The sequence below is a fragment of the Daucus carota genome, chromosome 5 (assembly GCF_001625215.2).
Source record: "Daucus carota subsp. sativus chromosome 5, DH1 v3.0, whole genome shotgun sequence".
In the NCBI taxonomy this organism is placed as follows: Eukaryota; Viridiplantae; Streptophyta; class Magnoliopsida; order Apiales; family Apiaceae; genus Daucus; species Daucus carota.
Window position 1 is genome coordinate 1,617,269 of NC_030385.2, and position 142,518 is coordinate 1,759,786.

At 34.8% G+C, this 142,518-nt stretch overlaps 16 protein-coding genes and 1 non-coding gene across 33 annotated transcripts; 7 read left to right on the forward strand and 10 right to left on the reverse strand.

Moving 5' to 3' along the window:
• Positions 1-1,643: 1,643 nt before the first annotated feature.
• On the reverse strand, positions 1,644-13,993 carry LOC108223448 (uncharacterized). 13 transcript variants are annotated; one of them, XR_010292306.1, is made up of 10 exons: positions 13,629-13,993; positions 13,227-13,298; positions 12,508-12,558; positions 11,312-11,377; positions 10,882-11,019; positions 3,410-10,798; positions 2,994-3,275; positions 2,477-2,547; positions 2,385-2,396; positions 1,644-2,251 (listed from the first exon to the last, which is right to left on the reverse strand). XR_010292306.1 is itself a non-coding variant. In XM_064094361.1 (3 exons), the coding sequence occupies exons 1-2, from the start codon at positions 3,892-3,894 to the stop codon at positions 3,226-3,228; spliced, it is 303 nt and encodes a 100-aa protein (XP_063950431.1). In that variant the 5' UTR covers positions 3,895-4,213; the 3' UTR covers positions 1,644-2,396; positions 2,477-3,225. The 13 variants fall into 13 exon arrangements, 1 of the variants encoding a protein (XP_063950431.1); XR_010292297.1 differs by having other exon boundaries at positions 1,644-2,396; positions 2,477-3,275; positions 3,410-10,222; positions 10,705-10,798; XR_001807254.2 differs by having other exon boundaries at positions 1,644-2,396; positions 2,477-3,275; positions 3,410-7,388; positions 8,683-10,798.
• A 3,455-nt stretch (positions 13,994-17,448) lies between these two features.
• LOC108219768 (putative protease Do-like 14) lies at positions 17,449-29,910 on the forward strand. The gene is made up of 13 exons (XM_017393275.2): positions 17,449-17,822; positions 19,718-19,919; positions 20,255-20,725; positions 20,822-20,899; positions 20,987-21,070; positions 22,142-22,266; positions 22,381-22,656; positions 23,196-23,329; positions 23,488-23,611; positions 23,830-23,922; positions 29,030-29,101; positions 29,179-29,267; positions 29,362-29,910. The coding sequence occupies exons 3-13, from the start codon at positions 20,353-20,355 to the stop codon at positions 29,483-29,485; spliced, it is 1,572 nt and encodes a 523-aa protein (XP_017248764.1). The 5' UTR covers positions 17,449-17,822; positions 19,718-19,919; positions 20,255-20,352; the 3' UTR covers positions 29,486-29,910.
• Positions 29,911-34,636: 4,726 nt separating this feature from the next.
• On the reverse strand, positions 34,637-34,742 carry LOC135146850 (small nucleolar RNA R71). Its single transcript, XR_010283947.1, has one exon. It is a non-coding gene; the product is annotated as a small nucleolar RNA R71 (small nucleolar RNA).
• A 390-nt stretch (positions 34,743-35,132) lies between these two features.
• Positions 35,133-42,818, reverse strand: LOC108223127 (pleiotropic drug resistance protein 1). The gene is made up of 23 exons (XM_017397224.2): positions 42,245-42,818; positions 41,994-42,114; positions 41,828-41,916; positions 41,613-41,697; positions 41,378-41,537; positions 41,201-41,277; positions 40,807-40,860; positions 40,627-40,717; positions 40,227-40,528; positions 39,842-40,123; positions 39,411-39,727; positions 39,155-39,315; positions 38,969-39,072; positions 38,704-38,860; positions 38,454-38,620; positions 38,012-38,344; positions 37,519-37,809; positions 37,349-37,432; positions 37,114-37,247; positions 36,767-36,994; positions 36,502-36,673; positions 35,927-36,181; positions 35,133-35,615 (listed from the first exon to the last, which is right to left on the reverse strand). Exons 1-23 carry the CDS (start codon positions 42,610-42,612, stop codon positions 35,352-35,354), a joined length of 4,296 nt encoding a protein of 1,431 aa, XP_017252713.1. The 5' UTR covers positions 42,613-42,818; the 3' UTR covers positions 35,133-35,351.
• Positions 42,819-46,530: 3,712 nt separating this feature from the next.
• On the reverse strand, positions 46,531-50,289 carry LOC108221142 (uncharacterized). The gene has a single exon (XM_064093302.1). The coding sequence runs from the start codon at positions 49,816-49,818 to the stop codon at positions 46,636-46,638; it is 3,183 nt and encodes a 1,060-aa protein (XP_063949372.1). The 5' UTR covers positions 49,819-50,289; the 3' UTR covers positions 46,531-46,635.
• A 2,045-nt stretch (positions 50,290-52,334) lies between these two features.
• On the reverse strand, positions 52,335-54,683 carry LOC108220933 (root phototropism protein 3). The gene is made up of 2 exons (XM_017394832.2): positions 53,829-54,683; positions 52,335-53,063 (listed from the first exon to the last, which is right to left on the reverse strand). Exons 1-2 carry the CDS (start codon positions 54,579-54,581, stop codon positions 52,473-52,475), a joined length of 1,344 nt encoding a protein of 447 aa, XP_017250321.1. The 5' UTR covers positions 54,582-54,683; the 3' UTR covers positions 52,335-52,472.
• A 2,832-nt stretch (positions 54,684-57,515) lies between these two features.
• Positions 57,516-61,083, reverse strand: LOC108223389 (plastidic ATP/ADP-transporter). The gene is made up of 5 exons (XM_017397621.2): positions 60,101-61,083; positions 59,073-59,327; positions 58,775-58,918; positions 58,348-58,695; positions 57,516-58,113 (listed from the first exon to the last, which is right to left on the reverse strand). Exons 1-5 carry the CDS (start codon positions 60,869-60,871, stop codon positions 57,775-57,777), a joined length of 1,857 nt encoding a protein of 618 aa, XP_017253110.1. The 5' UTR covers positions 60,872-61,083; the 3' UTR covers positions 57,516-57,774.
• Positions 61,084-66,047: 4,964 nt separating this feature from the next.
• LOC108224003 (caffeoylshikimate esterase) lies at positions 66,048-69,296 on the reverse strand. Its single transcript, XM_017398517.2, has 2 exons — positions 68,584-69,296; positions 66,048-66,726 (listed from the first exon to the last, which is right to left on the reverse strand). Exons 1-2 carry the CDS (start codon positions 69,091-69,093, stop codon positions 66,280-66,282), a joined length of 957 nt encoding a protein of 318 aa, XP_017254006.1. The 5' UTR covers positions 69,094-69,296; the 3' UTR covers positions 66,048-66,279.
• An 8,980-nt stretch (positions 69,297-78,276) lies between these two features.
• Positions 78,277-87,751, forward strand: LOC108220422 (protein ANTI-SILENCING 1). Of its 4 annotated transcripts, none has more exons than XM_017394185.2 (13): positions 78,277-78,646; positions 79,292-79,663; positions 80,178-80,346; positions 81,433-81,588; positions 81,675-81,875; positions 81,957-82,204; positions 82,646-82,672; positions 84,260-84,352; positions 84,930-85,008; positions 85,087-85,177; positions 85,664-85,769; positions 86,645-86,758; positions 87,660-87,751. In XM_017394185.2, the coding sequence occupies exons 2-13, from the start codon at positions 79,307-79,309 to the stop codon at positions 87,660-87,662; spliced, it is 1,644 nt and encodes a 547-aa protein (XP_017249674.1). In that variant the 5' UTR covers positions 78,277-78,646; positions 79,292-79,306; the 3' UTR covers positions 87,663-87,751. The 4 variants fall into 4 exon arrangements, with proteins under 4 accessions (XP_017249674.1, XP_017249673.1, XP_017249675.1 ...); XM_017394184.2 differs by lacking the exon at positions 87,660-87,751 and adding an exon at positions 87,178-87,560 and having other exon boundaries at positions 79,276-79,663; XM_017394183.2 differs by lacking the exon at positions 87,660-87,751 and adding an exon at positions 87,178-87,560 and having other exon boundaries at positions 78,278-78,646.
• A 4,080-nt stretch (positions 87,752-91,831) lies between these two features.
• On the forward strand, positions 91,832-94,601 carry LOC108222268 (uncharacterized). Of its 2 annotated transcripts, none has more exons than XM_064093011.1 (9): positions 91,832-91,977; positions 92,179-92,293; positions 92,629-92,665; positions 93,116-93,185; positions 93,276-93,380; positions 93,482-93,632; positions 93,713-93,786; positions 94,133-94,226; positions 94,307-94,601. In XM_064093011.1, exons 1-9 carry the CDS (start codon positions 91,947-91,949, stop codon positions 94,389-94,391), a joined length of 762 nt encoding a protein of 253 aa, XP_063949081.1. In that variant the 5' UTR covers positions 91,832-91,946; the 3' UTR covers positions 94,392-94,601. The 2 variants fall into 2 exon arrangements, with proteins under 2 accessions (XP_063949081.1, XP_017251679.1); XM_017396190.2 differs by having other exon boundaries at positions 93,704-93,786; positions 94,307-94,597.
• Positions 94,602-96,137: 1,536 nt separating this feature from the next.
• On the reverse strand, positions 96,138-97,038 carry LOC108222060 (late embryogenesis abundant protein Dc3). Its single transcript, XM_017395948.2, has 2 exons — positions 96,883-97,038; positions 96,138-96,742 (listed from the first exon to the last, which is right to left on the reverse strand). The coding sequence occupies exons 1-2, from the start codon at positions 96,937-96,939 to the stop codon at positions 96,320-96,322; spliced, it is 480 nt and encodes a 159-aa protein (XP_017251437.1). The 5' UTR covers positions 96,940-97,038; the 3' UTR covers positions 96,138-96,319.
• A 1,859-nt stretch (positions 97,039-98,897) lies between these two features.
• On the forward strand, positions 98,898-99,651 carry LOC108222495 (uncharacterized). Its single transcript, XM_017396413.2, has 3 exons — positions 98,898-99,069; positions 99,172-99,219; positions 99,314-99,651. The coding sequence occupies exons 1-3, from the start codon at positions 99,001-99,003 to the stop codon at positions 99,518-99,520; spliced, it is 324 nt and encodes a 107-aa protein (XP_017251902.1). The 5' UTR covers positions 98,898-99,000; the 3' UTR covers positions 99,521-99,651.
• Positions 99,652-100,025: 374 nt separating this feature from the next.
• LOC108222494 (uncharacterized) lies at positions 100,026-102,478 on the reverse strand. Its single transcript, XM_017396411.2, has 3 exons — positions 102,272-102,478; positions 101,216-101,438; positions 100,026-100,505 (listed from the first exon to the last, which is right to left on the reverse strand). The coding sequence occupies exons 1-3, from the start codon at positions 102,373-102,375 to the stop codon at positions 100,239-100,241; spliced, it is 594 nt and encodes a 197-aa protein (XP_017251900.1). The 5' UTR covers positions 102,376-102,478; the 3' UTR covers positions 100,026-100,238.
• Positions 102,479-105,693: 3,215 nt separating this feature from the next.
• LOC108220904 (pentatricopeptide repeat-containing protein At1g52640, mitochondrial) lies at positions 105,694-108,254 on the forward strand. Its single transcript, XM_017394789.2, has one exon. The coding sequence runs from the start codon at positions 105,748-105,750 to the stop codon at positions 107,293-107,295; it is 1,548 nt and encodes a 515-aa protein (XP_017250278.1). The 5' UTR covers positions 105,694-105,747; the 3' UTR covers positions 107,296-108,254.
• Positions 108,255-113,929: 5,675 nt separating this feature from the next.
• LOC108222075 (ethylene-responsive transcription factor WIN1) lies at positions 113,930-115,266 on the reverse strand. Its single transcript, XM_017395963.2, has 2 exons — positions 115,024-115,266; positions 113,930-114,723 (listed from the first exon to the last, which is right to left on the reverse strand). The coding sequence occupies exons 1-2, from the start codon at positions 115,101-115,103 to the stop codon at positions 114,165-114,167; spliced, it is 639 nt and encodes a 212-aa protein (XP_017251452.1). The 5' UTR covers positions 115,104-115,266; the 3' UTR covers positions 113,930-114,164.
• Positions 115,267-131,763: 16,497 nt separating this feature from the next.
• Positions 131,764-136,195, forward strand: LOC108222858 (phospholipase D alpha 1). The gene is made up of 4 exons (XM_017396802.2): positions 131,764-131,968; positions 132,313-132,412; positions 133,439-135,338; positions 135,461-136,195. Exons 2-4 carry the CDS (start codon positions 132,320-132,322, stop codon positions 135,892-135,894), a joined length of 2,427 nt encoding a protein of 808 aa, XP_017252291.1. The 5' UTR covers positions 131,764-131,968; positions 132,313-132,319; the 3' UTR covers positions 135,895-136,195.
• Positions 136,196-137,163: 968 nt separating this feature from the next.
• Positions 137,164-138,461, forward strand: LOC108222175 (26.5 kDa heat shock protein, mitochondrial). The gene is made up of 2 exons (XM_017396079.2): positions 137,164-137,541; positions 137,890-138,461. Exons 1-2 carry the CDS (start codon positions 137,283-137,285, stop codon positions 138,300-138,302), a joined length of 672 nt encoding a protein of 223 aa, XP_017251568.1. The 5' UTR covers positions 137,164-137,282; the 3' UTR covers positions 138,303-138,461.
• Positions 138,462-142,518: the final 4,057 nt, after the last annotated feature.

Consider the following 142,518-nt stretch of genomic DNA (forward strand, 5'->3'; position numbering starts at 1 on the left):
TATCGATGTAAAACTTGTTTATAGTGTGGGATAATTCAATTTTTTAATATCCAGTGGGAAGTAAAATGTTTGTTTTGAAAATGAATTGCGCAGTGCAGTAAGATTATCTCGTGTATGTTTTGTAATTGACTGGGATCTATGCTTGTGTCCTTTTGATTTTGCTATCCTGCATATGGTAGATATGGTGATATATTAAAACTTTTCATGTTGTGTATGATGAGTGCAGAACAATTACATACAAATTCTATACACGAGGAATTACAAAATCGAGCATAATTCATAGGATACATTACAAAATCGATTCGTGATATCGTGCAAAATTCTGTACATGGTTTGCAGAACATGAAATATGTACATGGTGTGCAGAACATGAATTAATGAATTGTTCATTAATTCATTGTTTCCGATCTAACAAACCTAAAAAAGAAAACTTGTGAATTAACTCTATAGATATGATTGCTTTGATCTCCAGGATTGTGTGTAATCTGACTTGGTTTATTTGTTTGATAAAGGTTGCAAGACAAAACATGGTCGTCAAACAATAAGAACGCATGATACATGGCTAACATTCGGTAACTGATCCCCTACTTTCTTGCATGGTCATAACTGCCGAATATTATACGTATAATGATGCACCGTATACTGTCTGCAAAACACAACTTATAAATGAATTATATATAGAAAAAAGAAACTCTTCCTTAAATGACAGTTGGATCAAAAGAAAATTAATGGTGGATGATGTGGACTCCAATACTCCAAGAAAAAGTGGGACTCCAAATAACTTTTCTCTATATATATATATAAAATATTTTTTAGGATGATACAAGAGTTGAGAATAAAAATATAGATTAAAGACCCTAAAAAGCTCTGGGGGCAAGAGAATAAGGGAGATTGTTTATAAGGGCAATAAAATTTACTTCAACGTTTAATTCTAAATATTTGACACTATCAAATCAGAACACAAAACGAATTCACAAAATTATAGCTAGCTGCAAAAAATCAAATATTAATATTTAAAAAAATTCATAATTAAGCTAATAGTTTCGTCACATCACACTTGATATGAATTTTTCAATTTTTTTCCTGACTAATATAACTTATAATCTTATAATGCGACAACAGATGATAAACTCTTAAGCACTGGCTTATTTAATCGTGCTCGAATCTCCAATTTAATTGTCACTTTCTTACGTAGTTTGTGCAAAAATATGGGGGTGTTTGACTACCACTCACGGCTTGTGAATTTATAAATTAGAAACACTTAATTTATATTGTTTGTATAAAAAATTAAGAAGTACTTAAGAGAAGTTGAGTTTACCGGTTCTTATTTCATGACTTCTATATTTTTACCAAACATTATAATTATTTATAAATCTTAATTTATTTTTATCTTTTACTTTCCATTTTAAGCATTTATTTTAAACTCACCCGAGCCATCCCGTTAACTTTGCCCATGCCATGTACTATAGTATAACACTAGAGAGAAAAACGCGCTCCGCGCGATTTAAAACTTATTTTATGTAATTTATTTTAAAAAAGTTCGTTATGAACACTTTTAATCTCTTTTAAAAATCAATAAATAAATATATAAATTGTCTGAAAATTGCAAAAGAGTTATTGAGCTCAGAACAAATTTTATAATATAATATTAATAAATATATAACATTGGCAACAAAAAATAAAATTCTTAATGACCACATCTCAAATGTCCAAAGCAAAATCTTGACTATATGATAACTGTTGCTTTCTTTGGCAAATTACTGAAAATCAATAGGGTGGGTTATTCAGGATAACATGAAATAGATTCACCTCAATGTCGCTAAAACCCGGTTGCAAACCTTTTTCTAGCTTGATTGCACCAGCATCATGTGACATAATCCTGAAAGATGCAACTTAAGAGTTTGTAACTCAGCTTTCATGTTGCTGAGGTATCATCAAAGCTCCACAATCTTTGGTTGTTCTGTTCTCATTTTTCCGTATAGTTTCTTGCTAATAGACTTGACTCTTTTTATATTTACAGGAGGGAATTTTAGACTCCTGGCATCTTTTCTTTATTAGAGCCACGCTGCTCCTTGTGCTCCTCAGCATCTGAGGTGCTCTCACTGCAATTGTCATCTATTTCATCTTCGTCACTGCTGTTGACTCACTTGTAGCCGTAGAGGAAGAAACTGGTTGATTCCAATTAATTGCAGACTCTGGCCGCAACAATAGCTTCAGGGTTATTGAGGTCAGCAACATCCAGCATCAGATCCTATATAATTTCACCCATAACTTATACGTTATATGATAGGTAAACTTCAGAAAGATAGAATATGAAAAAACTTTATACTTTCCATTTCAATATATGATGAAACATCGTCCTCAAGTGATTCAATATCAAATACCTTCGTATTGTCCTACATATATCATAAAGATGGTCAAAATTCACAGCAGGCAAAGAAACAACTCATAACATTATTTAAATTTCAAGTTGTACCATGGCAGCAAGCTGCGATTTTTTATTTGCTGCAGACATGACTGGTAAGAAATCCTTCAGTTTATCCAGAACTGTAAAAAATGTATAAAAATAAGAATTAGCAACAATTCTATGACTATATATTAATCAACTTGGACACCCCCTTAAGGTATAGCAGAAGCAAAACACAGTCTTATCCCGGAAATGGGCCCCGCCTTCTAAAAGTTCATCTGCCAAAAGAAGGTCATTTCTACCTGAAATATATGCTTTAAAGTATGTATTGAAGTGAAGAAACAATGGCCTCCAATGATTAAAATTCCCATGTAATGAAAAGATCAGTCTTAGTGTTTAAACCACAAGATCTATAGATTACTGAGATAAAGTCATAAAACACACAAGTAAACTTATCAGTAGCTTATTACCTTGTCGTACTCTCATCGAAAGTGGGGAAGTGGTATTTCAATATCTTGTAATGGACAGAGTACATCTTTATCGATAAACGCTTGTATAAGTGAAAATTATCTATATCTTGTAATACCTATATGCATGTTTATAGCTTGATCATGGCAGACACTAAACTGTGAAATATCTCCCCTTATTCCTGATCATCGATTACTACTTGCTAGCTTCCTCATATGCACAGCTTCCATTAGATAGTATCTTTGCAATGTCCATCAACTTCCTAATGAACACCAGATTGTTGATCTCGTTCCCATGTCATTCTTGACAGTCAAAAAAAGCTATATTCGCAGCCAGGTTTAGCAAAATCTTCACGCTATGGGTTTCTTCCTTTCTCTGCTCCAAGCTTCTTGTACTTGGTCTGCAATTTTAGGACATTTTCAGTCAACTGGAATTCATTGATACATCCTCCTTTCTGGAGTTTTAAATTGACATAAGCAATGGCATAGAATTCATCTTATGCAGAGATAAAGAAAAATCTGAATCAAGTAATACCGGATGAAGATGAGCTTGACGAAGAATCCAACAAATCTCATCACTACAAACTTGATGGCATAGAATTCATCCTATGCAGCGGTTTCTGCTGCCAAGGACTCCTACTCAAGACCATAAAATGATTGAACTTGGAATGCAGGCTTAAGTGGCAGATTCAGGTTATTAAAATCAACACCATTAAAAGAAAAAAGAGGGAAATCCTGAAGCACCAGTAAGTGTTGGAAATCAATACCTGAAGGATACACACTCTTTTCCCCTTGTTCACAACTACCCTCTTCTGCACGAGACACGCCTTCCTGAATGCTTGGTACATCAGACCCTGAAGACACAGAAGGCAGAGGAACACATCGCTTTCCTTTGATCTTAGTCTGCCTCATCTGTAAGAGAAGATCATCAACATTATCTTCTCCTTTGGCTTGAGTTTCTCCGGTTGGAATTTCTTGAACTGCATCAACTTCACTATGTACACCTTCATAACCAACCATCACTGCTTCTTGGAGTTCTTGTTTTCGGGTTTAGGCTTCTGAAATTTTCTTGATTTCCTCCTGATCAACTGTGGTTTTAGATTATGGGATTTTGCTGATTGCTGATTACCTTTTGATTCTCTCCAGATTCATCTGGGGTTTTGATATGAAGAGGCAAAATTAAAGAAGGTAAATGTAAAAGCGGTCGTTTACCCTTTCATTAATCTTTTTTTATTTTTCAGTTATAGGAAAAATAATTATTAAAATGCAAAAATTTAGAAAATTACGGAACTTGAAAGAAGGCTTGCGAGGCATGCCACGTCACCCTCCCAAGAACCTCCTTTATATAAATATAAGATTAGTAACCTGGGAATGGTCCATGCCATGTACTATAGTATAACATTAGTAACCTGGGAATGGTAACGGCCCCATAAAGTCATAAACTTGGCGCATGCATATAACCTCTGATAACATTAGTAACCTGTGAATTGTAACGGCCCCATGAACTTTGCGCATGCCATGTACTACTGTATATAACCTGTGAATTGTGACTAGTGATAACCGATAAAGGGCTGCATGCAGGCAAAGTTGATAAACTTATGTAGCACGGATCCTCACTTATTACTACTGTACTCCCTCTGTCCTTTTCATTTTTTTACGGTTACTATTTTGGGATGTCCCTCTCATTTCTTTACGTTACTATAAATAGTAAGTTTTTCTCATCACTACACCCACTATCTTCCCCTACTATCTTATACTCCCTCTGTCCCATTTAATTCTATACATTTCTTTTTCACTGTTCGACACGCACTTCAATGCTCTTATAAAACATAGTTCTATAACTTATTTTTAAAATTTTCTTTTCCTCAATAAAAATATAACATTCAAACTTTTATACAGAAAAGAAAAATCTTAAAAATAAGTTTATAGAACTATACTTTACGGGAGCATTAAAGTTCGTGCCGCGTCCCCGTCCCCCAATGTGTATAACTCAGGGGACGGAGGGAGTATTTAACAATAAAAACTACTATTACACCCACTACTTTCCTCCACTATCTCAAATCTATTAGTATTAAATATTGATAGGTCCCACCACTTTACTCACTTTTCATCTAACTTTACTCATTTTTCATACATTGTCTTGGTCTCCGTGTCCCCCTCCAATGTAAACAATTGAGGGGGACGGAGGGAGTATTATTTTATGAGTAATAGTTTAAGGATCATGAAATGAAAATAAATATAGCCAAGCATAATTTGAACCGAGTTTAATCGATCCGACTCGACTCGTTCAATTAACCGAGCCTAAATTTTCACCTAAACTCGACTCATTTAATTTCACAAGTTGAGCCAGCTCACAACTAAAAGAGTCTGTTAACGAGTCCGGAGACTCAGCTCGTTTAATTTTACATTTAGTTGAGCCTGATTGAATATCTACCCGAACTTGACTAATTTAATTCTACGATTCAAAGCAAAGTATCTCGTTAAATTACATGCATGACTCAGAATATATGCCAGAACTCTATTCGTTTTACGAGTCGAATTCATTTAAATGAGTTCGAAGTGGGTCAGCTCGAAAATCGCACCGCCCCAAATACAGCTCTAACTGCATGTAAATTTTGTACGTGATAAAACAATTAATTACAAGTGAATCAAACGATTAAAAATAAGATTTGTTTACTCTCGTGACTTGTCACTATCAGTCTATCACATGTACTGAACTCATAACTGAGAAACGTTGAAATACGTTGCCTCTTGCCTCTGATCAATAATAAAAGTAACCAATGACATCTTTTCTGCACCAGCCTTCTGCAACCAAAGTACCAAACGCACAAGGCCTTCTGATTACAAAGTACAAATAATTGAACTTTCCATCTCTCTTTCTGATTTCGAAGACATAAAGTAACTTTAACTTTTAAGGCCTTTTATTATATCAAATGAGCCAGGTTTTTATCATTTTATTAGCTTGTTTGGAAAATAAATTTAAGTACTTATCATGGGTATTAAAAACTCAAAAAAATAAGCTATGGAACCTAATTTTTTATGATTCACCACAACTTTTTCTTGTTTTAATTAATTTTAAACTTATAAGTCATTATATCCAAACATTTCTAACAACTTATAAATCCAAATCAACTTCTCACTTATAATCCATTTTTTATTTTAAGTAATAAATCACTTCTTTTAAATTTAGCCAAACGGCCCAGATGTTAAGGTCATAAAATGCGACAAGCCATTGCAATCTATAACTTTTATTAATAAGGTCATATAAGGTCAATTATGATTTAAAATTCTATATATTATCCTTTTAATTATAAATCTGATCTTAATTTTTTCAAAATCAATTTTTATTTTAATATAAATTATAATTTTTAATCATAATTAACAGTACCGAGTTGCACACATAATGTTATTTATAAAGTATTAATTTGATGCAGTATTTTTATTTTGAACTTGTGATTATGTAATAATGTCGATGTTATTGTTCAATTAAGAGATAATAAATGAACAAAATATACTAATCGTATTATCTATAATTACTCCATTCGTTTCAAAGATCAATAAAAATCAGCCACAGTTACTATCCAAGACGGGGGTTTAATTTGGTAAATAATACAAACAAATATTAATCGAAGCAATGGAATCACTTCCTCGGATATACAGCAAAGTTTCTTGTAGATGAATCCAGTATAAACAGATTCAAATATGAAAGTTAAGGTTTAATATGTCGCAGGCCAAGATTCAAAATACTCATATAAACAAGTGGCGAAGGATTTAAATACATATCTTACAAACAAAACAATCTCTCGGATTGATAAACTAATTCAATAATAAAATCATGTTTTTTCCCGAACAAGCACATGCATCATGCAAGATAATATTACAATGCGATAGTGACAAAATACTAAAGGAATGTTCTGTTCGAACAAGATAAGTTCAAAAAATATATGTATTATCATACTGATATTAGTTTAGGACACACTTATGCAACATACTCCCATTCTTTTGATCACTTAAAAATATTGTCAATTACTTCTCCGTCCCCTTTTATATGTCCTTATTTAACTTTTGACCAGTTAAATTGACTAAATTTTAATTAAACATTACAAATTATCTCTTCATTATTTTTGAAATCTGAAAGTTGCATATTAAAATACACTAAATATACTTTATAATGATATAATTTTTATTATTTTTGAATTATATGATATATGTAAAATTTCAGTCTAAATATAATCAATTTGACTGGTCAAAAGTCAAAACAGAGACATTTTAAAGAGGACGGAGAGAGTACAAAACATTAATTATAGTCTAGTAAATTACTACCAGCTAGAGAATCTCTCTTGATGTCATGAACCGATATGTTGTTGGCCACAATAATTATATCGTCAGTAGGACGAGCAAATGGATTTATGACGGTCTGATGCAAATTCAATGATGTCACCATTAAATGATGACCTGATTCACAACTCACAAGCATTCGCTGCTCGCGATGCCTCAGACAATAATTGGGAATACTGCCAAAGATAGAGAAAAGCATATCAATCACCGACTTGAAGCTTAAAACTTCAGAAGCCCAATGGTGATAATACTAATACAGATGAAATTAGGAAAAAAAAAAAGTTGGACAATTGGTTCTAAATTAAGAATAAAAGATGGGTAGTCATCCTTATCACAGCATCTTATAACATAAAATCTCGAAAAGAAGATGAAAAGATATTGGGTTGGTGAATTGAAACCTGGATAATATTAGCTATAAGCATTTTAGCATTAGCATTAAGGCACAAATTCTATTTTAACACCAAATATCATTTTCCGATCTAAAATATAGCAACGACTATAGCGATTTGGCATAGACATTAGGACATGACTTTCTCTTAGAGCATACATTAGAGTCCTCATTCATACTCTCATCCCTATATTTTGAGGAAAAAATGAATTTTAATCAGAAAGTAACACTCTATCCCGTTCCCTATTTTGGGGAAATTTTTAGGGACAAGAAAATGAGTCTCCAAATTTGGGGGCTTAGAGCATCTCAAACATATTACCTATACCATGTCTTAAGCTAAAAATTTAAGGAATATGGACAAAAATTCACTCCAGCACAATCTCTACTCATTCCCTAAACTTTAAGATCTACTTTTCATTTCTCATAAATAGGTAACCCCTAACTTGCACTTTTTGGACGCTCTTTCCCATATTTTTCTTATTATTTTTTTGTTAAAAAAATTTTGAATTTAATACTATAATAATAATAATAATAATAATAGAGAACACAAATAGGGATCACTGTTGGAGTTATCAATCAATATAGGATCCCTATTTTTTAGAATTTGAATTGTTTATCATATATGTAGGGAATCTGGTTGGGATACTGCTAGAGATGCTCTTACTATTCATCCCCTATTTATTATTCTAATAATACTTTTATATGAATGAGGAGTGAGAAATGATAAAATAATATTAGTAGTTATAGTTATGAAAGGAATTAAGAGAAACAAGTAATAAAAAATAATATAGAGATGGAGAGGGGATTGGGACGTAGTAAATTTTAGAAGATAGATAAATTTTGAAAATAATTTTAAAAATTACTATTTTTAGTACGATTTTGGAGAGGGGATAGATAACGGAATGTGAATGCTCTTATAAACTCAAAATTAGTCTCCACTTCCACGTGTTCCTAGATTACTTAGGCCCGCATGGTATGATACACAAAATCTTCATTGAATACTTATCAACCAAATCTGGTCAACTCACATTAAGTTAAGAATCAAGGTAAGACAACCAATTGACAAAATTTGGTCAACTCACATCGACTTTTTAAACAACCGCAAGTCTGGAGCTGTACTGGATATTGGTTGCTCATTCTGCCAACTTTTTTGTAAGAGGTAAAAGGAAAACCAATTGATAAGAGCAGGAAAAAGCTTGACTCTCTTGTTTCACCGCGCGTTGATATAATGTGGAGAGACTCCAATGAGACCACCACCCTTTCTGTTAACAATTCAAATAATACTTCCTCTGTTTTTCCCAGAATGAGCTTGACAAAAAGTCAAAAATTAAACTTGGCGAAAACCAATTGACTTGTTAAGTTCCTTATAAAGACAATTGCTAGCTTATTTGTACACATCCAATAATCGTTTTTTTATTGCATATTGTTATTAGATTGTGATCTAAATCTTTTAAGGAATACATATAAAAAAAAAAAAGAAAAGCTAGCTCAAAAAAAGAATAAATTGAATGACTTCTTGTTTCAAAACCTGTAAAACCTGAATACTCCAACCAAATGAAACTTCTTAATAATAATAAAAATTCTTAAACAAACACCAATGAATATCGATTGAGTAGAGATTAATAATAGAAACTTAAATTGAGAAAAGAAAGTTGAGAATCCAAGGATTCAAATTTTGAATGTCTGAGTAACTGAAATTTTAGAATTGGAATAATCTTGTTTAGCCCAATGTTAGTACATTTTATCAAACTGAAAAGGATCTAAAACACTCACCAGAATGTTCTAAAGATGGTGTTGTCTGACCAAAGTTTCAGTTGATACCTAACATCACAGGCAATTAGTCTATATAATATATATTTGAATTACCAAATCAACTTTGCATCTTAGCTCTATCTTCAATAGTGCTTTAAATCGTCCGTAATCCCTACAGATTCTGTTTTTTCCTGATGCTTGGTTTTCATCAGGGCCCTTTCATCTATTTTAGGTTGTGACAATATGGATACGCATAAAAGTATTAACCAAAATAGCGCAAAATAGAAATAGTTCTTTCTCGCAATATTAAAGGTATATACTATATGCCATCAGTGACAACAAAACTTTGGAAAGACAATGAACCAAAATCTGAATTATGATCACTGAAGCATAGTTCCCGGTGGAGCAGAGGCATTTGAGTTGGCTGCTAAATTTTGTTATGGAGTAAACATTGATATAAATCTATCAAATGTCGTTATGCTACATTGTGCTGCTCTTTTCTTGGAAATAACTCAAGGTTTTTCATATAAGAACCTGATACCCCGGTCCCCGGACTGAATTATATATCAAGGAGACTGTCCTCCCAAGCATACCAAACTCGATAACTATTCTTCACTATTGTGAAACTCTACAAACACTTTATGAGAGAGATCAACCTGGTGAGGAGGGTTATCAGTGCAATAGCATATAATGTAAGCAAAGAGCAACTCACATATGGCATGAGAAAGAGCAACTCAGGAGCAAAGGGAACATGAGAAAAGAGCAACTCATTAATTATGGAGATATAATATTTATCACCAAACTGTTATACCAATGCACCGAGCTGTATCGCCATCCTGATTGATAGAACATGATTAATAGAACACGTACCTGGAATAGAAAAATGTGTCATCTAGTAATCAGGATGGTGTACCAACATATGTAACTATAAAACTTTTACTACAGAATCATAAGCAGATGCAAGTTTCTCAAGTTGATTTTTATTACTTGGTCCACGATCTTTGCGCTTTATAATGAGTCACACATCAATAATGACTTCGGGATTAATAATGAACAGAGGATTAAAAACTTTAACATTTGGAACTCGAAACAATCGAAATTAACCACCGACAACATCATGCACAGGTGTACCATTATTATTAGCATATATTGAGTATGCAACAGTTAATTTCATGTTGCAGCTTTGGGGGGTCTTGGCTGACAGTATCAGGAACAACATACGTATACTAAGAAATTTACATTGGCAAGATTTATATAAATAACTGCACAGGAAAGAGCAACACAAAATCCATCAGATAATATTAATAACAAATTGACCATAAATATGTAAATATATAGCCAAATAAATCAACCTCACTGATATCATGATACTCTACACATATTTTCTATATTCAGATTCCACTGGATGGGCTGGTATCTCATGAACCGGTGTTGATATGCATAAATCTACATAATATACACAAAGTGTGTGTTTATCAGACTGAAGTGCCATTAAATCAAGCAAAAAACCATATCGACATGGAACATACCAGTTCGTCTCGTGAAAACCTGAATGATATTGGTATCATTATTTTCACCCGAATGAGAAGCTTTTTTTCCAGGAACACAACTATTAGCAGCTCCAGATAAGTTATGCGTAGGACGTGACTTTTATCCTGAAACAATGTCTAAAAACACATTGCATTAAAAACCTCGTCCTCAGTGAAAATCACATGAGCTTTATGAAGGAATTTGAACAAAATGAGTCATAAAATGATAAAATCATCATTTTTCTTTCCACCCATAGCCATTAGATACACCTAATCTATTGTAAATCGAAAAAGTTATCGCTAGCGAGATTAGGAATCTATTGATACCAATTATCAATAATTAGACAAAACAAAAACATTGAAAAATTATCAGTAAGAGATAGAAAGGTAGTTTTTACTTATTTAGTTTTAAAATAATTTTAATTGATACCTCTTCTTGAACAAGCGGGACCTCACTTTCTCTAGCTTTGTTGTGCTCTTCTATCTCTGAATTCAACTGCAGGACACGAGGAAGTCAATACATAAGCACATCAAACACTGATCTACTATTCAATAGATTACAGAGAAGTAACTGCTAAAGTATTGATGTAATTGCATTTTTCACAATATTCTAGTCAGCTTATTTGTTGATCTATTTCGGTATCACCTGGATTCCTCTTGCTAGGGTGTTGTTCCCTTTAATAATCATGCTTCTGGTTCCTATTAGACAATGCATTTTACCCAAGTTTTTCAAAGAGGAACACCTTCAAGATTTCGATGCAGCTGAGTAGGAAGAGGCAGCTGCTTTACCATATAACCTTGCAATGGTAAGCTTTGCATTCTCTCATTAATACAAAGAATCTTCTGTACCTTCTTATTTGCCAATTTATCTTGCAGAATTTTAACTTATTGCATATACACATAAATAGGATATTTAATGTTGGAGGTAAAATAGTCTGTTATATAAACAAATCCAGTGAAAAAAGTGAAAGGATATAATAAAATGACGAAGAACCAGAGACTCGTCAGATTCAGCTTATTATCTGCCATATATTTTGTAGTTGGCTTTTCTCTCATTCTACAAGCCAGCTACTTTTTTATCCCAGCTTATATTCTTTTTACCTTTGATGCCTTATTGCAGAGCACAGAGATGGGTTCCGATGCTTCATTTGCAGATTAGAGGGAGATTTTTGATAGGGTGATTACCAGAAACCGGGGAGAAATCAGACGTATGTGCAGTGTGAATCTAAAAGGAAGCAACGAAAAACTAAAGAAAAGTTTCTTGAAGAGTTTCTCTGATATAGGATACAATCCTTGAGTAAGTAAAATGAGAGGGGATATAAGTCCTCGGTGGGGAGGTAGACGGCCATTTTAGTCCCAGGACAACTGAAGGAAAATCTTCACATTTAGAAAAAAATATTTGATAGTTTAGTAAAGGCAACATCTCTGCCAAAATTGGACTTAGGAGAAATGCTCTAGGAGATAGCTTGAAAATAGAAAAACAAGTAAAACCAGGACTCCTATATTAGTCTAGTTACATTGAGGTGTCAGTTACGTACTTGGAGGAAAATGGAAACAAAATCAGGAAACTTGTGAATCTAAAGTACTAGGAAGACAAAAAAAAAGAACTTAAATTGAGTGAAGTACCTGTCTCGGAGTAGGCAGAAAAAGCAAGAAATGTTCTGTATTAGAAGGACCCTGATGCAAAAAATGAGCAGGCACCGGTGAATTAGCGAATAAATGAGCAGGCACAGATTTAGGCTTTTTAATGCTTAAGTGCTGGTTCATTAAATAGTATTAGGACAGAACTCGTAAGTAGCTAATTAGTTTTCCTTTTATAACAAACTTACTTAATTTCACGTCTTACTATTACTCTATAAGGTTGTGTTCACTTCATGGAATGGAATGAGGGAAGAATGGAATGAAATTTATATTATAAATTGTGAGTGATTAGTGAAATTGTTTATAATTTTCATTCCTTCACTCATTCCATTCTAACTATTTTAACTAAAAATCTAACCCACATGTTTTAAAAGGAATGTTGATTCCATTTGTTCATCATCTTTTCCTATCATCTTCTTCATGAAAAATTTTGACTCACTCATATTTAATCATTATTGCCTCATACTTTCTCCAATCTCCATAAAACTTGTTCATATAGTTTCATTCCATTCCATGAAGTGAACACAACCTAAACAGATGTAATATTCATTATATAGTCCCAACCAAAGCATACTTTTAGAACACCTAATTCCATATCTACATTCTGCTCAAAATCGTTATTCTAATTCAACTATGTGGCTCACTAACTTCAACACATAACTACAATAACAAGAAGTAAGAAGATATAAATCATAACACATTACCTCCCTAAGCTGCAACAACTGATCTCGAGTGAACTAAGCCACCTTGTGCCCCTCTAACCGAGAGTCTCTAGTCTATCTCACAAATATTCACAATAACAATTAACGCAAATTAGCTCTAAACATCCAATCTTCACAGAAGATATATAAGCCTAAAATAACACCTATATACATACACTCATATATATATATACAACCAAACTTATCACACCAATATACATACACACAAACTTGACCAATATAAACAGATAAGCCTAAAAACAACTAATCACATAAATCAAAATCCTTAAGTGTAACAACCAAGCAAGTTGAAGAGAACCTAATCATAACAATTAATCAGAAATCAAATTAATCAGCAACCCCTTCAATACAAACACACATCGTACACATGAGTTAGAATAGTACCTATTTGATTACAGAGAGGAGTTTAGTGAAGAAACTCGATTCAGCAAGTAGACACGAAGGCGTGAAATTCAAGATCCGGTTGAGAACAGTGAAGAGGGAATTAAGACCCGATTGAGGACCTAATTGCAACTATAATCCGATAAGAACCGATCGAGAGCGAAAGCCCCAATTGAGAGTTGAAGTTTCAATTAATTGAGATCTGAAGGAAGACTCGGCGATTGAAATTTGAGAGTAATGAGCGAGTGATGAGATGAATGCTCGAGAGAGATGGTGAGATGAAATTTAAGAGAGTGTCTGAGTGTGTGGACTGTGGAGTGAGTTGAAATGTGAGCATCTCCGATGGAGCTCTTGAACAAGCTCCTAATTAATACTCCCCCCGTCCCTTTTTATCTGTCCATTTTGGAAAAAAAAACACATACCAAGGAATAATTAATTGTATGAACTTTTTCATTAAATACCTCTAATTAATATCTTGAAAATGGTGGAATACCCCTACTTTATGTCTTGAAAACATGAATTCAACCAAGTTTTAAATAAGTCAAGCCTTGAAAATTGAAATTATGGAGATATATTTGAAAAACTATCATTAAATTAGTTTTGAAAGTATAAATGGACAGATAAATAGGGACAAATTTTTACTTCCAAAGTGGACAGATAAATAGGGACGGAGGGAGTATTATATTAATTTTTTATCCACGGCACATTCAACCTTTTTCTCTCTTTTCACTTCTCTCTAATTTATATGAATAAAATATTAATAGAGAGCATGAATAAAGAGGAGCATTGGAGTTGGAAGTTTTTTCAATGTCTTAACCCACTAAAAGCCACATATTATATTATATTTTAAAAAGTGATTTAAGAGCACCATTGGAGATGCTCTAAGAGAAATAAATTTTAATTTTGTTTTAGGGACAAGCCAATTGTTCTCCCCGTTGTTTTTGAATAAAAAAAAAAATTCCCGCCCAAGTTTTATATTCAACCGCCTAAAATTTTGGTTATTGGTACATTTTTTTGGGATCAACGGTAACATCAAATTTAGTGTAAGTGTAGATGTTTTGTTTTCTCTGTAGTTACACTAAATGATACTAATGGTTACAATGAAACTAAATGTAATCATAGACAGTCTAAAATAATATTAAGGCATTTATGGTCACTCTTTAGCTGGTTACACTGAAAATATTTATTACAACAGGTCATATATGGTGTAATGAGTATACTTGAGACAATTATTTTTATTATCTTATTAATTTACAGATTGATTAGAAAATATTAAAATATTGATAAATTATTTCATAAAATATTTGATTATTGAATTATTTAAATATTTATAATAACAAAAAAACCGATACGAGAAAATCGAATCAAGCAGGCGAGAAATTAGAATTTTGCGCGTGACGTTACTTGTGCCCCAAGAAAAATACTTGGATCAAGTAATTTACTTGGAACCCACGTAACAGAGTATTTAGCAATTAATCAAGCAAGTTAATGTTTATTGTAATTAGCACTGTTGAGGATATAAATATCAAAGAAAGATGCAAGTTTCCATTTTATACACTTGGTAAGAAACTAATACAAGAAAGATTAAGCAAGGAGAAAAGATAGCTATTTCGTAACTAGTCGGTATAAGCCCAGTAAGAGTCCGAACCAAAACGTAAGTGGATCATAAAAAGATCATAATTGGACCTAAAGCTCAGATAAGACCCAGATATGAAATAATAACTCAATAGAAGACCCAAAGAACTCCATCAGTCCTATAACATGTTTGATTCTTTACAGATAACAATCTAGGAGTTCTAGATAAACATTGATTATATAAGATAAGAGTCTTCTCCAACCGAGAAGCCTACTTTTACAAGGTTTCCAACACCTGGAATCATACTTCCAATCAGTCTCTAACAACGAGACTACTATACAAAGGGATCTACCCTTCCAAACTAGAATTACTTCCAGACTTGGTTCTTCCCTGAGCAGAAGATACATAGGCATCTCGATTCACGAGAACAGTCTAAAAGCACGACGTTTTCACCCTCGTTTTTAGTTCTATAACATTTGACGCCGTCTGTAGGATGAAGATAGTAACCATGATATACAGATTACGCTCCGTCACCAACTAGAACAACCACTGGGATCTCAACTGAATCAATTCCGATCACCACCACTACTTTCGCAGGGAGCTCTTCCGCTCAAACCTCCATCCCTTTGATTTTCGGTATTGTGCACCTAATGACCCGTGTAATAGCAACCGTCACCGATGTCGGCATCCATTATCCAATAGTCGTGACGACCACTAGAGGAAATATGAAATGTGATGCGCACTTGACAGAGGACAACTCTTCTGACTCGGAGAGGGACCACGACACCCCTCCGCACAGGAGAAGAGATAATGACCAGAATCGGGGTAACTGACGCCGCTCGAGGCAAAACAACCGTGAGTCTCGTAGACCTACAAACCAAGCGTATGAAAATAGGATCTGAGCCTTTGAAGAAGAGATTGCTCAAATGAGGAGGGATATGGCAAAACGGCAACCCCCCGAATCACAATGCATGGATGAGAATCCTCGACGCTCAGGCAAGAATCAAATCCACCTATTGCCTGCAGGCGATCCTGATAATCTTGTTCTCTGTTCGGTAAATTTGTTTTGTGCTATTCATTTGACTGTTTTGACTTTTGAATAAAATTTTAAAAGTCTGTTTTTTGATATTCAAATATTTATTTTGTGATTTTCAGAAATTTTGTAAATTATAACTTGTTCAGAATATTTGAAATATCTGTATTATGTGAATTTTGAAATCTTGAAAATTAATTAATGTGGAACCTTAGAGATATAAGGTATACCGAGTTAACCACGCTCCTATGACAATGTGATTGGTCACGACGTATCCTTCTGTTAGCTCTTGGGAGGAATTTTGGCCATGTTGATTATTTGTTCATGATACGTGGGTGCATCAAGTTTGATTTGATTTGTGATTTGGCGATGACGTATATGTCGTACACGTTATCCGATTTATGGCACACATTAGGTACCCTATGATGTGTGTATTTGTATGTTTCTGATTTGGTCTCAGTATGAAATATCCTAACCCCTTGTTGAATCAACCTATTTATTGTAAAATTATTGTGAAAATATTTTAAATGTTCTTGTTTTACAAATATTTACAACTACTGGAAATGTGATTCATGCTGTATTCTTCTTCTAGGAGGTAAATTGGGGGATCCGAGACTGTGTGATGTAGAGCAACCATTCTTTTCATTAATTAGGATTTGTGGACTTCTAACATTTATTCGGATTTTATTTATTCGCATTATTCAGACTTTATTTATTCGCATTATTTGGACTAAATTATTTTGGAAGATTCAAACCATCTCAGGGATCATTAGACTTGTTTATGATTATTTGGAATATATTATTGCTCTATTTACAGATTTTGGATGTGTATTATTGCTCTATTTACAGATTTTGGATGTGTATATAACTCCTCGTCTTGATTTAAGATGGGGTGTTAGAACGGGTAATTTCACAAATTTACCCTTGTCCATTGGCCCAACCCAAGCAAGTCGCTTAACTATAAATATCTTTCAGAGATTAGCTAATGTTTTATCACGACCGTGTACAGAAAAGAAATTTTAAATTTGACTAATTCGATACATGACATATTAAATTCATCGAATGTTGCTTATCCGTTTTTATACAAACAAATAAACAAATGAAATAGCTAGGAAGTTACTGAGCTTTTTTACCCTGCAGTGAGCTCAACTATTATACTTCTCAGTTCTCAGAAAGCAAAATCTCTGGTGGTGGAACGTGGAACCCAAAATATTCTCATTTGAACCAATATTACAAGAGTTTACAGTTGGGTGTATTTACATTTACCTACTTGTCTAAATAGCCTTAAATATCATAAGAAGAGAGAAACACATATCAATGCCACTGCATAAGTTTATTTAAAGGTGGGTGCAGAAGAGGCACCACAACAGCAGCCTTGCCTACCTTCCCATGGAGATCCCATCACTGACACCTTATGGTCACCTGAGTATGCCGGTCTTTGGAATTTTTGAGGCTGCTCATACACAATTTGCTGTTGTTTACAAGTCTGAATTGTATCACATCAAGAACAAGTCGTAACGGAGGCCCTCGAACTCTACACTATGGTCTGCTCGTGCTCATCCAGCCCTGCTCTTAACAAATCTCTCCGGTACTTTCTATTTCCTGCTTAGCATGATTTCAGATCTATACACTCCGTCACTATCGTCATTAACTTAGTATAATACCAGATCTTGGTTATCCTGATTACATGAGGTCTCAATTAATCAAAATTTAGTTCCACATAGAATTGTTCTCCCCGAACATATCATTAGTCACAGTTCTTAGTTTTAAGTCCACCCCATTTCTTACATTTTAGGACAATATTACCTCAGAGAATTTATGAATACCAAAATTCTGGAGAAAAAGATAGCGGGGAGAATTAAAACCAAAATTTTGAAGAAAAAAATAGTATTTGATTGTTTTTGTGAAAATAAATATTATTTTAAAATACACAATAACTAAGTAAAGCATGTGCAATTTGATTCTTTTTTACTATGAATTAACAAAATTGATAATTTTTGGTTGAGACAATTTAGATTCCAACACTGATATTTTTGTCAACAAAGGGCAAAAATCGTGACTATCTTGCAAACAAATCCAAAAAAATTAAATAGTTACTTAATATACTGAAAAATCTATTTACAAAAATATTTTGATTTTTACTATAAATTTTAAAGAAATGTATTTATTTCATAATTTTTTTTTTACTTTTCCCTTCGAATCTAGATTTTTTGTTCATCACCATCTGATAGGACTATTATCTCGCCGAGTCATTATTCAAATTTTGTCTCTTTTGATTCAAAATCTTAAATACAGTAAGATGTCAGTTTTATTTTTATGTCAGTTCTTTTCAAAAAATTTAAAGGGACTGTTTGGAAATATATATTTTATTTCAAATGATAAGATTTTACCTGTCATTTCAAATTTTCAGATTGGTTTCAAATTCTCAGATTTATAATGATTTTAAATCCCTAAAAATTATTGAATTATCCAGAATTTCAAATGAAATCATAATTCCTAAACAGCCCATAAAAGTATTCGTAATTTTGAAAATATAATATTTACCATCAATTTTTAAAACTGATACATCTTGATTATAGTTTTTCAGTTAATAATAGTGAAAAATTGATTATTTTTTTCGGGTACACCATTATTTACACGTTTAATGATATATCACTCAGCTTCAAATTAATCATTCAAGTCACTAGTTTTGTCTTTGTGTTTGATTGTAATCACTTTCTTAAGTTTTTGCTATTATCAATAAAACGAACTATTTCATTTATAACATTTTTCGTATTTTCAAAAATAATTGTATAAAATATGTTACAAGTTATTATATTAAAGGCATTTAAAATATTACCTTTTTTCCCAAAAATAACTATACTTGAGATTATATTACTCAATACTCACCACCAAAATAATTTATATAATCTTTTTTTTTCATATTATACTATATTTTTCTTATATAATTTTTTTTATTGTATGATGTAGAGAAAACATAATTACCTTCTATTATATTAGTATTTTTCTTTCCTTTTTATTTTTATATATGGAGATCGTCTTATATTTCACCATTAATTTCAAGTAAATAATTTCAGTTGAGCTTCTTTTGACAAATATATAGATTTTGTTACTCTGTTAAATTGAGAGAGATACAAGTCAACACTCACCGAATACATAGCATTCTATTTTAATTTCAAGTATAAGTATTTGGTACTTCTACCCTTTTCAACGTCGAATCATGACAGGGATTCTACATATCTTGATCGTATCATAAAAACATTTACAATCTCTTTTACAAATTTGAAATAATTATATTATACATTTGAATTCGATTAAAAATAAAAATGTGTTACAAGTTATTGGGTTTGATCAAGTTTAAAAAAAATAAATTTTAAATAAAAGAATAAAGTAAAAGTGAGAAGTAAATAAGTTAATAAAGTGTTTGAAAAAAAAAGTAGAAGAAACTCCGTTTTCTAAAGGTGTTTCCGCTTCTTTACACAGGTGAAGAAAAACAATTCGGCCTGATTTTAGGCCCTGACTCACCACCTCCGTGGACGAGCCTTCTGGAGGACTTTCAAATTTTTGGGGCATTGGATTTTCACCGATGTTTGCGTTACTCAAACCGACATTTTCGCTTCCGTTTCGTCCACTACCACTCGGGCGGCAGGTGCTTCCCTCTAAAGCGGAATGCTCTCCTATTGAGGTATTTTTAATCCCATAGCTTTGATAGATCACTTAGCCCGATTTATTTTCGGCGCAAGAGTGCTTGATCTGGTTCCCAAATAAACGTTAAAAATATTTAAAATATTACTCTTTTCCCCAAAAATCATAATACTCCAAACTACTGTAGGAGAGATCATCGGCATTGAATACTCATCATCAAAATATGTAATTTACAGTGAAAAGTATTTATTTCCTTCGAATAACCTAAAATATTTTTCAACAATTACATATTGAGTTATTAGTTATTACAGACAATAATAAACCAATTACTCCCTCCATCCATATCAATATACCTTATTATTGTGTGGCAAAAAGTCTACAGAAGCGGATACTAAAAACGGAGGCGGAGAGGGTTGAGTTGAAATTGAAGTCTGTAACCCTAACCTCACTTGTCTCCACTCTCCGCCACTAAGATGGGCAACAAGAGTAAGAAGAAGAGGGGAAAACGTGAGAAGAACAAGGCTAAGTTGCCCCTTGCTGCGGGTGAGAAAATGCTGCAGGTTGAGAAGAACACGGAGGGCTTGAATCTGCTACTTGTAGAAGCCAAACCAACTGAAAATGAGAGTAATGGAAAAGTGGTGGTCAAGCAAGAAGAAGGGGTTTCTTCCAAGGGTTATGCAAACACCCGACCTTTCTTTTCTCACATGGCTAAATTGAGCAAACCTGTAATTTGCTTCGATCCTTATATTGTATATGAATTTAAGCCGGAGCTGTGTCCCCGTTTTCCAGAAAAGAGGGAGACTCTATCTCTGGATGCTGGATTTTCGCAAACTCCGGTTTTACAGAGTAATTCTTTTTCTATTTTAACACTCTACGGCTTGCTTCCTTACCTTTTAATTAATTCATCAACTATACGTCCGTAATTTATATTATTATCTACAGAGATTCTGCGTTATTATGATTTCAAAGCATCTCCATATTATATTGCTCGGGAAAAAACGTCATTTTCTCTTGGCCGAGGTCAGATTTGTATGAAATTTATCCTTCCTTTCCTTTTAAACTTTCAATTTAGTTTCATTCCTGTATTTCATGATCAATCTCTTGCAGATCTTTCCACCATTAGTGTGAACAATTTGGAGGTTGTATCTTCCAGGATTGCGCCGTCGGTTGTGGCGGTTTCCACTTTCTTTGGTAACTAAATATCATCCTTTATAATGTACATTGTCTTTTTCTGTATCTATATCAAACAATTGCACATTTTCTTAGACTGAAAATCTTATTTAAAATTTGGGCTTCGTCATGCCTTGACATGTAACTTTCCAGTTTTTTAAATCTTTTTTTGTGTTTCTCTATGTATTGGAGTGTTTAAGAACAGTAAAACAAGCAAGGAATTTGAGAAGATAGGCTAGATTAGCTTGAGAATAAGCAGGAGATTGAGAGGGGCGTATTCAACTGGGATTTTAAAGGATTTTTTTGGATTTTTTAAAATCTTAGGGTATTCATTTTGGATTATAAACAATCCATTAAAATTTGGTGGTATTCAATAAGGATTAAGAAATGTTTTTTAAAATCTGGAGGTATTCAATTCAGATTTGAAAAAGTCCATTAAAATCTGATGGTATTCAATTTAGATTTTGAACAATTCATTAAAATCTGGTGGTATACAAAAGTCCATGGACTTTTCTTTATTTGATAAAATGGTAGATTTTGATAGATTTCATAGTGTATATTATGATTTCAGAAATCTTATCAAAATCCATGAGATTTTGGAGGATTTGTCCAAATCTCTACCTAAATCAACAAGACTTTATAAGATTTTTAATTTATTTTGTTCAAATCTGTGTAGAATTAAAATCTGCAACAATTCACCCTCTCAACACAAGATAATCAGTATATGCACTTGAAACAGAGTATTCAATTACTAATTCACCAAAACAGTACTTGACTTGCAATTCACTAAAACAACTTAAAGTCTAGCTAATAAGAGCAGTAAATCAACAGATTTAACAGATTAACTAGAAAGGGAGATTGAGAGTTTTAGAGAGATTCTAACCAAAAGAGAGAGAAATCAGTTATAGAAAGAGAAACTAGAAAGGGAAAACTAGAGAGAGAAAGCGTAGGTGGAAAATAGATTCCGTTTTCCAAATAATAGTTTGAACATCCTCCTTGATTACAAAATAGTGATCTATTTATACTTAACATCCATGTATTAAAAGACTACAATTCCCTTACTAAACTAATCTAGCCTTCTTATCCTGACAGGCTTGGAGAGGAAATTTGATTGCACAGGTCTCATTATACATTGGAGTTCAAGTGAGAAAGAGGCAACTATACTCACTTCTGCAAAACTCCTTTATAATCCAAAGGATTCTGAATTTGAATTTCATGTGAGTTCTTACTAATTGGTTGTTATGTTTTGTTTTGTTTTTGTTGTTGCTGTACCCAGTTTTGTTCTTCACACACTTGATGAAATAACAAGTTTTATTTTTGCCTACTTTCAGCTAATTGTAAGGATGGCTGATGGGACTTTGCTGCTTGCTAAAGAAGAATACGTTGATTATTCTTATAATCTTCTTAGCATCAAAGTTAAGCCCATGGTGGAACCTAAAGTAGTAGATTTAATATCCGGGCAAGACCTTGTTGATGGGATGAAAGTAATTTCCTTGAGCCGTTCTTTCTTTACCACTGCCTTCTATTCCTCTGTTGGAAAGTTGTGCGAGTATCCTCCATCTTTTGGATGCTCTGAGCTTTTGACGACTGATTGTGGCATCCCCGAGGTAATCTCTTTCTTCATCTTTTCCCATATAGGGAAACTTTTGTTGAATAAAATTGTCATTATCTTGTTAGTAACTTGTTATTTAGTTATTCACGTATGTATTTAGTTATTTAATTAGCTCGTTAGTAATTATATAAATTGTACTCTTTGTATGTATGTATGTATGTGTGATGAACTATGGAGATTCGACTTCTAGTGCTTATTTTTGATCTCCATATAAATAAACATAGGCAATTATAGATTATATTTTATGATAATTTGCCCTGTGATTTGAATTATGGTTAGAAACATTTCTTAGCTTTTCACCTATTCGGTACAATCATTATTGCATCTTCAGTTATGTTAAGTAATTGACAACATCAAAACTTTTGTCAAGTTTAAACTTATCCCGAAGATTTAATTAAGTTGCTTGTCCACAAAATAAAAAGTCAATATGTATGAAGATAGGACTTCCGAATTCTTCCATATGACGTTTCCCATACGGTCTCTCTCATTTTTATCTAAATATTGGATACATAGCTAATTAAGGGTTTTGATTAGATTGGTGAAGGTGGACCACTTGTCACTGATGAGGGCTATGTGGTTGGGATTGACTTTTTTGGTCTTGATCACTGTGCTCATCCACTTCCTATTTCCACTGTCCTATCTTGCTTGGAGATGTGGAAATCTTTTAGGTATGACACTCTTATTAGTCACTTCTATTATCGTTGCTATGGAGTCTACAATGAAAGACTCTTTTATGTTTTTAGTTTCACATGTCATATCTGTTTGTAAATGATTTATATCATTATTTCCTTATTTACTAAATTGTTTTTGAGTTTTTTAAATGTAGTTCTGTTGTGCGGCCTTGGTTTGGGATTGGAGTGTACGATGTGAATCAAGCATGCAAACTTTTATCAATTCCAGCAAAGAAAGTAACTGAGTTAAATCGAGATTCATATGTTTTAGTGGAAAAGGTAATTTCTTCAATATATCCATTCAAAATCCATATGTTGTTGTAGGATCTAGTTAAGTTTTTGTTGGTGGGGTGGAAAGTGGGTAGTACTTACGAAAACAGAGGTACTTCTAGTTGTGTTTTCTTATTAATGCCATAAAATTTTACATTTTGCAATTTTTTTTTTGCATTTTCACTATTGTATGTGTGGTAAATGACATTGAACTAAACTATGATCAGGTATATGAAGGCTCGGTTGCTAGTAAAAATAATATAAAGTCAGGCGCTTCAGTTGCTACTTTGAACGGAACTCGAATAGAGTCTGTCAAGGAGGTATGTTGTTTACGAAATGCTTGTTGACACGTTACCCTAGGTTCTTTCCTTTTTGTTTGTTTTAATTATACTTTATCCCAATTTTACAATTTTAACCTTCAACACCCACACGCAACTATACCTATATGCTGAAGTGGTGTGCCTGATGTATATAGTTAAAGTTCATGGTTTATGTATTATTAGGTATTCTAATGTCATGGAGACATGATTAGACTTAAGATTTCGGATTTTAAAACCTTTCTGAGGTTGGTTTTGTATCTATATTTTCTGGACATGGGTTCTGAAATCAGTGATTTGGGATGGTGTGTGCAGCGTGCTATATTGTGTTGTGACGATATGATGTAATAAATTATCAATACTTGAGTTTAAAAGTCATATTGAAAGAGAGTAAAAGATGCAACTCAAATTATTACTTAATTATAAGGAGAATCTAGTTAGATGGCAAATCTCACCGATGAAATTTTGATCAAGAATAAAGCAACAATAACTTTATATTGCATAATCTTAAATGGAAGTTAATATTATGATATTTTATATATAATAAAGCACAAAGTGTGGTATTAGGATATATATATATATATATATATATATATATATATATATATATACACATATACATATATATATATATGCATGTATGTATATTTGTATATTATTCACTGAATGTCAGCAATTTAAGCGATTGATTTAAAATTTGTTAGAAATAATTATTCGTAAATTTGTCTTGTTACTTCCGTGCTTGACTTTGCTTAGACGCTTCTTTAAAATAAATGTGACACTAGTTGTTTCCAGATTTGAATGACTCTTGTCCATTTGTTACAAAGTGGGGTTGCTAGGGAAATTTAACATGTTTAGAGGATGAGGTGTTTCAAAGTAGTGCTTGGATTTTTTTTCTTCCTAATAATAGAAGATTAATACCGTCCCCGTTTATTATATCAAAGACTTCACTATATATTGGAGGATATTCGTGAGGAAAGAATAATTGGAGATGAGGAACCAGTGATGAAACTAGAAAGGACAATAGCTTTAATAAAAGAGTTATAGCAGGAATTGTGGTGTATTAAAATCTGAATCTATCGAGCGGGTCCAGAAAAATAAAAATGTGTTGGAGCTTAAATTGAAAGAGGCTCTTGGATTCTATTGTCTACTTTGCTTACTTTGATGAAGTGTTAGAAGATTATAAAGCTTGGGTTAATGACCAGTAAACTAGAAGTTGAGTCGCTAAACACTGTGTCGTAATGGATAGGCCGAAAAATGCCTAATCTTATGAAGAATTTAGATTGTGCCAGGGCTGTACGAGGCAAGTTTACTTCTTTTGCTCCTTTTACATTATTCATATGATACTATCTCGAGTTCAGACTTTTAATATTTTTCTTTTCTTATTTCGAGCTAGCACTCTAGAAAAAAAAAATATGTTGTTGAATGTATATATTATTTCTTGGTAACATAGATGTTAATAGGTGGAGTTAATATGTTGTGAATGCTTGCTGAAGTGAAGTTCATATATCATAAATTATTGCCAGGGAGAACCTTGTTTGAATTAAGTGCTTAGATGGATGTCATAGTAGCGGGAATTCTGGACAGTTAGAATGTTATAGTTTCTGCGTGAAATGAATCACATTAAATGCTTCTGAAATCAATTATCTTCTATACTTTGGAGGTTTACTACATAAGAAAACCTATATTTTAATGTATTACCGTTCTATGTACTTGAACTTGTCAAGTACATGAGTATTACTTCTCGTATTTTAATCTGAAGCTCTTAAATAAGAATTAAGATAGCTTGAATCCATTTACACTCTTTTGGAGATTGTTATGGGATTTGAATGGAGTATTAGTATAACATATGGGCTAAATGAATTCAATGAAGTAATCCTTATGTTTCATTTCTTATCCACATAATCATTGATCAAGAGTCAGAGCAGATTATATATAAGAGTACCTTCTGTCCCATTTGTATCACTCATTACTTTATTTACATTCCTTGTGTTGCAAAAGTAACCAAATTGACAATTCTGGAGTTATTACTGGCCTTCGTGGCTGGATTTATTACTAGCCTTCGTGGCTGGAGTTATTATAAGCCTTCGTGGCTGGAGTTAAATACTGGCCCTAGAGGCCGGAGTATATATTTGCCTTAATGGCTATCAGATCGGAGGACTTTCTTACATTGCATGCAATGGGGGAGCACTGCTAGACTGATTACCAGCAGTGAATGACAAAGAATGTTCTACTTTGTTGCTCTTATTTAACATCTGGTAATGTCTTCGTAATTCATATTTTGTGAAATACTACAAGTATCGGAGTATACATGAATCGTTATTGATGATTTTCGTTTGTGAATTTTGATGTCAAATGGTAATTCTCCTTGTTGTGAGAAGTATGAACATAACTGTTGGATACTATCTTCTTCGATATTTTTCACTCTCTTTAGAAATGTGGACCTTGGAAGGTGCACTAATATTTTCCAGTTGAAAAATATCGGAGCATATCTACTTCCTTTGTAATTTTGATTATCTTGTTGGATATGATACTTTTATTTGTGGCATATGTTATGCTCGACTTAAGTGTTAGGTGGATAGCAACAAACATAGTTGGTATGAATTCACTAGTCATTAAATATATTTCATAGTTTAAATAAAAGGTTAAATTATATATATTTTTTAAGCTTTTTCTACTACACTCAAATTGTCATATATATAGTAGGGACATTGCTAGTCATGAATCAGAGGAGCTATGTTAGGATCCTGGTAAGATGTCAGTGAAAACTTGTAGTTTCTATTTTAAGTAATCATGGCTTAATCTTGCTGTTGTGTTGGAGTTACTGTTTGGTCTGATGTAGTGACTAGGGGTGGCAAAATCAGACACGACCCGAAACTCGACACGAGCCCGACTCGAAAAAATACGAATCAGGGTCGGGGTTTTTATATTTCGGGTCGGGTAATTTTTTACCTGAAAAACTCGGGTCGGGTTCGGGTTGACCCAGTGTACCCGAAACCGACCCAGAATATTTATATGTATAATATATTATGTTAATTATATATTTATATTACAAAATTAAATACATTTTTGATTTTTGATATATTTATATATTATTAAAAATATTTTTATTCACATATAATCTTAATAAATTATTATTAATATAATTTATAATATATTATAATAAAAATAATTATTTAATAATAAATTTGGGGTCAAAACAGGTCATTTTCGGGTTGAATAGGTACTAAGCAGGTCGGGTTGGGGTTAAAATTTTCAACCCATTTCAGGTTTGGGTCGGGTTGACCCAAAAACCTGACCGGGTAAGACAACCCGACTCGAACCCGACCCATTACCCGAAATTGCCACCCCTAGTAGTGACGTGCATGGACTGATTTAAAATAGGTTCAAAATATTGATTTTGCCAATATAAAAAGCATGCGATATATATTGCAAATCGGAAAATAGACTATGGTTGAGTTCATTTTTGACGTAGATCTAGCAAACTTTAATCATCAAGTTTATGCCATCATAAAAATAATATAAGTTTTTTGGGCAGGCTGTATATTTTTCTCTTATTTTTGATTTTATAGAGTTTGTTGGCACTTGGTCATTATATATCATTCTCTAACACTTGAAAATGATGCAAATATTTGTAGTGTCAGTGCTACCACACAAAGAAGGATATGCTTGTTGTGTTATTGTTTGATTATATTTGATTGTATGTCTGATTCTGTTATTAAATTTTATACATTTAGAATCAGAAAAAAGAATGAGATTCTGAGTAGGATTAGAGGGTAAAGTGATCTATATTTTTGTGTTTAACCTTGTCGGTATAAACCATTCTTGATGGAGGAGTTTTTGAAAGTTAGTATCCAACTTAACTTTTGAATTTACAAAACATTATTGTTAATAAACTACTAAGAATACCCCGGAGATATCAACCTTTTTGTTTGTAATAAAGGGAACACCTGATATGCGGAGACCGGGGACCTGAAATTTTAAGACGAGTTGCTGCATTTTCAAATATTTAGAGTACTTTGAAGAACTAAAAGGACATACACTTGACTTGTGACATTCTTGATTTCGAGGGCGAAATCTTCTAAAGGTGGGGAGAATGCAACGACCCGTGTTGTTGTAGAGATCTAATTTAGGATTTTACTAAAACGGGCGACCAAAAGGAGTTTAACACCTTTGTAAAAAAAAATACAATATATTAAGAAATGAATTTTTTATATGTTGAGATGTGTCATGCAGGACGTTTGTGTGGTGACTAATTCAATTTTATTATTAAAATAATAATGGATAAATCATTTAGGGAAAATCAAGGAGAAGGGGGAGGCAGCAATTAGACACAAAAAATAGGCTGTTAGCAAATGATTATGAAGGGAGGAAAGTACAGTTAGATTGACAGGGTGTCTAGATTTCTCATAATTTATCAACTGGAAACTGAAATAGATTGGAGTTTATAAATAAAAAGAAGAAAGAAAATCTGGTGCAACATAGGTGAGAAGAAGAAGAAAAGCAAAATAGCTTACAGGAAGGAAATCTGTTGGATTGGTCGCTAAGATATGAGTAACGGAGGCTTATTCTAGGAACTAGTTAAGGTTGGATTTGTAGCGGAAGATAAGGAAAGTTCTCTACTTCCTTTCTTTTAGAATTTAATTTCTTTTGTTGTAAATAAAGTGAATGAAGCTTTTATCGGATAATATGAATTTATTTTACTTGAGGTGAGGAGGAATAGGGGGTGTTACAAACCATAGGTATGCATTGGAGTTGTGTTTTTGTAGATTTAGTTCTATATTTTAGCTTTATAGCCATGCATTGGACTTGCTCTTGAGAAAATCAATTTAATTATTTATCAATCTTAGCAATAAACTCTAATCAGTCATGAGTCAACATAACACGAAAGGCTATTATTCGTAAACAACCAACCTTCACTTGAATTAAATTCTGAGAATGATATTTCATCTTAAAAAAGATCATGACTACTTCCCCGTTTTACCATGGGAGAACCCTACTATCTGGAATTTGCATGATGTTTGTCTGTATTATCAGCATTGGGTTTATGGAGTTTTTACTTTTTAGCTTGGATTTCAGTCGTTAATATACTTTTCTTTATTTTTGGCAGTATTCCCAATTATTGTCCAAGGCATCACGAGTAGCAACTGCCTGTGATTGTGATGTGTGTCGTCAACTTACAGTGAGCATAAATAATAAATTGTAATTTCTTCTTTGAGTTAAGCGTTGTAGTAAATTTGAGGTGATATCATGCATCAGGCTGTCATAAATCCATCTGATTGTCCTGCTGATGATATAAACATCGAGGCTGACTTCATTTCGGTTGATGACAAGAAGTTCTCTAACTGGTAATCTACTGAACCTGATGTTTTTATTTTTTTCACATTTGGCAAACAAGTTCCTAATTAGTGATTTAACATTTTCTTTTATTGTTGCTCTTAGTTGGCCACAGGTTGAGGTTGATGAGTGGTTCATCCACAAAACAGGACCGAGAAATCCCGGGTTCCATTGGCCTCCTTTGCCGGGGGAAGATGACATCGAATGCGCCACGGATTTTGTGGTTTAAGTTTGAGTTGAATATTGTGATGCTCTTAGCTTGGAAACTATGGGCCTATGGCTGCCTTAGTTTAGCAATTATTCTGTCTGTCATAGCTACCTCTGGCCTGAAAAACTGAATGCCATTTTTGAAGCCCTTCCCTGATGTGCATCCTAATTTTGCAAGACCTTGAACTACAACATCAGTGTTGTACAGACCACAAAAGACACCATATGCTGGATTTGATGATCCAAATCCTTTAGTAATTTGTTACAACAAACAGGTCAAGTGTAGGGTTATGTTGAGCTGATTCTGTTCTCAGTGTCATTTTTGTATTTAGGCAGCTCCCTGTAGTTTTTAACTATACAATATTTGTGGTGGTCATGCACTTCAGGCCTGATTTTCTTTTTTGGCTAATTAAATATGCCTGATAAAACTTAAACACTTAACTTTCATTATAAGGGTGTGGATATAAATACAGGTATATGGATAACCTTGGCTTATCTACATCATGACAGTAGACTACACCTAACATTCTTCTTCAAACTCTCATCTGCTGTGAGAATAAACCGGTGAAACTTCCAGCTGGTTAGGATTCAAACCAAGTTATTCAACCTTTTAAAGATTCATAAATCATAATCAACGTCGTGTTTGAAAATTTAAGGACAGACTCTTAATCAACCTATAATTGTCGCAATTGTACATCTTTTTTTTTTTAATACTCATACATATGGATCTCATAAAACTTCAAAATGAGAACTTTGAAAGAGTAAGGCTCATAGTCATTATTTCTCTCTCCATTTTCAAATACAACAAAAACTAAGAGTAATACTTTTTAATTATCTGTAAAAAAATTACAAAACCATTCAAGTTAACACCCAAAAGTACTACTCCCTCTGTCCTACCCAATTCTTTACATTGTGTTTGGGCACAAAAGTTAAGAATTGTGCATAAAGTAATGAAAAAGAGAAAGAAAAGTGGGTGAAGTGGCGGGACTCATTAATATTTAGAAATAAATGCACTTTGTGTACTCAAAGTATGCCCATAATGCACTTTGTGTACTTAATGTTTCGATTAACAATTTTGTGTACCTAAAATACACACACATTTGCATCTGTTACTATCTACGAGCTTCCATTAGTAATTAGTGATAAAGAGCTTGGGCTTTCTTGTCTTTTACTTGTGCTTTTAGGACATCACATCAAAACACACGGACAAACACATCATCGTCATAAATTTGATTTTCTTTGTGTGTTTCGAAGCTTGGAGAATCAGTAGGTACACAAGGATCGTGATGACATGGTTGATAAGGACGTCGATGACGGTGGTGGAAGTGCTGTTAGTGCTGGTCGTGAGATTCCGGATTTTGGAGATGAGTATTGGCTTCTTACTCATGCAATTTTTTTTCAATTGAAATAACACTTGTTTTTAAGTTGTTTAGCGTTTGATGATATTCGATTTGATGGTGGTTGTGTTTTTTTTTCTTGCCGTTTATATGACTGCTCAATATTACCCGATTGAAATTGGTTTATAAGAATGTTTGAAAATGGCAGCTTACTTATATGTGCGTGTTTGTTGTTGTGCATGATCTATAGGGAATAGCCATATATTTACAATAAAATTGCATTTTGAAGGTCATTTTGCATCTAACCCTAAGAGGTATGTTGGGGAAGTATCTAGTATGTAGATAAATGTGATGTGGATGAAATGAGCTTGCTCGAATTATATAGCATGCTAACTGATTGTGGTGTGGATGCTGGTTTTGCTGACCTATCTTACAAACTGTCTAAGGATGCCATGGAATCTGGTTTACTCCCTCTAATTAGTGATAGTCAAGTGCTTGAAATGTGCTGCTATTTAAATACCTCTAGGATGTTGAATCTTTACTGTGAAACAAGTGAAGAAACTCAAACACAATATCCTAGCACACAAACTCCATACTTTGTTGATGATCCAAACACTAGGGATTTTGAAAGAAAACAATTTGAAGCCTTGTTTGAACTTGAGGAGATTGACAGAGGCATCATTGACATTAATGTTCTTGTCGATTGTCTTTGTGGTAAAGAGAATCCAAGAGAAGAGAATTCAGTTATGGATAATGTAGTTGAAGATGATCCAATTGAAGAGAATGCAGTTGAAGTTAGTGATCATGAGCATGCAAGCTTTCACGAGGACAACTCCAACATAGACAGTGCTGATGATGATGTAAGGAGTCATAAGAAGAAGAAGTCTGTGATTGTAGATGTTCCAGTGCACACTGAAAATTGGATACCAGATAATGTAGAGTCAGACTTCAGTGATTGTGTAATGAGTGATGAAGAGAGAATGGTAGCCAACAACACAGATGATGAAGATGGTGAGCAGGGTTATACTGCTTTTCATGAGGACAATGATGAGGTGAGCTTTGAAATTGGTTTGACATTTGCTAGTGCAGACAATTTTGGAAAAACAGTGAAGAATAGAGCAATTAAGGATATGAGAGCCATCAAACAAGTGAGGAACTATAGTAGGTGAGTAAAATTTGTTTGTGAAGGTCTTAGTTGTAGATGGAAGATATATGCATCACTGATAAGTGGATTTTATATCCACTTGGAAGCCTTCGTTTCAACTTAAATTGATGATTTGGCCTCAAGTTTGTGGTAATTTTGATGTGTTTTGTGTTGATGTGTGTAGAGCAGCTAGAGGGAGGAAGAATGAAAGTTTCCAGGCATACACGGTGGTTGGAAGGGGAGAAAACAAGAAAGGAGCGAAGAAAATCAGCCGGCGACCGGGTTGACGCTAGGGGCGGCGCGCCCACGCCATGCTCCTGCACAACGTCGCGCCCGCCCCGCGCGTCTGGTGGAAAAAGGCCCGTTTCGATCTGTTTTGAATGGGCTGCTGATCCGGTCACTTAGGGCACCTAAAATATAGAAGATAGAAGGAAAAAAAAAGCCCCAATCAGTTGGAGAGCACGTGACGGCTACAAAGAGAAGATCTAGTTTCATAGTTTTGTTTTGTCTTCTTCTAATTAGGCGATACTTTTGGATGCTCGTTTTCGAATTTGTTTCTAAACTTTGAATCTCTTTTCTTTTGATATTGTTTTAGACTTATTACTAGCATGTTTACATTCGAACCCATGATGACGAGACGTTCGATTATGAATATTTGATTTCCTCGTATGGTTGTGCTTATTCTTCTTTTATGCGTAGCTAACATCTAAGTTGTTTAGTTAATCTATATTGAAGAGAAAGTGGATATATGGATTTAGAACTTTTCATGCGAGCATAGGTTTATGTATTCGACATACATGATTCGTGGTGTGATTTTAACCATCTTGCGTTGCCCTATGTAATCTTGATAGATAACTTGTTCGTAAACCGTTATGTTTTCAAATCTTATAGACATACAGTATAGGGTCTAAGCATAATTGGTGTCTACTCGACTTCTATCTTAATTGTGGATGTGGCGTAGTAGGGTATACGTATATCGAAAGATAGCTTATATCAGTTTCGTGTTATCTGATTAGTTATCAACCATCGCATATAATGAACAAAGGCATAACTCTGAATGCAGTAGTTAATGAAGTTAGGATCCCATGTTTATTTCTCATTCGTAAATCAAAGTTACTCAATTAGTTAATCATTCTTAGTTTAAATAATTCGATTCGATTAGTTAAGTTAGATAACAACCATCAATTTGATACTTGTCTTAGCAGCGAATAATAATCATACATTGTTGAATAAGTGCATATTTTGAATACACCAGTCTATGTGGGAATGAACTTAATTAAATTCTATATTACTTGTGACCACGTACGCTTGCGTGATTTTGTGCGAACAAATTTTTGGCGCCGCTGCCGGGGACTCGGTATTATATTTTAGTTTATGTGCTTGTCATCAGTGGTCGTTAAAGTTCACTGACTCAGATTCTTTTCTCACTTTTATTTCATTTGTGTGTGTTTCAAGTATTTGAGCGACGTGCATGCGAACACGTTCTTAATCTCGTAAGGAAGCATTGGAAAAAGCAGAAACGATAGTGAGTATTACAATGGGTGAACCAGCAGCAACAGATATTAAGGCATTATAGGATTTCTCTCTGCCGAAAATCAGTGACATCCAATCTAGCATTGTCAGGCCAGACATTGCGGCCAACACCTTTGAAATCAAATCGGGTACTATTCAGATGGCCAACGGAAGATCCTAATATGTATATTCGGGATTTCATCGAGATCTGTGATACTTTCAAGTTCAATGGTGTTTCTGAAGATGCTGTAAAATTGAGGTTTTTCCCATTTTCTCTGAGGGATAAAGCTAAGGGATGGTTGCATTCTCTACTTGCAGGATCTATTACGACATGGGAGGTAGGGATGACAGTTTTACCCGACCCGATGGATACCCGATCCGTTCCGACCCGATTGGGTCTACCCGAACCCGATTTTTTTGGATCTGGATCCGGATCTGGATCTTATTTTTAGACCCGAAAGAGTTTGGATCTGGATCTGGATCTCAGGTATTCCGAACCGAGACCCGACCCGAAACCCGAAATCCGATTTAAACCCGATCCGAACCCGAAACCCGATAAAACCCGATACAAAATATTATATATATATATATATATATATATATTTATGTATATTATGTGTTTAATGTAAAGTATACATATTGAAATATTATGAATTATTAGGTATGAATATTAACATTTTACTTAATTTTATATGCCAATATAGAATTATTATTCATTTCATCAATATTTTTCTCAGTTATTGTGCATTAAAAAATCTAAATATAATAAAAATATAAAATATAAATGATAAGTTGAATGATTGTATACAATTAAGTTAACATGTTTCACGTGTTTATTGTATTAGACGAAACTTGTAAAACCTTTTTTTATGTTCCTAAATTTTAAAAAAATCAATCATCACATTTTTTTTATAGATATATATAATTTTTATTTTTATCTAATTTTATTTTTTAAATACCCGAATTAGACCCGAACCCGAACCGAAACCCGAAAAAACCCGACGGATCGGATCTGGATCTTCATTTTCCAGACCCGGACCCGAACCCGAACCGACCCGAAATATAATGGATCGGATCTGGATCTTAAGAAACCCGATCCGACCCGACCCGTTGCCATCCCTAATGGGAGGATCTGACTCAGAAATTTCTTACTAAATTCTTCCCTATGGCCAAAACAGCTGCAATCAAGAATGCTCTCACTTAATTTTTTCAGCAGTCTGTGAAACTTTATGTGAAACTTGGGAACGCTACAAAGAGATGGTTTGAAAGTGTCCTCATCATGGAATGCCTAAATTAGTTTCTAACTTATTTCTAATTTTAAAGTGACTGCTGACTTGATAAACCGACTACTTAAACAAATTTATTAATAAACAAACATTTTCAAAATTAAAATTGAAAATAGTTAATGTCGGGCTTTATGCCCAGCCAAACGGAAATGTTACCCCTGCTCTTTCAAAAAGATCTTTTTCAAATCTCAACTAAATGGTTCTACTTTGCGGTTAACTGGAGATGGTCATTATCTTGTCTGTTTTTCTATAAGAGTATTTTGTCTAATAATTGTTATTGCATGTCAGCTGATGCATATCTGTTTCACTTCTTTGTTAGCAAAAAATGAAATTCAATTGATACCATCTGCATTAAACATTTGCAGACACATCATTCCTTGAGGTAATATGGAAAGATAAACTGCAGAAAAGGTTCAAACATACAATTTACATAGTTTTTTCAGGAGTTTTGTGTGTTCAAAACTGATACATACTGTGAAGGGCTAAAGAATATATAAGCTAACTCTAAATACAATCTAAACTGAACCTAAACTGTTTAGTTTGAAGTTCCTTATTTCCGGTTTATAACATCGTTCAAAGACAAATTTGAGTATGGGATCTATCAGCATTTTACCTCTTTTGAAAGTTTAATGTCTTTATACCTAAAGCAAACATAAATGCGAAAAATATTGAAAATCCAGCGACTGCAGATGCTGCTAACCAGACATTTTCATGTTTAAAACCAAAGTAGTCTTCAATATAGTCCTTTACAGTCGTATTTGTGTCGCTAAGGATCTTGTCATCAATGTCACCGAATTGAGATGCAATTAATCCGTACAGGGTAAAAGCAAGCGGACATGCCCAAGAATACCATCTCCACCACACAGGCATGCTCTGTCATAAGGAAAATTGCTCTTCTTAGATAATGTACTACTACTCATACTTCCTACACCCCCCTAAGTTGGATACGCAGGGGACGCGGTCCGCACTTTAATGTTCCTCTAAAGTATAATTCTATAATTTATTTTCAAGATTTTTTGAAAATATTAACTTTTTATATAAAGAAGAAAATCTTAAAAATAAGTTATAGAGCTATATTTAACAGGAGCATTAAAGTGTGTGCCAAATAGTGAACGTATAGAATTAAATGAGACGGAGGGAGTATCAGTTGAATGAAATAGAAGGAGTGTATGTTATCAACTTACAGGCCGGGGGATCATGAATCCTGAAAAGAGATTCCATAGTGCATAGAATGCAGCAGCGACAATAGAAGCAATGTCGGCATTGGGAGTCAAAGCCACAGACAGCATGCCGTAAAACGTGAAGTATAGAAATGTGAAGAACATGAAGTATACATACCAAAGGAATTTAACTACTGTCCATTTGAAACCAATCATTGAATAGACAATAATGCCGTAAATTCCAGCCTGTGCCATTATGTAAGGTACTTCAACCAGAACCTGCAAATTAAGGAGGATGGAGATAAGATGTGCAAAGTATATGTGGCTGCTTGAGTTAACTTAAAAGAAGTGACTTCTTTTTAAATTAAAGAAGTGGAGTAGAAGTGAGAGGTAAATAAGTTAATAAAGTGTTTGGAAAAGAAGTAGAAATTGTGAGAGAAAACTAGCATTCTCAACTTCTTAAAAATGCTTCTACTTATTTACACAAAAGGATCAATAAAAGCAGAAGCCAGAAGCTGCTTCTGCTAACCAAACAGGCGCATAATTTTGTATATGTTTTTTCCGATCGTCAAGTTTTGAAATGCAAGACAATCGCTAACCTGTCCAACAGCATAAGGCAAGGCTGAATACATTCCCGCTGCCCTTTCTCTGTAGAATACTGTTCTTTCTACGGCCACCACTGGTTGGGCTGCCATGGCATTCTCGATCCCTAGAAAGAGACAGGCGGCATACATAGAGCCCATTGCATTACTGAGATCTTGCCTCTTTTCCCTGTAATATATATCTTTACCTTTAGTGATCATGTCTAGATGGATCACACAATTTAAGTAGTTTAATTATATGAAATCTAATGTTTTAACTTACGTTTGTGTACCAAGGTCCCAAAATATTGACCCAAAAACGGTAGCAATGGCTGCTGCAAAGATGAACCTTACTGCAGTATAAGATGTGTTTCGCCAGTAAGAGCATCGTTGCTTCCACAGGCAAGCCACGCATTGAGTAATAAAAGGTTGTGAGAATTGAGTTGGAAAATAGAGATCCTTTGAACCAGGACAAGGTGTGCTTAACTCTTTAATAAGTTCTTTGTTTCTCCTGCATTGTGTACATAATTTGAACTTCTATCAGAAATTTAAGAACTTGAGGTATGAAACATCAGTCCAGTATCTACCAGAGAACAAGAAATTATCTTGAATGTGAATCATTTGACCTACCTATACAAATCAGAATTTCTGTACATTTCTGTGAAATCAACCCCCAGAGCCATTTCTTGAGCAGGGCTTGTAACCTCTAGCATCCAGGTCGCTGGATTATATCCGTCTTTGATTTTACTTACTCCTTCAATAGACTTTTTCAGGAAAAAAGTTTGCATTTTAGAACTCCGTCAATTATTCTGAGCAATAATATAAATAAATTTAGTAGCTTTATCTCTTGTTCTATGCATCTCACCTCAAAGTAACGGATTAGTTCACAAGAACGATGACCCAGTGGTCCAACATATATCTCCTGTCCTCCTCGTTTCATGAGGAAAAGCTGCAACCCATGTTTTAATAGCTTTTAGTACATCTCTATGAATAAGGGAAGCTTGCTAATACAATGCATCTATAAATAGTTTTCACCTCATCGAATGCTTCAAATATGTCAATGCTTGGCTGATGGATGGTGCAGACAACTGTCCTTCCGGTGTCCACAGTATTTCTAACGGTTCTCATCACGATTGCTGCAGCTCTTGCATCTAATCCTGAAGTTGGTTCATCCATGAAAATGATGGAGGGGTTTGCTACCAGCTCAACTGCAATTGTGAGTCTTTTGCGCTGTTCAGTGGAGAGACCATCAACAGCAGGCAATCCGACAAGTGCATCCTTCAATAAATTCAACTCTACCAGTTCCAGGACTTCATCTACAAACAACTGCAAATATGACCAAAAACATTATATATTTTCTTGATGCGCTTGTATCAAGTCTATTACCATCCACTACTTAGAAGACTCACTATACAGAAAATAAAAGACCAAAGTATAGCGTGATAAAATCATTAGCCAAGTAAGGAAAGGTCTCTTTTTTAAATACCAAATCATCAGCCAAGTATGAAACAACTCCAGATATACATACCTTCCTTTTCTCAGAATCGACTTCTACAGGCAATCGTAGCCAGGCTGAGTAGAGCAAGGACTCATAGACAGTTACATGAGGCGAGTGGATGTCATTCTGCTCACAGTATCCAGATATGCGAGCAAAAGTTTCCTGCTTTTTCGTGTACCCTGAAACTGTAATGTCTCCCGTTATGTATCCACCAGTTTTTCTCCCCGCCAGCACATCCATAAGAGTTGTTTTACCAGCACCACTGACCCCCATCAGAGCTGTGAGAACACCTGGTCTGAATGCTCCCGATACTCCCTTCAGAAGCAACAATTTATCTTCACCAACCCCTTGCTCCTTCATTTCCTTCATTAGTACATGTCAAATGTTAGGCCCTTATATTAGGAGTGCACTAGGACATTCTAATAAAATATCAAATTAAACATGTTTAAACACCGCTATGCTGTGTAATCACCTTTGGCATGTCAACAGAATATTTGATATCATCAAAAGTAAGGGAATATGGTTCAAACGGAAGAATCATTCCCTTTTTCTGGTTCTGATTGGTCGATTCTGATAATTCAGTCCCATCTTGTTCAGTATTTCCCGCCTCCACAACAACAGCACGAAGTTTTCCCAAAGCTGCAGAGTTGAAGGAAAAATTATAAGAATACCTCCTAATTTTGTTACTTCTCTTAAAATTTGAAGATGTTATGACTACTCACGGTTAAGAACAGCAAGTGCCAGTGTGTAGGTTAGATTGAGTAAAACAACGCTTATAGTCAGTGCTCCGATCCCTATCCAGTACCAGCGTGTATGTGGGAAGAACCCTTTAGACTTTAAGACTGCGACTCCCAGCGTCTCAGTACCATTTCCAGTTAACTATGACAATGGATATGATAAAAAAAACCTCAGGTTATATTTAATAAGTATAAATGGGATAACACAAGAGAGTAAAGATTAGCAGATATTATATAGTACGAAACTTACATGGCTCCACTTATGCCCCAGGAATTCGTTTACTGAAATTGAATTCATCGCGTACATAACTGGTGAAATATAGTAAGCCCATATCCACCAGTCTCCTATGTCCCCTGTAGTACTGTCTCGTATTAGAAGCAGCATTGACCTGTGTCAAATACGTTTAAAACTTGGTATTTGGTTGATACTACATACCTCGTGTAAGCATAAATCCACCAAGCACTAGAATGACAAGAAAGACAAATCCGCCATATGTGTTAGCAAGAACCATATTCCTACCAACTGCCCCTGTAGTCTGGAACAATGCGGAAGCTACCTGACCTATGAGCACGAGTACTAGGAAATGTTTAATGAATCTGCATCAAGAATTATTCTCTTTATCATGCTGCCAAAGACCAAATACGAGGTTTCTCAAATGAATGAGTATGTCTGTGAGTTTCCTTGTATTTACCTTCCAACATTTGGATCAAATCCAATAACATAGTAACTAATGGCTACCCAGAATCCGACTTCTAGCAATGTTATGGGTATTTTGACAATCCATGATGGAAGAGCATAAGACCATGGAGGAAAAAATAGAAGGTCCCTTTGTTTGTAAAAAACCGGAAGCTTGCCTATCACCACGCTTAGCTCAGCCATTCCATTCAGGACAATCATCATCACAGCAAAAAATAGAGCACCCATGTATAATCCTCCATCAATAACTGTGTCATGGTCTAATTCAGTTCTGAAGAACACTGTCATGTAAATCATTGCCATTATGCTAAGCTGAAAACGTCAGAAGATGATTAAAAGTTGTGAGTTGTAACGCAGACAGTAGACCAATATTAACATAACCTTTCACAATATAATAAGTGTACTGTGTGTCTACTGCAAACTCACTTGGGCCAATCTAAATACGTAAACAAATGAATTTCTCTTGATCAGCAAAATCTCTCTTGCAGTCAAAGCTTTCACAAGCTCCTTCTTGTTAACACCATACGTTTCAGTTGTCAATGCAGCTGGATGGTTTTTGCTCTTGTCAAACGAGGTTGCAAGAGCATCTCCCACTTCGATTCCAACATGAAATGACTGGAAAGCCTCAGAAAATTCTTTGGCTGTCACAAATCTGTACGGCTCATCTTTGTTTAGCCAGTACTGTTTCTGGTCCTTTTTTGATGTCACCTGCACAAAAAAAGACTCCCCAGAGTGAGTTCATATGTTAAGAGGACACACATTTTTCGCTTCCTGTTTTCTAAATGACTGAAGTAAAATGTCGACAGCATACCTCTTGCAAAAAATCAGCAACACCTTTTCTTTCAGGACATTTGAAACCCATGGTTTCAAAAAATTCAAGAATATGTTCCCGAGGACCCTGATACACTATTTGGCCATCTGTCAGAAGCATGATTTCATCGAACAAGTCATAAGTTTCAGGGGCAGGCTGCAGAAGAGATATTAGAGCAGTTCCTTGCAGTATGTGGACACTGTGCTTAAGTGAATTGACAATCTGAAAAGTTGTTGAACTGTCTAAACCAGTAGATATCTCATCCATAAAAAGAGCCCTTGATGGTCCAACCAACATTTCACCTTTAATTCACCCGAAATCTGGTTATTACTCTACAAAGTAACATACATATGAAAAATTCATGTACTTTATTCTTTCTATCGAGTTAAGATTTTTTAACCTGTTGTGACACGTTTTCGCTGTCCACCAGATATACCTCGAATCATGTTATCACCTACCAATGTATCTGCACAGATATCAAGTCCTAAAATCTGCATTCAAATGAAAGGATCAATTTACTGCATATATATTTTACCCAGTTGAATTGTGACTATGAAGGCTTTATAATTAAATTTGGTACCTTTAAGACGTAATCTGTCACCACACTAGTCTCTTGGCCAACTGTTGCTGCTGCCTGAATAACAAAAAGACGATGACTACATTGATCGTATAGGGAAAAATCAGGATGTCATTTTATGACTTTAGTCTTTAATGAGTTTGGAAATGCAGATGGGGGGCGCAGTTAAGAGGGACCGTTATATGGTGAAGTTTAAATGACCATCTAAACAAACATGCAAGGATGATTTTCCAATATAGTGAAAGTTAAATTGCATTTTGGATGGAGGATAATTATATATTGTAGTTGTTTGTGCTACAGTTATCACTTTAGGTATTTCTACTACAACAAGAAAGGACTGTAGTCGGTATATAACAAAATCAGTAAACTTTATAGGCATTACAGACGAATCTTAAACCTTCATGAAGATGTCGATATCAGGATCAGGCTTAATATTTGCTTCTTTTTCTCTCCTAGACAGCTCCATCAGCATTTCTGTGATCAAACAATAAACATAAATTCATGCAATATACCATAAAAGTCTGCAGTAGATAAGCTGCAGAAGAATGGTAAGAATGAATAGTCCATAACTGACCATAGCGCGAGCCTACCCCCTGGCATCTTGCTGAAAAAGCCAGAGTTTCTCTCACAGTCATTTCTCCTATATGTAAATCATTTTGGCTAATATAGGCAGCTGTTCTCTGGGGCACAAACTCTCTCATTTCATGTCCGTTGTAAGTCACTCTTCCGGAGACCTGGCATTGGAAGAAGGATAGTGAAAAACTGCTGAGACTAAAAGAGTAGAGATCAATAACTAATATGAATTCGACCTTCAAGTCGGAATCAAGCTTCCCAGCCAAAGCAAGCAACAATGTAGTCTTCCCAGAACTCGGAGGACCTAAAAGCAATGTCATTCTGCAGAAAATACATAAAAATTTTGGAAATATGAATTCACTTGGATTTCACATAACAATTGTCATTACTTAATATCCTTGCAATAAATAATAATAAAATAAAGAACAATAATAAATCATTAGTAAGTCACCTGCCAGGCTTGAGGATACCACTAACATCTTGAAGAATATTTAGTTGCTTCTTGCTGCTTGGAAGTATTTTCAGAGTGTTTAGAAAACCCTGAAGACCAAAATTAAGGATTATAACTTCTTATAATCAAAAAATAAGAAACCAAAAATACAATATATGATTCTTACCTCAACAATTCCAAGATTGAAGTTCACAAAAGAAGGCAAAGCTCTGCTCCCTACATGAACTTGTGCTTCAATGTTTAAATTCTCAAATCTAACTTCTATTGTGGGCAAATCAATCCCAACTCTGACATGATCAACAAAGATGGTTCAGCTTCATAATTACGTCGTAAAAAAAATTTAATAATTAAACACACTCACGCACCCATCCTATCAGAGACAAATTTGAACAAAGAAACAAAAAAATATTCATTTACGCGTCAATTCTATTCTTGAGCTTCAGCAAGAACTTCTCATTATCTTCTTCAGCAACCCTAACAAGCCTGTCCACAAGTTTCCTCCTATCATCATACCCAAGATTATCAATATCAACTTCACTAAAACCAACCCCTTGTGATCCAAACAACAGGCCTTTCTTCAATCTATCGAAAGTCGGAAGCTTCTCCAGAGAAGCCCATTTGAGAGCCTCCTCATCATCTTCCTCTCTGACTGAAGATTTCGAAAAAATGTCCATGCCTTTGTCCCTCCATATTGAAGAGCTAGTAGCCCTTAAACTCCCAGCAGCACTTTTTTTCCTGCTATATCTAATGCTTGAACTGGTTGGAAAAAGACTAATCTCATCCATTCTGCAGCAGCTGAATTGTAAGAAAAATTCTAGCTTTGCATGCAACTGCAGAGGATGTTTTTATACACACACTTCTATTCTAGTGATTCATTCATTATGTATGAACGGTGAACTGAATTGTAAAAACAGAAATGGTTAAAAGAAAGTAAACATGTAAAAGAATTAGAATGCTAAAGTGTATTAAGATCTCTAGCTTGACTCTGTTTTCCTTAAATTGTCGTGATTTCAAGACATTTAAACGTCGACTTCTGTTAACGTTTATTCTTTAGAAGTCCGATCAAACGAGACCCGGCTCAATAATTTGTGAGCCCGTGTAAAATTAAATAATTAATTTTAATTATTTAATATATAATATAGAAAATATAAAAAATAATTATAATATAAAATTTGGAATAAAAATTAAAAATTATATATATTGTTCATTAATAATATTTAGCAAACTGATGCAAAAAACATACAAAAATATTTTATAATATGAGTATATATTAGAATAATATATTTTATGTACAAAAGTCATTATTTTATAATTCTAATGAGATAGAAGAAATATTCAGTTCCAATATATATAAGTTGGTTTGCAATATTCAATATTTAATCAATTCAAAAAGTTTGTATTGTTTTAGACATGTAAAAAATATGTTACCTGAAATGTTTATATATTAATACATCTATAATTGATAAGTACATAACAAATTAATATAGAATTAAAAATCTTTAATTCAAATTAATTTGTTGTTAAATTTTTAGTTTGATAATTTTATGTGTTTCGATCCTTTTATTATAAGATAAAACATGGATAATTATTCTAATGTCCTTATTATCGATGAAGTTTGCATTTGTCATGACAGCTTAACCATTATTTTTTTCGTTTTTATAACAATCTTGTGAAAAGCGGAAATTAAATTTTGTATTAATATATATTACATAATAATATAATATGGAATCTTAATTTATTTGAATTATGAAATATTAAAAAAGTTTGATAGAGTTTTTTTATAATTTGAATTATTTCAGTTTCAAAAATTAAAATGAATAATTTAAGAGAGTCATCAAGCGGATTAACAATATATCTTTAAATTTTTTGATTATAATATTAATATATTCAAAAATAAAATTTATATTGTGGTAAGAATTAACATTTCTAATATTCTTAATATTTTTTCATTCTTAATATAAAACAAAAAAAAATGAATAACACTTTGGTAGCCTAAATTTCTCTCTCAAAACCCTAGTTTTCACCGGTGAAAAGTCTAAATCTTGTCTATCTTTTATTATTATTAGTTAATCTGTTGTTTTCTTCAATAAATTCTCAATTTTTTTTGCGTTCTGTTTGGTTTCTCTTTCAGTAAGAGGCGATAAAGGTTTGTATGGTGATGCATCGATTGCTCAAAACAATATTAAGAGTATTACAGAATGTATTCAAAAAATCGCTTCGTTGCTTACGGAAGAAAGATTCAACGACGATATGATTCATGTGTTTGTTCAATTTCGATTATATTTGTAAATGTGTATGCCTTTTCATTATTGAATTATTTTTTTTTTCAAAAAAAAATATATTCAAAAATAAAATTTATGTTGTCGTAAGAATTAACATTTATAATATTCTTAATTTTTTTAATTTGTTAATATACTTATATATATATATATATAATGAAATTAATTAATATTTTAAATTAGAAACTAGCTAATCAACATCATTTTGAATCAGTTTAATCATTAACGGCCGCTTAATCCGCTTCATACTCAATTTAATTTTCAGTAACATTTAATCATATGTTAAATACAAAATTGTAACACCTTGAATTCCATAAACATGAGAATTCAAAACCTCACATATTTATTCGAGCTTGGTATCACCACAAAAATTGTCGATTGTCCACAATCCACATCACTTATCAATTATCATTGTGCAAAACTCATTCGTATACAGACAACTACACAAAGCACATGTTAAGCAATAAATAACAGCTTCATAGTACAAACGAGACTCACGAGTGCGTGTTTCCCGTTTTTATCATCTATAATGAAATTTTAGACGCTTGTATATCTTCAAATAATATTTGTCCTGCTTGTCAAATTTATTGGGCTAATTTTTAGTTGGCTGCCGAATAACTTTCTCTTCGTTTGACTACAGAGCACGTATTTCACGTATTTTCTCACATTCTTTGCTTTAGAGATTTGTATTAAAATATAGCATGATTTAATAGAATATTGATTTTAGTACGAAAATAGTGGGAAAAAAATTATATAATATTACATCGTTTTGTATTTCACTCATTTCCAACCGGCCCTTCTTTTTATTGCGGGTGTTTGGACTTTGGAGTAATACCAAAAAAATTGCTTTTATTTATTATTAAAATTATAAGCAAAGATACATTTCTATTTAGTGAAAAAATTCAATTTTTGACTTGTAAATTCCAATCAATTTGAATAGATGAATAGATTTTTTTAGTAATTTATAACTTATGAGATAATATATATTATTTATAAAACTAAATTTTAAAAACTAAAATAAGTTCAAGGATTTATTTTTTTTTACTTCCCCAATCTTATCAAAATCACCTGTATTAACTTATTTTTTAGAAATAAGACAAATAGCCGAGCTCATATCTGCTCAGTTAAGTTGATACTCCCTCCGTCCCAGTAAATTGTATACAGTTTTTTTTTGGACGTCCCATCAATTGTATACATACCTAAAATAGTAAATTTTTATAATATAAAATACTATTACACCCACTATTTTCTTCCGCTATCTTCATTTTATAATAATAAAAACACTAAAAACACTATTACACCCACTAATTTCCTCCACTATCCCAAATCTATTATTAAAAATAAATGAGTCCCCTTTACCTACTTTTCATCTAACTTTACTCATTTTTTACTATTTTTCTCGGTGTCCTAACCATTTGTATACAAATGATTGGGACGGAAATAGTACTTTACAACTTACACAAATACACGGGAATTCGAATATCAAAATCATGAATCTACATGTTGATATTTGAATTAGCAATTTTTGATATGAAATAAAACTAAAACCCAGTTGAAGGTAAATCATTACTTTAGAATACTCATTCTCGTAACTTTCACTCCGATTTCCCGGCCGTCGTTATCATCCAAACTGCCGGTGCCCACAGCCCACCACTGTTTTTAACTTGATAGAGCCTTCAGTGTTGAGGTACTCACGTCATTTGTTTGACCTTTCTAGACGCGGCATGGTTAATCAAGCAACGACCCCAGCAGTTGTGGACTAAATTGCACAGACCCATCCAAGCGAGGAGCATGGAGGTCCCCCGTTGGCCCGGCCGTCTCATCTCTTCTCAAATTTTCCGTTTTCCGGGTGTAAAAAAATTACTCCCTCCATCCAACCAAGTTGTTTAGCTATTTGCACACATTTCGAGGCTCCGATAATATATAGTTCCATTATGTTTTTTCAATTTTTAATTTTTTGAAATAAAAAAATATCATAGAATTATACTGTTTACAGGAGTCTCAACATGCGTGTCAAAAGATAACATAAAAAACCGGCCAGAATACATCCTTAGCAGGAACTATAAACTCTCGAGCTCTTGATAAATTGTTATCAAGAGTAAGGATCTACCACGATATATATGCCAAATTAGAACATCATAAAATAGGCAAATATGTCGAGGATGTCTAAAAAATGAGTATCTGTTCCGACAAATATACGTAAATAATGTGTGAGCGAGAATCAAAAATTAGATATATAGGCCACCTGAGCTACATATTCTTATCTAACAATCACAAGTTCATAGTAGTTCATATGGGTTTACCAGTTGCAAAACAAGCTCTCATAACGGACCACAAAATCCAGCTCATATTTTATACTTGGATTTAACATACTAGTATAGTACCGTGTCAGTTCAACTCTAGACATGAAATAACAGAAGACAGTAAAAAAATAATCTTATCTGCATTACAATTCCAGAATTGTTCACAAATGAATGAAAGAAAATCTTTTTTGGTAAGTCCTGTATATATAAATGAAAGGGATCTTACTCATTCATCTTCGTGGTCTTTTTTCTGTACAGGATCTCGGGTGGCAGTGGAAACAAGTTCGGACTCGTATGATATGGAAGGCAACCTTTCATACACTTGCGATCTTGATGGTAGAAGCTTAAACTGGCCAAAAGTAAGGGCCTGGCTGAGCTTCTCATAATTCCATCGCTGCTGAACGTAGACTGCAAACGCTAGAAGAACTGCTAAAAAGGGTATTGCTATGTCGCCAACTTTAGAGTAAAAGTCAAGATTTGGGTTCACAAATTCGTACTCTTCAGGGAAGTAAGGATTTGGTTCAGGAGACCTCAAGGAATCATAGATATGAGGCAGGAGTCTCACAACTGTCATCCCGATAAAATAAAATTTCCTAAGTGGTCTACAATTAATCTGCCACATTATGTTAGCAAGTACCTGTGGAAACAAAAATAGATCTTGGACAAGCCCCGCGTACTCCTCAAGTTCAGTTTCCCAAGCTGATAGTATATGATTCCGTGTGGAATCCGTATACTGTGTGTTTTGTATGGGCTTCTGATTCTTGTTTACAAAATGGATTATAAGAACACTTACATACCCAAATATATGAACAATAAGGGTGCCGATAATTACACGATTGTCACTTGGGACACGATGAGGTTCATCAGGACTTCTTGAAAGAAGTCTGACTCGAGATCTATACACCTTCTGACAGAGTCTAAGAGTGAGGGAAAAAGCAACCAGAACAAGAATCTTTACAGTATAATCAATTGCACGGACCCATTGACTAGTTTCGAAGTCATAAGATGTGCTTTCATAAGATTCAGAAGCCTTCTTCTGGAAGAGAGCTTCCACACCAGTGACCAATGGAAGACTGTACCCAATAGCTTGGATGCCTAACATGACCAGAGATATGTAAGGAACAGATTCGACATTATCATTGATGTAGAAAAGCTGGCTTAAAACACAAGCAATTGCCACTGAAAGTGTAAGAACGCGGAGGATTCCTTCCACTCCTTGGCGAGAGAAGATGTCTTCTCTTTGCCTTCTGTACATTATAGGTGTTGTTTGTAGCTTGACTGGACTAAAATACAGTGGATCATCCTCATTCCGTTGGCTGGATATAGAAATCTTAGCTGTTGGATTGACCAGCCATCGGGCTGTTGTAGGAGGATATGACACAACTACTTCAACTAAACAATCTAAACCAGCCTCAAGGTCCATGCTATCAAAAAGAATCTTCCATGTGGCTCGAACATCCCTACAACCGATAAGATACATCTTTCCAACAAGAGGATTGTAAAGGCCTTCAAGAAAAATCATTGAAAAATTGTGGTAGGACTTCCCATCAATACCCAGTTGAGCTGATACATTCAGGAGCAGCTGTTTTTCAGTGTATTCAGCCTTGGCATGGTAGGGAGCCTCGTCCTCTGCTCTGGTATTATTCCTTGAAGACCAGTAGCGCCCAAATAAAGAACCAAGGGAAAGAATATCCAATTGGATGTTAGTCTTTTGTGGAAGAGAACGCGGGACTGGATCTGGAAAAGCAGAAACTTGGAGAGTTAGATCTTCTGAAAGAAGAGAAAGACTTTCGAGGCGCGACTCTGTGCCTTCCAATTTTGGGAATTTCAGTAGTGATTTCTTGATTCTAGTCCCAAAGCTAAAAGGCTCATTTTTCTCCAGCAATATCCCTGCGGAATCAATTTTGGAGTAACTATATGATGGATGAGATGCGGCATATTGATTCCACAGTTCCGCAGGTCGAATCAGCTTTTCAAACGACAAGGGGAAATAGGATCCGTTGTTTGCCTTGATGCTTGAAATAGTCCCAACAATAATGCTTCTTTGCTTTATAGAAAATGAGAGAGGAACATATAAACAGATCCGAGAATCACAACTGCGGCCTTCTGTATCTACAAATCCAAGGCAACCAACCATGCAAAGTTGGCCACTAGAAGATTTCCAAATTCCTTCAGCAGAAAGAGTCAAGTTATCAAGCCCAGTCCTCTGTGTTGCAGTGAATTTATTCTCTAATGGAGGAATAGCTCGAAACACTGCAGAGACTCTGTTGGAGTTAACATTTCCCAGCAAAGTTTCTTTCTCGCATCGAAGATCCTGAAGAGCGAGCCTTACATTTTTAAAGCTCCCATCAGTGTCTTTAATCTCTTTACTAGACATAAATGGACCTAACTTGGTACAGAAAGCATCTGTCCCATTGCATCTCCAGTTTGGAACTATGGTAAAACTTTCTCCACGAGTAAATCTATCTAGAATTGAACAGAAGTTAACTCCTTTATATATATCAATACCACTGTTTACAGCATTGTCTTTATATGGATAGGGACTGCAAGCTTTAGAGACTAATTTTTCGGAGCCAAACTCATACTCTGCTGACATACCCAGCCACGAAGAAATATGAACTTCATCAAAAAACTTGGGATTCGATTTCAGATGTTGACTTTTCATGCTACCACGGACAGCCCTATTAGTCAAACTTATTTTCTTTGGATAGCGAAGAACAAGTAAAACTTGATCATCTTGCAAAAGAGGTGGCTGATTTGTATATCCAGAAACCCTTACCCACTCCCATGGATCTGACGGGTCAAGGTGCCGAGCAGGCAGCATAGTCTCCCCCAACAAACACATAACTCTTTCCCCATCGTTTTCTTTTGATTCTGTGTAAATCCCTTGAAAAGAAACCAAAAGCTGAGAATGACCAGGCCATATGTCAAAATGAGGATTTCTCTCATCCGGTTTATCCATAAATAAGTTCTCTAGGGTTATGCCCATCTGCAGAAACCCATTAACGCTAACAGACTTTTTGGACTTGTGAGCACGGTCAACATCAGTTACCCAAAATGAAGTCAAATGCAAAGGAGATTGTTCATCCAACGAGACCTCCGGCTGATCTCTACTATCAAACGGCATCAACGGAGCCCCATTCGATTCTTGCCACCAATCCCCATTCAAAAAAGAAAGTTCTTGCTTAATGCTATATATCCTATTATCATCCGGTTTCAACTCAGAAGCATCATTCAATACAAAACCACATGCTTTCTTCACCTCATCGATTCGATCATAATCATAGGTCATAGTAACACCACTTTTAGTCTCAAAACCCCCTTCTGCATAGTAAGCACTTGCAAATGCAATGCACATAAACAACCCCCCAAATACATTCCACCCATGATCCCTCATCCTCATACACATACAAATCCAAAACCAATCACTATCTTTCAAAACCCTCAAATACCCACTAACAAAAACATAAATCTTGAACACCCAAATGATCTCAACACAAAAAAATCAAATTTTTAATCTTTAATCACCCAAAATCAAGAATTAAAAATCACTAAACTTCACTATAAAACCATGACAAATAGTCATAAAGAAACGAACTTTAATGCACAAGATTCAGATTCAAGCTCAAATATATAACAAGAAACATGTGTATCTATAAATCTATACTAAAGTAAAATAAAAAAGGCAAACCTGAAATGGGGTTTTGTTTAGTGGCACTGTGGAGGTTTTTGGCAGGAGCAATCAGATCTTGAACGGGAGCAAGAATGTTAGAGATAGAAGTGTGAAGTTGAAGTTAGAAAAGAGTAAATTATTATTACAGTTAGCAAGTGATTGTCGAGCAATTTTTAAGACAATGGCGCGTGATATGCAGAGGTTGTAGTAGGTTCTCAAGTCTTCAGTTTGGTTGTTGACCAATGTCATCAGAGTAAAAAGTAGGGGTGAGCCAAAAACCGAATTGAAACTGAAACCGAACCGAAACCGTTAAAAACCGATGAAAATCGAACCGTATAAAATCGCACCGAACCGAAACCGCAAATTAAAAAACCGAACCGATTCTAATGATTGCGGTTCCGGTTTTAGATTAAACCCGAACCGAAATAAACCGAACCGAACCGATTATTTAAAATAAATAAATAAATATTATTTATAAATTATAATACATATATAAATATAAATATATAAATATATTTACACATGTACATATATACAAGTGTGTATCAAGATAATATATACATATATTTATATAAATATATCATGAACAGTAATTAAGTAATATATAAAATTTAGATTATAGTTTGGTATAGGTCGGAGAATACTTGATTTAGGTTCGATTTTTTTTACATACCTTAGATTTTATTCAAAAGAGTAGTACGAAACATGCAATCAAAATCATAGACTCACCTTTGGACTCTTTCATCGATCTAATACCTTAAAGATACAAAGAGATAATTTTTAATGTTGTAAAATAATTTTTAAAGATTTAATACGTAATTTTTTTTCCTTTTTCTCATTTCTTGCGGTTTTATAACCGAAACCTAACCGACTAAAACCGAACCGAGGTTTTTGAAACCGAAACCGATCCGACAGTTCGGTTGCGGTTTCGGTTTTTAATTTTAAAAACCGAAAATTCACGGTTCCGGTTCCGGTTTTATCTTAAAACCGCCCCGAACCGAACCACGCTCACCCCTAGTAAAAAGTACTCTACATTAAGCTATGTCAGAGCAAGTCCAATAGGTGTGCTAAATAAGTCTTAAATCCAAAAATAGGGAATATGGGATAAAATTGCATTCCAACACTATGCTAGTGATGTGCTAAATCACTAGCACAAGCTTCCCCTTCCTTATTTTTAGAATATGCTAGCTACTCCTAAACTATTTTTATCATTAAAATATTCATTTCTCTCTCTTTTCCACATCATTTCCCTCTCTCCTCCACACCAAAGTTGTTTAAATTTAATATTATTATAATAATAGGGAATGAATATAGGGAGTACTATTGGAGCTCATGTGCTAAATCTTGTGCTAAATCACTAAGACATATTATTTTATAATATTTTTAGGGAACCCCTTAGCATAGTGATGGACTTGCTCTTAGTCTGTTTGGCTAAAGAAAATTAAAGTTTAATAGAAAAAGTTTTAGAATAATTTCCTTGTAGTGGCGATTTTATGCATAAATCATTTTGATTGGCTCCTATCTCTTGATAATGATGGACCCCCCGCAAATACATCAATCACACCAATCAAAACTTCTTAAATACAAAAATTTACGCGCTTAGCATGTGGCCATGAGCATACACTAGACAAACCATTCTAACAATACATAAAGGAAGTGTTGTTGATGTTTTTTTCATAAAATATGCAAGTTTTAAGTAAATTTTAAAATAATAAGTATGCTTCTTATTTATAATGTGTATCGGATATTTATTTTATTTATAAAAATTTATTTAAATTTATATTAGTGTAAAATGCCTCTATTTTGAAATTTCGTGCAGGGCCCTAAATAATTTTACCATGCCCGGTTCTAGTCTAGATATTGCAGATTTAAGAATAGAGAAGTACACTGTTTTGCTGGTGCCAGACCAAATCAGAGCTCTGATGTCATAGGTTGAGAATCAGTCCATCAAAAATTTTAAGGTGTTTAAAATATGTCCCAAATGAATATTATGTTATATTTCAACACTATCCACGATATCATCAATACATATAATTATGTTTTTTAATCCAGAGTCTAATTTTGGTTCTCTCATCCTCAAACTGACAACACACTTCAAGATTTTGCATCAAATTGAGTACTAACTCTAGTTTGCAGATCATATCTGTCCTCTTCATCATCATCCCTGATCAAATTACTTGCATGTTTACTGTAATCTATCGCGGAATTGGACACTGGTACAGTCTATTACTCTTCAGCCAGTGCAGCATAGCTTGATAAATTTCAACTAACAACCTGTTTAAGCATCTTGAGCTGAAAATGTTAGCAAATTAAATGTAGCTGGAGTTTTCCATTACATTATTATTATTGTAACTCATCATACACGTATTCATAAGAAATTAACTCGGTCATTAGGACATAGACTTCCTCCACTTGGAAGAAGATGATTTCCCTCGTGCCATTTTACCTGTCCTCTTATACGTCGCGTCTTGTACTAATGGCGTCCTTCTCCCCATGTTAATCTCATTCTCAGTCAAGTAGTCCTTTTCTTTCCCCAAAACATAATTAGTACTAGATATGGTAGTTTTCAGTGCTCCAAGTTTCCTCCAGTTTCCGAAAAAGCTAGACTTCTTCTTTTCTGAATGCAAGAGCTTCTCAATTTGGGCTTGCATGGTGTGACATTGTCCTTGTAAGGTAAGCACATCTTCTTTCAACCTCCTTATCTCCATCTGCTCTATTGTCATGATCCGCTTTGATTGGTTTCGACCATGCATGTGCTCGAAGCCTATCATACTCGGGCTGCTTCGTGCTCCACTTAGTGAACCGCTATGATCAAGTTGATAATTGAGTTTGGATTGTTCTGAGAAGAGAACTTGGATGACTGACCTCACGGGTAGTCTCTCGTTCTGAGCTGCGTGGAGGCATGCGTCTGGTGACAGTTTGCGGCTGTCTATCAGGCGGCATAGACTCTTGCGTTCGTGCTTTCCAACGCCAGGATGTGCCTGCATTCATGTCAATTTTAATCCAGGTTTCTTGCAAATATGACAGGCATCAAAAAATTTCTTACAATTTCGCAATAAATTCACAGTTCAGCACTTACTGTCTGTGTTTTTTCTCGCGGTTGAGCATTAAATGTTGATGCATAAAAACAAAATGAAAGAATATGATGGACAACGGATAGTCCAATATAGCTAGCTAGACTCACATGAGGCCTGATGACCTACTTTGTCGGGAATCAGGATAAGGGTGTTTTAATTCAAGAACGTGACAGTCACAGAGTAATTATATTTGCACTTTTAGAACCCTAAGATTTACTTGAAAACTTGGATAATGTGTGTGTGTTCCATGACTTTGAAGTCATAAAACACATGTTCTTGTAGCCCTCTCGGTTTAGACACTTACATCGATTAACTACCAATGATATCTTAACATGGTATCAGAGCTCGGTTTAGGGAGAAGGGTAAAAGCTTAAAGTTCAATAACAAACTGTACTGAAATTAGGAGAATCTGGTCTTGATGACTGATGAGATTGATCATGGCCCACAAAGAACTCCCATGCTCAACTACATATTGCCTGCATATGTTCTGCTATTGTCTCTAACTAGCTTTTGGTCTTTCCTTTTCTAATCATTTCCAATACTGAACTATGTACTGTATAATTGAAATGATTTCACTGAAGCAGATACGATTTATAGTTTCCAAGAAATTCGAGTTGAAATAGTAATTTGCAGACTAGTATAGTGTTAAGTAGCTAGAAAGATACTTACTTTGAGGTAAGTGTCGATGGCACGGTATAAACCATCATCTACTGAACGTCCATGGGGCGGAATAGCTCCAGCAAGCGCGATAAATTCTGGTGTTTTCAGTCTGGAATCAAGCGCCACTTCTGCAAGATAACAATCCACAAGCTTCCCCACTTTAATCAATGCAGCGCCACTCTTAAAAGTCTCATCCAAATTCACAAATCGCGTCACTAGCCTAATGACTAGTTCGACATCTAATAGCACCTCACAAGTATGACTAAATGAAGGTATCATCAAGTCATCGAGTGAGGCCTGGTCAAGTTGCCATGAAATCCTTTTCTCAAGCTCTGCACGGTACACATTCTCGACTCCCAACATGTTGGCTGACCGCAGGAGGCGTAGAAGGAAGCTGCAAGGCACGGAGTCTTTATCCGGGGGCAGAATGCCTATCAGGGTCTCGACGAAAAATCTCTTTTTCATCAGAGAAGCATTGAGACCCTGTGAAGGATCAGGGGACTTGGGAGTTCTTCGTAGACTCCCTTTACTGGACTCATCAATATTAGCTAAATCCGGGAGCCATATCGAGGCATAGTGTGCTATAATTGAGCCTATGAGCTCAGGACGGACGCCTTTGGCCTTGATGCCTGACAGAGTCTTGACAAAATAGTCCATGTCATCGAGACAAGCAGCGTCGTCGAACAAGCATTCCTCGGAGAATTGTGTGAATTTTCCTGAGATGTTGCTGGATTCTGGAGAAGAGCAGACAAGGTTCTTCATGTTGGTAAAATGCACTAGTCAAGTGTAAGATGCTGTTTGCACAGGGAGTAATGTATGGCTTATGTTATTCTTTGGAGATTTTGTTGCATGAATGAATTATATAAGTACAGATAGATAAAGTGAGGGCACAAAATAAGGAGAAACGGCATTATATGTCACAATTTCCGCAAGTAATGTTCAAAATAACAGAGTTAAGAGAAATGACCCAAAATACCATTTATTAATCCAGATAATCGAGCATTTTGATTTTTGGAAAAAATTGCTAGATCGTGTTGTGTTTAGGTCTCAAAATTATTATAAAACTTAACAAAGTAACGTGATCTGCCATTTAAACGTAAGATGTTACATAAAATAGCGTCTAGCAAAATGGTAGGTTGGACCATATTCTCCGACAGTGGTATTTGAGACATTTTTCTTAAAAATTGTGGCAGTGAGACCTTCACACCCCAAAATAAGATGGTGGGGGCGAAGGTGAGAGTGATGAGATAAGAAAAAGGTTACAAGAAGCAAAGGAAAGACACACATAACAAGAGCCAGAGGTGATTTTTCCGTTGGATGTCGTTTTCGTCGCGAATTTTGGCGTTGGCAGGGTGAGTAATGAGAGCTTTTGGCTTTGCTGAGGGAAGTTATCAGCAGTACTTGTCATACTAGAGAATAAGTCAAGTTCTGCAGTTGCAAAAGGAATATAGCAATGTCACTCATTAGTTTTCCAAGTATAGGTCAATACAAATGCATGGTTTGTACTTTGTCCGAATCTCCAATTGTTAATTTCGAGATTTGGCTTTAGAATTTTATTAAATTTGTTAAGTAAACGGCTCATCTTGATCAGACAGACGGATAACAAAATCAAACAGATCGGAGGATTGGAGCCAGACTCGAACCCGAGAACCCGTACGTGTAGCAAAAGCTCTAACTAGCTCATGGAAAATCTTATGGTACTCTAGACATTGAAATGAAACTGAACAAAAACACACTTCACCTCAAGCCAGCTTTGATGCCTTCCATGATTAAAAACGGAGTATGAGGTAAATAAGCAAGAAAGACAAAAGGGTATTTGTCCCGGAATGTAATTGACAAATGATTCATTTTCACTGAATAATTGCATTTGTTGTGTAGCCGAATTGTTGGTCCACCATGGGTCTAAATCAGGACCAGTAGTAGAAAAAATCATTAACTAGGCCCGCCTTAGGTTCACAAGCATCCTGTCTTGAAGAGCTTTTTGCCCCGGGCTTAAAAATAATTTTGCATTTTTAATGATTTATAAAAGATTTATCGGTGATTTCTTTGAATAAATCAAAAGTTTTTAATCAAATCAGGATATAATCGGTGAGTTTTTTATTAAAAATTAATCGGGGATTAATCGAGAATTTTTTAATAAATCAGAAATTTTTAGAATGTCTTCTTGAAATTAAAAAAATAACTTAAAAATATTTAGAATAACTTATTTTAATTCTATAAATTTTGAATGACAAAACTTATGTCATCAATCCTAAAAGTGTATGATTTTAATAATCATAATTACTTAATATATAAAATTAATTAAACTGATACTAATGAAAAAATTGGTTCAGATTCATCACACTAAATTATTATTTTTTGAGAAATCACACTAAATTATTTAAGTCATGAAAGTAGCTATTTTTTATATCCCAACGGCTCATAATTTATATGCATGTATGTTTCCCTCGTCACTTGCGTAATACTCCTTCCGTCCCAATTTATTTGTCTTATTTGATTTTTTATGATTAAACTGATCAAATTTTGATTGAAATTTACATATATAAAATAATTTAAAAATAAAATTATATAAAATATATTATTAGAATTTACATCTATTCTATTTTGAAATTGATTTTTTTGATTTTTAAAATTATGTAAAAATAATTGCTAATTACCGATCAAAATTCGGTTAATATGATCATAAAAATGTACAAATAAATTGGGACGGAGGGAGTGTGATGATGGGGGCACGCAGTGCAAGAGTGACAGTCTTGGTTTGTCACACCCATGATGACCCATCCCTCTGATGCTCCTAAACGAGGCAATGTAACAAACTGATTCATGGTCTACATTCCCCCAAACCAAACCAAACATGATCGAAAATCAAACCATATACTACTTGTATGATACATTTCACATGCCAGGGCAAGTAGATTAATCTGTCGAAAACAAATCGAACCAAACCAAACATAATCAAAAACCAAACCAAACATAATGGTACATTTCACTTGAGTAAAAATCAAGAGTCAATTGACCTTAATCATGATTTATAGAAGATTTACCTGAGAATTTTTGAAGAAATCGGGAATTTTTTGTCAACTCGGAATGTAATCAATAAATCAGTAGAAAAATTAAAACAATAATTAGAAATGTTTAGAATGCTTTTTTTTCGATAACAAGTAAAACTAAGTTGCCACTCGCAACCTGAGTAGTTGAAATTTGTATATGAACGTAGACATTGTCCATACTTGATACTCCTGCAAGACCAAGCTTAATTTATCGCCAATTATGGCGTCCACTTTCGAAAGAAAATCTAACCGGACATAGTGGGTGTTTGGTGGCCACTTATAAGTCGGGCTTCTCGGTTTATAAGTTAGAAGCACTTATTCGTACCGTTTGTGTAAAAAGTCAAGAAGCACTTATAAAAAGCTAAGAATGCTAGCTTTTGTTTCAGGACTTCTACTTATTTCTCAAACACTATAATCACTTATAAATCTTATCATGCTTCTAACTTCTACTCCACTTATTTATTTTAAGCAAGAAGCACTTATTTTAAGCTCACTCAAACAGTCCCATAATCTGTCTTTCAAAGAAAATTGCAAAAGAAAAAGTGGCTTAAATAATTCACACTAATAATATAGCACATTGTTTTATACTACAAGGAGAAATGGACAATCTTCAAAGTTGGGGGAGCATGAATCATGACATCAACTGTTACTCAAAAACTTCCATAAGAATATAAAAATAATGATAAGTCTAGCATGTAATAAGAATGAAATACAGCTTAATTTAACAGAACCAGTTTCAAAACTTCTATGAAAAATGAGGACACAGTAAGCAACATCTATTGTTGTTCCCATTGTTTCTGTATATAGATGATCATTTCCGTTTATTTCTATAGATTGTTGCCATGTTGTCGCTAAAGCCTCTGTCAAATACTCACCATCGTTTTCACTGCTTATATCTTACGCATTTATGAACTACCAGTAGAATCACCTCTGATTGGCCTTAGTTCCGGTCCGCTTGCAATAGAACCATTGGCAGGTTCATTTTGAGAAATTACTGGGATTTTCACTGATGCTCTTTCCATCTCTTTTTCCAGCTCTTCTTCTTGGCGCAAAGCAGTAAACTGGGTGTCCAAAGACTTGGCTGCCGCAAGCCACGCAAGAACAATCACCAGAAGTACACCTCCAAGGTAGGGGGTTGAGTTTGCAAGTGACCCAAAGGTCAAGATCATGAATTGCTGAATTAAAGCTCCTCCAGATTTTCCCAAAGGATTGCAGACAACATCAATGGCAGCTTTCCCCTTGACCTGAAGGAAAAATCAATAGTATGACAACCATGTAAAAAAAGTATAATTGCAAAAATACCAGAAAGTAGTCAACCGGAAACTCAAATTGTGTTTGTGATGATAGAAACGACTGCAAACATCCACTGTTCTACCAATGTGAGAAACTACTTAAAAATGCAAAATCAGGTTTCCAATTTACATTGTATTAATACATAACATTAATCATATAATAAAATTGAAGATAAGGCAACGCACCTTGGTGTCCTCATCCAAAGGAATGTAGGCCATTTCCTTGCAAGGATCAAATAAGCTGTATTTAGCACTTTTGCTGAAGATATTTTGCATCGCGCCTACATAAACGGCTGCTAGTAGTGGAGTAATCCCGAAACTCATGAGAGCAGGTGTAAGTGGGTCGCCAAACAAGAGTAGAGAGAAAAATCCCACTCCTGTGAGTAGCAGGACAGTTGGTGTAATCTTTGCTGCCATTCCCCAGCCATATTTATTAAAGATCCATTGACTTAGCAACATCATCGTGAAAGTTGCTATTCCAGTGGCAGTAGAGAAGTCTCCCATGAAGGAGGAGTATTCATTTGGGCTAGGGAACTGTCATAAGGAGAACAGAGGGAACATTAGAAAGTGAGGAAACTATATTAGCAAATTTAAAGGCTGTTTTTAGTTGTACCTGAGCTTTTAGCTTTGATTTCCATGTGACCTCAACGAGGTTGATACTTATACCATATGCTACCACTAGAGTAGCAAGATCCCTTATGTATGGAGAGGACACCAAAAACTTCAAGCTCTCCATCGTCCCCATTTTCGGCTTCTCCTGCAATGATCATTATTTTACTATGTACTTCACATGCTGGGATAACAATTACTAATTAACTGCTTTTTTCCGTTCCAAGAATGGAATAGAAGTAAAGTTATTATTATTTATAAAATAACATAAAAGGCCACAAGATAATGTTACACAAAGTTACCTTCTTCTTCTTACTGCGAGTAGGAAGAGGAACATAAGTGTTGACCCACCAATATAGAGCACAAATAGCAAGTCCCATCACCACCACGATACTCATCATCCCTTTAAGTGAAAGAGCCCAACCATCAACCCCAGGACCCAAATTCTTCCTCAAATTAGAGAAGTACTTCACTGTGCGTCCGGAGAAAATAAGGGCCACGTTTGCTCCCAGCCCAAACAGAGGATAGAATTTCTTGGCCTCATCAACAGTTGTTATCTGCAAACATAAGAACAGGATATGGTCAAATTGCAGCTGAAAAAACATGTCCCTGTTTTTTAGCATAGTACGAAAAGGCCCCATATCCATAATATTTGGTGCCAAATATGTAAGTAATTTAACCCTGACATGGAAACAGTTATACGATTAAGAAAAAACATAAATTTTTCCTATTTAATGGCCCAACACAACTTACAATTTACAGATCCATCGGAACAAACAATTTATACCCACATATACAGCAAAATAAGGTCCTTATCAGCTATATAAGCAACAATCCCAAACTATTAGCAAATTCATCAACAAAGTATGCAGGTGGTTTAATGTAATTTTAGAGTGAAGCGCTTGTCACACCACTAAGACACGACATAATCCATCATCCACTAAGACACGAAATAATCCATCATCAACTATATCCTTTTTAATTAGATATGTTATTCATTCCAAAAGTTCACCAGATTTCTCCATTACAAAGAAGCAAGAGCCGAAATATGATTTCAACACCAAAAAAACATCACAATCACTGAGGGACCTCAAATAGAATATGACAATAATAGATTCTAAAACCATATACATAAAACATCCCATGTACACAAACTATTACAATCAGCTATATATAGTACCAGTATCCAAGACTTGATATTCAACAAAACAAAGCAAAGCAAAATCACAAACCTTTTAAAGAATAACAATCTGATGCAAAGTATAAGTAAAATTGAACTAACGTCGAAGCCAGGAACATTATCCAATAAGTTGAGAATCGAGATAATTACCTGATTAGCAAACCCCCAAAACAGCACAGAGACAACAACACTGCCCCAAAGCTCAGCCATAACATAAAACAAACAGAAACTCCAAATCCTCAAAATGGCAAGCGGACCGAGGAACCGAGGCCCAAGTGCAGCAAGCAGCTTATCAGCCAGAGCAGTAGGGTGAAAATAGCCATTCAAAGGATACAACACAAAGCCAAAAGCCCCAAAAAAGGCAATAAATGGCAGCATAACAGTATAAAAAAGAGCCTGTTTTGACAACACATTAGACAATTTTGTATACAACAACATAAACCCAATAGCCATTGGCAAATTAACCCAAGTTTTCAAGAAAGGTATAATCTCAGCACTAGACCCTTTAGCTGTCACAACTAACACATCTTTAGTATCCCTCAAAATAGTGTAATTAAACAGAATACAAAAGAACATTAGTCCAAGAGGCACAATCTTTTTAAGGGTCACAATCTCAATACCCATGAATTTAGGAGCCTCAGCTTCACCAAAAAGTGGCTGCCCATCTGCCCCAGCAGCTTCAGCTCTGCAGACATGGCTGAAAAGCTTCTTGCTTTGAGATGGGCTTGTGATAAAGCCTTGAACTTTATGAAGGGCATTGAGAGATAGAGAGAACCCATGAAGAGAGGTGGGTTTTGAAGGGTTTAGAGGGTTTAAGGGGGTGAGTCTTTGTCTTAGGCCATTGGATTGGGGATTGAATGACTTGGGTTTGGGGTTTGAAGGTAGAGAGAGCAACCCTTTTGTTTGAAACGCAGCTTCCATCTCTCTCTGTCTCTCTCTCTCTCTCTGCAAGATTGCCTAAAGGCTTGGGAGAGATAACATGGGAAAGAGGAGATAGGGAGATAAGGTGGCGAGGAAGAAGTAGTTTAGGGTATGTCTATATACTGACATTGGGATTAGGAAATGCGAATCACAAAATTTGGGTTCATATAAAATAAAATTTTGGTGCATCGAAATTAAATATGAAATTCTTTATACCGCATATCCGATCAGTTTAGGAGTATGAGTTACATAATATCTCATATTTTATCGAATAATTTAATTGAAAATTATCCGCTTTCATTCTTAACATCTTAATTATTCGGGATAAAAATTAAATATGGATTTTATATTTGAACTTAATCATAAAGTATATGAAGATGGTTCATAGTAGTAATTTTTCCTAGTGAGAATTGCGTGATTTTATTTAATAGGAAATGACATTTCCTCAATAGTTAAATCATAAAACCGGCCGCTGAAATTGAAAAAATGAAATAAGCAGGGCCTGGTTTCAAAATAAAACAGAGCCGATACCACATTTACCTGTTGTTTCATGTGTGTGATACTTGTTCCTATAAATCCACAATTTCGAACTAATAATGCTACCGATTGGTGCATTGTATTATAAGTCAAATTAATGGTAAAGAAACCATGAATTAGCTCAAAAGGTTGTAGAGAAACCATGACACTCAAAAGATGAATGTGTGATACATGCCCCTTTCAAATTGTTTATTCTTTTTAGCACATTGATTGATATAAGTCCACTTTACAAGGGCGTAAGTTTATTTTTTTATTATCTTTAGACCTAATTTTACTTTTTATATATTCTCAACAAATTAAGGATGTGTTCAATATTTGACATATAAATTACTTTATATATCAGTATGCGAACAGATTAGAATTATGTTTAAGCTTCCGATTTATATGTTACGTCATATAAATGAAATAGTATACTCAGAGAAAAATTCTATGGAGACCACTATTTTATCGGAGATCTCTGGAGATCACTTATATTCTGCAATTAGAACACATTGTTTTGCAAAGTACATTTTATTAATATCACTATTTCATTAAAATGTTGAAAATTATTTATGCTAAACAAACAAAACATATATGTTTTGCAAGATCAAAAAATGTTCTGCACATTAAACAAAGTTTTGTAAAATAATAAGTTTTTAATGTTTTATTTGTCAAATATATAAAATTTGCAAAATTGTTAATAAAATAATGATTTTTGTAGAACATGATTCGAAAAATAATACGTTTTGCAATATTTTTATGGAGTATTTTAGTTGCAGTACATAAATGGTCTCCAAGTCTCCAATGAAAATGTGGTCTCCATAGAACTTATTCCAGTATAGTCATAGTAATATTTTTAGAAACATGATTTAAAAAATATAACATTTCACCTTTCGACTCGTGAATTTAGACTATTAGTAATATTATTTGAAATATATTAGAATTATGGAATTTAGACCCGGCAATTTTTCATACGACACGAAAACGACATAAAAATTTAGTGTTTATATTTCTATTTTGAGTACACGACACGAAAAATATACGAACACAAAGTAAACGACTGAGATGTCGTGTCGGTTTTGTGTTTATACGACACGAGGTACACGAAATAAATATAATTTTTTAATTAAATATTAATATTTAAGTATAAATATATATATTTATAATAAATATATGTATATTTTCTTTTAAAATAATGCATAGTTTATTGTATTGTAGGTATAAATGATTTAAATATATATGTATAGGCTCATGATCAAATAGAAATCACTTTAAAAAAAACTAGAAACCAGTTTCCCTACAACTATTTATAACTACGGGTATCACTAATTTATACTGCATTAATCACTGTTTTCATATAGTGTGTAAAAAGCGATTTTTATTATCAAAATTGAGAAAATCTACTTATCTAAACTATTGATAATCGATTATAGATGATCAATTTCATCTGTATGAAGGTTCTTGACGGTAGGATGCGGAAAGAGAAGTTGTATGATGATGATAAGTAATCGTTAGTTTTGTAAGTTATGATGGAAAGCGTATGTGATTATTGGTGATGATAGACAATGGTGGCAAGTCATGGAAATGTCTGGTAATGGTGGTAAGAGGTTCATTATTATGATTTAGGTGAAAATGATGGTCATATATATTACATATATGTGTGTGTATATATATATATATATTTATATCCGCGAGATATGCTATATATAAATTAGTGATATGTTATGAACAAATTAGTGATTTCTATAGTTAAAAATAGTGATAAAAAATTGTGCAGAAACTGATTTTTAGTTTTTAGGCTAATTTCGTGTCTATTGGAGTAGGACTCTCTCTCTCTCTCTCTCTCTCTCTATATATATATATATATATATATATATATAATTTTCATATAATTTGTAGATTTTTTGCCTAAATATCTAATATTTACATTAGTTTATATATTTATATTAAAATTTGATTTTACACGAAACACGACACGAGAACGACACAAGAACATTGAGGTACACGAAACGAAAATTCACGAACTCTAAATGGGTCGGTTTTGTTTTTGATTTTTGAGTACGCGACATGACAGAAAGTACACAGATCCGCACGAATCTGATGGTATTCAATTGAGATTGTTTAAAATCCATTAAAATCTGATGGTATTCAAGTTGATGGATTTTTTTTGAATTTCATAAAATGATAGATTTTGTGAGATTTTTCGGTGTATTTAGTGGAGGTATTCGATTGGGATTTTAATTGATTGTTTTTAGTCTATAGAATTTTAATGGATTGTATGTGATTTTAATTTGTGTGGATTCTTGATAAAATGTAGCAGAGTTGATAGGAGAATTTAATTAAATACAATGCTTCAAATCTCATGGTTTTTGGTGTGATTTCAAAAAACTTAAAAATACCACAAAATCCATCATTTTATGAAATCCAAAATCATCATCAAATACGGTCAAATTTTAATGAATTTTAAACAATTACAATTGAATACCATCAACTTTTAAAACATAATTTTATTTTATTTTTTGTTATAGAGTCATTATAATTTTGAACGCGTTGATGAGCGTCAAACAAAAGTTGCAGAACGAAGTGCAAGGCAAAACGCAAGTTGAGCGCAAAGCTTCAAAACTGGATAGTGAGACAGCAGGAGCCAACTGCTATCTGTACTGCGGAGCAGTGGAGTGTAGCTGCAACTGGGAAGCTTATTGTTTTGTACTCTACTCTTTAAGATGGACGTGGATGTACGCTACACCGTTGCCTAAAAAGATTTATAAAGCAGAGATAATAAAATCACAAGTTACACTACGTGTATGTATGGGCTCCCCTCGAAACTCTCAATTCTTTTGCAGATTAGACGCCAATATCCACAGTCCACACCAATTGCCCTGGGGATTGTAATTTGGGTCGAGCACAGGGGCGGATCTAGGAAGAGGCACGGGGGACACGTGTCCCTCCTAAAATTTCATTTTACATTTTTTCACCATTCTAAATTTTACAAAATTATAGAAGTGCCCTCACAAAATTTAAAAATATATAGATATTTTCTGAAAATTTGCTTAGTGCCCCCCTACAGTTTGAATCCTAGATCCGCCCCTGGTCGAGCAAGTCGAATTTTGAATCTTCACATAATTTGACTTAAAAGAGATGAGCCGGTTTGTTTGAACTTGATCGAACCAAAATTTATATGTGAACTTGATTTGTATAATTTTATGTGTCGAGTAGATTCGTTTAGCTAAATGAGTCGGTCTGAGTCATTTCATTTGATTTTATGCTTAATTGAGCATAAATTTCTACACAGCCACGACTAGTTTAATTAAGAGAGTATGAAATATTGCTTGAGTCCGGCTCGTACACGAGCTCAAACCGAGTTGAATCTTACTGTATTAAACAAGTTCGAGTCAGGTCGCTCGTGAGTTCGAGTTGCTGACGGATGTTGACTCGAATTACATGCCTACCAACGCCATACTTTTTCATAATATTAGAAATAATTTTAAAAATATCGGGATTCTTAATATTTATATAAAATATGATCACGTTATTTTAAAATTTGTTATTAAACTTTTTATAAAATATAATATTTTATGCATCTTAAAATACATTATAAAAGTAAACTCGTAGACGGGATAATAAGAGGATATGCATTTGATTTATTTGTGATTAATTTGAAATCAGTAATTAAGGCTTTTATTATTCTTGCAAGTGCCGCAAAGTAAATAATGAACTCTTTAAACATGCAGAGACAGAGCGAGCAAGATATCATTTGTTCACATGCACATTTATATGTCCAATTTAAAAATTACTCGGTTCTTGAAAGGACGGTTTACATGTGCAAGTACAAAAAATACTATACGTGTCACACTTTTATTAAAAAAAATTACCATCTAGCTTTTTTTAAACCAAAAAAAATTACCATCTAGTTAATAAATACTTCCTCCGTCGAGTATACATGTCCTCCTGAATAGTAAACATTGAGAACCGGATCTCGTATACATGTCCTCCTGGGACGGGGGAACCATGTGTCATAAAATATATTTGTGTAATTTAGATTTTTTTTCTAAATAAAAAGTTTGGACGTTACATTTATTATGAAAAAAAAATAAAAAAAAATTACAGAATTATATTCGGTTTGGCTAGTGTGTGCCCATGGGCACATGCTAAGCGCGGAAATTTTTGTATTTGAGAGATTTTAATTGGTGTGGTTGGTGTATTTGCAGGGGGGGTCCACCATTATCATGAGATAGGAACCAATCAAAATGATCCAAGCACAAAATTTTCCGCGCTTAGCATGTGCCCATGGGCACACCATAGAAAAACCGAATTATATTTGTAAGAATATCGAAACACGTGTCAGCATTGACAATTAAATAGGAGGACAGTGGGAGGACTAGCCCACTAGTCTTGAGAAGTTTGTGTTTTTAAGAACTCAAATACTCCCTCTGTCCCATTTTAATTGAGGTTTGACTTTTTGACACGTATATTGAGATGCAAAAAACTTATATCCACCCTTAATAAAAAATTTTAATTTTTATATCAAATTAAAGTTTAGATTCTAAACTTTTATTTGATATAAATTTTATAAAGAATGATTATGTTTAGATATGACTTTTTTAACATCTTAAAACACGTGTAAAAAAAATCAAAAGCAGTTAAAATGAGCCGGAAGGAGTATAGTTAAAAATTATTTTAAAAAAAAATTCAAATTACAAATTAGATATTTTTGGGCCAACTAGTGCACAACAAAGAGTTAAAGATGGCCCAATTCTTCAGCCATATCAGCTAAAGCACAATTCATTTTTCCGTTGTACATAAAACCAGCTGAGCTCTCAAGTAATTTATACTACTAAATAAGCCAAATTAATCCACCTCTTCAGATTTTGAATACAAAATGCACTGAAACTTCAAGTGTCACACTTGGGACCATATCTCTGCACTCTTTCATCAATCCAGGCCCTCATATCTCCCAGCACAAGATTGGCATTCTCATCAGGCTCCCCCTGGATCAACGAGTGATACATTCCTTCGTATAATTTTAGCGTTTTATCAGAGCTCGACGCCTTCTCGTATAACATCTCTGATCCTGTGTAGCAAGTAACTCCGTCTGAGGTTCCGTGGCATGTTAAGAAAGGTGCTGTGACCTTATGGAAGTTCTCCTGAATGTAGTTGGTCACCCTCACAACTTCCCTCATTGTTCCTACCCTTGGCTTGCCCGAGTATCGTCTGGGGTTCCCTGCGATTATCTTTAATTTGTCCATGTCCTTAATGGCCTTTCCCACCATCTTATTGTCCGGCATTGCTGCCCAAGTGTCTGCCAGGCCAAATAGCAGTCCGTATGCAAACAAATGCACCTTTAACAACACCGACAAATTTAGCAAATTGTTTATGACATAGATCAACTAAAGAGTGCGAAGCATAAACAACCAAGTTTAATCCACGCTGAAGCTTAGAATCGGCTCAATCAAATAGTAGTGCTTCAATTGAATTGAATACTGGTAAAAGGTGTGGCTCCTAATAATCAGTTCGAATATCAACTTTAACACAAAGGAGTAAAGTAGTAAACTAATCTTTAGATTGGTAGACCTTTGAGGCAAACACTCTGCTCCGATTCAGTCTGTGCTATTTAAACTTCAACCGTTATTTTAGCGTCGAATCCAATATTGATTCACAATAACATATCTTTGGATAAATAGAAATTTGAGGCAAACAATCGATCTGATTTGGTCAGCCCTATACAACCTTCCTTTACCGTTCAAGTGTCACATTCATTATTAATTCACATTAGAATCAACAACATGATTTCATCGTATTTAGGTTTGTAAACGAATAAAACCGGATGCATCAAGTTGTCTCACAGGTTAAGTTATATTCATGCTATTAACTTTGTTCATCATAATTACCGAGTAGGCTAGCGGCACTTGTATGTATAACACTAAAGATTCATGTGAATTCAAACAGGGAAGGAGCTACGGGAAAATGGTAATGAGGGTAAGGTATGTCATACCATCTAATTCAAGACGCTCCTCTTACAAAGGGCGTGGATTCAAACTCAATTCTCAAGATTCTTATAAAGTACCTTCTCACCTCTGTCTTTCGGAAAAAACTTCAGAATGGTAAATTGGATTATTAAAGTTCTTGTTTGATAGAAGGGTCTCAGTTCAAATTCTATTCTTAGCCTGTCAAAAATATTTTCCAAACTCCTAAAAGCTTCACTACCACCTATTCCAATCATGAATGCAACATCCTCGGATCTTTGAAATCATGTTAATTTGCCGGTTCTCCTATAATCAGTGTTGTAAAAAGCGCATTAAGCGGCCGATTAAGCGGCCGCCTAAGCGGAATCGGCCCCAAAGCGCTTCGATTTTGTACTAAGCGGGAGATTAAGCGTTTTTGAAAATTAAGCGGACAATTAAGCGGATTAAGCGGTCATTAAGCGGATTAAGCGGTCGTTAAGCAGTCAAAATGATGTTGACTTGCTAATTTTTTTTTAAAAAAAATAATTTTGAAATATTAATCTTTTAATAATATAACAATAATTATATTATAAAATTAAAAAATATATTTTATCAAAAATATTAAAAATGCATATTCTTAACGCAACATAATATTATTTTTAAATATATTAATATTATAACTAAATATTAAATTATATTTAATTAATCCGCTTATTGACCCGCTTAAAATTCCGCTTAAGCGTCCGCTTTACCGCTTAAGCGCTAGAAGGTCCTCCTGCCGCTTCGAACCGATTTGCGCTTTTCACAACACTGCCTATAATTAACGAAAGAGTATATCATCAATTACTCTGCTACAAATTACTTTAAAACTGTCCCGCACCATAGGTTTCATGACACAACCACCTAATTAATTCTCACTCTCTACGTCCCAGATTAGATTAGTTGAGTTAGTTGATTTTGGGCATGTAACTTTTCCTAAATTAGATGAGCTAGTTAATTTTGTGCAGTAAGTTAAAATGCATTGATCGTCTAGTTCCGAAATTTCTATTTTTAGTTTTTATTTAAACGAAAACTTCATATTTTGATTTTTATTTGCAAAAGTAAAATTTTAAAAATAAGTAATGTAATTATGTGATCAATAGACCTTAGATTATGTGCGCAAAGTCCATGAGCTCATTTAATTTGGGACGGTGGGGTAAATCATACGAAAAAAGCATCTAAAAATTGAAATAAATTTCGCAAACACAAAAGTACCTTGGACGGAATCATGGCCTGAGGAATCACAAACAACGGAGCCGAAAAAATCAACCCGGTCCACAACCCCGCCTCCGACTGAAAATACATAATCATCGTGATCATCCCACCCATAGACTCCCCAAACAAAAACGCCGGCATCTTCTCATACTCCCCACTCTTCCTCACACTCACAAAATAACTCAACGAAGCCGCCGCCACCTTGTCCACATCACCCAGATATCCATGCAGCCCCTCGGACCGGCCGTGGCCCAACAAGTCCGCCGCGAAAACAGCGTACCCCCACGTGGCGAAGCTGATGCAGATCTTCTGGAACAGCCAGCCCGAGTCGGAGCCGTAGCCGTGGGTCATGAAAACAGAGGCTTTGACGGGGCTGTTGGCGCTGAGTGGCGAGAAGGACTGGGTGAAGATTTTTCCGTGGGGGGTTTGGAAATATTGTTTCGAGTTTTTTACGCCCTGGGAGGCGTAGTAGTCTTCTTCCGGGAGGTCTCCCCAGAAGTTGGCTGCCATTTTTTTTATTTTTTTTTCTCGGTTGAGGACCGATGAGATGATTTGAATTTTAAGCACTTGAGTTGAGTGTTGAGGGGTTGGTTGGAGAGTTGGTGAGATGAGTTGCTTTCGTGTGGTGGTGGTCTGGTGGGTTCGGTTTTGCCGTGTTTGTTGAATTATCGATCTCGAAGACCGAGTTTATGGATTCAAAAATTAATCGGTTGTTCCCACTCTTTTGGATTTGGAAATTTTAGTTGAGTTATAATTTTTTGTAAAAGTCAGAAATATAACTTACGAAATGATAAATAAAAAATCAATCAGAGATTAATTAGCAAGCTTCTAATAAGTTAGGAATTTTTAAAAGACATTATGAACTTACTAAATCAGAATTTGTAATAATGTAGGAAACTTATATATACTCTCGTTATTTTATTTTAATTTATATATTGCTTTAGTATATTCAAGTTAATACTCTCTCCGTTCCACCAGATTCTAACCTCCGTCCCCGGCATAAATAATTTTTAATTCATTTTTTTAATAAAATTTCAAAACTTTTATTCATAATAAAAATAAAAATATTATAAAAATCTCAAATGTGTCCAAAAAATAAAGCAAAAACGTCCCGCATTACAAATTAAAACGTCCCGCATTTTAATTCATTTTTTTAATAAAATTTCAAAACTTTTATTCATAATAAAAATAAAAATATTATAAAAATCTCAAATGTGTCCAAAAAATAAAGCAAAAACGTCCCGCATTACAAATTACGCGCTGCTCTGCCTTAGAGCAAGTCCAATGGTGGTGTTAAAGAATGTGCTATTGCTATAATACAGCACTATAGCACCCAAGCAAAAAACTTAACTCCAATGGGATGCTAAACTTGAATGTAAAATAGCAAAATGCTAAACTTGATTCTAAATATAGAACCAAGTATAGATGGTGCTATAATTGCCACATAAGCATGCAAGTGACAAAATGTATTAATAAAATAATACTCCCTCCGTCTCTAAATACTTTTCCTGTTCCTTTTTTTCACGTTTGCCAACACACATCTTTGATCATTAATATCTTTAATTTCGTATTAGTATTAAATATAGAAATTTCACCGTATTAAAGTACTCACAAATACGAATTTAACAAGATCACTCATGACTGTATTTAGTCTTATAGATTAGATGTAAATTAGTAATTTGTCTCATGTTATGAACAGTCCCGACATATCAAACGAGAAAAGCTTTTAGAGACGGAGGGAGTAATGACAAATAGAGTTACTCCCTCTGTTTCTTTAAACTTTGCCCGTTTGAAATGTCGGCACTGTTCATGACATGAGACAAATGATTAATTTACATCAAATCTATAAGACCAAATATAGTTACGAGTGATCTTGTTGGATTCGTATTTACGAGTATTTTAATACAATAAAGATTTTATATTTAATATTAATATGAAATAAAAGATATTAATGATAAAAAATGGGCGTTGGTAAACGTGTCCAAGGCAAATGAGAAAAGTAATAAGAGACGGAGGTAGTATGTACTTTAAGATTATGTCATTAGAATATAACTTTATTTGGATATGTTTGGTTCTATTTTGCATTTATCATTGGAACATAAGTTTTATTTTAACACAAAAACCACTTTTTGTTTTAAATTATAACAATAGCTGTATCTATTTTAACATCACCATTGGACTTGCTCTTATAGAAATGATTCGTCATCATTATTCGTTCAGACTGGTACGAGTCCCTGTCGAGGGTAGGTGTGATGTTGACAGTAGTGCGTTTTCCACTACCAAACGTCTTCCAATGTATTCTTACGTTTACAACTATTTCCGGTCGGTTTTCCAAATGATTTTTTATTTTAAATTGGGATTTCTTATATACAGCAAAATGATTTGACATAATTTATTAATTTTTTGATGTCAATTATCAATTTCAAATTTCATATAAAATGATAACTTGGACTATGTACACATATTTTATGTATTTCGTGAAATAAAATAACTTTAATATTAATTTGTATACTTTTTTATTATTAAATAAATTCCACATGCATATTCATCTGAATTTTATTTAATTCATCTTGGTGATATTGTTATGCTATATTTAATAATAAATTTTCATAAATTTAGAAAATGTTATCAAATCTATACATGTTATTTGTCTTTCAAGATTTTAATAGATATAAATATTAGTATATTCTTTGAAAAGTTAAAAAATTGATACATGTGTGATAGATTTCTTGTATACCACATTTTAATTGTAATATTGTAAACTAAAAATAATATGATAGACCTAGCGTCATTCATTATTTTAAATTTGATGGTCATTATTAGTTTTATTTTATTATTTTTAAAAATATGTTTAAAGGCTGTATGTTAGATGTATAGTAGAATATATTGTGATTATATTTTTTAGGATCAATTACAAGTATAAAAAGACAATGAAGGACATCATGTTTTATGTTTCATATATACATTTTTATGTTCTTTACCGTTATTCTAAAAGCATCAACAATGCAGATGGTCACATTTTTGTTCAAAAAATGTGGCTAGTTTCATCCGATGTTTAAGCCCATTTTATTCAGGTAAACAGTTTCACAGTACAATAACAATTAAAGACTACTGAGCAAGTTTACGTTAAAAAATTATTAAAACAGGTAAAACTTGTAACTGGGCACTGGCCACCGTAGTGGGCTCGGCCAGTTTTTTATAAACCATCCAATGCACTTACCATTTTTTTTCTGCTGCCCAAGACATTTCACGAGTCCCTATGTAGAAAATGGGCATCCATTGGAGGTGCTCTAAGCATCTATCTGTCCATTCTTTGTTTATCACCACATATCACATCGTTTTTTTTCTCCTTCGTCTTGAAGTAACAAACTCCATCACGTTTTGAACTAGTTATCAAGTTTAAACATAATCCGATGCAGCACGTATGGATAGAATGATAATGTTAAGAACTGGAAAAAATGATATGTTCTGCAACTAAACTCTAAACATGGTTGAAATCTGCCGGAACTTCGATGTAGGAGCTAATTGTCTACATGCATTGCTCTTTAGAGTGATAGACTTGACATGTAACTGGCGATTTTTTAAAAGAAATGCGGTATAATGCTACAAAAATATACGACAATTGTTGAATATGCACCCCTAAAACAATGTATATAGTATTGTATTAAATTAGAAAATAATTACTAATTTATTTCTTAATTAATTTCAACAATTTATTACTTTTTAATAGATTATTTAGTATACAAAGACTAAAAAAATGGTAACACAATGAGTCCAACTCTCTTTCTCTCTACATATATAACATGTTCCAGTATTTAAAAAATTAAATTTTTTATTTTTTATTTAAAAATTCTTTTATTATACTCGTTTATCGAGTTTATGGATATGATTTAAGTGATCGTTTGGTTTCACGGGGATCAGGAATTATGTACGAGTTTTGTCCATTACAATACTTGATGCTTGATTGTAAAAAACAAAACTTAAATCCATAGCTCAAACGGCCAAGAATTTTTGATAACTAAAGAAAAAGGTGGGTATGATATGGAAGTAGGGCCGTCAAAAATGTTCGAAAAATTTGATATCCGTCTGAAATATCTGCATTCGTATTTGAGATAAAGCAGATATTATCCACATATGAGGCAAGTTGATATTATTCGAATCCGAATCCGACTATTCCGGATACATACACGGATATAGGCATATTCGTATTCGACAATATCCGAATCCAAAATTAAATATTGATGATATATAAGTATTATATATATAATATTTATTCTATGAATTTTATAGTGTGTGTATTGTAGTGTGTGTGTTTATATATTTATTTATAAAAACATATTTATAATTTTTTGTATAATTATAAAAACAATATAGACATGTATCATAATATCATTTGAGTTTTATGTTTAAAATATAACATATTTATATTGAAAGATAAATGTGTGTGTGTGTGTGTATATATTTATATATATTAAATTTTGAATAAATATAAATAGCCTTTAATGACCTCAACTCTTAACTCAAATTTTAAAAACAAATTTTGATTTGTATTTTTTTTAATTTTTTTTCAAATTTTAAATGTAAAAATAAAAAATCTGATGAAAAATCGGATTCAGATCAGGATATTAGCTGTCGAATCCGGATTCAAATATTATTTTTTTATAAAAATTTGAATTCAAATACAGATATGAATTTCCGGATCCGAATTCGGGCAAATTTGTATCCGAATTATCTGTTTAACACCCCTACATGGAGGTATAAGAATCAATTTTATTTTTCATTGTCTTCAATTAAATAATTAAATATTAACATATTGTAATAATAATTCTATTAATATTTTTAATTAATATAAATTAATAACTTAATCTTTTTTCCAAGTTAAATACATTGATCCGGTACCTAATCAAACATATTATGTGAAATATGATATTTAAAACTCATATCACCTTAACCTGATTTCTCTTTTTTAATCTCGTAACACTTGGCCAACCAAACGAGACTCGAAATATACTACCACTCTCTTGTAATAAACTCTTTTTTGGGGATTTTAAAAAAAAAAAAAACTCTTTTTTGGGATGTCCCATCATTTTTATACATTCCAAAAATAATAATTTATATAATGTAACACTGTTATACCCACTACTTTCTTCCCCTATCTCCGTTTTATAATAATAAAAACACTATTACCCCTACTAGTTTTCTCCCATATCTAAAATCTATTATTAAAAATAAATGTGTCCTCACTTTATATATTTTTCAACTTCACTCATTTTTTGCACGTCTTACGGGGGTGTATTCGATTGTGATTTTAATAGATTGTTTTTAGTGTATGGATTTTAATGGATTGTATATGATTTCGATTTTGTGCGGATTCTTGATCAAATGTCGCAGAGTTGATAGGATTTAAGTACAATGCTTCAAAATCCCATAGATTTTGATGGGATTTCAAAAGATTCAAAATACACTACGAAATGCCACAAAATCCGTCATTTTATGAAGTCCAAAAAAATCCATCAGCATCTGAATACCATCAGATTTTAATGGATTTTAAACAATCCCAATTGAATACCATCAGATTTTAAAACATAATTTAAAATCCCAATCGAATACCACCAGATTTTGTAGCATAATTTAAAATCCCAATCGAATACCTCAAGATTTTAATGGATTTCAAACAATCCTAATCGAATAACCCCGGATTTCATGAATGCAAAAAATGCTTTAAAATCTCAATCCAATACACCCCTCTTAGTGTCCCAATCAAATATATATAATTGTTATTTGTTGGGACTGAGTGAGTGTATAACATGAAAATAATGATAATATCTCTTCTAATTGATTGGATTTACCGGAGTTGAGTCTGAACTCTCCTCTCCTTTCATATTCGCTGGGGCTGGCTCTTTAGATATCTTCTTCGTTTTGGAATATGACTTGAAACTTGAACTGAGTTTGATATGTTGCATTTACTTAACGGTATTTAGCTTATGGGCTATAGAGGTTGATGGTTTGGATGAAGAACATTTTAAAGCCCAGTACCTGGGCTTATTGACCAGAGTGTTGTAATTTCATGTTTTCTGTGAACGATGTAAGGGGAAATAAAACTTAGTCGTGTTAATTTGGAGTGAATGTAATAGCGGGAGAATGGAATGAATTTTATACTATAAAATTTATTAAAAAATGTATATAATTTTAATTTCTTCGACCATTTCATTCATACTATTTTAATTATAATTCTCACCCACATGTTTTTAAGGAATGCTCATTCCATATCTACAATCATGTTTCTTTATAATCTTTCTTACAAGAAATTTAAACGCATTCGTATTTTATCATTATTATCTCATATTTTTTTCTTTCTCATTAAAATTTGTATATAATTTTTTATTTCAGTTTCCGCTCATTCCATTTCATCCGACTACTAATGAACACAACCTAATTACTCATATGTTTCTTTATAACATAACCAAATCCAAATACACGAATGAAAAAAGTATCAATCCATGTCCATCTATTTCGATCATATTATTACCAGAATTGTCATATTTAATTTGAATTCTATGTATATCAGACTAAAATAGGCCTCCCCCACTAAATACAGGGTCAAAAACCCCCACAGTCTTCTCAATTCTGACTATGAATGGTACTAATAAACTAATAATGCATTCATTTAAATATGATACAAGCTCTGAAGACGGACTAGTTTCGATTTTTCTACCAATTATGATGACGTGTTTGATCCCAAAGCGGTGAGTTGGTATCCGATTCCGCCGTGTGAAGATAAATTCTTCGTCTAGTTACCGTGTTATGACTTCGTGTGGAGTGGGAATGACAATGATCGTATACGATCGATTGTTAGTCGGATCATGCTTAACAATCCCGGTCGCGCCATTCTTCCAAATAAGATTGTCGAGTTTCAAGAAGCTTTTAGTTTTTTCGACAAGGTGCGATCTTTCCAATACATAAAATTTCATGATTATGGTTATGTGATTATTTATGGATTCACAGTATATATTATTATAGTGTGGCTCATAATTTTCATGATTAAGTATAATGGTGTGTGCTTGAATCTATTAGTGTATGTGTTGTTTTGTATCCTATTTTGTCATTTCTTGATCTATTTTGCCTGATTCGGAGGAGATTGGGTATATGTAATCATTTTTATATCATATGATTAGTTACATTTTTGAGTTTTGAATTCTCATTTTCGATTTTTAGTTTTCGTTAGTGTCCATGATGAATTTTTGTGTTTTTCTGGTATTTGCACGGTGACGGTGGAGGTGGTGTAATGGCGACTTAGTTAGCGCGTGTTTTGATATTAGATTATTCTGATTGACTTATTTTGTTGCATGATTTTCGTTTAGATTTGAAAATTTGGAATTTATTTATTTGATTTTAATAGTAGTAAATGTAGGTCAAAATTTTAGTTTTTGTGTATGGCAAGTTGACTCTTTTAATTTAGTTGGTTTTAAAATTTGAATTTTCTCATTCTTTAATTTGTATTTTTATGTAGTAATTAGAAGATTAATTAAAAGATTCAAATTTTGAATCTTATAAATGAATGCATCTTAATCTATTTGTACTATTTATGGGTTATTTGAATTTTTAATCTTGTAAATGAATGCATTTAAATCTATTTACCATATTGGTGGCCGAGGGTGGCGACCGTAGTTCCGGGATCAGCATGGGATCCGGTTTAAAAAAAAAAGGCGTTTCATTGTGCCTTAATGAAGGCGTTATTTGTGCCTTTTAATTGAGGGCGTAATTTGTGCTCCATAATTGATGGAGTTAATTGTGCCTTATTTGAGGTGTTAATTGGCCTTAATTGAGGACGTTAATTGTGTCTTAATTAAGGGCGTTAATATTTTAATAATTGTACCTTAATTAAGAGCTTAATTGTCTCAATTATGAGTTATCATAATTGTGGGAATTTTTTGATCAGCTCATGCAACATACACGTGATTTTAATATTAATTAATTATTGGATATATTATCTTTTATTTTTATAATATATATAATGTGTTATATATGTCGACTTATATTATTCTTGTTTCCTTTCTTTTGTTCTCAGGATTCTTGGAAGAAGACGGGTTTTTCTTTTCGGACATTAAAGTTTTATTGTCTAAATTTCCCCGGTCATCTTGCATGTCCGACGGTTAGATAATAAGCTTTCTTGAATGAAAGAATTATCACGGTGAACTGCAGATTCATATTGTTGAGATTCATTCTCATTGTCAAAAAAAAATAAAAAAAATAAAAAAAAAATTAATGCATTCATTTACTGCACAAAATTTCACTTTGTTACGTGAACTACTTTTTTTTTTCCCATATGTTACGTGAACTACTTACTTTCCATGAATGTCACAAAAATTAAATTTTCACACATATCATTTATTTAAAATAACGCTTTCAATATTACATTTTTAAACATTAACCATCTCATTTCTTTTGAACCAACATTACAATTAAATAAACAAATTTTACGAAAACGTGCTAGCTAAAATCCTAGCTCATATAAAACGAGTCCGAGGAAGGGGAAGAGAATTTATCAATCAAGTTATCATTTTCTAGCTCCAAATCGTTGAAGTTTTTGCTAGATCACAAATAATTCAAAAGCTTCAAATCGTCAAAACTTTTAATGGGTCACAAATAAATCGAGCTCTGCAAGACTACAGGGGGTGTATTCGATTGGGATTTTAATGGATTGGTTTTAGCCTATGGATTTTAATGGATTGTATGTGATTTTGATTTTGTGCGGATTCTTGATGAAATGTCGCAGAGTTGATAGGATTTAAGTACAATGCTTCAAAATCTGATGGATTTTGGTGGGATTTCAAAAAACTTAAAATACACTGGAGAATGTCACAAAATCCATCATTTTATGAAATGCAAAAAAATCCATCAGCATTTGAATACCATCAGATTTTAAAGGATTTTAAACAATCCCAAATGAATACCATCAGATTTTAATGGATTTTAAACAATCCAAATCGAATACCACTAGATTTTGTAGCATAATTTGAAATCCCAATTGAATACCTCAAGATTTTAATGCATTTCAAACAATCCCAATCGAATACCCTCGGATTTCATGAATGCAAAAAAATGTTTTAAAATCCCAATCCAATACACCCCTCTACATCATTCACATCCCATGCTGAATTAATTTCTATTGCTACCCAGATCATTATACAGAAAGTTTGTTTCGAATTTGATTAGTGACGGTCTCACAGAGTCACAGTTGAACCTAAAGAGATGCACACACCAGAAAGATCAGAAAAAATATACAATGGATCAGAAAAAATATAGAATAGAACCGTTTAAGTTAACTTTAAATAAGTACTTCTTGCTTAAAATAAAAAAGTAGAGTAGAAATTAGAAGCAAGTTGAGATTTATAAGTGATTAAAATATTTGAAAAATAAGTATTTACACAAACAATACGAATAAAATGCTTCTAACTTATAAACCCAGAAGCTGACTTTTAAGCCGTTGTCAAACAGTCCCAATATATTACTCGAAGAAAGGGAGACAAATATTTTAAGATAATTTTTTTTTTTCTTTTTCGAAAAGGATGAGACAGAGTGACTAGCTAAATATAGAACAAAGTGGTCAAAAAATTAACCATGATTAACGACAGTGGGTTACAACCGCGGTAAAAAGCAAGTCCATTACCCCAATTATCAAAATTTCAACCACTACCTTTCCCTCTCCACCCCTATCAATCTAATAACTGCATGAAACTTTCCGTCGTACGGTACTGCAGCTCACTGTGCACACTGCGCTCCCGCGCACGTTAGCACCCCTCCCTCTCTCATCACACGTTAATCGAGGCAAAAATGCGCACGTCTTTCCCTCTTCCCCACTCTTTCCATTTTTAGCTCTCCCCATTTCTGGTGCACAACATATATACTTACACCTATACTTACAAAAACTTTTCTGTGTAGTGTGTTGGTTTTGAAGCGCATTTAGTGTGTAGTGTGTGATTTATGTAGAGTGTTTGTGTTTGCTGTGGTGTTGTTGGAGAACTCTGTAGAAACAGTCGTTGAAGATCTTCCCGCCATTTCTGTGAGTTTTCGATCGGTTCATATTCACGCCTTTTTTGTGTTTGTTTTTATATGTTTTTTAAGATGCTTTCTAGTAGATTAACAGAGAGAGAGAGAGAGATTGTGGTTATATTTTGTTTTTTTGATTGTTTTTAAATGTTTTAAGATGCTTTGTCGTGGATTAACAGAGAGAGAGAGGGAGGGAGAGAGGGATTGTGTTTATATTTTGTTTTTCCGATTGTTTTGAAATGTTTTTAGATGCTTTGTTGTGGATTAAGACACAGAGGGAGAGAGAGAGGGAGGGAGAGATTGTGTTTTATATTTTGTTTTGCTGATTGTTTTTAAATGTTTTTAGATGCTTTGTTGTGGATTAACACACACACACACACTGAGAGAGACAGAGACAAAGAGAGAGAGAGAGATTGAAGCTTTGCTTTAGTGATTGAATGTAGGTTGTGACCTAATTTTGTGTTACTGTCTTAATTCGTTGAGTAGGTTGTTTTGTGTATGGCTGATTTCATTATCTGCTTCGTATATTGTGTATTTAGTGATTTTTGTTTTGTTGCATTTTAGCTGTAATAGTATGTATGTGTAGGTTTTGAGTTTGATTTTGATGACTGTGATTGAAGTTTGAAGATATTCTTATTTAAGCTTAAGCTGCTGCTAGGTATTTGCTAGTGATATGTCAATCCCTCGAGAAGATGCAAGTGAACAAGGGAATGTTGATTTTAAGTGGGGACATTTCTTAGCAAAAGGCGGGGCAAATAAAGATGTGCATTTTTATGAGTCCTTTACGTTTGATGGTGTGGAATACTGCCTTAATGATTCTGTGTATATGTGGAGGGATGATGTTGAAGAGCTGGATATTGGCAAGCTCGTAAAGGTGTGGGAGACGGCAAGCCGCAAGAGAAAAGTGAAGACAGTGTGGTTTTTACGTCCTAATGACATAAAGCATTGGTTGGGCGATGTTAAGCCGCTCAAGAATGAATTATTCTTAGCTTCTGGTGAAGGAGTTGGCGTTTTCAACATTAATCCTCTGGTATTTGCCTTCTTTATGTTCTGTCTTTCTTGTCTCCCTTTTCTTTTGTATCTTTGGAGCATGTTTTTCAAAAAAGTCATTCAACTAATATGTTATGTCTAAGTTGTACTTTTATAAAACAATGTTTACGCTGCTAATGGTTTTCAAGGGTTGCAAGTTGGGTTATAAATGTACCGAGTTTGTCATAAGCAAGCTCTACTTATTTTAATGAGCTTAGTTGACATAAGCCAAACTCATGTTTACTTTTCTATCCCCGTAATCTTAATGACTTAATGTTTTCTCAAGGCCAGTTACTTTTTTCCCTGTTCTATATCCTCTGTTATTAGAAAAGATTTGGTCCCTGCTATTGAACTTGTGTTATGCTTGCACAACATCAGACCTAAACTTCTGCAACATGTTCTAGAGTACTACAATTAAAATTGCAACTGATTATTTTAATGAACATGAAGACATTTAGTATTTCAATATATTCACGAGCTTAAGACTGTAACTTTCTCCTCTTTGATAATTGCAGGAATCAATATGTGGGAAATGCAATGTTATTTGCACATCATATGATAGGAGGAACCCTCAAGTATCTGAAGAAGAATTAAAAATTGCGGACTTTACCTTTTTTCGCACATTTGATGTTGGCAACTGCAAAATATCTGATGAATTTACTGATTTGATAGCTGGACACCGAGGTCAGCTATTCAGAATATGCTTTATTGGATTTTTTCTGCCCCTAATTTTTGATATATCAGAAACTGCATGTCATTTTATTATGTGAATAATCAATTTCACTAGGTCATTCGTATATTTGTATATTTATTCTGAGGAAGAACATATTATTGTCCTGATGACCTATTATCTAAGTATATCTTAGATAGCTTACATCAATATAGAAGCACATGGTGGAATTACCTGACAAAATTTGCCTAGCCGTAAGGAACATTTCACTGTAAAAGAAAGATTATATGTGCAATCTAATGCATATGATTGGGCCAGATTTACAAATTGAACCTGTCATATACTTGTAGAATTGTTGCTTTGTTTCGAAATGCAAAGTTTAGGTGACAACTTCTGCACAATGTTCCTCGAAATTTGAGGGTGCTCAGTGGACATACACCTGAATATATTTGTCTTTTCCCATATTTCGCGATTCTAACTATTTCCTTCATGAAATTATTTTGTCCACGTGTTGGGACGTTTATCAAAATATGATAATCATCTCATTTCAATAGTCATAGGAAGCCAGAATTTTTTATTTGAAAAATTGTCGCAACATATTCTAGTATCAACTTCTATTAGAAAGGGGTGACTCGGGAAGTTACATGAGGTTAAAAAGAGGTTGTAAACAAAAAGTGAGTTGAATATATGTAAATGTGACGTTTGCTCCCTGTATGTACAACTATAAACCTGTATGCCGTATGACTTGTATCACCGAGTCTGTATTTTTCTCATTGATATCATCATATCACTTAATTTCACTAAATTCCAGTCACCTTTTTGTTTAGTTTTGATGTGAACAACTGTAACAATTTTGTGAAGCCGGTCATATACCAACAATGTCATATTTTCACTTAAAAAAATTGAGAGTAGATAAACAGCACGGTTGTGAATATTGATTGTCAGGACCTAAACATATAACTCTCTGAATCACCTTCTGGTCTCACTTTTATCTTACCTCTCTTTACAAGAGATGCTGGAAAATGGGTACCATGTATTCATTATTCACCATAAACTACATTTTTAGTTTGCTTTTGTATCCACCTTTTTTTTTCATGCAGTTGAAAATTTCTTTAACAAGAAAACTGACCAAAAGAATAAAAGATTACACGTCGAAGCGCATTTGAATCAGGAAGCCAGGAAAGTAGGTTCCCCGGCCAGGGTAGTCAGGGATAATGATTATAACAGGACTTCCTGTGTCAAGCAATTAGACAAAGGTTATGTTTGTATAATTTTTACCCATCTATATTGTGATTTAAACAAGATAGCTTGCTTTTCTCTTACTCATGATCAATGAATACAGTTGCCAGTTTGGCTAAGAAGGACCTCTTCAGAGATAAAAATATCACACAGAGGCCAAAAGCAATCCTCGGGAATGGTTCAGCGAAAACGCCTTCCGGTCAACTACTAGCTAAACGTAAAGTAAGATATTTAGAAGATTTAACCCGTGCAAATGAATCTGATACTAGTCCATACAAGAAAAGAGCACCTCAAAAGAATCCAGGTATTAAAGCCATCCCTGTGTTTGTTAATTCTCTTATTCAGATAGTTGATGCCCGATTTGATGCCAATAATATTTGAACAGTGACATCAGGTTCGAAAGAAGATCTTGCAAACTTTGACGGCCTTTTGCCAAATCTACCTGATCATATACAAAACCTACTGAATTCTAGGCACCCTTATACAGATAAAAGAGGACCTTCCATTGGGGAGCTTAATAACAAGAAATCAAGTTCAAATCTCGATAGAAGAGCTGATCAGTCTGAGCATCAAAAGGGACTTGGAATTCTGCGCCAAACTATTAAGGTTTCTAGGAGACCAGATGTGGCGATGGTATTCTATTTAACGTGATCAATAATTATTGTAGATCAACTGCTGGCTTAGAATTAGGGTGATTGAGTTTATTAGTCATTCTTTTATTCTCAAAATTGGCCACTCAAAGTTTCATGTACTTTACAAACTTTTTTTTCAACCCTGAAATTGATTTCCTTATTGTTTCACCAAAAAGCAGGCTTATATATATATGATTACTAAAAAGTATGTTTGTACATATATTTGCCATAAACTCTATTTTTACTTGTACATATTCTTCCTAAAAAGCATGGTCGTGCATAATTTTTTTTTACGAGTAGCTTAAATTACTGAAGATTTAAGTAGTTATCACTTTTCTTTATCAGTACCCAAGCATACTTGCAGTACACATCCGTCTATTTTGTTGTGCAACTTTGAAAATTCTGACCTAATGTATTTTGTGCTCTCTCTATATGTCTGCAGGAGTCGAATAAATGGTTCAAGCAAAAGGTGAGTTTTCCTAGCGTTCGTGGGTTAAATGACTGAAATGATTCACCACTAAAAGCTATTGCCAAACTTGGTACAATTCGATTGTATTTGTCGTTTTAATATTAATATTAATAGTGCTGCTGATGCTTCTTCATGAATATATGTTTTAGTCATGAAAGTTAAACATTAGAACCCCTCTAAATTAATACTCCCTCTGTCCCATTGAATTGTATACAGTTTCCTTTTTGGGACGTCCCATCAATTGTATACATACCAAAAATAGTAAGTTTTTATAATATAAAAACTTAACTACACCCACTTTATACCTTAAATATTAGTAGGTCCCACCACTTTACTCACACTACACTCATTTTACACATTAAATATTAATCGGTCCCACCATTTCACCCAGTTTTCTTACTTTTCATCACTAAATTACACTTTTTCTTAAGCTCCGTGTCACTCCCCATATGTATCCTACTCACCGGGACAAAGGGAGTACTATGTAAAGCGATAAACTCTCTAAATTGATAAATAGTTTCAGTCTCAAACCGGGACAATACTAAAATCTGAGAACCCCTAATATATTTTGAGAAAATTTTAGTGTTAAATATCAGTTCCAACTTTCGCATAAAGTGATATTTTCGACTATGTACACCTTTTCTTATATACTCTGTGAGCATAAAATATTTTTAATATTGATTTGTGTAATCTTTTCTTGTTGAATAACTTTCACACCATTTATGCTTATATAAATTATCTTTAATCCGTCTTTGTGATATCCTTAATGTTATAGTTATGACAAAATTTCATCAATTTAGGGAACGATATTCAATTTCTATGTTATTCTGACCTTGAAAATGTTAATGCACATAAATGTTAGTATATCATTCGAAAATTCAGATTAATAATGTAAATAATATGTACCAGTTTGCAGAAATTTAATTATAATTATTTTTATTAAAAAAAAAGAATCCTGTCTTATGTGATAAGTGATAACCTCTCTAAATTGATAAATTTCTCCAGTCCAAAGAATATCACTTTAAAGGCGTTCTGTTGTATAAATATCATTGAAATGAAATAAGCAAAAGTGATGTTAGGATCCGTCCACCAAATGATATAATAAAATCATGGAGGAGTTGGCAAAGATAGGATACAACAGTTGTCGACTATGCCTACTTTAGCAGCTAATTTTTTTCAGGAAGATTTAGTTGTTGGCAACTACTGGAGAATTTTTAACTAAGCAAAAGCACAACACATTTCGAGTAATTACTGTGGAGAGGACATGTGATATAAAATGTGTTCTGAACTTTCTGATGTTCTCTGCTTCATATAGCTATAGGTCCGGCCCAGCTTTTGCCAACAAAGACATGGGTTTCTCATGTTGCAGAGTTCCATGAATCAGACGTCTCATATTTATCCAGGGCTTTTTTTGTTTCCCCCATTTTTTTTTATCTTATAAAAGAACCTTTTCTACACACCACTCTGTCTGATGTATTTTGTGTTTTAACGATAATACTTTGTGTTGTAGCACAGAATTTCCATATGAAGATATCGTCAGTCACTATACAATTATATGTTTTACCTATAACCTTTTCTTTTCCCTAGTCATGGCAGGAAAGGCTTGAGAGAGCTCATGAAACAAACTGCCTTATCTTGCTTGAAAATCTTGACCCATCATATACATCTCAAGATGTTGAGGTATATTATATATATATTTTAAGTTTGGTGTTTAACAGAATATGGACAATCATTTACTTTGGCATTTTGTATTGAAGCCTTGATTTAAGCTCTATAGGTTTCTAAAATTCAATTTTGTGGAATAAGGTTACCGAAACATAAGAAGCGTTAACAAATTCCTTATCTGTTATGACATCTCGACCTAAAATTAACATATGTGGGTGATTAATTAGTTTGTTTTGTGGAGTGCCATAAGTCAAATTTTTCTTGAATTTGTAACTGCTACTCAGTAATCTTAATACGGTGAATTTGCAAGAGCAGATGGCAAAGATCCCCCTTACTCAGAGGTGCCAACCATTATAAGTTGAAAAAATGTCATTATAAACTATGAAGTCTGAGTATATTAATGCTAAAAGACTGCAAAGGTGAATGTGCTTCACACATCACATTCCCTAGTATCTTTTATACAATATTATAGATGCATGATTATGAATTACTTAACTCTTTTTTTGGTTAAGGGGCATATGCACCTGTGTATAATCCAAATGATCCCTCTGAGGTATAATTATACTTATATGATATTCTTGTATATATTCAGGATATTATTTGGCATGCATTCCAAGAAAATGTTTCTGCAAAGATGATACAGCGCAACAAATTCTGTAGCCCACGAAATGGTATCACATATCATTTTATACAATTGGGTCCTCTACTTACCATTTTACAGTTTCTGAATGATCGGTTCTTGATAACAGGGCGAGCGTTAATCATATTCAAATCAAAAGTTGTGGCTGACTCAGTTCTGTCAGAGTTAAACAATAGATGCTTAATGTTAGATGATCAAAGGTGATGATGATGCAGATCTCCTGAAATAACCAGTTTGGTTTTTGTCCTCTCCCTTTTTCACAGTTTATATACCAGTTTTAGTAGCTTCCAAGAATGATAGATTTACATCTTGTGATCCTAAAGTTTGTTCACAAGAATGATAAATCATATTACAGTAAATTAATATTAAATGTAACTAGAGGCTTTAGCTATACACTTACACTGTTTACACAAGTTCCATCATATTCTTTACTAAAATATTTATCTAGTCATTTTATACATACCCAAAGTCAAGGTTACTATCCATCTGAATGTCTTGCTATATGTAACAGAACACTAAGTCACTGATAGTAACAAAACTCTAAATGCTAACCGAGTAATAGTTATGGATTGGCATTGGCTTATGACAGGTTGTCAGAGGATCCCTACCAACTGTGACCTCAACTAATAGCTCAGTTTGCAATAAAAAATTTATTCAAGTTTATAATTTTTATGTGTTTTCTGCAGGCCAGTTCTGGCTTGCAGGAGAAATATAAGGCATCCAGACAATCCTTCCAAATTTTTCGGCCATCTATACATGTATAGACAGAGATATCAAAAGCAGCGGGATGCGGTAATCTTTACTTAACCTTTATATCTCTTCTTGTAACAGCCTTGCTGTATTGTTAAAGATTTAAAACCTGTTGTTTTGATCGGTTGATTGTTTGGTTTTTATGGTTTGAATAGTATACATACACATTAATAATCTAATATTATATGAATTTCAAGAATGGATTTTTAAAATATTCAATTAGATCTTTTTATAGAAGTACAGACTGTAATATATATTTGAATCGTAGTAGAATTATATCTGTTATTTGACATTAACCCCGCTATTGAAGAAATTACCGGGGAACTACAATTTCTGGTACTACATATGCTATATTGTTATATATTAAAATTGAAACATTACATGTTTTAATTGTTGAATTATATCATTATAGCCAACACGTTGGAGATGCTCTTACAATACATTAGCACCTCATTAATATTACTATAATATTGTTTTTCTTTCTTTAAGTTTTATATTACAATACTATAATAATTTTAACAACAATAGAGTATTTCTTTCTTTTATATGTCAAGTGATTTTTTATCATTATTGTGAAAGACTGAAAGTAGATCAACAAATATATGGATCATTTCTATGTGCATTAATTAATAATAACGAATGTCTTGCTGAAACGACGTCCGAGGAGTCGGCTTCTCCTTTTGTTTTTAATTCTAAGTTTGATACTTCTTAAAAATTTTCATGTCATTTTTATTTAAGTTTGATATATATGTCTTATTGAAAGTTTCATGATAAATTCTACTTATATTCTTTCCTGGAAATTTTAGGATCCAAAGTTTGAATTTTAGGATTTTACAAACATAGCATGATCAATCAGATGTGAATTTTCTTTTGTGGGAATAAGAGAGTATTAAATTCTCATTCCCATTCTGGAACAGAATGCAGTGTCAACATCACATTACTGCCAGCAAAATACCATTGAATATGAGCTGGCCCTGCAGTGGTGGATATTACAAAGCAAATCAACTTTAGTGTGGGATGCCTTGCATGAGGTAACTATAAAGCTTAATTCAACTTAATCTGGTTTCTAATCTGTTATTTTCTCAGTATAATGCCAACTATTTACCTTGCTGTTTTTTTGGGCCAAAAATTAGTGCAATTTTAATGGGAAAAATTCTGCTGTTAAATGGAAAGTTATATTTGGTGACAAACTTGTCTTTAGATTCATGTGCAAAATGTCTGATCAAAGAGATACAATTTGTTTTGTTTCGAATTATGTTTTGTTGCTAAATAGACATCACTTTGTGAAATGTCGAGGTTTAGTTTAAAAAGGAATTATAAGACGAGGTTTAGTTTAAAAAGTAAGTGTATAACTTGATCATTATCATTGTTTGGTCTTTACTTACACGTCAACTATATCAGTTGGCTGTATATATGTATATTTGTTCAAAATTTACACCCTTCCTTTCAGCAACAAGCAAAGGAGATGGAAGTGCATGCAAGTAAACTAAAAACTCGCAATATGATCTGAAGCTCCGATATTCTTTTTCTGACTGGCCATGCAGACAATAGAAGATTTCCTAAGAATGAGATAAACTATTGGTCTGCGGTTTTTTTGGAAACCAGCATTGTTGTATTGTGCTGGTTAAATGATCTGTAGATAAGCCACTCTTCGGCTCATAGGAGAGTTTGATCACTTCAGAAGTTGCCAATTGAAAATTTGGAAGCTGCAGTCGGCAGTTTCCCTGGTTTTCATTTGGATATGTTGACTTTTAAGTGTTTTCACAGCATACCTAGAATCTTATTTTTAAAACTTTTATTTTGTAAATAAAAATATGATTGTGTTATTTTTTATTCGGTGTGTGATTTTTACTAGAACATAAGCAGACTGGTATAGGATTACTCAAAGTTCATTTTCTAATGATCTGATATTTCGGTGAATGAAATAAACAGTAACAGATTTGATATAGAGCAAGGAGCCGGGGTAACTGAGAAAGGAAAAGGGCAACAATTAAAGCAATTCAGGAAGATTTCTTTTCTTTCTCCACATTTCACTTTCCAGGTTTCATTCCGTTTCCTTGAAATGAACCAAATGGGTCCTAAATTTACAAGTTAGTGTGTGCATATACTAGAAAATCGGATAAACGGTGTACACTGTTCGCATGCATATCCAGTCCAAGCAGGATTACTCCAGATTTCCGTTTCAACACCTTCCCAAAATTTGATGATTAAATATGCTGGTTTCAAGAAAAAAACGTGAGAATATAGAAGATGAATGATGTTTCAAAAGCAATCCCATATGATAGTGTATCTCCAAGAGTATAAACATGTTAGTTATATTGTCTATTGGTTTGTCCGCGTGTGACTTTAAGCACATGAACACATGTTAAAGTTAAATTATATGCATTTAATTCCATTTGATTGGCATGGCTGTATATGTAGATACTCCATCATTATTAAGAAATAGAAGCAAATCAATATGAGTCAAAAGCATAAAATTTGGTGTTTAACATTGTGCGTATGAGCACACCATAGAAAAACCGATTATCTATTTGATATCTAAGTGTCATTCTAGTTGGCATGCTTAGGGAATATGTAAAATTTGGAGCACTCAAACATTCACTTATTAGCAAAAAAATATAGATAATCATATTAGATGAGCTATATTTATTGAATCAATATAGGTCTTTTATGTATAATTTTACCTAATCATAATGAGTTTTTCTATGGTGTGTCCAATCACAACCCATGGCACATGCTAATCACAAAATTTTATAAATTAACTCATTTTTATTGGTTCATATTATTTAATAATAATAGACCCCATATATATAAAAAAAAGGGAAATCTACAAAACTACCTACCTTTTCTTTTATTGTTTTCAAAAATACTACCTTCCAGAATTATTTTTAAAAATACTTTTTCATAAATTTTTTTTTTTCAAAAATACTGTTTGCAACTTTTGCAACCTCATTTGCAACTACAGGCGGCGCCAGCCGTGTTGCAACCTCTTTTGCAACTTCATATGCAGCTGAATTTCTGATTTCAAGTTCCAGTTTTCAAATGTCATTTTCGACCTCATTTGCAACTTTTGCAACCTCATTTACAACTATATATAGTTTTCAGTTGCAGGTTGCAAATGAAGTTGCAACTGTAGTTGCAAAAGTTGCAACTTCATTTGCAACCTCATTTGCAACTTTTGCAACTTACAGTTTTCAGTTGAACTAGTTGCAATTGCAGTTGCAACTTTCCATTTTGATTTGCAACTTTTGCAACCTCATTTGCAACTTTTGCAAACTCATTTGCAACTTTTGCAACCTCATTTGCAACTTTTACGGCTGCGCCGCCCAAGGTTGCAAATGAGGTTGCAAAAGTTGTAAATCGTATTTTTGAAGAAAAAAAATTTATGAAAAGGTATTTTTAAAAACAATGAAAAAGATGGTAGTATTTTTAAAAAAATAATTTTACAGATGGGTATTTTTAAAAAGATCCCAAAAAAACACCTATCAAAATAAGTTAAATACATAAAATTTTGTGCATGTGCTCATGATTCATGAACATCTACCGAACAATCTAATCATAATTATAGATATCCCAAGAACATGTCTTCACCCTTGGTAAAAATTTTACATTATCAATTTAGTTAATAGCTAATGGTTACACCTAACCATTTTACGATTCGCTCTTCGACATGCTCGCCAGTAGAGGAGGAAGATGACGCGGGAACAAGAGATGTATAAACCTAACGAATCATCGTTAATAACAAATAATAATAACAGGAGAAAGAGGATCGACAACACTTATTTACCGGAGCAGCTGATATTCTACATACTTTCGTGCCACGTTGTTGGTGAGATGTTCGTAAATTATGATCAGTTTCGTAAAAAGAAGAAATCGGTGAGCTACCCTCTGTTGGTAAGTGAGTACGATTAATGGGTCCGTTAGTTGGATATATTAAAATAATATAATAATATATAATTTATTTAAATTTATTATATTAATTTTAGAAATAATCGAATTAAAAATTACACATATGTATATTGTGTTTGGTTGGTTGAATGAATACGGAAGAAAAGGGAATTTGAACTATATTAAGATGAAATATTTATAAATTTCATTAATTTTTCTATTTCATTTTTTACCTTTCACACCCCCAATTTAGAAAGAAATATTTCATTGCTTCATGTCCTCATTTTCTGTTTAAATCTCGTCATAACAATTTTGCACTCCTGCGGTTGACGGATTCGAGGGAGTCAAAGACAGCTGAATGCAGATACTACAGATACCAGTTACTGGCCTACTGCTAGTATTCGTTTTAGTTCCTTTTCTCATTGTAATATGGTCTTATTTTATCTAGTAATGGACAGGTTTTATAAAATTTTCAGTTGATTTTATCAGGGTTTGTTTTCTTATAATATCCTTGTATAGTCACGTAGAATGGTAATTTTTGAATGCAAAATTAAGAGTTTAGAGAAGTGCAGGCAAGGGAAAGGGATGCAGCAACAGGAGCTACGCAATATAATCTTGATTCTTGAGGGTCATGAGGCACCTGTCTATTCTCTTTTTGCTGGAAAATATCATACAATGATTTTTCGACGAGTATCTGAGCATGCTGCTAGTTGATCTATTCACCGATTCAGTGCTGTCTAGCTAATATGCAGGGTAATGACCAGCTTCTTGAATTTCTATTGCGCGATTTCTATAATTTGCATTTAATTCTAAAGTTATGATGAAACGTTATACGTACTTGTAATGGAACATGTCGATCAAAAAATGAGCTAGTCATACCAATATCAGAGTGCTATGGGGAAGGGGGAAAAATCCGTAAATAAAAAGTTCAAATAAAAAACGAGTGAAGACACGAAGCAATGTGGATTCTTTTGTGAAGAATCAAAATGGAATAGATTCGGGATTGAAGCATATATATTGACAAAAAGATTGGAATATATGAGGAGAAAAGGCGAAAGAGACAGAGAGAGACTTGTAGTCATTTTAAAATTTGTTCCAGACAATGGGAAAGTAGAACAAACGGATTAGAGTAAAAAACAATCTCCTTTTTCCTTTCTACTAAAATTCTTATTCTAGATCAACGGTAGTTCTTATGATAGTCCTTTCAGACACTATTATTCACAGCTTCTGCTAATACTTAATTGTTTTTTCGTGCAGTTTCTGGTTAGAATCATTATATTTTAGACATGGTAGTTTTATCACCGTTCAAATTGCCACAGCATATAATCTCTGAGGCACACGCCTCGTATAATTACCATATATCTGAGGATTAGGAACTCTAGAGTAAGATTAATACTCTGAACAAATTCAGATGCTTTAGTTTTAGGTCAACTAAATAACATATTAGAGGGTCTCACTGTCCTTCCATTATGAAATGCAATCCAGCTTAGTGTTCTGAAACTGGTGAATGTTTAAGCATAATCTCTAATTCAGGATGCTTAATTTGTTTTTAATTTTTTTATTTTTGTGTGGTCATTATCAAGGCCAGAATCATGCCTACCTGTTGTCACTTCGGATTAGGCTGCTAAAATCTCCGGCCTTTCTTGAGCATATGAATGTGTATACTTTTATCATAGTAACGTAATATGAAATTAACAAGGATTACAAGAGGAAGAGCAAAATTCCAGTTTCTCTAGTCCGGCCAAGTGCTTGATTGTTGACACTTGACAGATTTAGGCGGAGTCTGGACTATATACAGTTGGACACTCAGAACTTCTCTATCAAGTTAGAGGGTATCCATCAATCAACTCAAAAATGCATAAACAAATGATTGAAAGAAAGGTTCCTCCTTTTTACTATGTCAGATAGTTCTTTATCATTTTCAGTAATGTTCTCAGTTTCCGATTGTGGATATTATTTATTTTAGCCACTTCGCGCAAGAAGCATCGATGCTTTCCATATCTTGAAGAATTAGAGCCCTAGAAACAGCTGCATGATTTTCATGAACGGCCATACGGGCTCTCAGTTTTATTCTGCTTTGATTCTTTCTGCTCATGGAAAAAACTTTCTTTCTTTTCGTAGATGCTTTGTGCTTTTTTGTGAAACTCCAGACGGTTATTCACAGAATGTGCAGCTGTTTCACACATACCTAGTGTTTGAATATTCACTTGCTTTATTCCATTTGATATGGTATAAATAGGGATATCAGAGGTTTAGTTTTAGTACTACCAAATATATATCGCTCATTATAGTAGCTGGTCTTATATCAACGCAGTTTCTTAGTTTGTGAAGATGAGTTTCACAAATTATTCAACGGGTTCTGGTTAGTTGCAATCACTTCCTTACCTAAATAATTGCGATTTTAAGTTTTTTTACTTCAGTATCAAGCTTTATTAGCCATTCTTCAGTTATTGGTAGCTCACTGTAAGTGAGACATGCAAATTTAGAAAAAAAAGTGAAGGGTCTGGCAACAAGCAAAAGGCTTTCTGGTATTTTAATGCCTGATTTATTCTTCTGATTTCAGGAAGCAGAACAACTAGAAGACAGCTCGAATTTGGAAGGACATATGTGGTGAAACCAAAAGGTAAACACCAAGCAACAATAGTTTGGTTACACGGTCTTGGTGATAACGGCTCAAGGTCTGCTTATATCCTACCCTCTCTGAAAACTTCTTTTGTGTGGCATGGATTTAGTATTGTTTAATTCGGTTTTTACATTGATCGGATTGGTGTGCAATAGTCTCTGAAGTCAATTTTAAATCTTGGGTCCTTTTCGGATGCATCTTTTCTAGATCAGACATAACAGAATCTTAGAACTGTCCTTTTTCGCATGCATGTCTCTGCCTTGGTCTTATTAGCTTCTTTGTCTGTTCACTATCAGTAATAGCAGAAAATGCATTATGATTTATCTAATTCTGATAGTTTGAGCTCGCATATCTGCAGACCTCTTATTAATCTTCTTTCTCTTACTGCAGCTCTTCCCAACTAGTGGAAAATCTTTCCCTCCCAAATGTAAGAATATATTTCTATATGCTTATATTTGATATCTTAGGTTGTGTTCACTTGGATGGAATGGAATGGAGGGAGAATGGAATGAAGTTTATACTCTAATATGATGTTAGTTAGAGAAAATGTCTATGATTTTCCTCCAATCATTCGATTGCTACTATTTTAGCTAGAATTTTAACCCACATGTTTTGGAAGGAATGCTCATTCCATTTCTACATCATGTTTCCTTACAATCTTCATCACAAAAAATTTTAAACTCATCCATATTTAGTCACTATTATTTCATACTTTCTTCTTTCTCCATAAAACTTGTATATAACTTTTCATTCCATTCCATCCAAGTGAAGACAGCCTTAGGCTATCCCGATGCAATTTAGCAGAGCAGTTTCACGAAGTGCTCCTACACGTTACTCTTCTGCTCTATGCAATACTGATTGATGTAAATATTGTCAGATTAAATGGATATGCCCAACTGCTCCTACTCGCCCGGTGGCTCTGCTTGGGGGATTCCCTTGCTCTGCATGTAAGATGACACCCAATGACCCAATGCATTGATATTGTTACTTCAACAGCAAAAAAAAAAAAAAGACTAAAAACTTCGGTCATGTATCAGGGTTTGATGTAGGCGAGCTTTCTGAAGAGGGTCCGGATGATACGGAGGGTCTAGACTCTTCAGCAGCATATATTGCTAACCTGTTATCAACAGAGCCTTCTGACAGTAAGTTTTCCTATTTTTGTGACATTGGGCATATGAGCGCGGAAAATGCTAACTTCTTTCAGTGACCATGATGTCGTAAATTTTAATCTTCTATGTCACAGTTAATCTTGGCATCGGGGGCTTTAGTATGGGAGCTGCAGCTGCGCTGTACTCTGCATCATGCTATGCTCAGGGAAGATACGGGAATGGAAATCCTTACCCCATCAGCCTCAGAGCTATTGTAGGTCTAAGTGGCTGGCTACCATGTTCAAGGTACAATTTGAGAAGATTATTATCGCCTAGGCGCAGGATCCTAGTGCTAATTAGTCAGTTTTATCATACAGGAGCTTGAGGAGCAAGATGCAATGTTCACATGAGGCATCAAGACGTGCTGCATCTTTGCCGATTTTACTCTGCCATGGGAACTGTATGTTTTGTCCTTCAAATATTTCAAAGAGTTGAAAACATATTAGTCACTCCGTCACTCTGGGTTCTTTTAATCGGTAGCAGAGGGCTCGGAATGTATTTTATGACTATGTAAAGTATAACTTCATAAATTATATTTAACCTTTTTTTCTTCCGAATAAAAGTAGGATGTCTAAATCTTTATATATATAAAAGATTAATTAAAATTATGATATTTTATAAGATTCTTAAAATACGTGTCAAAAAGTGGGAAAAAACTGTAAAGAAATGAGAATGATAGTTCCGAGCTGAGCGACTCTTTGTATTGTAGTGCAAATTCTCATCAGCTTTTGGTTTCTATGTCTCAGGTGATGAAGTAGTTCCATTCAACTACGGGGAGACCTCGAGCCACGTCTTGAGCTCGGCTGGATTCCGATACCTGACATTCAAAACTTACGAGGGGTATAAATAAGAGCTTATCATTTTTACACCTAAGTGTCACAAATATGATATTTACTTATAAGTTGGTCCTCACTCTGCAGGCTTGGACATTACACGGTGCCTAAGGAGATGGATGAGGTCTGCAGTTGGCTACGTTGCTGTTTGGGGCTTCAAGGCTCACGCTGATAATAACACTGGATGCGATTTTGGGCGAAAGAAAAAACGGCATAAATTCTATATATACGAATAGAGAGTAGATTTTCATGTTTTGAGGCCTTTCATGATACTATAATAAAAGTTTTTTCTCTCATGCGTCCATTAACAGTAAGAATGGATATAGAACTGAGTTTTTATCAGGAGCGATATTAGAATTGTTTGGCTAAGCATATACATAATATAAGAGTTTTAAGTAATAAGATTTGTATTATTTGTGTAACGAATTTGTACTGTTTGACTAGGCTTATAAGAGCAAGTCCAATAGGTTCCTATCCTATTACTTATAAATAATATAAAATAATGAGTGCTAGTATGTCTTATTGATTTAGGTAATCTATTTTTAGTGTCAACTCCAATAGTAATCCCTATATTTGTTCTCCTAAGATTATATTAATAATAAATTTAAGAGAGAGAAGGGGAAAAGGAGAGAATAAACAAAAAAAAAGGAGAAAGATGATTATTTTATTCATAAATATTAAATAGGTAATGGTTAGGGATTACTTATAAATAGCTAATGGCTAGGAAAATTAAGGTTGTGCTAGTGATTTAGGATAACACTAGAATAGTGTTGGAGTGCATTTTTTTGACACATTACCTAAATGTGAGTTTAAGACATCATATAAGTATCCTATTGGACTTGCTCTAAATAATTAGATTCGTATTGTTTGTGTGTAACGAATTTGTAAGCCAATTCTCACGGAATATAAGACTTTAATTTGTTAAAGTAACTTAAGACTTTAATTCTGATTTACTCCTCATTCATACTCCCTCTATCCCTCTCATTTCTTTACATACTCCCTCTGTCCCTCTCATTTCTTTACAGTTACTATTTTGGGATGTCTCTCTCATTTCTTTACGTTACTATAAATAAGTTTTTTCCATTATTACACCCACTATCTTCCCCTACTATCTCATATTTAATAATAAAAACTACTATTACACCCGCTACTTTCCTCCACTATCTCAAATCTATTATTAAATATTGATAGGTCCCACCACTTTACCAATTTTTCATCTTAACTTTACTCACTTTTTATGCATTGTCTTGGTTTCCGTGTCCCCCTCTAATGTAAAGCATTGTCTTTGATTTCCGTGTCCCCCTCCAATCTAAAGAATTGAGGGGGACAGAGGGAGTAACAATTTCAGCTTAAACGTGCTCATTGAAGGGCAACTTTAGTTAGACGCCCAACTGAGGATCAATCTCTATTAAGTGAAGTGAAATCTAAAAGTTTGAACTTCAATCTAAGTACTCTTTTTGATTCGGGGAAAAAAAACATGCAATATTGACGATATTTTTTTTTCTAAGAATATACTCCCTCCTTCTCATTTTAATTGTCCACTTTGCTCAAATCACACATATTAAGAAAAATTAAATATGATATGTTGTTATCATTGTTATGCATTAATTATACAAAAACACTACTAAATTTTCATTCATTTTATTAAAAGTCAACATAGTTTGCATTGTAAATCATGAAAATTGTACATTAATAAATGTTAACATTGAAACTTGTATAAAATTGTATTGGACAAAGAAGTAGGACAAATAATATGGGAAATTTTTTCTTTGCAAAGTGGACTATTAAAATGGGAAGGAGGGAGTAAAAGATTAGAGGGGTAAATTATTAAAGTGCTATCCAGATGTTATGTCATTTAGATGTCGATCTAGATAATTTTAGATAAGGACTTTGGTGACTTAGCTTGCAACACATCAAAGAACAGAAAGAAAGAAACTTCATAACTTACAGAATCCAAACAAGTACATGAAGAGAAATACACAAATACACCAAGTGAAACAACCAGCATTATCAAATAAGCCAGCTTCTCCTCGGCTCCCAATCTCCACCCTTATTTAACAAGAAAAATAAAACACAAACCACCACTCATCACCCACACAATCAGTCACTCCTGGTGGTGCGAGTGGTGGTAGTACTCTTCTCCTCATTACCACCACCCATGCCGAAAGTATTCTTCACAGCCTCAGTAGCCCCCTGAGCCATCCCCTTCACTTGCTCCGCCGCAGAAGAAATGACCCCTCCGGTCTTTTCTTTCCCGGCCTGCGCAGTCTCCTTGGCGGACTCTCCCATCTGAGAAGCCTTCTCTTTGGTGGCCTCGACGACTCCTCCGGTCTTCTCTTTGGCCGCCTGCCCGGTCTCGCAGCTCTTGTCGCGGGCCGCGCTGGCCTTGTCGGAGACGTAGCTTCCGGTCTGGTCCTTGGACTCGGCGGTCCGGTCTCGGGCGGTTCCGGCCAGTTCGGAGGCCTTGTCTTTGGCGGCTTGGGCCTTGTCTTTTATTGTATCCGCCATCTGTCCTGTCTTCTCCTGTTACACATCAATTCTTAGAAATTTATTACTGTAAAAATAAAATTAAAGTGTGAAAATACAAAGTCGAACTGAAACCTGAGTTCTAATATCATGTACGAAATGTGTATTTCTAAGAGATAGGGAAATATGGTCTTTACCTGAGCATGGCCTTTGGCTTCACCGGCCTTGTAGCTTGTATCTTGATGAGATGCCATGGATGAAATGAGCTTGATAAAAAAAGTGTATGTTTTGCTGAGAATCACAAGATTTCTATAAATGTTCGATATGAATCGGAAGATTGAACAATGTTTGAGTGGAAAGATAGGTTGCTCTGCATGGGTTTATATAAGTCCCAAAGTGTTCATAAACAGGGCACGTGTCCTAAACTCTAATGCATGCAAAGGACGCGTGGCGATAATATTTAGGTATGGCAGTGCATTGATATTCGAAATTTTATTGATTGAGGTCCGTGGATAAGAACAGTGCCCCTGGACACTTTTAGCATATGCAAATGTCACTTTGACTATTCAAATTTGTGAAATCAGCTTTTAGTCTATTTTTCAAGTTAAATACAAGTTAAATATATAAATTTTGGATGACGAAAACCAAATAATTTCAAATGAATTAAAATATACTTATGATTTATTGGTTAAAATTGGTTTTTATGCCTACAACTTTTATACTGTTTAAAAAGGTATCGGTATAAAAATCGTTGTTAAAAATGAAATATAAAATAATATATCTGATAAATTTTGTGACAGATTTTTATAAAAATTGTAAAAATTGAAATTTTTGTGACAAATTTTTATATGTAATGACACGTTTTCTTCACAAGTAAGAAATTGTTTTAAGAAACTATTTTTCAACTTATCAGACGTTATTCATTTGTTTACCAAAAGAAAATAATTATTACAACACTACGAAGAGAACTTAAATTCATATATGTTTCAATTTATAAATCTCGAAGATAAACTAATGTCACTTATATTGCCTAATCGTGCTCCGTTTAGAAAATGCGTTTAATTTCGTTCCAAAAAAGAAGTGCGTTTATATTTAAGCGGCAACTCAGTTTGGTTTTACGTAAGTTGTGTCAACTTGTGATAGTGAAAGCTGATGAATCATGAATGCATGATAAGAAGAATCCTCCAGATGCAACACGTATCATGTTCCCTGCCACGCGTCAGAAGAAGAGCACTATAGTTGCTACGTAGCGTTAGGCTTCTTTTTATAATTGCACCTGTTTCTGACATAAAACATCATCTCCTTTGCTGTCACGTTGTATTTTATTACTTACATCTTTGATTTAATTTTCTAATTTTGATTTTGTGTGTTGTTTGGTTTTTGTATATCATGCATCTCCTTAACGGTTGCCATCGTTGTGAAGTTTGGTCATATACTCATCCGTCGAATTCGGCTGAATTTCCGCATAAAAAAGAAGAATTTCCGCATAAAAAAGAAAATTTTTATTTGTTATATTTTGTAGCGGGCAACTGATTTTTAGGGTCGATTTATATTTTACAAATAAAAATATCTCATTATTTTACAAAACATGTTTCACAAATAATATTATTTCAATAAAATTTTTAGAATATATTATTTATGTTATAGCAACATGAACATGTATTTTCTACAAACTAAGCAACATGAACATGTATGTTCTACAAATTAAGCATGTTTTATAAAATAATATATTTTTAACAATGTTTGTTGTTGTAAAATGTATGGGACCTGCAAGATTTTCAATAAAATAAAAAAATTTGTAGAACATTATTTGAAAAAAATAATATATTTTGTAATATTTTAAACTATATTTTATTTGGAGAACATATGTGGATCCAAAGACCTTAATAAAAAGATTCCATAGAACTTGACTCCTGTTTTTTATTATAATTTTTCTTGAATTTCCTATAAATAATAACAGGACTTTATTCTAAATTGTTATATGAATACAAAATCACTCACGTATTATTTTTATTTATAAATATTTTAATATAAAATTATTTTAAATCATGATTCCGACACCAATGACGAACAATCGCTAAGACTATACAGGAAAATCGACTAACAGAAGTGATCGAAGCAAATAGACGGATAAGTACATTTCAGTTTCTGACCGAGTAAAACGCTGATCAAATGCTTGACATGTGTTAGAATGTGCACCCTGTGTGGCATGCCCAAGACAATTTGTAGGCTATCAACTTTAAATTTATATATATACATGCACGCAGAGAATTCGCATATTTTAAGAAGCTGAAGATTTTAATCTGATTTTACATATGTTAAGAAGGAAAATGGCAAGCCACGATAACATGTACAGCTCTGATGGTGCTTCCGGACAACCTCAGGTATCCGTCAGAACAGTCCTTAACGAATCGGATCATCTTTGTCGATTTTTTGCTAATTTTGTTTGATTTCTTGATCGAATATGAATCTTTTGTCGAAAACAGCTGAGGAGGGATGATAATCAGGCGCAGAACACTGATTTCCTTAACCAGGTGCAGATCTGTTAATCTATTCGTATGCTTCTTTTGAAATCATGTTGCAGGCATAATTTGTTGCGAACGCGTATAAATTTTGTTGAACTGGCAGACCGGAGAACAGGTGAAAACGATGGCGCATGGAGCGGCTGATGTAGCGTCAGGAGCGGTGCAGGGAACTATTTTTCTGGCACAGGGGACTGCTTCTGGAGCAGCCAATGTTGCTCAAGGTGCTTCTGATGTCCTGAGGAATACTTTCGGAACAGGAGGAGAAGCCTCCAGTCCCTCTCCTCAAAACCACAGTGGCAAGCAAAATTAATCTCAGACTTCCTGACTAGTTCATCAGGCCACATACTTTTGTTAGTTTCGTTTTTGTAACTTTCAATAAACCTGTTGTAGTTCTATCGTACGTATCCATCAATAAATCTTATTTGGCGAAAGAGCACAAGCCGCGATTAACCAGAATAACCAGGCCATCGACACATCTTGCAAAAACAGATTTAGCAGCCCATGTTCTGTATGCATCAATATAATCATGGTTCCTGTTACATAGATGATACTGGAAAAACAAGCATTATATATGCAGTTTCTGAATTTACAGTCTCGCATTAACTACTTAATTGCAATGCTTAATTTTGCTGTTATACACCCTAGATGAGATCAGTCACCAGTGTGACAGTGTCCAACAGTTTAAAGTAGAGCATGATATTATTGTATATGTTCATATATAGTCTATATAGAACAGCAGAGCAAAGTTAGCACACCGCAATAACAAGTAATGTAATAGAACGTGTAAAATTGATGATTCTACTAGTCACCAAAGAGGTTCCAAAAGAATACTTTTTGGTCGACGAATATTCAAGTACAAAATTGGTTTCCTCGCCAAAAAGATGGATACAGAGCCAAGTCAGACACTTTTCTGGTCTAAAACCAGTCATATATACCAATTTACTGTACGGAAAGGAATATCATCTACAAAATTAAACTTGTAACAATTCAAGAGTTTTCACCTCGTCTAATTCTTGCTTTGAATATCTCTACACGTATTTGAATTTGCGCTTGCCAGTGAAACAGCGAATAAGTCTTTGGACATCGCCTTTGACAGAAAAGAAGGCTAATACCAGAGCAATTGACATTGTGGGGTATATATATGCTGATGAATGATCTCTGATACCACGTTGTCCAAGAACGGCTTCCTTTGCAATTCCCCATATAATGAGGAGTATCCCAGACAGGCTCAATCTCCAGGATCCTACAAGACCGAGAAATGCCCCTGCCACAGCAAAATAGCTCCCAACAAGAACCTGTTGTGCAAGAGTGGCCATCATTTTAGTGTAAGCTACATCTTACTACCAACTATCATTTTCCTAATTAGCAGAAAATGGGTCATTGCTGTCTCATTGAATATGATAATTACCAAGGATGAAATTGTATTGAAACGAAAATGTATTAAAACAAGGTTTATGACAGTAATTTGGATTTTTTTTATTCAAAGTCGAATATGTGAAACTACTTTCTTTGCAACATACGCCATATAAAATCTTCTTATTTATTAAGATGAAGAGGAAGACGAAGCGAGCATGGTGATATGGGGGCCTAATGATCAAGGCATGGATTCTCGCTGAAGGAGAGGGAAAGGAAAATGGCAGCAGCAGTACTCCTGCAGAGGGGAACTCATTTTTGTCCATCTTTCTTTCAGTTTATTTTATTAAGATTTGGTTTTAAGTCTGCAACATCCCAGTTCTTGCCTTAGGGCAAGCCCTAATTTTCTTTTAAACGATTCAGTCTGATAGTACTCAGTTCTTGCCTGGGGCAAGTCCTAATTAAAACAGTGGTCCGTTTGAGAAGGAGCAGACAGTTGGTAGAGCCCCAAAATTTGTAATCTTTTGAAATGAATGAACTTTGCTTATCAAAGAAAAAAGAAGCAACACAGCTATCCTAAAACATTGTAATTTCAAAGTAGGAATTCAACTAATGTCCTATGACCTATTGAATCGAAAAGAGATGTACAAACCTCTAGGTAATAATAATCGGTCCTTGAAGAAGCTTTCTTGAACTTATAGAGATTAAGCACCCTACTGTAGCTGGGGAGGGGTTTCCGTTTGTATATTGCTTTCCCAACAACACCTGGGTACAAAAGGGCCTTCATCACAAATTGGGGAATATATCGACTTTCAATCAACTGAGAGGATGTCACTTGCAGCGGGGACTTGCAGATACCAAACCTGCATGGGATCCTGAAACAGGAACGCAAAATTATTACCGATTCTAAAATTAGATTTCAAACTATTCATTCATTGCAATCAAACAACCATGTTAAACAAAACAATCACTCTAAATTTATTCTGAAAATCACTTCAAGAATTGTGTAGAAAACCTTGGCATCACCGTAATTACTTCAAGAATTGTGTTGAAAGAGACACAAACAACACGATCAAATCTCAAGATGCAAATGCGAAAGGAACAGGCGACATACAGTTAGTCAAAAGCTACACATACTCAATTACAGCCTTTTTTCATGCAAAAAAGTCAATTATAGCCTAATGTACCTTAAGCATAAGATTTCATCAACTGTAAAATCAAATAAAACCCCATGAACGATAGCACCTCTTCAAGAAAATTCAACTTAATCACAATATACATATCTTTTAATTTTACTCATGTAAAACCATATCTCACTCACACTTTCTAAAACTCAACGCATACCGTCTCTGACAAAATTCGAACCCTCGACAAATTCGTCTCCGACAAAATTAAACCCTATACGGAGCCAGAGAGATATCATCTTACCAACTTACCAAATGTTACAAGACATTGAAAACACTTTTGTTTATAATATCCGAATCAATGTTCAGTTTTTTCATGGAATAATAAATTCATAAAAAAAGTACAAAATGTGAAATGAAAAACAGGGTAAACACAAAAATAAAACATAACTGTATGCAAAAGGGAGGTATACATAAAGGGCTGTCGAAAGAGAGAATACCCAGATTATTATTTACCGTACATTACAGAAAAAAAATAAAAAAATAAAAGAAAATACGTAGGATATATACAAACATTAAAGTACCTGAAGAGAGGGATTTGAAGGAGGATGAGAAGGAAGAAGACGAAAGAGGCTTTGCGAGAGATTGATTTTGCCCGTTTCCTTGTTGCCGATGAAGAAGAAGCCATTGTTGAATATTGAAGCTTTTTTTACTGCCTGTACAATTTTACAATTTACAATATTATACTTGTGCGATAAATAATATCCATTCGAGAATATTTACTATTTTTCACCCTTGATTACTTCCAGCGCCTCTTCTGGTTATTGGGCTAGGGCCTGGGCCCTGGATTATTGGGCGGTGAAAACTTTTAAATCCCTTTACAATTATTTTCGATTTTACTCTAAATTAATAACCATTATTAATGAGCACGATTGGATAGCCCAAGTGGTGGGCTTATCCTCTGTTGTCCCGGGACACCCGGGTTCGACTCTGGCTCACCCCGAGATTTATTAGAACAGATACTAATTTGTAAGGCGTATAAGCCTGCATTGTCAAAAAAAAAAAAAAATAACCATTATTAATAAGCGGAACCAAATTTGAAACACAAGACGTAGCAAAAGTTACAAGATTTGATCGTCATATAGTATATTATACGTACTAATAATAATAACAATAATAACAATAACAATAATTATTATTATTAATATTATAGTAGAAGCATAGTATATTCTCATTAAAATACATATATTGACTATGAACTTATAACATTCATGGATTGATTAGGATATTATAATTAAAGACGATAATATGGGTTAAAATTATTCTAATAATTATTGGATTATAGAAAAGCTAGCCAAAGTAAAAAGATCTGGGTTCATGATTTGTTATCTAAAATTCGTAGCGTAACTGGAGGTCTAAAAAGCCCGCTAGACATCCACGTTTGAGAAACATGGACTGTCCAACTTCAGCTCCGTTATGGTCCGAACCTCGAATCCTAGTATGATTAGGAGTCAACTTGATGAGTCCAAGATTTTAAGAGTTTTACATGGACTTTGATATTCAGAGATGACAATCTAGAGTTCTACATAACTTTCAACAGCTAAGGATATGGTTGGAGTGTGAGTTTTTCGAGAGGTTGATTATATTTTGTATTCTTAGCTAGTATGTCAACTCACATTTTAACTAAGGGTTTCTTATGCCCGGGGATGATCTAAAAAAATTTGTAAGTATATTAAACATTATTTGTTACCATATTGAATTGATATATTCTATTTTAACAATCTAAAATATAAATAACATATTATTTTTAAATTATAGTCAACTAATATAATCAATTTTACCGAAACACAATGTCTTACTTTTCCATATATTTTACATAATATTTTACCGATCAAATTTAGCTAACAATTATAACCGGAGATACTTGTGCCTCTCGTATTAACTCTAACTTCACTTGTCCCGGTTCACAAAACAGCACAAAACCACCCAACATTTTATTGTTGACCTAAGGAATAAACTATCCACATGACCATCAATTTTTTGATAAAAAGAGATCGATCTTTATCAAGTTAAGTATACCAGATATCTAGGGCAGATAGAACATGACGCTCAAATTGTTAATAAAATTCGAAAGAGGAATATGAACACTCGATGAGACGGCGTCAAAGGACTGAAAGAATATCTACCTAATCATTTTCCAGGAAACAATATGCTTGCCTGCTTGAATTGTCTTCCGAATCAAGCAACCTATCAAGTATCAACATGTTCAATTTTTTAGTTTCTTCGACTTCAATTCAAATTTAATTATTCCGTATTTTTAACACGACACGCATTCATAAATCTTCCATAGAAAAGTAAGCATACCGGAGGAGCACGCACCCTTCTGCATAAATACCAAACAACTCGAAAGCCTAATGCATTTCTGAATTCTTCTCATCAATATTTTCATTTACATTTTCTACAAAAATGAATAGCTCATTGCCTCAGAATATTAAAGCTGGAGAAAAAAAGAATTTCTCCGTAAATAATAATATTTCGACAGCTTCTGCAACTGATGTTGCGGCGGCCATGAAAGTGGATGCCTTGCCAGCTAGTAGGCTGCTGCCCGAGAGAAGATTATTTGAAGATATAAATCAAAGTGCAGAGATGTTCATCAAGAATTTCAAGCAAGAATTGCGGATTCAGAGGCTTGAGTCTATTGCAAGTTATGAAGAGATGCTTGCCAGAGGCACATAATTTGTTATTCAGATACTGAACTGTCAACTCTGCTGCAAATTATTAGAAGATGCTGGCCTGATGCATATAATACACTCGACTAATATTTGTTTCATATATGTTATGATAATTATACAATTCAAATATCTAAACTAAAACAAAATTGTCTACAACTAAAACAAAATTGTCTACAACTAAATTAATAAATATTTCAATAATGTTATACTCCTTATTTTCAAGGTGTTTGATCGTGAACTCGTTTTTCAGCTTGGCTAGAGAACTCAAAATTTGTCCCCAAATTCTTTTATCAAATGACGTGGCAGACGGATTTTAGGTGGGTGGTTTATATGCATACAGGGTTCTCATTATTTATTAGTATGAGTATCACCAGTCACACATTGACATATGGATTTGGGAACAAAATTTGGGTTACTTAACATTTTCCTTTGAGCTTACCGGATAAATTATATCCTAAATTGGTGTTTTATGATTATGGTTAAATTACAAAATTAGTGATAAAAGGCTTGTAAGCTGATTAATAGTTCTAGAAAAATGTTGAATATTCCAAAAATTATTTTTAAATTCTTTTCTCAAATTTCAATTGACGGTGTTTGATTAATTCAATCACATAAATAATAACAAAATTCTTATGTACACATAAAATTATTAAATTAATATCAATTACTCCCTCCGTCCCAATCATTTGTATACAAATGGTTGGGACACGGAGACCAAGAAATTGTATAGGAAATGAGTAAATTTAGATAAAAAGTGAGATAGTGGAGGAAAGTAGTGGGTGTAATAGTTTTTATATTATTATAGAATGGAGATAGTGGAAGAAAGTACTTGGTGTAATGATGTTTTATATTATAAAAGTTTACTACTTTTCGAATGTATACAATTGATGAGACATTCTAAAAGGGAAACTGTATACAATTTATTGGGACGGAGGGAGTATGTATCCGTCACCTGAATAAATTTGAAGTACCTCACATTGCTCCTCATATTTTAATTAGAATATCTTCGTGATTAATTAAAATTTTATTACACATATAAAAAGGTACTCCCTCTGGTCCTTATTATAAGTCAACAAGACTTTTTGCACACACTTTTAGGTGCTTTGACCACACACTTAAAATTATTTTTTTTAAAATTTTCTTTTTCTAAATTAAAATATATATCAAATATTTTAATTCAGAAAAAGAAAAATTTAAAAAACATAATTTTAAGTAGGTGGTCAAAGGATCTAGAATTGTGTGCAAAAAGTCTTGATGCCTTATAATAAGGACTAGAGGGAGTACCATAATCTTTTTGAAACACAACACAACTCCTGTTCCATTCAAACATGAAATCAGCAACACAACTTCTCCTGAGAAGATTCCTTAAAAAACCCCACCAATGTCACTTACTCCACTCTCTCCCCTCCAACAATCTCCCCTCTCCTGAGCTCATTAACAATCTCTCTCGCATCCTCAGCGATTTTCGAGACCCGAAACACGATATCGAAACAGCCCTCATCCCATTCTCCACCAACATTTCCACCAATGTGGTTGAACAAGTCCTAAAACGCTGCAAAAATCTCGGGTTCTCAGCTCACCGGTTCTTCATCTGGGCTGATCAATTGCCCGGTTTTCGACACAGTAGAGATAGCTATCATATACTAATTGAGATTTTGGGTTGTTCTAAGCAATTTCCTTTGATTTGGGACTTTTTGATACAAATTCAAGAATGTAAGGCCTGTGAAATTACCCCCGAGATTTTTTGGGTGATTTTCAGGGCTTATTGTAGGGCTAATTTGCCTGATGATGCGATTTCGGCTTTTAATAAGATGGTTGATTTTGGAATTCAGCCGGGGTTGGATGATCTTGATAAGGTGTTGTTTTCGCTGTGTAAGCGGAAACATGTGAGGCATGCGCAGCAGTTGTTTGATAGAGTGAAGGATCAGTTTGAGGCTAGTGTGAAGAGTTACAGCATTTTGATGAGAGGGTGGGCGAAAATCGGGGAGGGGAAGGAGTCGAGGAAGGTGTTTGATGAAATGACGGAGAGAGGGTGTGTGGCGGACGTGCTCGCGTTTAATTGTGTGTTGGAGAGTTTGTGCAAGGGGGGGAATGTGGATGAGGCTTATAAGTTGTTTGGGGAGATTAAGAAGAAGGGGTTTAAGCCGGATGCGTTTAGTTATTCTATTTTTATCCATGCTACGTGTGAGGCGGATGATGTGCAATCGGCGTTTAGGGTTCTTGATAGGATGAGAAGGTATGATCTTGTGCCGAATGTTTATACTTATAATTGTATTATTAAGAGGCTCTGTAAGAATGGTAAGGTAGATGAGGCTTATCTGCTTTTGGATGAGATGATTGAACGAGGAGCAAAACCAGACACTTGGAGTTACAATTCGATCCTAGCGTTTCACTGTGATCATCAGGAAGTTAACAGAGCACTTAAGTTAGTTTCGAGGATGGAAACAGATGGTTGTCAGGCGGACAGACATACGTATAATATGGTGCTTAAAATGTTGATTAAGATTGGGAGATTTGATAGAGTTACGAGAGTCTGGGAAAGTATGGAGAAAAAAGGCTTCTATCCATCAGCTTCAACGTATGCTGTTATGGTCCATGGTCTTTGCAAGAAGAGAGGTAAACTAGAAGAGGCGTGTAAGTACTTTGAGATGATGATTGAAGATGGGATACCACCATACGGGAGTACCTGTGAAATGTTAAGAAACAGAATTATCGGGTTAGGATTTTCAGAGCAAGTAGACATTCTTTCAGATAAAATGGAGAGGAGCACTTCTTGTTCTATAAAAGAACTTTCCAGCTTAATGAGAGGTAACAGGACCAATGCTAGAGTTAAAAATGAAGAACGATACAGCTCTGATGTCGAGAGTGATGAGTAGCTTAGATAAAACAACTTCTCCCATTTGTCTGAATGCAATCTAAGCCTTATATGCATTATATGCCATTTGGTCATGACGCATCAGTGTTTGTTATAAAGGTCTTTCATACAGTTGCAGGAAAAAAACTCGATCATCACATTTGTGTTTTAAAACAATCTCATGTGATTATGTGAACATGTTGTTATCTACTCAATGCCAGGATCTATGGTGCATCAAGATTATTGTTTACAAGCAATCAGAGAAGACCTTGTTCATAAGCTTAAAAAATAATAACGCAAAACTTTGCAAGAATGTCAGGATTACCATCACAGTGAGTCAGCAAATGATATAGGTACACGGAGGAATCTGTTGGATCTGAGTAGAGTTCTGGATCCATCACAGCATCACTACCAGTCTTGAGAACCTTACCGATATTGCAGAGAGATGGGAGATTTCCTAATATGATTCTCATGTGGTCACTAAGAGTACACAGCGAGAATGATAACCTGTTTGCAGGTGAACAGAGAGCTTATGATTCTCATGTGGTCGCCACAAGCTTTTCTCGCATCAATGGTTATTTACAGTCTTGTAGCCCCAGGGATATCTCATTCTTTTGTTAATGACACGTAGAGGGTTCGACAGTTCGAGTTGTGGAAGCATCAGATTTCACATATGAGTCTGGTTTAAGTGCTCAGCGCACCTGTTGCTGAGCTCACCTGTAGGATTTTAAGGATCCTGCTTATTTGTCCAGGCACTCGGCCTTGATTTACCAACAACAAGCAGCAATGCATATAATGGTCAATTTGAATTTGGTACCGAGAAGTAAATCCAGACAACTCTCAGAAGATGAATCCAGACACATGATTTCTGGATAAGATAAATGCTATATCGATCTTGAGTGAAAATCTCTTTCAAAAAAGTTACCCATTTTTTTAAGATCATCTTTTTTAATTACTAATCTTAACATTTATCCGGTGCTGGATATAAAAATTTGCTAAGAGGGAGATTCTTTTAAAATAATAATTGATGATCAGTGATTTTCATGAAACAATATAATATCATTAAAAAGAAATTTTAATAATGTGAAATAGAATTTTAGAAGGGAAGTTAACTATATCTGTCTTCTTCGTGAGTTGTATATACCGGATAGGATGTGACAGACACATTAATACTCTTATGATGTAAAATTTTAGGGTATTTATCACTCATACTATGTTTTAGCATAATAATTGCAGTAATACGGTCTTCCTTTGTTTGTTGCATACTTACGTTTTTTCTAAAAACAAATTACATATTTACGTTTTCTTTAAAAACAAATCGATAGCTTGCATAGTACATCTTCGCTTCCCCTTCTCGCTTTGTCTCCCTTCTTGCTTTGTCTCCCTCTCTATACTCACTCTTCGATTTCTCTCCCCGTCTCTATCTCTCTTTTAAATTATAATCTAACGAAGTCTCTTCGAAATCTCCATGTCTCTTCGAAATCTCTTCGATTTCGTTTTGTTGGTTTGTGTGTTGAATCAGAGGTGTTGGTGCTGATGTTGATGGTTTCAGTCAGAGGCGGCGAGGCTGGTTAAAATTTTCTTTTCTAAAATATGTGATAGTTAAAAAATATATAAATTGAATGGACAATGGACAGACGGAATATACATAAAAATATCTTGAGAAGTTGGGTGCTTAAACTTTCTCAACGTATTTTTAGATCGGTACTCGACTAAAGCCGTATATATATAATATAGAAAGAGATTTTTGATATTTTCCAATGAAGTGAAAAAAGCTAATATATGGGTGATTCTAGCCCTTACTTTAAAAAGGGTGATTTTATTTGTATTTCCGGATAGTGTCATGGAAAGGAAGACGCGACCTTTGGTGTTGTTTGACGAGATAAAAGTAGTCAAGAAGGATTTGACCTCATGTTGAGACACACCCTTAGGGTTTTAGTTCTGTGATCATATTGTATTTATTAAGTTGTTGTCGTAAAAAACTATCCCTCCGGGGATATGAAGACTATTCTTCTGAGGGATACGAAGATCACCCTTCCGGGGGATATGAAGGCCTAGACATCCCGGAGCCCATCCAGCGTGATCTACAATCCTCAATCATGTATTCTGCCGGGTTGTCTTCGTGCAGGGGCTTAAGGTGATCATGATTCTTATTGAAGGCACTCCAGGGTGGTATGAAGAACGGTCACATATCTGGATCCTGCATTCTGGGTGAGTTGCCCTCATCGGGGGATTGAGATGATCGTATGTCCCAATTGTCTAGGGGGAGACCTTGCTTATATTCAGGTGGGAATCCTCACCGGGGGTAAGGGTGCGTCCTCTCCTCAGGGATAGTCGCGACTATACCGGACGACTACTTCCATATTATGAAAAATAGCGGTTAGTGTTATATTCGATAGTTAGGGATAATGTTGTATCCGTGATATACTGGGATTAGAAATCAGGTATTTGGCCTCAATAGTAGTCCTTAGCAGAATAAAATTCTTTCTCCAAGCAAATTGGAACCGCCTTGGCTGAAGAATTCTGAAGACCTTGGAAGACTAGCAGATAAGTCACCACTTTAGTCAGGAACTTATCTCTTAGAAGTTTACTTCCAATCGAATTAGGTGGCCTGATCTCCAAGAATTACATATGGCCTGATTCTCTATAAATATAGGGTTACGTAGGCAAATTAGGAGATACGAGTTGAGAGCATAATGAGGCAAACGAAACCCTAATCTCAGTCATCCTCAAACACACAACCACCACACTCCAACAACAAAACCACCGTCGTTGTTCTTAATTCTGACTACGAACCTCATTTTTGTTGATTATCAAATTTCTCAGTAAACACAAGCGACTATTTATATAGATGTTATATGATTTTTCATTATTAAATTAACTCCTTAATATAAAAAAAGAAGTCGAAGTTTAAAATCCAGATCCTTGAAATTTATAAAAACATAAAACGGATTTTTAGATCCTGAATATCGCATCATGTCGTGGATGCATATATTTATTACCGTAGCAAGTTGGCATGACTCTTTTTCCTTCATTTATGAAAGAGGCATAAGAAATTTTCTTCGATGATATAAGGCCACTCCCCTCTGAAAAAATTATGCACTATCTTCCAAAAGAACGGCTTGGGCCACGGCAACAACCGAGTATAAGTCCCACGTGTCACTAACTCAGTGATTCTGATCCCAGGTAACCAAAATGAATTTTAACCTTAGTTATACTCATTGTTACACATGTAGGAGAGGAATCTTTAATCTTTTATTTAATACAGTAATTATTACTCTCCCTGCTGGACTGCTCACCATTCTTTTTCTGCACCTATTTTAATATTTTCTAAAATAAATTACTATAAATTATCCTTTTAATTAAAGAAAATAAGACGACCTATACATATAAACGGGATACACGAACATGTTTGTTTACGTAAAAAAATCATTATTTTTTTATATATTACTCATATATAATTATGCATGCTATGTGCATGCATGCATCAAATCAACGCAGACACATACTTTTATGTATAAAAAATATACTCCTTCCGGTCTCCGTGGTAGTTTACGTGCACTGTTTGCACACATTTTGAGTCTCCTATAAAATATCAAATTATAACTTTTTTTAATATTTTTTTTGAATAAAAACTTAAATATCAAATTTTTGTTCATAAAAAAAATTAAAAATATATTATGAAACCATACTTTAAATGAGTGTAGAAAAACGTGCTAAAAAATGTAAGAATTGAGAGGGGAAGGGATTATTCACACATATCAACACTACTACCCCTACGGCCTACCTAACCCTAATCTAGGGTAACAGAACTATTGAATACACAAACCCTATAAAAATACAAGATAACATAATTTCCAAAATTGTTGGACGTTTTTATACACAAACATCCAATTAAATAGCTGTGGACAATTGCAGCTCATCATCCTGAGCATCGCCATCTAATTAACCAAACAGATAAAATATAATAAATAAATTGCTGGTCCATTTGGGAGTATCACAAGTAAGATAACATGCATGTAACCAACACGTTCCAGATTGGAGAGGGTGGTGTTAATTGTTGTTAAGAAATTGAAGTGATGGTGGGCACATAAACATACAACCTTTCAATTCGAGAGTAATTAGAGAGGCATTATTTGAAAGAAAATTCAAATGATATCGACTTATGAAAGAAAGAGATCACCTACCTGCCCGCCCTGGCTAATTATATGCCTCCCAACCATCACTCCCTACCCGCTTCTTTTAATCACCTAACTTTCCCGTAACTCTTAACTTTGCCCCGTAAAATTTGACCGATCTTAAATTCGAAAATCCTATCAGTTCGGTCCGGTTCGGTTTGAAAATCAAGTAGTGTTCGGTTCGGTTTTCAAAAATAAAAAAGTTCGGTTTTCAGTTATTTCGGTTCGATTCGCTTTTCGACCGAACCGACCGTTTGCTCAGCTCTATATATATTTTTCATCATATTAATTATTAATTGACTCGGAGAGTTATCATTTTTTTGATAAATCTAAAAATAATCGAGATTTGGAAATAGAAAGCGAAATATAAAGATTAAGTGGCTAGTATGTAAAATATTAGATATGCAAATTCACTAACTACGTCACGCCAACTACTTCGTGTAGCCCGACTTCAAGTCCAATATTATACTCGTACAACTTATATGTCACTATTATAGTTATAATGATGATATAATGAACTAACATCTAAAAATAATAATGTATAAAAATACTACTCCCTCCGTCTCTTATTACTTTTCTCATTTGACTTGGACACGTTTGCCAATGCACACTTTCTATCGTTAATATCTTTAGTTTCATATTAGTGTTGAATATAAAAACTTCATCGTATTAAAATACTCATAAATACGAATCCAACAAGATCACTCATGACTATATTTGATCTCATAGATTTGGCGTAAACTAATCATTTGTCTCATGTTATGAACAGTCCCGACATCTCAAACGAGCAAAGTAAAAAGAAACGGAGGGAGTAGTGTATTTAACGTACACAAGTAGGCTTGTGTGTGAGGCTGAAAATTAGGATACCTTAATTTCTAAAGGAAAAGACTCCCTTGAGCAAACGTGGTTTAAACTTGTCGCAACCTAAATTTAAACTTGTGTTTGCATCTTATATGTGGCTGTGACCGTATTTTTAAAAAAACTTTGAAAACATGAATATTTTTATGATATACTCTAAATTTTAATTATTTAATATCCGTCATATTACTCCCCGTCAAATTTAAAATATATTTGATTTTAGCAGTTTTTACTTTTTTTTTTTTATAATGTTTCGCACGGTCGAATTTGATCATGTTTTTTGGCAGCGGGTCTCCGAGAGTGTGATCGGGTGTGCGTGCGTGCATATATAATTATATATTGCTGCTAGCTTCAGCTATTCAATCAAAACTAACTAGTCGTAATCGTGTCTTTTTAAACTCATAATAATCAGAGCTGATTATTGTGTCTTATTCAAAGTAAGCATCATTTTGACACCGGTATCTCAACAGCACAATGATTATATTAGCTTGTCGAAATTTCAGTTAGTAGTTATAAAATGTGACATTAGATTTGTCTCCAGCATATTATTATCGAATCACAGCGTCGACTTCATTCCTTTTTCGTGTTTCGCATGAAGAATTAATCAAACTTATAGAGATTGATAGCTAATTAGCACTAGTCAATTCCTACAAGACCGCTTTTATTCATGCAGACATGTGTCATTATAACCTAATCATTCAGCTGATAATAGACGGATCTAGAATATATTTTTGCGGAAATATTGTGGTTGTGAAAATCGGAAAACAAAACGAAATCAGTTAACTATCGATTCAAGATTTATAAAAAAATTTATCAGGCTATTTTTAATCAAAATCAAATATGATTGATAAGTTGGTTTGTGATTGTTCTGAATGATTAATCGGAGATTTTTATAATATTGTTTTCTATTATGAAATCTTATGACAAAATTTTATAATACGTGTAATAATAAAAATGTGATAATTCGTGCGTCTTATTAGATTCTTTGTTTTCGTATGAATTGAATGATTATAGTCTGTTCTAAAAGTCGGTGATTAATCACGATTAATCACCGATTAATCCCTATTCCGTAGCTCGCCGAACTGATTAAATCTCCGATTAATCACCGATCAATCCGATTAATCCCCGATCAATTCAATTAATCCCCGATTAATCCTTGTTCCATAATTTCATCGATTAAATCCGATTCCCGCTTTTTACAACACTCATTATACACATCACTAAACCAAAGTGCTTGTCTTAAACCAAAGTGCTTGTCTTATAATAAAAGTGCTTGTATCCAAATATGGCATTTTGGGATATGTTGTAAAGCTGGAATGACTTTAGCAATAAAAGGAGCTTTTCAAGAAAGTAACAAGACCTGCTCAACCAGATATTTTAGAGAAAATTATTTATTCGCAGTCACCATCCATGTCTGCCATTGCATTCCCCTCCGAATATTCCACTGCTAGCTGTGCACATTTGACTTGTCAATATTCTTCACATTTTTTATATCATCCATCGAACAAGTATCCGACAATTGTCGACATATAGTGGTTCCATACAGTTTCTTTTATCGTAATACCGACTGTATCTCAATATTTATTAGAACAGATATTTATTTATAAAATAGGAAGAATATGAATGAGAATCAATATCGTTTATTTATATATAAAAGATAATTCCAGGAAAGTGAAGTGATGGTAAATATATTGAGAAACATATGATGCGCACTCTAATCAAACGTACATATATCTTTACAAATTTACCTATAAACAGAAAGCTTATTCTTCCTGTAAAATATACAATAGTACTAGTATATATAATTGTACCATGCACTTTACCCGTGGAGCTAAAATGCACCATATATTCTTGATCAATTTCGGTTGAGAAGTTCTTCGATCATCTGCAATGCCATCCTCTCCTCTTCATCCAATCCGCCGTTGCTTTTCCGGCTTGTCGCGGTCGGCTCGGGTGGCTGCTCGGCAGCCATGAGGCCTTGCTCCTGTTGAGTAGTTGTGTTTTTGTTGCCAAGGTCGACTGTCATGACCCAATTCGAGTCGGAGCGTGCCCCGGCTCGTTTTTGCCAGACACCGATATGGGAATTTTCGGTGTCTAGCCTTAGGCATGTTAGTGAAGGTGAGGGGGACTTGCAACATTTTCTCAGCTTCGCGCTTAGAATTGCGGAGAGAGATTTTGATGAGGACGAGGGTGATGAGGACGAGGATGTTGAGGATGATAATGAAGTCATTGATTGTTGTTGTGAAGACTCAATGCTAAGGTTCGGGTTTTTGTTATCAGCTTGTTGCGGTACTGCAGCTGTGACCGGAAAATTTGTTTTTGCATTTCGGCCACTCATGAGTACCGCGGCTTCGTCGTAGGCTCTCGCGGCCTCTTCAGCCGTCTCGAATGTCCCGAGCCACACCCTCCGTTTCCTACACATTCACCGATCAAACAAATTAGTAATGTACCTGTTAAGAATCAGTCCATCTAAAATTTTAACATGCAGAAGAAAGTCTCAAACGGATCTTATGTCATATTTGAACTATAACATTGAATCAGTACATCTTAAATCTTAACATGCAGAAGAAAGTCTGAAACGGATCTTATGCTATATTTGAACTATAACATTATAAACAAAAATAGAAAAAAATTATGCAACATAGTAAGTGTCTAATTGTGTGTTCTTGAGTTTAATGAAGCTACAGACAGAATAAAATGAAGCGAGGACGTACAATAAAGGATGTCGAATCTCAGAAACCCAGGAGCCCCAGTGGCGCTGACGAACACCTCTGAACTTCTTTGATTGTACCATGATAAGAGAAGTTGTCAGAGAAAGAGAGAGTTCGAGTGATGGGAGATTTTTAAGGGGGCAATGTTGTAAGAGAGTAATATAAGGAAAGGCGCAAGTACGAACAAGTTCTGGTAATAAAGATTCATGTGTCGGTAAGCTTATAAGTCTTCTTGCAAACTACTGAACATAAAGAACTGGCCATGTCTCAATTTATAACCTTCTTTATGGTGGTCCTTTTTTCTTGTACTGCACCTTATCCCCACTCTCGCTAGCTAATCTCATGCCATTATAATTGTGTTATAGTATAAGCACAAGCTCGATTTACGACTAATTGTGTTTGCAGTTGGTGATAAACTATAATCGCTCTTGATCAGACACACGTACTGTTGCATTGATCTGGTAGGTTCGGGTGGAGGGTATGTGATGGGCGTAGAGATTTTAGCTAATGTCTGCAGCGATCATGGTTTTATTGTTTAGGAAAATGTTTTTTCTGCCTTTTTCTTTGTCGTCTTTTTTATTTTATATTCATGTGTTTATTCTTTTTCGAGCTGGCTAGTCTAAATTTGGGTCTTCATGACGAGAACAGGCTATTGAGACAAGTGTATACTGATCCTAAAATTAGGAATGACATGGTTTGGGGGAGACTGTCACGTGTCTAGCTGCTTTCGCAGATGATGTGTCAGGTTTATGAGAATTTTGTTATTCTATATCTAAAGTCATTTGAACTTGACGTGGTTAACTAGCTGCTTTCGCAGATGATATGTCAAGTATTTTGCTATTCTATATCTAAAGTCATTTGAAGTAGACGGTCTAGCTGCTTTCGCGGATGACATGTCAAAATTTATAAGTATTTTGTTAGTTTAAGTCATTTGAACTATACGGTAAGAGTATCCCGAGACCAAGACTATAGTCTTTTAACGGAAAATCAAACGGAACATAGAGCCGTAGTTCAAAAGGGGAATATAATGAGAGAGCTATCGCCTATCAGTATGATTAGCAGATAATCTAATTATGGAAGACTGATCATCTGATTGAACAAATGTTAGTCCCAAATCGAACAATTAGTGGAATTTATAACATAAACTCGTGCACATGCAACAGCCGGGTGGACAACAACCCTCAGGACGCAGGGTCGCTCGAGGGGGGGCTCACATGACGACTTGTAAACACATGACTTGCAGACTTGTATGTTTCAAATAACTCTCTTTCGCAGTACAAAGTACTTAGTTTTTACGTGGAACTACAAGTTACAATACCTTTCCTTATACGAGTAATTCGCGGAGATAATGTTTAGCAATTTACATCAGCCATGCAAGGACCACCACTATACTTACCCTAGACCCGAATCTCGAAAGTTCAATTATCGTAAAGAGTTTTTAACAGAATCATATATTATATATTACGAAAAAGTTCAAGGCCGGCCTTTGGGTAAGACGATTAAGACGAACGCCTAGGACATCACTATTCCGGGGCACCAAAAAACTTATGCATATGTAGTATATAGTGATAAATTTATGTATTCATATATTTATATGCATTTGAATTGATTATGTTGTTAAACTTAAAACAGTGTTTTTGATTATGTCATTGTATATTGGTTTGAATGTACGTAAAATTTCCTTTACGATATTGAAAAATAGAAGCACCATTTTCAAAATTTGTCTAGGGCACCCAAATCTTTAAGGCCGGTCCTCAAAAAGTTAAAACAGAGAATTTATGAAACGGTAATTTCGGGATTTTTGGGTTAATGGGAGGAACGGAAGTTGTTGCCTAAACACATGTAATGTTTCAACGAACAAACTCAAGTGTCAATTCAGAAACACTCGTGAATTGAATATGATTTCGATTAGGCTGGTTAAGTGGTTTCTCCACTTGTATATCAGTCTCACATGGATTCATAAAGACACTTTATTATTGTTTATAAAATACGTGGTGCTCTGTTTATAGCTTAAGAAAAGCGATATTTATTGTTCCCTGCTTCGGCTGGTAAATCACTTGCGCATCGGATCTCATGCGTCACCATATTTTTAGTCTTTAAAGACTCTGATGTGTATAGCCATTGAGCCATTCTGAATCTATGACAATGTTCCACGCCCACTGAGATTTCTATTCTTTAACGAGTTGGTTTATATGCCAGCACATTCCGCGGATGATTCTCGAATTGAACTAGAGTCGAATTCAAAAATTTAATATAATAATCAAATATACTTTTTAATAATAAAAGTGTTGGTAATTGTTGATAGAGGAATTTGGTAATCAACAAAGATGAGGTTCACGGCCGGAATCAAGATCCGTGACGGTGGTTTTGGTCGCCGGAGAGTGGTGGTTGTTTGTTTTAGGGGGTGGCTGAGATTAGGGTTTTGAGTTGGTCTCACGTGCTCTCAACTCATGATCCCCCAATGTGCCTACGTACCCCTATATTTATAGGGGATCAAGCCATACGTAGTTCTATGGAACCAGGAGTCCTAGTTTGATCAGGACTAGGCCTCTTGGCAATAAGGTCGGAGATAGGCCGAAGGCCCATCTTGGAGAATCCTACTCCTGTTAGAATTAGTCTTGAGTATGACTACCTCAGACTCCTAATCCAAATAGATCACGGATTCAACGATATCTCCACTACGAGAGATAGCATCTACCACGAGTCCACGACTCTTATGGAGAAGTTATCTGGGGGAGCCATGACTAACCCCTCGAGGTGCAGGGACACGTCCTCACCTCTCGGTGAGGTCTTCATCTTCAAACAAGGTAGACAAGGAGCCGAATTACACGATCGTCTCAATCCCCCGATGAGGGCTAACTCACCAGAATACAGGATCCAGACATATGATCGGCCTTCGTGTTACCCCGGAGGGCCTTCAAGAGCCATGATCACCTCAAGCCCCCACACGAGGGTTAACTCGGCAGATAGCAGGATTGAGGATTGTAGATCATGCCCGGATGAGCCCGGGAACTATCAGATGAGCCTGATAACTACCAAATGAGCTTGGTAACTACCAAATGAGCTTGGTAACTAGTCTTCATATCCCTCGGAAGGGTCGTCACGGAGACTCACTCATCCTCTCTCTCTCATCATGTATTTCATAACTATGCCTCTTCTGAGTCAAAGGACGCGCCCTGATAGGGAGGACGTGTCCTTCCCAATTCCCGTCTTCATCCCTGTTTACTGGACAAGAGACCGCACCTCCCGGGCCATGTCTGGGGAGGGCGCTTCCTTCCCTTATCTTGTCTTCAATCCTCCTTACTGGACAAGAGACCGCACCTCCCGGGCCATGTCTAGGGAGGGCGCGTCCTCCCCTCCACATGATATACAAAAACGGCTACAACACCTCGGAAGAGTCGTCGTATCCCCCGGAGGGGTCGTCATATCCCCCCCGGAGGGGTAGGTCTTCCTATCCCCGGAGGGACGGTCTTCGTCTCCCTCGGAAGGGTTGTCTCAGCGAATGTACACTCTCCCATAAGAAGAGCCTTCTTACAACACATCAGACAGGTCCTTCTTTAACATGAGGTCGCGCCCCCAGGGAGGCGAGGACACCCCGTTAAAGGCACGCCCTTGGTCTTCATCTCATTGTCAACTTCTTGCAAGGGACGCGCCCCTCGGTCACCTCCGAAGAGGGCGCGCCCTCCTCCAACACCATGACCAATTTTGGTCATAACAGGGTGGACGGAGGGTCGGTCGCGTCCTTCCATCAACGTCCTCAAGAGTCGCGTCTCTCCTTCCATCAACATCCTCAAGAGTCGCGTCTCTCCTTGTGACTCGGAGGACGCGTCCTCTTTACGCAACATCGGCGGATTAGTCACGCCACGGAGGGCTGCGCCCTTCCGTTCAGACTAGTCTCTTCAAGGGTCGGTCGCGTCCTCACTTTATAAGCAGGAGGACGCGTCCTGATACCTCATATAAGACTCTTAGCCCAATTCATGTCTTACTTAGTTAAACTAAGTACATACCCGGCCCACCAAGGACCTAGCCAAATTTGGCTATAACAAGTACTCCCCAAATTTTCTTGATATTGGAGATATCAGGGGAATTTTTACTCCGTACCACACATCCTCTTCTGAGAGCGCGTCGTCAGCCACTTCTATTCCTCGACATTCTAAGATGCAGACTGTGCACAAGCCTTGCATGTATATAATGTCGGTGTCTTTGATCATTTAGCAAAGTTGCTAAGCATGAGGCTGTCGCGTCTTCTTGATGTGTTCATAAATAATAAGCAATCTTTATGTAGACAAAAGAAAACAGGGGGCGCGGCCTATCTGTCGTTGACAGTGGCGCAGCTTCTCTTATTCCTTCCAAATGACACATTCAACCATAACATTCGCGCCAATGAACTTCAACAAAAGAAGGGCGCGCCTTCGCTGTGCGAAGGTTTGTGGCTTTTTTTTCAGCCTTACTGTGTCCATGGTATCTGGGAATAGTAAATATAAGGCGCGACTTACAGAATGGCGCCGCCTAGTTATAACATGACCCCTTTTAATTCTTTTTGTTAAAGAATTGCCTAAGCAGAGGGCGCGGCTGATGGCGCTGCCTTGCAATATTTCTTTTCTTTCAAGGACTGTATAAGCAGAGGGCGCAGCCTTACTTGTAAGGCTCTTTTGATCTTTTCCAAGGATTAAGTAGAGGGCGCGGCCTTTGGCGCAGCTTTACTTTTTCACGCGTGAATCACTTGCTTAAGAAATTCAAAAGGACCACTCCCCAGTCCATACATCATCCCATACGAGGCATCACGAATCTTATCGTGGTTTAAAAAAGCTCCGGTGCATCGCACGGGTCCCAGAGCTAATAGCTCAATGGGGAATTAATAGTATAAACTGTTATCCAGAGCATATCATGAATATGTAAGATCCAGAGCGTATCATGGATGCGCAAGTATAATGTCCAGAGCGTATTATGGATGCGCAAATATAGTATCCAGAGCGTATCATGGACACGTAAATAATCATAGCATCCAGAGTAAATCGTGGATGACATCCAGAGCGTATCATGGATGGTTAAAATTCATAGTACCCAGAGCTAGTCATGGATAATTTGGTAACCTTTGAGAGGCCTTAAGTGTACCTTAATCAAAGACCTTGCAGGTATCATGCTACGTTCCCGTAGAACGGAGGGCGCGCCCTCATCAAGATGGACAGCTCCTTTAGCATGTTAGACTTGACCTGCACTTTATCATGTATACGACTTAATACTGATGGTCAGTGTTACCTCACGACGCGCCCTGTTAGGGGAAGACGCGTCCTCCCAAATTATCAACCCTGGAAACATGACCTTGGAACTCGGGGTGCGTCCAACTAGGAGGAGGCGCGTCTTTGAGGCATCTCCCTTCTCAACATTATTATCCTGGGGGCGCGCCCTCATGTGCTTCCTCAAGTGATGAGTACTTCCGAGAGGACGCGCCCTAGGGAGGGACGTGACCTCTTCAAGACTAGTGAGCTCCTTCCTGAGTATGTTTGTCTTCACAAAGTATCATATGAAGCAATTAATGCATCAGACATACCAGATGGCGCGCCCTGTCAGAGGGAGGCGCGCAATTCGTTCTCTGATAGAATACTGGTTGGATATGGCGTACCCCTTTAGGAGGGCGCGCCTTGTTGGAGGAAAGTGCGACTACTCCTCACGGCGAAGAGGTGTATTCCTCATAAAGGTAACACCATATTACCTGTGAATTTACACATGTAGTAGTCTTAGGGAACCAAATACTGGGGGAGTTTAGTATTTACCTGAGGGCGCGCCCGGTCAGGGGAAGGCGCGCACCCTTACGACTTTTCGAGCTAGGTTCCATCTCAATAGCTCGCCCTTCGTAACCTTCCCGTTCATATCATCACACGTGGTCAGGCCTTCAACATGCGCCTCTCGCGAACCTCAAATTACTTGCTCTGGGGAGGGCGCGCCCCTTCAGAAAACCGTTGAGGCTTCCAGGGAGGCGATCTCCTTCTCGTAAAGACTCAAACCACAACAGACTTGTTAGCAATAACATGCGAAAACATTGTGAGAATCTTACCCGGAGGTGCGCCTTCTTCGGAGGTGTCAGGGAATTCATTCCTCACGGTGGTAGTCGAGCACCACATCACTTGGAGGTGTACCCTGTCAGAGGGAGGTGTACCCTGTCCTGGGGAGGTGTACTCTATCCGGGGGAGGTGTACCCTGTCCGGGGGAGGCGTACCCTCTTCGTAGGTGTCAAGGGATGCATTCCTCACGGTGGTCGTCAGACACCACATCACCTGGAGGCGTACCCTGTCAGGGGAGGTGTACTCTCTCCGGGGGAGGTGTACTCTGTCCGGGGGAGGCGTACCCTCTTCGTAGGTGTCAAGTCTCCGAAAATCGCATCCTTCGCTGACTCCCCGGTCCAGAATACCTTGTTCGCACATTAGGTTACCTCCTAGAATTTAGTTGATGATCGTCCTCCTTCAAACTCCCGATGGAGATATCGTCCTTTTTCTGAAAAAGTAGATGAAGGTCTCCTCCTCTTTTGTGCTCTAGCCATCGCCCTGCCGGAAAACGCTCCTCCTCTACGTGCGAATCTCCGTCGTGTGACATCTCTTCCTCCTAAGATGAAGATCTTGAATAGCCCCTCCTTCTAGCGCCAATTTGTTGATAGAGGAATTTGGTAATCAACAAAGATGAGGTTCACGGCCGGAATCAAGATCCGTGACGGTGGTTTTGGTCGCCGGAGAGTGGTGGTTGTTTGTTTTAGGGGGTGGCTGAGATTAGGGTTTTGAGTTGGTCTCACGTGCTCTCAACTCATGATCCCCCAATGTGCCTACGTACCCCTATATTTATAGGGGATCAAGCCATACGTAGTTCTATGGAACCAGGAGTCCTAGTTTGATCAGGACTAGGCCTCTTGGCAATAAGGTCGGAGATAGGCCGAAGGCCCATCTTGGAGAATCCTACTCCTGTTAGAATTAGTCTTGAGTATGACTACCTCAGACTCCTAATCCAAATAGATCACGGATTCAACGATATCTCCACTACGAGAGATAGCATCTACCACGAGTCCACGACTCTTATGGAGAAGTTATCTGGGGGAGCCATGACTAACCCCTCGAGGTGCAGGGACACGTCCTCACCTCTCGGTGAGGTCTTCATCTTCAAACAAGGTAGACAAGGAGCCGAATTACACGATCGTCTCAATCCCCCGATGAGGGCTAACTCACCAGAATACAGGATCCAGACATATGATCGGCCTTCGTGTTACCCCGGAGGGCCTTCAAGAGCCATGATCACCTCAAGCCCCCACACGAGGGTTAACTCGGCAGATAGCAGGATTGAGGATTGTAGATCATGCCCGGATGAGCCCGGGAACTATCAGATGAGCCTGATAACTACCAAATGAGCTTGGTAACTACCAAATGAGCTTGGTAACTAGTCTTCATATCCCTCGGAAGGGTCGTCACGGAGACTCACTCATCCTCTCTCTCTCATCATGTATTTCATAACTATGCCTCTTCTGAGTCAAAGGACGCGCCCTGATAGGGAGGACGTGTCCTTCCCAATTCCCGTCTTCATCCCTGTTTACTGGACAAGAGACCGCACCTCCCGGGCCATGTCTGGGGAGGGCGCTTCCTTCCCTTATCTTGTCTTCAATCCTCCTTACTGGACAAGAGACCGCACCTCCCGGGCCATGTCTAGGGAGGGCGCGTCCTCCCCTCCACATGATATACAAAAACGGCTACAACACCTCGGAAGAGTCGTCGTATCCCCCGGAGGGGTCGTCATATCCCCCCCGGAGGGGTAGGTCTTCCTATCCCCGGAGGGACGGTCTTCGTCTCCCTCGGAAGGGTTGTCTCAGCGAATGTACACTCTCCCATAAGAAGAGCCTTCTTACAACACATCAGACAGGTCCTTCTTTAACATGAGGTCGCGCCCCCAGGGAGGCGAGGACACCCCGTTAAAGGCACGCCCTTGGTCTTCATCTCATTGTCAACTTCTTGCAAGGGACGCGCCCCTCGGTCACCTCCGAAGAGGGCGCGCCCTCCTCCAACACCATGACCAATTTTGGTCATAACAGGGTGGACGGAGGGTCGGTCGCGTCCTTCCATCAACGTCCTCAAGAGTCGCGTCTCTCCTTCCATCAACATCCTCAAGAGTCGCGTCTCTCCTTGTGACTCGGAGGACGCGTCCTCTTTACGCAACATCGGCGGATTAGTCACGCCACGGAGGGCTGCGCCCTTCCGTTCAGACTAGTCTCTTCAAGGGTCGGTCGCGTCCTCACTTTATAAGCAGGAGGACGCGTCCTGATACCTCATATAAGACTCTTAGCCCAATTCATGTCTTACTTAGTTAAACTAAGTACATACCCGGCCCACCAAGGACCTAGCCAAATTTGGCTATAACAGTAATCATCAAACTATAATGTATGATCTTGGATAAATTAAACAAAATTATCTGATATTTCTAAAAATTATTTGGTTCATGATTAATAAGTCTAATTAACGAAAATCGGAACCACAAAACTATATGTTAGTGTTTGGAAGTAATTTTGTGATATTAAATAGAAATCACAATTTCACTTGAAGCGTAAATTATTCCTTGCAGTCTTCATAAAATACTCATTCTCGTACATTTCATTCTCACTATCGATTCTCACTTCCGTCACGTTCTCTTAATTTATTTGTCATATTGTTTGAGTTTTTGTAATTAAATTTACAGAAACTTAACTCAAAATTCAAAATTATTCTTTTTTCATATTACATAAAACCAGATATAAACTGTAAAGTTTAGTAAAATCTTGATCGTCCAGTACAAAAAAGTTAAACAGAACATTTAGTTTTTGACAGAGAGATTAAATTCAGTTACAAATTTTGTTAAAATATGTAGTATGTGCCTGAATATATTTGTATTACCTGCCCTTGAATAAGTAGACATCTAGTGGTAGTAGAGGGTCACATTATAATAACTTCTTGCAAGGACAATTATTTAATTACTGTTTTAATAGTGATATTGTTATACCTTCCTCCCACGTACTAATGACCCTAAAAATAATAAAATATATTAATTAGGTAGTTATTGTTGTATCCCCTCTCCTCTCTGGCATTTGCACGCGCATCCTTCATTCGTCTGTATTATAGACACAACGAGCAACAAACATTGATGGAAGGGGTTGAAGAAATGAGAGTTGACCATGCTAAACTCTCCTTATTTCTCAGCGGCGAAGAGATTCTAGTTGACAGTTGGATGATTTTTCCAGACTAGATATTTATTTTTTAAGTATTTCATGTTGATAAAATTATTAGTTTGTCAAATAAAACATATCATAGGTTCGTCCAAATTTCAAGTTGAGATATATCACGAATCAATATGTAAAGGGAAATTCTCAATGATACACTTGTGATTTTGGCTTTTCTGGATGGTACACAAAATAAAATTGGCTTCCGGTTGGTACATTTATACTATTGTACCTTTCTATGCAATACCCTTTCCGTCAAGTTCCGTTAAACAAACGTTAACTAATACTAAATTAACCCTAAAATAAAATCTAAAAAAATAGTTAAAAACAAAAAGAATCTAAAAACAAAAGAAATCTAAACAAGAACCAATCTCCTCATCAACGACTTCTCCCCACCACCAAACCCACCCACCCACCCCCAGCAGCCCCCACCCCGCTTTATCCGATCTCGACATCGAGTCAACTGCCTCCTTATTCCCCGACCGCGGCACCTCTCTCGGCACTCTGATGGGCGTTTTCGCCTTCCGTCTCATCATCTTCTTGACCCATTGTCGGAACGCCGCGCTGTCGGAGAACAACCCCGGCAAATCGGAAAAGATAGATATAAAAGCTGCCGTGGAGAGCCTTCGCAAGCGTCGGAGGAGTTGGTGGGGTCGACTGTGCAGTGACCAGTAGCTCAGGTCGCCCAAGATCGGCAAATTTTTCGAGGTCTAGCGACAGTTCAATGACGGCGCGATTTTTATGGTGGATGGGATGGGGATGGAGGTGGGGGGGGGGCTATAATCAGGGGGTTAATGGTAATGGGAGGGTTTTGTTTGCGGATGGGAGGGTTTTGCCGCCGACGGCGGCGGCAGGGGAGGAGTGTTCGGTGGCATTGGGTTGTGTATATTCTCGGTTTCTTTGTCGAGGAATTGCAATTAAGGGAGTAGGATAGGATGGGGGAAGGAAAATAATGGATTTTTAATAAGAAAAAGCTAGTATAAATGTTAACTAACGTTTTTTCAACGGAATTTGACGCGTGGAATATGGTATAGAATGTTAGATTAGTATAAATGTATCAATCGAAAGCTAAAAGTATTTTGCGTACCATCTGAAAAGGCCAAAACCACAAGTGTACCATTGATAATTTCCCATATGTAAATTTTGAATGTTAGAAATCATGCTCCTTTTATTAAAGTTTTGAAAATGAAAAATCGCGCTTCTTTTAATAAAAGTCTGTTTCTAGTTTAGAAAAGTACTTGAAAAATTATAGAGAGATTTATGAAGTTTGAGAAAGTTAATTTTATTTCAACAGTTTTCCCTTTTTTTCAAATTACGTTGTATTTAATAACTTGTAAATTATAATTTATTTATCGTTCATGATCCATTTTTCATTTTAAATAATAAGCATGATATTCCTATAAAAGATCCTATACCGATTAATTTATTTTTTTACAATGCAGACTTATATGTCTTATAAATTAATATATGTTCTAATAATTTCCGGGTTGAGTCAGAGTCGAACCGGATGTACCGGACAACAGAGGATAGACCCACCACTGGGCTATCCAATTATGCTAATCCTATAGCGATTTTAAGTAGCCTACGAACTATTGAGCTTATGTAGACTCTAGTTCAAACTTCGAACCAAGGAATACAGGGAATGTGGGTGTTTGGATGCAGTGCTTCTGGACTTAAAAGTGGCATAAGCTCACTTCCATTTTTTTTGGTGCCGTTTGACAAATTATATGAAGTGCTTAAATATTGTAACAAAACCCCAAGAAAAAAGCTAAGTTTCCTAGCTTTTTTCCAGGACTCAGCTTCTTTCTGATCTTCTTCAGTATTGCTTAATGTTCCGGATCCCATGCAATTGTTTAGTCTAAGTGGTCGTTTGGTTGACAGGAAGTTAGTGAGGTATTTAAAATACCTGGGAAGTGACTATCTATCTAGTTGTTTGGTTTACCATAAACACTGGAAGTCTAATTTACTGGGAAATTCTAATACCTATAAAACCTAGGAAGTAATTTACCTAGTCCCCCTCAGTGACTCACACTTCCGATAGATTTGTGACTCACACTTCCGATAGATTTAATTCATATGTATTATATGATTGACATAAACCACTCTAAAATAATATATTAAAATAATAATAATAATTAGTTAACTTTTAAAAAAATATAAAAATAATAATAATTATTATTATTATTATTGTTGTTATTATTATTATTATTACTATTATTATTGTCATCATCATATTTAACTTAAAATATTATTGTTGAATTATATTTCTTCATTAAGAATATAAAATATATTCTTTGAATTTAATAAAAAAATATTGAGAAAATACGTATTAATAATATTTTTTTGTCAAAATTTTAAAAGTATAAAAATCTAATACAGAGTCACGAATAAGTTTGAATAATTAATTAGTTTAACAACTTTATATACAATTTTATATAAAATAAAAAAATTGTATTAATTATTTTTTTGTTTGGTTATCAGTATGGACTATTTTTATTCCCAAAAAGATTGGTGTAATTTTAAAAATTTATATAAATTTTTATGATTATTATTTTTGTCAAATAATATTATTTATCATTTAATTATAATAAAAATATTATGATTATTAAAATATAATAGATCAGAAGTTAAACATACCAGAAAACAAACAATCCAGGAAGTATATTTTCCTGTCAATCAAACAATTTTATAGTACTTACCCGATATTTAGAAAAGATGGGAAGTTGAAGTTTATGCAGGAAATCACTTCCCGCATGATATCAAACAAGCACTAATACTAAAAAAACATCATTAAATCTGAAGTAAATGAATCTACTGCACACAAGATCATATATACCGGAGATAATCTCAAAAAAAAAATCTAATTAATTCATGACTCGAGATGCATAATAAATATTAAATTTATTATTATAATTTATCTTAATAATAAATATTGTATTTATAAAATATTTCATGTATTAATAATGAAAGGTCTTATCATATTATAATTTATTTTTTAATAGAAACAAATTATTATATTATAAAATTACGAAACTATACCAACTTATAAGTTAAGTTATCCAAACACTTATAAAACTTCTGGTACCTAATAAGTTACGGTATCCAAACACTTCTGCTAGCTTATAAGTTCACATCAACTTCTCACTTTTAATCTTTTTCTTTACTTTAAGTAATAAGTCATTTATTTTAAATTCAGCCAAACGGCCTCAATAATATACTACTCGACATCCACTTCCCCGGGAAAAAAAACACTCAAAAATCAAAATACCTACTTATTTGGCAAATGTAAATAGATTTAAAGGGCTACTTATTTCACGGCCCATATAAATTTAAGTTAGATAATGGGCGTTGGAGGAGTTATACAACCCTAGGAGAAATAACTGTTATGGGCTTAGATGCTTACCTTCTGTTTCCTGCTTCAAGGACTGAATGATGTTATCGGGTAAACCAAGCCCCATATAACCAGGGACGTTAAATTAGAATATTGAATGTGCTATTGTGAATTTGTGATCTATTTCTCTTCGTGTACATTACATGGGCCTTTGGACCGTTCATGGAAATAGAAATATAAAATGGTAATGACTGATTAAAAAGAGTGATATTCCCGTCTCATTTTAACTGATATTTGACTTTATAACACATATATTAAGAAGTAAAAATATAATATTTATACTCAATCAAAAAATTTCAATTCTTATATCAAATAAAAGTTTAGATTCTAAACTTTTATTTGACGTAAATTTTATAAAAAAACAATTCTGTTTAGATGTGTATTTTGTTTTTCATCTTAAAATACGTATAAAAAAATTAAAAACAGTTAAAATGAGAAAGAGGGAGTATGAAATTATAAAACATATTATGAAATGAGTTATCAAATAATGAGAATTTTATTTCACGCAATTACTATGTTAATCGAAACAACCAAAAGCCCGTAAACTCTGTGTGCTTTTTATGATTTTAAAAGCAAATGTCATCTAAACTATGTGATAGATATGAATATAATATTGAACAATTTATTACGTCATTTTAAAAGCAAATGCCATCTATGCTATTTGATAGATATGAAATTGGCATGTTTCAATGCAGTTGTGCACATCAACTTTGAATGTAAAATTATATTTTCAAGATTAATTCTATTTCACATATGTTATGGTATTCATATTTTCTGGATCAATTTTATTTCACATGTAATGGTCGTTTAATATAATTAATTTATGTAAATTCATTTTTCTTAAATCGTGTAATTTTTTAAAAATAGATATTTAATTCAAAATGGAAGAAATTTTAATTTTCATTAAAAGCTTCAACGATTCAAATTACGATGTCGGTGGCCCACGACTTAGGACGTCCACGATTGGTGCTCGACCAATGACCTGCTAACATGCTTAAAGTATATTCAATCTAATTTAAAGCCGTGGGGTATCGAATTGAATTAAATAGAGGTTGTACAATTAAATAATCGAACGCCATCTTATCGGGCCTGCGGATTTACTGCAAACGGATAGAACCTGTGAGTCTTGTGACTAGAGATGTTCAAAAAATCCGAAATCTGAAATCCGATCTGGAAAAAAATCTGAAAAATCCGATCCGAAAAAAATCCGGTCTGGCCCGGCCCGGCCCGAGGGCCTAAAACAGGCCTAATATTTTCAAAAAAACCCGGATAAAATCCGGATTTTTGAAAAATCCGGGCTTTTTATAACTAAACCGGGCCTAGTATTTTTGGAAAAGCCCGGTCCGGCCCGGCCCGATTTTTAAAAAAGCCCGGCCCGATCTGGTTTGAAAAAAATCCGGATTTTTTTGGCCCGGTCTGGATCTGGCCCGAACAGATCTTTTGTACATCTCTACTTGTGACCCATAATGAGAGCTCAGATTAAAGTAAAAGGACGCCCGCCCTATTGGATCATTTTTCTTCCATCACGTTTCGGTGAAAATGCAGTTTCTAGATCATTTTGTCGGCCATCGCCATTCCACTCGTACCACACATGTATTTATTCGTAATATTTTTCTAGAAATGTATTTACATGGTTGAGCTTCGCGCCTTCTAAGAGTATCTCCGGTAGCATCTTAATCCATTCCTTAAATATAATATAAAATATTGGATCCTAGTTACTTAAGATAATAATAGCTATTCTCACCTCCAACAATATTCCTTATATATTCATTCCTTATATACTATTTTATTATTAAAAGTTACTATTATTGCAATAGATGAAGAGAGAGAACATGTTTGTATTCAAAATTTATTATAAAATAAGATTAAAGACCGGAGAGAGGTTACCTAAAGATAAGGCATGGCTAGTGGATCTTAATGATTTAGGGAATCACTAAGATACTGTTGGAGTGGATTATTTTCCCATATTCCTCATATTTTGGTTTAAGACTCCAAATAGGGAAGCTGCTGGAGTTGCTCTAAAATAATACTCCTCACCTTCTTATGCATAGAGAGGATTATGTATTTCTTCACGCCTTTTATTTTCTAGAAATAAAATCTTCACGTTGTTTTTATGTATTGAAATTGAAAAGATTATGCATTTCAATAAATGATCAGTTAAACAATTTGTTATATATATAGAAGTTTATTCCAATACAAACTAAGTTAGCATAAAAATCTATAAATCACTAAGTACACTCTCATTTCTGCTATGAGCACTCCATAATTGCTAATCTCACTCCATTTTATTTATTTATTTTTATTTTTAAATTTCTGGGGGCCCACTATTGACGTGGCAGCAGGCCCGCTGCTGATGTGGTCCCACTGCTGATGTGGCAGAGTGACGTGGCAGCCTGGGTGGGCCCCAATGCTGACGTGGCGGGTGGGTAGAAAGTGTAAGTTTTGGAACATTGATGAAAAATTAGGGGAGGGATATTGTTAGTTTTTAAAAGTTTGAGAAGATATTTGATCATTTTGAAACTAGTTTTTAAGTTTTTATGCTAAATATGTTTTGTGTTAAAACAAGTGCCTATATATATGTCATTTTTCTATAATACAACAATCTTATATAAAGTTTTGTATAGGATCAATTGGTCCTATATAAATTATTATTATTAACTTTAATATTGATAACATTTATGTATAAAATTTGTTTACAATGCAAAATATTGATCATTACATTATATGCGTGTACAATTTAACGCTTACAACTTAAATCAAAATTTTGCATTTTAAATTCAGTTCTGTTGCAGGATCATTTTAGACAAAAATGGTTCTCTTCTACAATTAATGTTCAACGATTTTTTGAAGGAAAATGATGAAACTTTAATTTTCATTTGCTAATTAAATATTTGATAAATAATGAGGTTGATATATGTATTTTGTGTGTATGTATTAGACTCTATATAAGTTGGTTTTTCCATTGAGCGTGACTTTATATATATAATTTTAATCTCATAAAATCATTAAAATAAAAATCAAATACAAGTCAATTCAATTAAGTAGAAGGAAAAGGATTTTGGGTTCAGGAATGGAAGTCGAGATGAGACCTGAATGAGGCATAATGAGATCGGGTGGGGTCAGGTTTGGCTCTTAAACTTTAAAACCAGTCTCGAGCCTTGGTGAGACTCTAATGAGCTCGAATTGGATTGAGTGGTTTTGGTGGTAACCTGTGATGAGGATATCATATAAGATAAAATTAGTTTTATAACCCGTGCGAGGTATAAACATATTCTGGTTACGAATATAATTTGTTCACTTCCAATTTAGGATGCTCTACGTATGTATATGGATGTAATTTAGTTGCATCCTTTTAAAAAAATTTGACTCCAAATATTCGGTTCAAATCCGGAGTTTATAGTTTTGGTTTTTAATTCACCCGAACCCAGCCCATTAACTAAGACATGCAATAGACTCTTAAAGTAAAAGTAGTAATCTTTTGTTAAAAATTTATAATATGTACAATAATCCAATGATTAATAAATTATCTTGACCAATTATTGTTTGTTTTGAATCATTTAGGTCTTGATTTAAATTATTATTATATTATTAGTTTCTTACTAATATAGTAATGCAAATTTAAAATATGAGAAAAATATATAAAAATGATATTCGGCCATTTATTCAAGTACTCATTTCGAGTATTATCCGAATTTTGAGTATTCTTGTTTTCATGAACAAAATCGAGTTGAACCGATATCCGATTTATATAATCATGCTTTAAACAAGTCATATACTCCCTCCGTCCCCCTGAGTTGTATACATTGGGGCACGGGGACGCGGCACGGACTTTAATGCTCTTGTAAAGTGTAGTTGTGTAATTTATTTTTAAAATTTTCTTTTTCTGAATTAAAGTTTGGATGTTATATTTTTATTCAGAAAAAGAAAATCTCAAAAATAAGTTACGGAACTATATTTTATAAGAGCATTGAAATGCGTGTCGAGCAGTTGAAAAGAAACGTATACAATTAAATGGGACAGAGGGAGTAGCAACAAATGATAAAATATCAAGATTGATTAGTATAATAATTCAGAAAAGTCAGCAACGATAATCACCTTAATTAACACTAACCAACATAAAAGAATGATGGATATCATAAAATAATTGAGATTTGAGATTGATATTTCAACATCTTTCGGACAGCGCATCAGGTCCCACACGTTTTGTACACTAATCGCCACACACACACTCTCCTCACACATACACACACTTGCTATTTAACCAAGACAAGAGCCTCGGATTGATTGACTTACTACACAACACAATCTTCAGATCTGAACTCGAGAGTTTCAACGTTAGTGTTCTCTTCATCTCCTTCACTAATTTATTTTAATAATCACTTCGTTTATTAATTTATGTTATTAAAGTCGATTCTCACTGCATCATGCTATTAAATCTGTTAATTACCTGCTTGATTTTACTGAAATCAAGTATGTATTTGATTGTTTGTGTTTTGAATTTAGTTTGATTTTGTAAGTTTTTGTAAGTTGATTTGTTTGTGTTTGTGTTTGTGTTGTTTGATTTGACTGAGTTGAGCAACTTTGAGTTAGTAATGCTAGTTTGATAATGATTTGATCTATATAGGTTTTTTTTTTTGTTTATTTATTTTTTTGTTGATTTTTTTGTGTGTATTTGCAGGTGAGATATGGCGCAAATTCTGCTTCATGGAACTCTACATGTCACTATCTTTGAGGTGGATCACCTAAAAGCTGGCAGTGGTGGTGGTTTTTTGGGGAAGGTAGTTCCATTTTTAACAACTTGATCTCGATCATAAATAATGAATTTTATGCGTATAGATTTAATTGTAATTGTCTTGTTTTCGAAAGATTTGGGGGTGAATGTGTTTGTGTGTGTACTTTTCGGAGTTTCTGCGGGTACAGACTAGACTGATAGAGTAATTTTGTGTGTCTTACTTATCAACTTGATCTCGATAAAAAATTGTATCATATGTATAAATTTAATTGTAATTAAACGTGTGTGTATGTACTTTTTGTAATGTGTTCTGAGGGTAGAGACTAGACTGATCATGTAATTTTTGTGTTACACTTGCCATCTAGAGGAATATATTTCCAGTGATGTAGATCCTCTTGATTAGAGTACATTGTTGTATATAATGTTATGGTGAGAAGTCCTTGCCCTTTTGTTTCTTAATTGCTTATTGGACTGGTTCTATGCTCAATCTCGTACCCCAGATAATTTATCTAACTCTGTAGCTTATAAAATTGTGTCATGGTGTAGATTTCAGTAAGTTTAGTTGTGATATCAGTATATGTACTCTGTAAAACTTAAAAACGCTTTTCAGTATACAAGTTGCAACTACGAAAGTAGACCACTATTATATATGAAAGTGTTATAAGATCACTCAATAAAAGAAAGGAACTATGATAAATTGGCAATAGTTTTCCACTTTATTCTGGCTGGCCTCTTTCCTTGCACACGAATTCAATTCTTTAATTTGGTATAACAAGTCGTTTACAGTGTGAAATTCTTGGAATTTGTTAATAGCTATACAGCCATATGATTTGTTTAATTATGCATTCCTTGCTTGTTACTTTCATTGCATGAACTTCTTATATTTGATGACTGAATCCCTTATAATTTATTAACCAACAAGTTTTTGAAACGTTCTTAATATAGTAGGTTACTCTGTTTTCGACTATATTATTTGATAAGAAGACTTCAACTGTCCATTGAGCCAACTTTTTTAGTAATCTATACTAGCTCCCTTTAGAATGTTTCTTATCCATGAAATTTTATCTTGTAGCTTAAGGCAAACCTTGAGGAAGCTGTTGGGTTTGGCGAAGGAACTCCAAAAATTTATGCATCTATTGATCTGGACAAGGCTAGAGTTGGACGAACCAGAATGATCGAAAATGAACCAAATAACCCGAAGTGGAACGAATCTTTTCATATTTACTGCGGTCATTCCACAACAAATGTAATTTTTACTGTTAAAGATGACAACCCAATTGGTGCAACTTTGATCGGAAGAGCTTATCTGCCAGTTGAGGAAATTTTAGACGGGGAAGAAGTGGATAGATGGGTTGAGATACTGGACGAGGACAAAAATCCTATTAGTGAAGGTTCCAAGATCCATGTGCAGTTACAGTTCTTTGACATTTCTCAAGATCGTAACTGGGCCCGTGGGGTTAAAAGCTCCAAGTTTCCAGGGGTTCCTTATACCTTTTTTTCTCAGAGACCAGGTTGTCGAATTTCTCTGTACCAAGATGCCCATGTGCCTGACAATTTCGTGCCTAAGATTCCTCTTTCTGGAGGTAAGTTTTATGAGCCCCATAGATGTTGGGAGGATATCTTTGATGCGATAACCAATGCAAAACACTTTATCTACATTACTGGCTGGTCTGTGTATACTGAATTCGCCCTAATAAGGGACACAAGGAGGCCAAAGCCAGGAGGCGACATAATGCTTGGTGAGTTGCTAAAGAAAAAGGCAGATGAAGGGGTGAGGGTTCTTATGCTTGTCTGGGATGACAGAACCTCGGTGGGTCAACTTAAGAAAGATGGATTGATGGCTACGCATGATCAAGAAACTGAGGAGTACTTTCGAGATTCTAATGTGCATTGTGTCCTATGCCTTCGTAATCCCGATGATAGCGGTGGCATAATACAAGGTTTAACAATTTCTACTATTTTCACTCATCACCAGAAGATAGTGGTGGTGGACAGTGAGATGCCTACCCCAGGATCAGAGAACAGAAGAGTTGTGAGTTTTGTGGGTGGCATTGATCTGTGTGATGGGAGATATGATACTCCTTTTCATTCACTTTTTAGAACTTTGGATACTGCACACCATGATGATTTTCACCAACCCAACTTCGAAGGTGCTGCAATCACTAAAGGTGGACCTAGGGAGCCTTGGCATGATATTCATTCACGTCTTGAAGGTCCAGTTGCTTGGGATGTATTGTTTAATTTTGAGCAGAGATGGAGAAAGCAAGGTGGGAAAGACATACTTCTTAACTTGAGAGAGCTCCAAGATATCATCATACCTCCATCTCCAGTGACATTCCCTGATGACGATGAAACTTGGAATGTTCAATTATTCAGGTCCATTGATGAGGGGGCTGCTTTTGGCTTTCCACAAACACCAGAAGAAGCAGCTAAAGCAGGTCTTGTCAGTGGGAAAGAAAATATCATTGATCGAAGTATTCAGGATGCTTATATTCATGCCATTCGGCGGGCAAAAAATTTCATCTATATTGAAAATCAGTATTTTCTTGGAAGCTCTTTTGGCTGGAATTCAGAGGATATTAAAGACGAGGACATCGGTGCTTTGCATCTTATACCGAAGGAGCTGTCACTGAAGATTGTCAGTAAGATTGAGGCTGGGGAGAGGTTCACTGTTTATGTTGTGCTTCCAATGTGGCCAGAAGGAATTCCAGAGAGTGGGTCAGTTCAAGCTATTCTGGACTGGCAAAGAAGGACAATGGAGATGATGTACAAGGATATTATTCAGGCTCTCCAGGCTAAAGGGATTGAAGAGGACCCTAGAAATTATTTAACATTTTTCTGTCTTGGTAATCGTGAGGTGAAGAGGGATGGTGAATATGAACCTTCAGAGCAGCCGGATCCGGATACAGATTATAGTAGAGCTCAAGAGTCTCGTCGCTTTATGATCTATGTACATGCTAAAATGATGATAGGTAAGCAGCAGTCTATAATTTTTTATACTTAAATTGAGTTCTAAATGATTAACTATATTAAAACTTAAGGTGGCATTTTGTTTGGTAATGTGCTTAATTTTGTGTTGTTTATTCCTGTGCAGTTGATGATGAGTACATAATTATCGGGTCTGCCAATATCAACCAGAGATCAATGGATGGCGCCAAGGATTCTGAGATAGCTATGGGAGCGTATCAACCACATCACCTAGCAACGAGGGAGCCAGCAAGGGGTCAAATTCATGGATTCCGAATGTCTTTATGGTATGAGCACCTTGGTATGCTTGATGACCTCTTTGCGCAGCCTCACAATGTTGATTGTGTCCATAAAGTGAATACAGTGGCAGATAAATACTGGGATCTCTACTCAAGTGAAACTCTGGAAAAGGACTTACCCGGACACTTGCTGAGATACCCCATAGGTGTTTCTAGTGAAGGTACTGTCACTGAGCTTCCAGGCATGGAGTTTTTCCCAGACACCAAAGCACGCGTTCTTGGTGCCAAATCCGATTACCTGCCTCCCATTCTTACTACATAATGGGTTCAGATAAAACGGCATGTTTATATCAAGTAATAACCCTTAAACTCTACCTTAATAACCAGGGTTCGTAGTCGAATAAGCATGCCTGTTTGTGCTATATCCGCAGAGATCTTCTACATTGCGGAAGCGGGCTTATCAGGTTTTCAGGAGTCTGGTGTTCTTGTCTTATGGTTAGCTGTTACAGTGTGCTACTATATGGTTGTGGCTGTGTACTGCTGCTTGTTAAGCTGATAAACTTTCTAAGCTTGTTTTATTTCTTAATCGCTGACGACATTATATATTTGCATCTAGTTTTTCATTTGTGGTTCAAGTAGTTTTTATGCTTAACAGAGCACTGACTTGCTTCTTCATGACATGTCGTGCTTTGCATATGTTTTTATCTGATCAAAATTCGATAGGAGTTTTTTTTTTTTTTTTTTTATTTTGTTGGATAACATAATGAAGTATTAGCAAAAAATGAAGACAGCTGGTCCATCTGATACATAACAGAGTGTTAATAACATATATTAATGGATTTTTTTTTTGCCATAATTAGGAAAAATATTAGATAAGAAAATTTTGAAAAGAGTCAACTTCTTATTGTGTAGAACATTTACTGATTTACATACATGCATATGGATATAAAATTTAGGATTACACCACTCAACGGAAATAAACTTGAACGAGATTCTTAGACGGGATTTTTGTGTTAAGGAACTGGGAGTGTTAACAAACACAATACATGTTTATTTATGTGTTTATAGATGAACGAAAATGAACAAGAAACAAGAAAAAAGTACAAATCAGACATAGCAGTATTTATTAATCGGTTAAATTATAAATATAAGAACTAAGCGGATCTATATATATGGCTCAATATCCATTCAACTATAGTGATTATCTTTGTACTCCCTATGTTTTTTTTTATATGTCACTCTTTAGGTGAGTTGACCGGCTAGTAAAATGTAAAAATTATTATTTTTAATTGATATTTTTTGTGAATTAAAGTTTTGATTATATATTTTTATTTAGAAAAATAAAATCTCAAAAATAATACTTTTAGCTATCCGATCAAAACACTTAAAAATATGTGCTAAAAAGTCAAACGTCATATATTAAAAAAACAGATGAGTACTTTTATTCCTAAATATGGAAAAAAAATTGAAATAGCTTCATGTATATATCTCCAGTCTCTGGAAGAGTCTTGCTATTATGAGAGGGGAAAAGGAGCCGCTGGAAACTTCTGCTTCTCCACTTTGGTCGAAGCTCTTGGAGACTTCTCTATGTTATTACAGCATCAGATTCTTCATCTCTATATATACCTTGCCAGCTCCTTCACTCCAACACAAATTCACAGTATTATTAAGAAACACTCCAACTGTCTAGCCTTTTTGCAATAAGATAGAATGGCTTTAGCTCGTTTGGCTTTGAAGAAGCTGCATAAGGGTGCGATTTCAGTACCGTCTTCTTCGTGTTTGGGTAAAGAACAGAGGTGGAGCTCTGAGCTTGTGAACAGGCTCTTCTCTTCATCATCGTTGTCGCCTCGTGATGAGGCTGCCACTAGTCCTGATCAGAGTGCCAAAAAGTCCAAACTCTTTCCGAGAAAGCGAGGCAATAGGCATCTTTGGAGAAACAACAATTATGATTTCCCGCCTTCTCTCTGGGGTACTTCCTGACTCTCTCTCTCTCTCTTTCTCTCTCCCCCTCTCCCTCCGTCTCTCTCTCCCTCTCTCCCTCTGTCTCTCTCTCCCTATCTCTCTCTCTCCCCCTCTCCCTCCGTCTCTCTCTCCCTCTCTCCCTCTGTCTCTCTCTCCCTATCTCTCTCTCTCCCTCTGTCTCTCTCTCTTTCTCTTTCTCCCTCCCTCTCTCTCTCTCCCTCCCTCCCTCCCTCCCTCTGTCTCTCTCTCTTTCCCCCTCCCTCTGTCTCTCTCTCTCTCTCTCTCTCTCTCTCTCTCTCTCTCTCTCTCCCTCTCTCTCTCTCAAATAAATACTGAATCAAACGTTTTGTTCCAGAGTTCTTCCCATCAGGGCTAGGAAACGCACTGATACAAGCAACAGACAACATAAACAGAGTCCTCGAGAACATGGGGCCTTCCCAACTATTAAAAGGGTTTAAAGAGAAGAAAGAGTGCTACAAGCTCAAGTATGAAATGCCCGGACTGGCCAAAGATGAAGTGAAGATCACAGTCGAAGATGGCGGCGTGTTGAGGATCAGAGGAGAGCACAAGGAAGAACATGAAGAAGCAGAGGATGAAGAGCAGCCGTCCTGGTCATCGAGATACGGGTACTATGATACTCGCTTGGCATTGCCTGATGACGCGAAAATTGAAGAAATCAAAGCTGAGATGAAAGATGGTGTTCTGAAAATTACCATACCTAGGAGTGAGAAGCAGCAGAAGGATGTCAAGGAAGTTCAAGTCCAGTGATATTTGTATCTAGTGCTCTAAAAATGCTGCTAATTAAAATCTTTTTATCTTCCCGTATCTTAAGAGTTGTTTGGTGCTTTGTAATAATTTGTGTGCTCTTGTTTGTAAGTCTTTGAAAATATGAATAAAGTTGTTTAAAACTTTTTTTTTACTAAACAACGGGGATCAGACTTAATCGGTGCGTTGAATTAGGATTAATCAGAGATTAATCATCTGATTAATAAAATAATTAGATATTTAATTAGTTCGGCGAGCTTTCTCACATATTTAATTAGTTCGGCGAGCTACGAAAGCTCGAAATAAAGACTAATGTGATTAACCATGATTAATCACCGATTTTTAAAACACGACGTATAGAATGTATGTGTTGATTTTTCGACATTAAGAGATGAAATATGGTTCTGGCAAAAATATCAAAAAGGCTAATGCTTGATACACACAAATAGAATGCATGTGTTAGATTTTTCGAGCGTCTCTGAGGAAAGTAAATTTTTGCTAAGGGGATTAAATATTTTAATGAGATATCGATATTTTATATATTGTATCTCATGCCTCCCTTGAACAACGAAATCGAAATAGGGTTGATTATAAGTTTATAACTTTTGTGAAGGAGACAGAGCCCAGAGGGCTGGAGTTGTGAGAGATTTAGATGGGTTACAATTTAGTTGGTTTAGAAAGTGGACTTTGTCAGCCGTTGCATGATGTGTATGTGTATACTGGACTAGCTGTAACATAATTAGTTTGGTTTAAACCGGCTTTTGGGCCAAAATGGATTGGTCTGATTTTATCCACAAGCAGGCCTAAACATCGTGTCCTTATGCAGACCCGGGGGTGATTCTCCAGTTTGATACTTTCCGATTCTATCTAAAATCATTTATCATTTATTCAGATATGAATACTATTTATTAACTTATAAAATTATAATTTATAAATATGAGAATTGAGATAGGGATTCCAAATCTTGTTGGCATGCATCGATCCCGCGGATAGTAAAATTATAGGAAAATTTTAGTTGATTTTTTTCTCACTAATGTGAGCTATCTGAACTGATGATGGTCATAATTAGTAGGATTCCCTCCGTCCAACCAAATTTTTTACGGTTTTCTTTTTGAGATATCCTATCCAATTCTTTACATTTCAAAACTTACTAAAAATAGTCAATGAGTTCATACATTATCCAACTTTTCCTTCCTTTTCACACTACTTTTACTCCACCGTCTCCCTTTTATACATTAAAAATTAATGGGTCTCACTACTTCACCTACTTTTTTTTTCTCTTTTTCGCTACTTTATACATATTTCTTAACCTCCGTGCTCAAACCAAACGTAAAGAATTGGTTGGGACGAAAGGAGTATGATTTACGGGTGTATTTAACTGATATTTAACTTGAATTTTAAAAATCATCATAATTTTGAGATATTCAACTAGGAATTTAAAAAAGCTACAAAATCTATTGATATTCAATAAAGATTTTAAATCACATTAAAAATTCGATAATATTCAATTGAGATTATTTGAGATTCATTAAAATATGATAGTATTTAAATACTAAAAGATTTTCTTATATTTAATAAAATGAAGAATTTTGTGGGATCGTTCAATAAATTTTTTAAATTCAACCGAAATGTATTGAATTTTGAATTATTGTGCTTAAATCCTAAAGATTCTATATGAAATTTTCCACATTTTATGTAGAATCGGTATAAAATCAAAATCATATACATTTAACTAAATATCGTAAATTATATATAATTTATTAAAATTCCTAGACTATCTATTATTATAATACTTTATTTCTTAAATACTCATCTGATTTTTTTTTATCAACTAAATATTCGAAAACGAATTTAAGAAAACCTAAAGTTTTCTCATTCTTTTATGATCTAAGACCGATTAGACTTAAAATCTAAAGTCATTATACAATGATATAACAGATGAGCTAATTAGGTTAAGAAAAGTAGTCCACATATAATTGAGATTTTTTTGTTATGTCGCGTTTCTGCTTGTCTGTTTTCGCATAATAATATCGAATCTTGTGTGAATGATATTATGCAAACGGCAACTTTCCGGAAAAAGATGAACGATACTGAAAGATTTTTTAGTGGACATGAGAGATTAACAGCGTACACGTCCATATCATTTCCAAAACAACGTAGCTTTGGTGTGCATTTGTAATAGGACTTTGATTTAATCACCAAGTATTTGAAATGTGTATTATTCTGAATTTAATAATAGCGACTTCGTTTTTTTGGCCAATTTTCGATGAGACGATCCTAATTTCAATTTTTCGTTATCAATTACTTCCTATCCGATAACAAATGCAGAGGTGTCACTGTATATTATTCGTCATGAAAGAATTTATGTACATGGAACGAGGCGATAAACGAGTCTGAGTAGTGAGTGGAATATTGTGATTAAGGGCTCATCTGTTAATTCTGAATCATAATTTTGGGATAATTAAACTTTTGAATGATAGATAATTTTTGGACATGAATGATTCATATCATTTGATAAATATTTTCTTAATGATAATATTATATATAGTTTAATTGTTGTTAAGCAAATATACAATATAGTTTACATTGTGTGTTACAATAATAATTTTTGTAAATTTAAATAAAAATCAAGCTCGGTAACAAGATCAAGTTGGAGTTATTTGAATATTTAATTAAACCGAATTTAAGTTTTCAAAACTATTTTATTCGTGAATCTTTTCAGTTACATGATTTTATGTATCAAATAAAATCAAATTCAAGCCAAATCTATCGTATTTAAACTTTTATCAAAGTCTGGTAAAAGAAATTTGCTCGAAAACTTTTATCAGTATCTTGTAAAATGAATTTGATTTTTAAACAAATTCGAGCATGTCAAATTTTCGGCAAGTGAATAATCGAATTCGGAAATTATGACTCAATAAATTTTTAAAATGATCTAAACTGATGATGTTTTTAATACATACTGCTATTTGGAATAAAGTCCTTGACTAGGGTTGGTGTATTATTTACAATATATAATGTCTCAGCTTTACAAGTATGGAAAGTCCGAAACTAATTACACAAAATCTGGAACCTATCATGGAACCTATCATACACAGTTAAGGAAACTATGACTGATACAAATATCAATATATACATATCTACTTGCACACCCCCGCAGTCGAAGCGGGAGAAGAACGAACGGTGAGACTGGAGCGGAACTCCAGAAAGAGAGAGGAAGGCAGACCCTTGGTAAAAATATCAGCATATTGGTAGCTAGAGGGAACATGAAGCACGCGTACATGACCAAGAGCGACCTTTTCACGAACAAAATGTATATCCATTTCAACATGTTTAGTGCGTTGATGCTGAACAGGATTGGAAGAGAGATACACGGCACTGATGTTGTCACAGTAAACAATGGTAGCTTTACCAAGTGGACAGTGAAGTTCAAGCAACAGATTCCGAAGCCACGAGGTTTCAGCTACTGCGTTGGCAACTCCACGATACTCAGCCTCTGCACTAGAGCGTGAAAGGGTGGGTTGTCGCTTTGAAGACCAAGAAAGGAGATTATCTCCTAAAAACACACAGTACCCGGAAGTAGAGCGACGAGTATCCGGACACCCACCCCAATCGGCATCAGAATATGCAATTAAACCGGTAGTGGGAGAAGCACGAAGAGTTAAACCATACTCAAGTGTTCCACTGACATAACGCAAAATGCGTTTCATAGCTGTGAGGTGAGACTCACGAGGGTCATGCATAACCAAACATATTTGTTGTACTGCGTAACTTATATCAGGACGAGTAATGGTTAAATATTGGAGTGCCCCTGCCAAGCTACGATATAATTTCGGATCTGATACTGGAGACCCATCAGTGGCACTTAATTTGGCCTTTGTATCAACAGGGGTAAGAACAGGCTTACACGAGCTCATATTTGCCCGAGCAAGAATTTCCTTAGCATATTTTTGTTGGGAGAGAAACATGACACCAGGAGAACGATGAACAGAAATACCTAAGAAATAACTCAAAGGCCCCAGATCCGTCATTGCAAACTCATTGCCTAAAACAGATATAATATGCTGAAGGAAAACAGTAGTGGAGGCGGTGAGTATAATGTCATCCACATAAACAAGAAGATATGCAGTGTCATTCCCCTGCTTGTATATAAAAAGAGAGTTATCATTCTTACTACAAACGAAACCCATTTGGATAATAAATTTTCCGAACCTTTGAT

Coding starts and splice junctions, on each gene's coding strand:
- LOC108223448 (XM_064094361.1), bottom strand. CDS start 3,894: ATGGTTGGTTATGAAGGTGTACATAGTGAAGTTGATGCAGTTCAAGAA. Junction 3,276..3,641: donor AAAGAGTGTGTATCCTTCAG/GTATTGATTTCC, acceptor CTAAAATTGCAG/ACCAAGTACAAGAAGCTTGG.
- LOC108219768 (XM_017393275.2), top strand. CDS start 20,353: ATGGGCAACAAGAGTAAGAAGAAGAGGGGAAAACGTGAGAAGAACAAG. Junction 23,612..23,829: donor CATATGTTTTAGTGGAAAAG/GTAATTTCTTCA, acceptor AACTATGATCAG/GTATATGAAGGCTCGGTTGC. Junction 29,102..29,178: donor ATGTGTGTCGTCAACTTACA/GTGAGCATAAAT, acceptor ATCATGCATCAG/GCTGTCATAAATCCATCTGA.
- LOC108223127 (XM_017397224.2), bottom strand. CDS start 42,612: ATGGATGAGATTAGTCTTTTTCCAACCAGTTCAAGCATTAGATATAGC. Junction 42,115..42,244: donor CTCAAGAATAGAATTGACGC/GTAAATGAATAT, acceptor TGATCATGTCAG/AGTTGGGATTGATTTGCCCA. Junction 35,616..35,926: donor GATTCATGATCCCCCGGCCT/GTAAGTTGATAA, acceptor TCCTTATGACAG/AGCATGCCTGTGTGGTGGAG.
- LOC108221142 (XM_064093302.1), bottom strand. CDS start 49,818: ATGTGTATGAGGATGAGGGATCATGGGTGGAATGTATTTGGGGGGTTG.
- LOC108220933 (XM_017394832.2), bottom strand. CDS start 54,581: ATGAAGAACCTTGTCTGCTCTTCTCCAGAATCCAGCAACATCTCAGGA. Junction 53,064..53,828: donor CCATCGACACTTACCTCAAA/GTAAGTATCTTT, acceptor ACATGAATGCAG/GCACATCCTGGCGTTGGAAA.
- LOC108223389 (XM_017397621.2), bottom strand. CDS start 60,871: ATGGAAGCTGCGTTTCAAACAAAAGGGTTGCTCTCTCTACCTTCAAAC. Junction 58,696..58,774: donor AATCAAAGCTAAAAGCTCAG/GTACAACTAAAA, acceptor TCCTTATGACAG/TTCCCTAGCCCAAATGAATA. Junction 58,114..58,347: donor CTTTGGATGAGGACACCAAG/GTGCGTTGCCTT, acceptor TTTTTCCTTCAG/GTCAAGGGGAAAGCTGCCAT.
- LOC108224003 (XM_017398517.2), bottom strand. CDS start 69,093: ATGGCAGCCAACTTCTGGGGAGACCTCCCGGAAGAAGACTACTACGCC. Junction 66,727..68,583: donor AGGCCATGATTCCGTCCAAG/GTACTTTTGTGT, acceptor GTGTTGTTAAAG/GTGCATTTGTTTGCATACGG.
- LOC108220422 (XM_017394184.2), top strand. CDS start 79,307: ATGTCAATCCCTCGAGAAGATGCAAGTGAACAAGGGAATGTTGATTTT. Junction 82,205..82,645: donor GGAGACCAGATGTGGCGATG/GTATTCTATTTA, acceptor ATATGTCTGCAG/GAGTCGAATAAATGGTTCAA. Junction 85,770..86,644: donor ATCAAAAGCAGCGGGATGCG/GTAATCTTTACT, acceptor ATTCTGGAACAG/AATGCAGTGTCAACATCACA.
- LOC108222268 (XM_017396190.2), top strand. CDS start 91,947: ATGAGTTTCACAAATTATTCAACGGGTTCTG. Junction 92,666..93,115: donor AAAATCTTTCCCTCCCAAAT/GTAAGAATATAT, acceptor AAATATTGTCAG/ATTAAATGGATATGCCCAAC. Junction 93,633..93,703: donor GGCTGGCTACCATGTTCAAG/GTACAATTTGAG, acceptor TTTATCATACAG/GAGCTTGAGGAGCAAGATGC.
- LOC108222060 (XM_017395948.2), bottom strand. CDS start 96,939: ATGGCATCTCATCAAGATACAAGCTACAAGGCCGGTGAAGCCAAAGGC. Junction 96,743..96,882: donor AAGCCAAAGGCCATGCTCAG/GTAAAGACCATA, acceptor GATGTGTAACAG/GAGAAGACAGGACAGATGGC.
- LOC108222495 (XM_017396413.2), top strand. CDS start 99,001: ATGTTAAGAAGGAAAATGGCAAGCCACGATAACATGTACAGCTCTGAT. Junction 99,070..99,171: donor GTGCTTCCGGACAACCTCAG/GTATCCGTCAGA, acceptor TGTCGAAAACAG/CTGAGGAGGGATGATAATCA. Junction 99,220..99,313: donor ACACTGATTTCCTTAACCAG/GTGCAGATCTGT, acceptor TTGAACTGGCAG/ACCGGAGAACAGGTGAAAAC.
- LOC108222494 (XM_017396411.2), bottom strand. CDS start 102,375: ATGGCTTCTTCTTCATCGGCAACAAGGAAACGGGCAAAATCAATCTCT. Junction 101,439..102,271: donor CTTCAAATCCCTCTCTTCAG/GTACTTTAATGT, acceptor TTCCTGTTTCAG/GATCCCATGCAGGTTTGGTA. Junction 100,506..101,215: donor CCGATTATTATTACCTAGAG/GTTTGTACATCT, acceptor CTTGCACAACAG/GTTCTTGTTGGGAGCTATTT.
- LOC108220904 (XM_017394789.2), top strand. CDS start 105,748: ATGAAATCAGCAACACAACTTCTCCTGAGAAGATTCCTTAAAAAACCC.
- LOC108222075 (XM_017395963.2), bottom strand. CDS start 115,103: ATGGTACAATCAAAGAAGTTCAGAGGTGTTCGTCAGCGCCACTGGGGC. Junction 114,724..115,023: donor GAGATTCGACATCCTTTATT/GTACGTCCTCGC, acceptor GTGAATGTGTAG/GAAACGGAGGGTGTGGCTCG.
- LOC108222858 (XM_017396802.2), top strand. CDS start 132,320: ATGGCGCAAATTCTGCTTCATGGAACTCTACATGTCACTATCTTTGAG. Junction 132,413..133,438: donor GTGGTGGTTTTTTGGGGAAG/GTAGTTCCATTT, acceptor TTTATCTTGTAG/CTTAAGGCAAACCTTGAGGA. Junction 135,339..135,460: donor ACATGCTAAAATGATGATAG/GTAAGCAGCAGT, acceptor ATTCCTGTGCAG/TTGATGATGAGTACATAATT.
- LOC108222175 (XM_017396079.2), top strand. CDS start 137,283: ATGGCTTTAGCTCGTTTGGCTTTGAAGAAGCTGCATAAGGGTGCGATT. Junction 137,542..137,889: donor TTTCCCGCCTTCTCTCTGGG/GTACTTCCTGAC, acceptor GTTTTGTTCCAG/AGTTCTTCCCATCAGGGCTA.